The sequence below is a fragment of the Canis lupus genome, chromosome 17, assembly GCF_003254725.2.
Source record: "Canis lupus dingo isolate Sandy chromosome 17, ASM325472v2, whole genome shotgun sequence".
Classification (NCBI taxonomy): Eukaryota; Metazoa; Chordata; class Mammalia; order Carnivora; family Canidae; genus Canis; species Canis lupus.
The window spans coordinates 40,006,953-40,108,589 of NC_064259.1; the positions used below are offsets into that span (position 1 = coordinate 40,006,953).

At 41.1% G+C, this 101,637-nt stretch overlaps 1 protein-coding gene and 1 long non-coding RNA gene across 2 annotated transcripts; one reads left to right on the forward strand and one right to left on the reverse strand.

Moving 5' to 3' along the window:
* Positions 1 to 7,249: 7,249 nt before the first annotated feature.
* On the reverse strand, positions 7,250 to 88,667 carry KCMF1 (potassium channel modulatory factor 1). The gene is made up of 7 exons (XM_049095351.1): positions 87,866 to 88,667; positions 39,857 to 40,024; positions 34,672 to 34,811; positions 19,013 to 19,114; positions 16,127 to 16,301; positions 13,198 to 13,480; positions 7,250 to 9,448 (listed from the first exon to the last, which is right to left on the reverse strand). Exons 1-7 carry the CDS (start codon positions 88,665 to 88,667, stop codon positions 9,187 to 9,189), a joined length of 1,932 nt encoding a protein of 643 aa, XP_048951308.1. The 3' UTR covers positions 7,250 to 9,186.
* A 601-nt stretch (positions 88,668 to 89,268) lies between these two features.
* Positions 89,269 to 99,682, forward strand: LOC125752817 (uncharacterized). Its single transcript, XR_007403207.1, has 2 exons — positions 89,269 to 90,378; positions 91,266 to 99,682. It is a non-coding gene; the product is annotated as an uncharacterized LOC125752817 (long non-coding RNA).
* Positions 99,683 to 101,637: the final 1,955 nt, after the last annotated feature.

The following is a 101,637-nucleotide window of genomic DNA, read 5'->3' on the forward strand; positions in this document are numbered from 1 at the left end:
AAAAAAATAAATAAAACTATTTTATTTTTAAGGAATCTCTACACCCAATGTGGGGATCGAACTCACAACCTCAAGATCAAGAGCCACACTCTACCAACCAGGCACTCCCCATTCTCCAGGTTTTCCCCAAACTTCACCTTTAACTAAGCTTGATTTCAAGTGTCATCCATTATCCTTTTTGACACAAAATTGTGTATCTCTTGGTCCTCACCATGAATTTCAAATTTTTAACCTTTGATCAAGGGATGCCATCTTTTTACCTCTTCCTCCTCTGGGGGAGCAACATCAATAATCCAAAGAATTCTACAAATTTCAGACTGCTGCCCAGAATGAACTGACCAATTATTGCCCAGGACTTGCCTCCTAGTTCAAGCATGATTGGGGTACTTTTGAGGTGGGACAGAGAACCTTAAGATAATGAGCTAAACCCTAATTTTTTTAAGATTTATTATTTTATTTTTAAAATATTTTATTTCTTCATGAGAGACACACACAGAGAGAGACACAGGCAGAGGGAGAAGCAGGCTCCATGCAGGGAGCCTGGATGTGGGACTCCATGGGGGACTTGATCCCTGGACCCAGGATCACGCCCTGAGCTGAAGGCAGACGCTCAACTGCTGAGCTACCCAGGTGTCCCTAAAGATTTTTTTTTTTTTAAGTAATCTCTTAACTCAATGTGAGTCATGAACTTCAAGATCAAGAGTCGCATGCTCTACCAACTAAACCAGACGTCCCTAAACCTTAATTTCTTTTTTTTAAACCCTAATATCTAATACTGAAAATTCATATCAATTTTCATCATTCATTATAATCTTTGCAACCACTTCTACTTTCCACCAATATTATTCCATTCTTTCTCCTGATTGCCATCTTTTATGGTTGGTTACAGAATTTAAAACAAGCTGAGCGTTTCCAATACTTTGTCAAACACTGCCCTAAATTCTACCTGAAATACCTCATAACAATGTAAACAACGTCTACCTGATAGCAGAAAAATAAGATGTGAAAATCAGGATTTGTTGCATCCTTTAAGAAATCTTAGGGTCTCCTGGCTGGCTGAGTTGGTAGAGTATCTGATTCCTGATCTTGATTTTAGGAGTTCGAGCCCTGCATTGGGTGGAGATCACTTAAAAAAAAAATATATATATATATATATAAAGATTCACTGAAATATGCTAAAAGTGTTATTAAAACATACACTCCACCTCCCTTCCCAGACACCCTACTTCATAGCCTCAACCACTGCAGCCCCAGGTTAAAGTGAAAGCCCTTGTTTAGGCTAGATTCTGTAATTGTGTAATTTCCAATGCTTTTTAAAAAAAGATATTGGAAAAAAAAAAAGATATTGGGATGCCTGGGTGTCTCAGCGGTTGAGCATCTGCCTTTAGTTCAGGGGGTGATCCCCGAGTCTAGGGATCAAGTCCCACATGGGGCTCCCTACATGGAGCCTGCTTCTCCCTCTGCCTGTGTTTCTGCCTCTCTCTGTGTGTCTCTCATGAATAAATGAATAAAATCTTAAAACATAAATAAGTAAAAAAGATTTTATTTCTTAATGATTTTATTTATTTATGAGAGAGAGAGCAGGGGGAGGAGCTGGGGGAGGGAGAAGGGGAAAGAATACTGAGCAGACTCCCAGCTAAGCCTGGAGCCTGACTCAGGACTATCTCACAATCCTGAGATCATGACCTGAGCCGAAACCAAGAGTTGGACGCTTGACTGGCTGAGCCACCCAGGTGCCCCTAAAAATTTTATTTTTAAGTAATCTCTACATCCAACGTGAGGCTCAAACTCACAACCATGAGATCAAGAGTCGTAAGTCCTACAAACTGAGCCAGCCATGTGCCCCTCCACCATCACTTTTTTTTCTTAAGACTTACTTATCTGAGAGAGAGAGACCACTAGTTGGGGGAGGAGCAGAGGAGGAGAGAGAAGCAGATTTCCTCTGAGTGGGGAGCTTAGTGTGGGCCTGGATCCCAGCAACCTGAGATCAAGATCTGAGCTGAGATCAAGAGTCAAGGGCAGCCCCGGTGGTGTAGCGGTTTAGCGCTGCCTGCAGCCCAGAGCGTGATTCTGGAGACCCTGGATCAAGTTCCACGTTGGGCTCTCTGCATGGAGCCTGCTTTTCCCTCTGCCTGTGTCTCTGCCTCTCTCTCTCTCTGCATCTCTATAAATAAATAAATAAATAAATAAATAAATAAATAAATAAATAAATAAATAATCTTTATAAAAAAATAGTCAAGAGTCGGAGGCTCAACTGACTGAACCACTCAGACACCCTTCCATCATCACTTTTAATCCTCTTATTACCTGGAAGCAGTTAGGTGTCCAAAAAGGGAAAACCAACAACAACCAAGAAGCCAAGAGGGACCCTGAGAAGGAAAAACATTAATAAGGAGCAAAGCCTTTTCCACTCTCTGGTCCTAGGTGGGACTCATATCCATGCAGATGAAGAAATTCTGCAGGCTCTTCCCAATTCCCTCTTTCTAGTCTCACTTGTCCTATGAAGTTGTAAGTAAGTGTAAGTCAGAGTAGTAAGTATTCCAAAGTCCTTTTCTGGACTGAGGACCGAGGCCACACCTCCACCTGTCAGGCTCAGCACCATCTTCTTGGTCATCCCAAATGACATCGGCAATGGGTCTTAGGGTAACTGGGGTGGGTCCTGAAAATTCTGTAGGCAAACATGACTAAAATTCAGGTGTCACTGGAAGCATTCATGAAACACACACACAGAAGACAGAAGGAAACAAGAGAGGAAGCAGAGAGGGACAGAAGTAAGATATTCATGGGGTGCTTAAAACTACAGTAATTCCCTATGGGACAGCTCAGACCCTGGTACCACAGATGTCTGAGTCTGTTGTTGGGCACTACTTACCTGTTAAGATGATACAATATAGCCATTGAAGTCAAGCTCTGTTCACATGAATGAAATGGAAAATGATGTGTATAGCACAAAGTTTATTTATACATGTACCCATGAATATATTCAAATCAGAAAACACAGAAAAGCTGGGTGGCCAAGTGATGATGTTATAAAAGATAATCCATATAAGGGTTCAGTGTAGTCTGGGAGCCTGTTCTAATGTCTTTAATTTATTCTAAAATACTACTGTATACTCAAGTGTGATATTTTCCAAGGTAGCTTTAATTCTAAGAGAAGTCAGCTAACAAGGTGGCTGCCATCCAACTGGGCCACAATCCAGTGGCAGCTCCAACATGCTCTTTTGCAATTCAACAGACTTTAATTAGCATACTGCATAGCCAGAATTTTTTTTCTAAGATTTTTATTTTTTATTATTTTTTATTTTTTAAAGATTTTTTAAAAATTTTAAAAATATTTTATTTATTTATTTATTCATGAGAGACACAGAAAGAGGCAGAGACACAGGCAGAGGGAGAAGCAGGCTCCATGCAGGGAGCCCAACATGGAACTCGATCCTGGGTCTCCAGGATCACACCCTGGGCTGCAGGTGGCACTAAACCGCTGCACCACCGGGGCTGCCCCAAGATTTTATTTTTAAGTAATCTCTATACCCAACATGGGGCTCGACCTCACAACCTCAGGATCAGGAGTCACATGCTCTACTGACTGAGCCAGTCAAGTGTGCCCCCCACTCATGGCAAAATGGGTTTTTATTGGTGAAACTAGAGTCTTGTTAATTGTCATGACAGGCGGTCATAGGCAAAATTAAAGGCATTCAGGACTGGTCAGAATACTTTACATGACTAGGGTAAGAATCCATAAAGTCTTCAGGGCCTGGAGATAGTGGCTGAGGCCTGCTTCCCAGTGACCTGGTCCACTTGCTGATTTAGGAGGATTACAAAATCTTACCCTAGGAATGTGGTTGCTTCTACCTCAAGTAAACCTTTTATGTAGGGTGTGGTCAGAACATCTGAAAGAAAGGTTGGGAGCTCATCTAACTTACAGAAGAGGATGTCCCGACTGTTTTTGTGCCAGCTTTGCTATTAAATGCAGACTGATGTTTTATGTATACAGAATTCTAAATGTGCTCAAATTTAGCAGCAAGATTTAAAGAAGTAGCTCATACACCAGATCAGATCAGACCCATGATCTACCCAATACAACAGGCTTGGTGACCCTGAAACACACCTGGTTGGGACATGGAGAAGGGCTTTTAGGAAATGGTTTCTGAAAAATTCTCTTACAGGGAAATGTCTATAAAAATTGCAAGTTGTAAATGATGCTTAGACTTAGATCAAAGCTCTGTACCTACGGAGAGCTCAGAAAGTATGAATGATGAGAGAGGGCAGTGGTAATAGCAGTTTATGTAGACAAGAGGAGTCAACAAACCACAGGCCACATCCAACTGTCTACAAAGGAAACAAAATGAAGACCAGGTCCCTGGTGCTTTGTAAAGGATTAGTAAAGACCTTAGACTAGAAGACAAAAATTGTCAGTCTTGGTCTGAGGAAAGCAGCCCTTAGAGGGGTTTGTGCACACGGCTCACTGAGGTTTTCAAATGTATGCACACTCATCAGTGTCCGTGCACAATCTGTATGCCAAGAAACAGTCCCAGGGACACAAAATCATACTTAAGGGTTGGTGGTTGTTGTTTTTTAACTGAATGACCTTTTACAAATTGCTGTAAAGTACAATTGACTTTGTAAAAATTGAGGACTTGCAGGGAGCATCCTACTTTGTAATTTGAGGAACCTAAGTAGGGCACAACCCACCTGGTAACAAGGGACTAAAATGCTAATGTGGATTTTAGCGTCTGGGCCAGCGTTACTGAGAGATGAATCAGCTTTCAATTTTGACTTTGTTAACTGAATTGAGGAAGTGGCAACAAACGTCTGTATACAAGATGTGCTGTGGGGTTCCTTAAATAAGAAACTTCTCTAAAAAAAATGGAAAAAAAAAAAAAAAAAAAGGACGCCTGGGTGGCTCAGTGGTTGAGCATCTGCCTTCGGCCCAAGGAATGATCTCGAGTCCCGGGATCGAGTCCCACATCAAGTTCCCTGCAAGAAACCTGCTTCTCTCTCTGCCTGTGTCTCTGCCTCTCTCTTTCATGAAAAAAAAAATTAACTAAAAAAAATATTTAAGGAATTCAAGCTCATAGATTTATTTATAGAACAATTATTTAAACAGAGACAGGCCGATAAACAGAAGAACCAAGAGTTACTGAGTACTACTCAAAACAAAGCATCGCTTAAATGCTGAGGCATGGTTGAAGGTGATGGATATAAAAAATTAGGTTTTTATCCTACTCTGAAAAACCAGTCACTCAACAGGACTTCGGGATATTGGGATGAAATTATTCAGATAAAGCCATGTTTAAAGCCACAGAATTTCATACTATGGCCACAAAGAGCAGAAAGCCTGCAAATTGCTGCTCGTCCTGCATTCCAACCCTAATGTCTTCCCACTCCAAGCTGGAGACAGGGCTTCAGTTCCCACGCCCCAGGGAGAGCTCTGTGGTGGTTTTAGCATGTCTAGTGGAGCTTTACAAAGAGCAAAGAAAAGCAGGACCTTAGTGCCAGCATTAACACCACTGTTAGCATACAATTCTGGGAAACTTTCGGAGCTAGTGTTTACTTATTACTGCACATGAAATAAATTTTGCATGTGCCTCCAAAACTGTGTTAGCATAGTATTTAAAAATACGGTATGTATATACAGTAAACACTGCTGTAAGCTTTCCTCTACCAAACAGATACATTTGTTGAAGAGCTTTTAGTGCCTACTCCTCTGTTTCTTGGGTTTTCTACAGTCCAGTTTCAGAGGGCTGTACTAACATTAGCCTCCAGTCCAGTTACATTAGACTTCTTACTGAACATTTTTCATTGGCAGGGATCCTACCCTTAAGACCTTTTTTCTCCAACCGCCTCCTTCGACTACCCTTCCTCTTGATCACCTACCTCCCTTTTATTTGCCTTTAAACAGATAATGGGATGAAAATAATGTGTTACTTCTGTTATTGTAATAATGTATCTGCTATCCTCAGCTACATTTCTTTGTGGCCATAGGGAGAAGGGCTTTCTTTTATATTGCCTGGGTCTAATAAATGGAGTAAGAATGGACTACTCTGTTACTAACAAACCTGGGTTCCAATTCTGTTTTTTTTTTTCTTTTAAAAAATAACAATACAATCTAAATACAAATCCATCTATTTCACTGTAGTCAACCAGAGAAATCGAATCTTAGGACTACAGTTATAAAAGCACAGGTATTTCTACTTGTTCAAAATAGCTGAAACATTTTAGGAAACTTCATGAATGAAAAACCTGAGGAAGTAATGAGGTAGATAGATTCTACATTTCAGTCAAATTCCAAATTCCATTGTTGTCCATGATGAAATATCCAGGAGTGTGAGGTCTATTGCTAATCTACACACAATTATGGCTTAACATGAACTACTCTGGGCTTCTTAAACACACTGTGTGTTCTATTCCATGATTCACACAGAAATAGAAACAAGTATAGTTTCCAATATTCTCTGTAGGTCTCCTTCTTCCCTTTAATTTTTTTTGGGTTCTCTATGAGTCATGACATTAAACCCCTAGAACACTGAGCAGAAAGACTTAAATTATTTCCAAGCAGGAAGTAAAGACAAGCACTAGAGAAAGAATGCTTCAAACTTATACCCTAGACACTCAAAACTTAACAAAAACCCTGCAAAAATCAGGATCTGATCCTTAGAAATCTGAAGGTGTAGTAATGACAATGATATATCAGTCTTGTCTCCTCTACATCAAAATCTTCGTATTGACTTATATTCAATAAATCCAATAGTATGTTAATTCAGAAACTAAAGAAAAAGGACACAAGAATTTGAAGGGCTTAAATATATTTTTTATATTGATAGTCTGTGTCTTTCTACCCTAAAATACATTATTATTGATTACATACAGGATGAGGTGAGGTATTTGTAAAATATCTGGTAAAAAATAATTAATATACAGTATTCTACATGAGATGGAATCTTACGAACCTTTAGGTCTGAAGTGTTCAACTGATCATCTAAATCGAACTGCCCTGAATGGACTTACAGTTGTTCCTTCAAACCATGTTAAAAAAAGGAAGGATCTTACATATTCCCAGAATTTGTGCAGAAAAGGAAAGCACATTATTGGCAATTTCTGTTTCTCACATCCAAAGTAATGCATTCACACAAAATCAGGACCTCCACGTTTAGCATAAAAAGGAAAAAAAATCCTGGGTTGGAGATATAATAATATCCCTGAATAAGAGTTAGGCTAATTCATCAACAGCAAAGAAATTCAAGTGATCAACAGTCTTGAAAATGCTTTATTGAAATGTGTGACTTATGTGCAGAAGATGTGTTTGAAAAGACCACAGCTTGAAAACTGGTTTTTGAAACGTCTCAACGATAAAAAAAAAAAAAGAAAGAAAGAAAGAAAGAAAGAAAGAAAGAAAGAAAGAAAGAAAGAAAGAAAGAAAGAAAAAAAAGAAAAGAAAAAAAGAAAAGAAAAAGAAAATCCCTACTGGATTTGACTTCTAGTATAACCAGAAGCCTGGTGTAAAATTTTCCTTTAAAACATTTTCCATCACAGAAACTAAATAAAACAAAGCTGTTATATTTGGAAATTGTTCGAGTCTGAAGTTTCAGAGGAGGAGAAGCAACAGTTTTTAGACATGTGGGGTGACTTCTTTTTTGGTTACATTTGGACGAACATGGACTTCACAGTTCTCAGAAGAACACCGCAGGGCATTCAAGTCTGTATGCTTGTCATGGTGGAGGAACGGAGAGAAACACAGATGGGAAAGGAAAAAGGATGACAGGAGAAAGAGAGGAGACTTGAGAAAGGAGAACTGGAACACGACATGATTCGGTTAAGTCTAGTTATAAATTTATCAGAAGCTGTGCGCACCTTTTTTAAAAGTCCTAAATTTACATTCCAAAAACTGCCCCCCGACCCCCAAACCCGCTGTCCCTGCCTTGGAGCTATTGTGAAAGTCTATGCACAAAAACTGAAACAGAAAATAAAAAATATCCCAGCCCCTCCAAATCCCCAAAAACAAACCCAAAAAAGCTGTACATTTTTTTTTTACAGATAGGATTAATAATATAGGCATATAGGTGGCATGATTCAACTAAAAGGCTTTACTTTTTATGCCAGAAAAAACCCAATAAATAAAAAGGTGCTAGAGTTAGCATTAAGAATTTGGTTGTGATATACTGACAAAACCTGGGAAGGCAAATCCTCAAAGCTCCCCTGATCTGATCTGTCTCAGCAAACTATGAAGCAAGTACATAAATAACGCAAAATATGATTGAGAATGTGAGATTTTTCAAAAACAAAGACAACATAATTCAGGTTAACTTTGTTGAACAGTGAATAAATGAAATTCATCTACACCTGAATAAAACATATTTAACAATTGAAAAAAATTTTAAACAACCACAACAAGTAAAAACTTTCAACACATATGAACAGGATTTGTTTCTAGGGCACACAAACGCCCTGCAGCAGATTCCGACAGTCGCTTTACTGGTGTGTCTTCTACAGATGAGTTAAAGAGACAGGCTGAGCTCCACACAGGTAGGATGACTAACAGGGCGACAGGACAGCCACACAGGGCAGAGTGCGACCCCTGGCTACGACCCCCAGACTCCGCTGCAGAGCTGGCTTTGTGCGTAGGAGGCACACAAAGAAAGGTGACTCGGGCAGACATTATTCAAAAGCTACTTTGCCATGTAACTCTTCTGCCGTGTAACCATTGAATAATGCTCAGGAAAGCTTTGGGCTTTTATGTTTGTTTAAGTTTTACTCCTTGTATTTAATTTTTTAAATAACAAGGTCACTAAAACTCATGCACGCTGCAAAAAACCTCATGCAGTAGTTAAGGTAAACCATCCAAGCAGTTTTTATTCATTAATATTCATAAATACACACAGCAGCTTCATTAGAGATTTCAATTTTCCTCTTCAGTTTGAATGTGGAGTATTAGGAGAGCCTTTTGCATGTCAAGGTACAGGAAGCAGAGATCACCCCTGCACTGCTACCTACATTTACCTGCTAGAAGTAAAAATTAGTTAAGTGGAAATGATTATCATATATATTTTCTCTCTTCCTTTGAATGTACACAATGTAACAAGAGTGACAGACCTGAAATTACAATCACCAAACAAACCCAAGATAGTTGTTGTCCACTTTCATTGGCAAATACAGCACAGAGGACATTGTCTGCGAATTGGGATGTCATCAAAGAGGAGGTGGTGGAGGCTCATTTCCTTTATTACTCTCTTTTAAATTTAGGTTTTCTAAAGCAACATCTAAAGGCATAATATCTACACAGCCCATAGCACCAAAATCGGCCATCTCCCCCCGTTCATCCTCGTCGGAGGACGAGCTCTCTTCACGCACTAAAGTAGACAGAAGGAGCTCTTGGACAAACAGGCTGCGGTCTGCGCGCTCACTTTCCATGGACTGGCGCTCCGTTTCAGACATTTTAGGATCATTCAACCTGCGTAAGTTAAAAAGAAGAGATCTCGTGGGTAAAATGCAACGAACAACAGCAGGGCTGATTTCAACAATGTCTCGTCCTGTGCCAGCTTTACAGGTGGCAAAACTCAGACCCTGAGACAGTGTTGGAACACTTGGCTCTCATCTGTCAGCTTCATTGTGTTGAGATGAATTCCCCACACCTGCAGCAACACTGTTACCCGCAGGTGCAAATCTATGCTTCTTTAACCAGGTTCAGTGAGAAAAAACACACCGAGACTTCTCACACCCCCTCCAGAAAAAAACAGTGGCAAACATTTTTCTGAGGAGAACAAAATTTCTAATAGGTAATATGCTTGGGGATGCAGTGATTTCCTAATCAGAATGTCACCTGTGGGCAGTAAAGAGAAGGAAAGGAGTAACCCTGGTCACAAAAACTAGTGACTAGAACACTGAGCTGAAAAAATCCTCAAAGTTCCTTTGAGTTTTCTATTGTTTGCATCTAATCCCTCCCAAAATGAAGAGTTGTCCCGAAGCCTGAGAGGGCAAGAAAACACACATGGGCACACCGCGCACCCCCTCCACTTCTCCTACAGGGGAGTGAGGATCCGGCTGGATTAGCGGCCCAGGGGGCTCATCTGCTCCACACACTCAGGAGACCTGCATGATGCTGGGAGACTTGGCTCATCCGCATGAATACTGAACAGATGTGAAGAGCTGAGTTCTTGTTAGTAACATGATAAATGACATAAGCAGAATTCTGCTTAGTTTCGGTTGTGATTTTATTTCTCTACATTTTTAGTGTCAAGGAAAGAAAAGACAACTAGCTGGAGCCCTGGGGGCAGGAAAAGTAACCAAACGCAGAGAAGATGGTGACAGTGCAAAGACACCCAGAGCAGGCATGTGCTTACAGGTCCCGGTCCCAGAGAAGGTACACTTCAAGCCCACGCTCTCCCATGGACAGGCCCCGGCTATCTGCTGTCCTACCTAAGCTGAAAGGCGCAGGGGCATCCCAAAATAACACTATACACTGGGCCCTTACTAAGGGTCAGGCTCTGCTGTAAGTGCTATTTGTATATATTATGTCTTAACTCTATGAATTAGGCACTATTCTTAACATTTTACAGGAAGAAGAAACTGAAGCAGAGGTTAACAGACACACTCAAAATCTCCCAGTCATTAAGCTCAAAGCCACTGAATGATTGGATCTATGGCTCAGAAACAAACAAAAAGATCTAAATTTCAGAACTTAAAGAAAGCAAAAGAATCTGGAAGGTAATTATAGAAAGCCATTAAATCCACACTGAAAGGAAATGACTGATGATATACAGAAGGCTGCCTACACAGTGAACAAACCAGACATATACGGGCTGAGGTACCCAACCCTTTGCAAGTCATTGCAACAGTACTAATTGTCTGTTTGGTTTTTTAAGATATTATTTTTAAGTTATCTCTACATGCAATGTGGGGCTCCAATTCACAACCTCGAGATTAAGAATCTCATGCTCCATCAAATGAGCCAGCCAGGAGTTCCCCTCCCTTTTTAATGTATGCTCTACAACCAATGTGGGTCTTGAACTCATGACCCCAAGATCAAGAGTCACATGCTCTACAACTGAGCCAGCCAGGCGCCCCATGTGAATTGGGATGCCCCATGACATTACTGTTTTTACTTTAAGGAAATAACAGAGAAAATATTTCACTTCCGAAAAGCAATAAAATCTGGTACTAGGGCTATATCTCCGAATGGGCCAAACTTTGTTTGGGATCTAGAAATAACTGCAAAGCTTATGAAGATTTTCAAACTGAGTTAGCAAAACTAGTTGACTCCATCACCAAAAGACTGAAATCTGACATAAGCACTGAAACAAACACTTTTTCAAAGGTCAACAATTTTGGATCCCAAAGAAATTGTTTCTCCTCATGAATTCCAGGGCAATGTGAACAGGAACTGTCCCTGGTCAAAGAAGCCAAAGATAAGACTTAGGTCCTACATATATCATGCAATGGCTTTGTGACCAAAATCCAGGCTTTTTCTATGGAAACACTGCAGCCTTGAAGCTCTCCTGCCTTGAAGATTCATAATGCATGCTGATCTATTTACAGTTCTGAGATGCCCAACAGTAAATAAACTGCTTTTGCTAATCTTCCCCAAAATTATTCATCAGGAAAAAAAACTGAACATAAGTAACTATACATGTTCCTTAGAATATATAAAGTTCCAGGGAATATTTTTTGGAAATATTGCCTAAGGTAAATCATATGAGCCAGCATCAGATGATACAATGAGAGATGGGAAAAGTGGTCTTGCAAATTGCAAGGTACTGTGTTATGTGCTGTATCAGATGACCGAAAGGGCTCTTCAAAAAGCTATAACCAAAATCCAAGGAAGGCAGCTCAACGAATGGCTACCCATACCATGCCCTGGGAGCTGGGTGTCTGATAGAATAATGACACAGAGAAAAACCCCAAATCAAGCCCACTGAGTTTGGAGCTAAAAAATAGAATGGGTCAAGGGTGGGAAGATGTCTTTTCCAAAGACATTCATTCCATCCACAGGTGAGTGGACTCTTTGTGGATATATACACTGTTAGTTCTATTTGTGGTAGATTCCTCCACTTCAAACTTCCTCCTTAGATCCATAACAAATGATAATCATGGGAATCATTAATTGGGCCTATATTATATGCCAGATACTGAGCCAGACCATACACATACCAAAATTCCATTTCATCCTTAAAACAATTCTCTTTTCCATGCGGCAAAGCTAAGGGGCCAGCAATGACAGAACTGAGGTTAAGAGAAGTGAAGTGACTTGCCAAAAGTCCAAACTAGTAAGTGGCAAACCCGAGGCTCTAGACAGACGTCTACAAACATTTTTTATTCTGCATTCACATGTTATTTACAACTATGCATATGTACTACTGTACTAATATTTTTAAAAGTATGATATAAAAGAAATACACAGAGAAACAACATTGTCTTCAAATATCAGTTTGAAGATAACCAATACATTACACTCATCTTCTTCACTTCACAGTTTTTTACTTAAGCCCAGATCAGTCCAGGTTAAGCCTAAGTCTACTCATTACTGCTTTTTCGAAAATCCTTTATATTCTTAAAAGTCACATAAGACTCTGATAGGCTTGGGAGAGGAATATATTTAGTGGCTAATGGTAGTTTTCAGAAGCTGGTAACTCTATTCCACCCAGTTGTGTATACTGTTTTTTACACCATGGTGAACTCTTTAAAAACTGTTACTTTTGTTTGTGGCAAATGTAAGGCTTTAAAACCTTTGGAAATTCTCAGGAGAAAACCACTGTGTTATGAAATCCTCTCTTGTATCTTTTAGTATTTCATAGCTAACTGCAATTGGCAAAAAAAAAAAAAAAAAAAAAGGGCAATGTTAATTATGACAGTAAATGTACTTCATGTGTCCCCGAAATGTAATGATATGGTGTCCCAGTTTTCAATCCTTTAAGGTTTTGGTTTTATGGGCAATATAAGGGAAAAAATTCACATTAGATAATAATTTACTGTTGAACAAGACCACCAGCACTCCTACTTTCTCTAAAATAATCATTACTTTTCATATTCTTGGGGAAATACTGAATATGTAATTTTGATTAGATTTAGGAGTTTTAATGGTTTGATCAAACCTCGAATCTTCAAGAACAAATACAAGGCACAACAAAAGAGAAAAGATCATTGCAGACTGCATAGTGCTAATAAAACACTCCTCAAACAAAGTTGTACTGATAAATAAACTACCTTGTTAAAAGAAATTGGGAATTCTGGATAGTTTGCTGACTGCTTTCTGTGTTAGCTGTGTTGGTTGTTGCTGTGGATTGTGTGATTGTAGTGGTGACACTGCTTGTGTTAGTACGCCGGGTTGCGTTGCGTGCGGTCTCCAGTTGTTGTCGTGCTGCCTGGGCATGCTGCCGTTCCAGCTGCAGTTGCATCTGCAGTTGTTGTAACTGAGAAGCGGAAGGGCCAGAAGAATTAAGCTGTCCTCCTGCAGAACGTCTCACTCCTGATAACTGAGATAAAAGCTCTGCCAATGGAAACGAAGGTAATTAACATCTCCTTAAATACTGTGGAAAACAAAATGCTGAAGATCACTCTTTTAGAGGAATATTAGAAATGATTGTCAACAGACAGGTATCCATGGCAACATAAAGTTTCAGCTTGGAGCATAATACCTTTTATTTTTATTTGTCCATTTTTAAGGTAATCTCTCTGCTCAACATTGGGCTTGGACTCACAACCTTTATTTTTTTTATTTTTTGGACTCAACCTTGAGATCAAGAGTTGTATGCCCTATTAAATGAGTCAGCCAGGTGCCCCAAGAAGCTCAATACCTTTTGTTTTATTTTATTTTTTAAAGATTCTATTTTTAAGTAATCTATACTCAACATGGGGCTTGAACTAGTTGCATGCTCTACTGACTGAGCCAGCCAAGCAGCCCTCAGAATCTTTTAGAATGCCTCCTGGAGGCAGAAGCTATTGTGTATGGGGAATGCAAATACATGACTCCACATACAATTATTTTTGAAGTAAAATATAACAGACTGTTGCTTAATGGACTAATTTAGCCATACTTTCTCTTAGTATTTAAAAAAATTTAAGTGGATTATCTGATGGTCTGATCCTAACATAAATTCTCTCAATACAAACTCTGTGAAAGCGGGGATCATGTCTACTGTTTATGATATTCCCAGCTCTTAGAATGGTGCCCAACACACAGTAGGCCTTTAGTATTACTTAACAATTGAATGATGATCAAAATTATATTTAAGAGGCCTGAGTCATTTCTTTCCTTTTCTTTTTTTTTTTTTAAGAATTTATTTTTTTTTTAAATTTATTTATTTATTCATTCAGAGAGAGCGAGAGAGAGGCAAAGACACAGGCAGAGGGAGAAGCAGGCTCCATGCAGGAAGCCCGATGTGGGACTCGATCCCGGGTCTCCAAGATCACACCCTGGGCTGCAGGCGGCGCCAAACCGCTGCGCCACTGGGGCTGCCCGCCTGGGTCATTTCTCTCTGTGACTCTTTGTACCATTCACCTTTGCCTTCTCTCTCTGGTACTTTCTGGTATTGCCATTTGACAGTACCAGAGTACCACTGGCGATACTCAGTAAGGCTGAATGGCTCCTGACTGGACAGCTTAGTTAGTGGCCTGTTACAATCCAGACGCTCTTATTTCAGTGAGGTTGTACTCATCAAGAGCAATATCCTATGTCCCCAAGTTCCCATCCAGGTAAATTGCAGGAATTGCTTTCTCCCGTCTGTGTGTGTGTGTGGGGGAGTCCCTCCCTACCTCACTTCCATGGAATTGATGATGGCTACCTCATAGACATTTCCTGGCTGGCAAATGCTCTTCATCATTAAAACTCATTAACAGGGTACATTTATGTTTTCTTGCTCACTATTGCTTTATACCAGGGGTTCTTTTTTTTCTTTCTTTTTTAAAGATTTTATTTATTTATTCATGAGAGACAGAGAGAAGCAGAGACAGAGGCACAGGGAGGAGGCTCCCTGCGGGGACCCCGGAATCATGATCTGAGTCAAAGGCAGACGCTCAACCACTGAGCCACCCAGGTACCCCTATCCCAGGGGTTCTTATACCATTCTTTCATATAGTCCATCACTAAAATAAACAAATTTTCACTGACAGAAAAAAACTGCATGGAGAGAATCTCTCACTTTTGAATTCTGCTTCTGGAAATTAACTTTTAGAGCTTGCTACCAAAGACAGCATGTAAATATTCCCTTTGGATGAAGAAATATTTTTTTAAATATCCAAAATTCAGTTTATAGGGCTTACTGCACATTCAAATGCCCAAAGCACATTTAGAATTAAGATTTTATATCTGTATGTCTGTACATTTCTAAGAACATTTTATGAGTAAAACTGTTCCTAGTTGGTATCGCAGATGTACACTTACCAGGGTTTCAGCATGTTCTGCAAGATGCATCACAACTTGCAGATGCATATTGTACCACGTGCACACATTTCAGAACTTATGCAGGCTTTCCAGGGTCTCACCACCTGGCTGTGCTTGGTGTGTCTTATAGCCTCAGGCTCTTGTGATCTCTGACCTTATATTTTGACTCTACTACTGGCTTCCTCAGTTGGCCATGTATTAGACTCATGGACTTGGCTATGAACTACATGTTCAAATGTTTTCTTCTTTTTTTTTTTAATGTTGTTGCTTTTTAAAATAAGATTTTCCTAAGCTATTAAAATATTTACTTTTCAGTATGTTCCCTAAGCATACAGTTCTCAAATCAAGGCAAGAACAGAGAAATTCCTACTCTACTTCCTTCCATGAGAAAAACATAATTCTTTAGCTTGTCCATTAGTCTTAGCATCCATGTGCTTGTGGAGGTTGAACCATGGAATTCTGGAGGTCTTTCAACTCTGAAGTCTTTTATCATTTTCTGGAGTTTCAATGGAGGCCACGAATAGAGAACCCAGAGCCACTTCTTATTATCTTCTGCTCTAAGCACTTAAAGAAATGCTAGAATGAACTACTATATATTATCTACCTTTACCAGATTTTAGACTTATAAAATGTGGGGAAATTCTATGAATACAGAAGCATGATGAGAGACTAAAAACACAAAATCCACCAAAAACTTTTAAAGGGAGGCCCCCCTCCCTGGCCATTTCCTTTACGAACATGAAACTAACTTACCAGCTATAGGGTCCATGGCTTCCCTATTGCTTGGAGAATATGAACTCTGAGAAGAAGAAAGTCCACCAGTAGAACTGCTAGTAAAGTGCATGTTTGATCTACGAGCACGAGGACCTCCTAATCCCCGGCCAGGGTGAAACATTCTACGTACATGTCGAACACCACTCGATTCATCATAACTCCAAAGTTAAGAAAAGAACCCAAGTATTTCACAGAAAGAAAAAAAAATCACTTGAGCCCTTGCTAGATAGACATGCAGATTTCCTAAACCATAAACATTTAAAAACAGCACATTCATTTAGAATGCAAATGTTACAACCATATCTATGAGGGCTATTAACTCTAAAAAAAGACACTCAAATATAAAGCAATGTGTGTGTGTGTGTGTGTGTGTGTGTGTGCGCGCGCGCGCGCGTGCGTGTTTTTAAAGGGGAAAAAGGTTTTCCAGGGAGGAAGAAATTTCTTCTTAGGCTCCAGCTACAATAACCAGATGCGGTGAAAGGTGCTGTCAGGTCAGATACCCACGTGAGGCATCTCCTTACTCTGACCTCGGTAAAGAATATCATATATGTTCATATTGAAGTAACCAGAATTAATAAGCATCATTTTTAATATCTGAGGAAAGCTGTACTAATCAAATCTCAATTATCATCTGTAAAGAGAAAGGAACAGTACAAATAATTTAAATTCAGGAGTAAAAGATTCCTTTTGGTTATTAATCTATCAAGTTCTTCTTCAATGCTGCTAGAAGACAGCAGACTGGAGTTGAATTTCTTGTATAGGTGGACACACAGAGAGTAATGCCACATTTCTCAACAAGTCACATATGCAGCAGCCTCCCCCATCTCCTACAGCTAACTCAAACTAAAGAACATCCCGAATAGCAGACAGCTACCCAAACTCATGAAGACAATCTTGCATTTCCACGATGGCCAGCATGTGGGAAACGCCAGCTATCATTGTAAAAGAGACTTCTCTTTCAAAGCAGCACACAGAACATCTATAAAGTACACAATAACTTTTTGCTGGCTTCCCAGTTCATAGCTGATGAGTTTGGAGTCATTCAGGGACAGGCTGAGTAGCTCCATGAAGCCCTCAGGTGCCACCAGAATGTGCACATCTCATCACGGTACTCAGGATCATGGTTTGGGTTCTACAGAAAGTGATGTTATGATCATTGTACTTTGTTTTCAAAAAGCATCTGGGTATCAAAAGTGCACTTTAGGAAGAGTTCCATCAAAACAGTTTAAAAGAAAAAAGTTCTGATGCTTATGAGGCTTCGAGAGAAACCACTCCCTCATGACAAAGTCACCATACAGTAGCACCTGAAGCACCTGAAAAATCAGTATATTTCCAGTGTTGAGTGCAGTGTAAACATTTTGTTTTCTAGAACCTCATGGTAATACTTGTTAGGAATCTAAAATGTAACATATGCCTTCTCTTATTCTTAATTTTGCATAATTTCATTTTCTCTTGATAACCAGAGATTCTTATAATTTCACAAAAATGGATATAGATGACATGGAATATGGATAACAATTTCACTAGAATTCCTTGAATTTGCTGAAAAAGTTCAGGATAACAGTTTGGCTTTAAGTTATTTGCCTAGCTTCTCCATGAAGATCAAGGGAAACAGGGATCAAGCATAACCCTCTGGATATTGTTGTAAGATTCTTTTATATAAAGTATGAAGCAACTCAAAGACTTAAGTATTTGTTTGACCATCTGGGTTTTCTTATTCTCCTAAAACACACACACACACACACACACACACACACTCTCTTCATTATGCTTTCAGTGTCCTCAGCACTTAGGAGAGAGGAAAAGTGGTTTCCTCTGTTCAGTGAATACTAGCCCTTTGACTGGCTCTTGGCTCAGGTCTGACTGACATTCTAATTTCTTAGGTTAGTTCTATGTCTTTATCTTTCCATTAGTTTTCTCATTTTCCCCTAACTCCGAGGGACCATATTTCCAGTTAGAAAATGAGGAACCATATAAGCAAGGGAGAGGAGCTGTGGGTCAAGAAAATCATCGAACCAGTTTCTTCCTCAGTAGGACTAAGGTTGAATTATGATTGCCAGGAGGCAATCAAAGGAATCAGAATGAAATCTGGCAAAGAGAAAAGTTGTGAATAGCTCCTGAATTGCTTTGAACTATAATGAACACTGACATCTTTACATGAAAACAGACCCCTGTTGATTGGGGATAGTCTTAGAAAAATAATTCGTAACTTGAAACAAGAAGCACAGGGTGTATAAAATTAATTACTCTGGTGGGCCGCTAACCTCTTGAAGATTATATGGAACGTCACCAGCAACTGCTGAGAGATAGACTTGCAAAGGGGAAGCAGAAAGGAAAGTAGGGAAGGACTTTGGAGCTGGATCTGACCTTATGCTGTCCGACTCAGACTGGGCGGGGAATGACTCTCCGGAGAAGAGGACTCCAAAAGGGAAAGCAGCCCCAACATGCATCCCCACTCATAACCCACCTGTAACAGGGCAAGGCAAGAGGGCACAGGGAGAGAATGCAAATAAATTCTCTTTATATTTACTTAGATTTTAATTTATATTAGCATCTTCCTCTTTTGTAATGAAAACACCCGGCTGAAAACTTTTAACCTAGTCAGTCTTTTAAAAAAAAAATGACTGTAATGGAGTGAAGATGATGAGCAAGGCAACTTTCACTTAATGAGCGTTGTTCATGTGACAGTCATAGCATATAAAAAGAGAAATAAATTGTATCTCAACACTGAATCATTTTTAGGAAAGGTCTAATAAACTAAAATAATTTGGAGGTTAGTTTTCTTTGAGTATGTTGTCCTTAAAAATAATCAAAGTAACAAACATTACAAACAACTCTATCCCTTCTTGCCTCTTAAAAGGATATTAAATCTCTAGGGGCTCTGTGTTCAAGTGTAAGATGAGCTGCAAAGTCATCCGTGACATGATTAGGATCGCCTCCAGGTAATGCTGCACATATTGGACAAATCTGAAATGAAAGTAAAGAAAGCAGATTTAACAGATGAATATTGATCAGACATCTTTCTGGATGAATATTTTATAACTGAGTTTCAACCAGGCAAAAACACAGTAGAGATCCTGAACTCGTAAAAAGTAATGGAGGCCTGAATATGAACTACAGCACATCCACACCGATACTTACACCTAAAACAGACAACCTCTCAGGGTCAGACACAACAGTTCTAAACAAACAGCTCAAACTCGAACTCTGGCAAAGCCTTCCAACAGCCTGGCCAATGCATTTGCACGGTCTAGCAAAAGACCAAAAAAAAAATTATTATAATATATATATATATGTGTGTGCGTGTGTGTGTGTATATATATAAATAAAATTTAAGATGTACTATTTAGTGCACATTTCCATCTAAGTTCAGTCTTGAATGGCAAAGGTGGAGACATGAGCTTCCCCAAGTAAGCTAGATTTGAGGGCCAATCTTCAAATATGACAGCAAAGCTTTATTAAAACACAACTATACAGAACCAAATATTAAGACAATGATTACTGATAATATGCAAATGTGCTCTATAAATTCACAAATAGGGTTTCCAAGGGAAAATGGTGGATGGGAGACTATTTTTAGAACTTTATTTTCCAGAGGAATGGGAGGTGGAACAAAAAGCCAAGGAGTAGAAGACCAACTTCCCGTAAGCCTTTAGGGCAAGAGATAGGACAAAGCAGGAATAAAATGGTATGTACACAGGCAGAGCTCAGGGAAGGCTTCCTAGGTTGGGAATACTGTTTTTGAAACAGCAGTTTCTTGAGAAGTGGTGAAATAGGACAAGAAGGGAAGAAATGAAGAATGAAGAACTTTCAGAGGAAAGGCTATTTTTTTTCTAGAAATCCAAATCTAAGAGTGGTAGTCAAGCCTTGAAGTATGAAGAACTTTAAAGAACAGAGCCCAGAAGAAAGGTCTGATGCAAAGGAGTACAACCAAGGGGAGCCCCTGGAAATGTAGAGTTTTAAGCTTATGTCTGCCCAGGGATGAAAGAGCTGAGGATAGGTATGTGATTCATCTTGCCAATACATGTGTTGTGTGCCTCAATTCTTTCACTTGCAATAAAAGTTCAGGTACTCTGTTGACCTTGCTGCTTGGTCATGGCAGAGGAGAATGGCACTGGAGATGGGGAGGCAGGGGCAAGAGGAGACTTGGAAGGCCCATACTGGGATACAGAGGAAAACAAATGGATTCTCAGAGCCTAAGCCAACACAAATCCCCATCCTCTCGTGACTAGAAAGTAGGAGTCCCCTGAGAGTTTGACTCTGATTTGATCCCAGTTCCTCTGATGCTTAGTCACCTGTCCTGATTATATCTGCCTCAGGAGTCTGAGAGAGAGCCTCAAGAAAACTTCAAGATGCTTATAAGAAATAACATATAAGCATGACAGTGTGCAAAAGAAGTAGGGGGGGGGGTCACATAGGAATGTGCCTGCGAGGGAAATGAAGAAAGAAGCAGATAGTTATGTGTGTGCCTTTCTTATATGATGCCAGAAAGTTTGTCACATTCTTGCCTTTGTCAGAGAGAAAAACAATTGTATTTTGTTCATAAGTGTACTGATTTTTTTTTTTTTTTAAGTTTACTGATTATACACTCTCTTTACTGGGAATTTAGGTTTTACTGTATCACTCCCATGCTGTAACACTGCAAGGCGGTGTCTGGTACACTTATTTTATTTTCTGTGTGTTTCTGTCTTGCCTAGTTAGATTGTCAACAGTTTTTGAGAAATGCAGGACAGTGTGATTTGTTTCTTATTTGGGAACTGTGACCAGACTTGCTTACAACAAAAAGACCAATAGGTTTGGAGAAGTAGAAACAACCACCAGTTATTAAAAAAATCAAACAAATAAGCCAGCTTAGATATTTTTGAGAATCTCCATTTGGCAACACTTAACAGGTACTGGACTATTTTATTACAATACCACAGATTGCAAGTACAAGATTTTTATCCAAAGAAAAAATAACCATTAAGAGGAAAAGGTGCCTTTCTTCTAAGACATTTCCTTTAGGCTGACCTTCAGATAAAATGTATGTACACTTGAACTGCAAAAAGATAGCTGTAGAAGTTTCAGTACTTTGAGGACACATGTGAATGTTCTTAGATGAGCAAAGTCTCCTTGAGAATTTGCATTCCTGGAAGGAAGACAGGACCTTTGAGGTGGGGATGTGGAATTCTATTTTTCACTGGGTCTTTACTTCCACATGATGACACCTAATACCTGTTACAGAACAGGAAAATTTAACACAGAGGATAAGCTATTAACCCTAAAATTATGAGTTTGTCAACATTAATATTTATCATAATTCTATTGCCACATGATATTGTAACATCTATCACTTGAAGAAAATTCTATGTAACACATTAGCTTAACATTATGACAACTTGCCAACATTCAGGCACATTGAATTGGCATAAGTCAGTGCTTCCTGAAATTGGCTGAGTATATAATTCATCTGGACCATTTGTCAAAAATACAGTACCCTAGGCCCATGCCTGGAAACTGATTCTAGGAGATATGAAAATTTTTGTTTTTGACAAGGGTCCCAATTATCTTATAATTAGATAAATTTGGCAAATACAGCTTGAATATACAATGGTATTGAAAAATAGTATTTATTTACCCTGTGGAATGAAACATGAAATGTTCTTATACTTACTATCCCCTTGCTCAAATTTTAAATCACAGATGTCCTTGCTATTTATTTGTAGTCTTGTCTTTGCTGTTGTTCGAGTCTTCCTCTTCTGCTTCATATCACTACTGAAGCTCATCATCAGTCCCACTTTTTATCTGAACTCCTTTGGAAGCCTTTATCAATGTACTGAGATTAAATCCCATGCCAAAAACATAACAGAGTTTCTAATTTTCCATGTGGTCCCAGTGCCTGACTGCCAGAAAGCAACCAGTCAGCGTGGATTCTTTCTTTCTTTTTTTTTTTTTTAATTTTTTTTTTTAATTTTTATTTATTTATGATAGTCACACAGAGAGAAAGAGAGAGAGGCAGAGACACAGGCAGAGGGAGAAGCAGGCTCCATGCACCGGGAGCCCGATGTGGGATTCGATCCCAGGTCTCCAGGATCGCGCCCTGGGCCAAAGGCAGGCGCCAAACCGCTGCGCCACCCAGGGATCCCGGATTCTTTCTTTCTTTCTTTCTTTTTTTAAAAGATTTATTTATTTATTTATTTGAAAAAGAGAGAGTGTATGAGTGAGTGTGTGCGAGCATGGGGAGGGGCAGGGGGAGAGAGAAACTTAAGCAGATTCCACGAAGAGAGTAGAGTAGAGCCTGATGTCGGGCTTGATCTCACAACCCTGAGATCAGGACCTGAGCTGAAACCAAGAGTTGGATGCTTAACTGACTGACCCACCCAGGGACCCCAGTCAGTGTGGATTTTAACACAGGTGGTTACCAATATCTAGACCACACCTTCTGAAATCATTATTTCACATTAGCCAGGTCAGTACTACATTTATACATTTTTCCCCCCTGTGACAGGTTATATCCATAAAAAAAAAATCTAAAATCAGCACGCTTGATTTTTGTTCATTAATTCATTTAGATTTTATTTATTTATTCATGACACACACACACACACACACACACACACACACACACAGGCAGAGACTTAGAGGAGAAGCAGGCTCCATCCAGGAAGCCTGATGTGGGACTCGATCCCAGGACTCTAGGATCACGCTCTGGGCCGAAGGCAGGTGCCAAACCGCTGAGCCATCCAGGATCCCCTTGATTTTTGTTTTTAAACAAGAACTCTATACTAGTCTAAGGCAAGTCCACATTCCTGCAGCCTCTTTTTTGAATTCATACAATCAGGCTGAGGGCATGCTCTGGCTACTGTGTAGCACTTCAAAAACAACAACTGAAGACTTAGGTTCTCATAATGTGATGAGTTTTTTTATATATATATAAGTTTCACAACCTATCCAAGTTTCTCTCTCTCTCTCTCTCTCTCTCTTTAAAGATTTTATTATTCATTCATGAGAGACATAAAGGCAGAGACATAGGCATTAGGAGAAGTAGGCTCCCTCCAAGGAGCCCAATGTGGGACTCAATCCAAGGATTCAGAGATCACACTCTGAGCTGAAGGCAGACACTCAACCACTGTGCACCTAGGTGCCCCCCTATTCAAGTTTCTTGCCCATTCTGTTCACTGCTACAGAAAAATGCATTTTTAAAAATTGCCTATCTGACCCACATATAAAGTGGTTTTACCTGAAGCTAGACTGCAGTACTACAGAGATGGGTCTTGCACCAGCATCATTCAGCACCGAGGAGCTACGCTGGTTTTTTACCGTGAGGCTGACCCACTTTGAAGCATCATTCTCCCAGACCACTTGAAACTGCCCTTGAACTCTAATTCTGGGACACTATGCTTCTTGTTACCTGCAATCACTTTAAGATAAATAACTGCCTTGGCAATTAGTATTTCTTGACTAGGTTTCTGGATCACAAACTTGATAAACTCATTTATTTCTTTTATCTGACAAATTTTAGATCTATGAGAAACATTTTCTTTTGAGTATTTGTTCAAAAGCTGTGATTTCCCTATAGCATCTTCTATTGTTCCTTTCTGATTAACACCAAATGTTTGATGCATTATTTCTCTGGCAAATGTGATCTTATTATGGCAGCACAGCTTCTTTGTAATTTCTTTTTTGGGCCCTTTTTTATTTTTTTTTATTTTTATTTTTTTAAATTTTTTAACTTATTTATGATAGTCAAACAGAGAGAGAGAGAGAGAGAGGCAGAGACACAGGCAGAGGGAGAAGCAGGCTCCATGCACCGGGAGCCCGACGTGGGATTCGATCCCGGGTCTCCAGGATCGCGCCCTGGGCCAAAGGCAGGCGCCAAACCGCTGCGCCACCCAGGGATCCCTGGGCCCTTTTTTAGATTCATTTTCATCCACACAATCATTCTGAATAGGTTCATCCTGTCTCAAAAGAACTACAGAATCGCTCATATCCTCTATCCTTCCATTCCCAAATAATAGCCTATATGGCATGATGATGGAGAAAGTAATACTATTCCGCTGTACAAATGCCAAACCTTCTCTTTACTGTCCACCAAACCAAGTGAACAAATGTCTGACTTTAACAGTTCTCTAGTATCTGGCCTTACTCAGCTGATTCCATTTTATTTCCCACTATTTCCCATAACCTTCAATGTCTTACCATACTTTCTACCTCTACATTTCTTAACACATCTTAGTTCATGTTGTCTCTTCCCTCTGAATAATGCCATTCTTTCCAATTCTATCCACTTTTTGAAATCATGCCCATTTTTCAAGGCCTATGTAAAGTCATAAAACCCTCTGACTCTTTCCTGCGTTATTCTCCAGCTGTGTGAGATAAGTTAGTTTGGTCTTTAGAAGGCCATAAAGTCTTGTGTGGGTTGAGGCCGTGTTCTAAAGTTACGGTGACAGCTGTTGTGCCCTACTCCAAGAATTTAGGGACTTTAGAAAGCAACACTTCACACTTTACATATTAAATGTAATGTTCTTGGTTAATACTTGGAGACATATTCAGAAGTCATGAACGTTTATCTTGAGAAATGCCAGTAAATATCTCCCTTGTCATGCCATCCTTCATAACTGACCCAGGAATGATCTAGAACACTTTCTTCTCACATTATCTTTCTGAGGGCGAAGTGGGGTAAAGTACATGTTGTGTTCCCTTCACCCTTTTCCTGTTTTACAACTAACAAGTCAATTTCTCTCATGCACCCACATTTCTTCTCACATAAAGTTCTGCGGCCCTAACTTTCCTCTTTTTTTTTTTTTTTTAAGATGTTATTTATTTATTCATTCATTAGAGACAGAGAGAGGCAGAGACAGAAGCAGGCTCCATGCAGGGAGCCTGACGTGGGACTCGATCCCAGGTCTCCAGGATCTCACGCCATGGGCTGAAGGCTGCCCTAAACCGCTGAGCCACCCAGGCTGTCCCGACTTTCCTGTTTCTTTACATTTTTTCAGTCCTCACCTGAACATTCCCTTCTCCTTTTTCTCATTCCTTGTTCCTTTTCTCTAAACAGCTGTGGATCAAATTATGAACTTAATCATGGTTGAAAAGATTAAAGGTATTGCTCTCATATCTGAGGAGTTACAAGTTCTAGAGCAAAATTCCAAGATATGGTGAAGTCTGGGTGCTGAGTCAGTTAAGCGTCTGACTCTTGATTAGGGCTCAAGTCATGATCTCAGGTCATGAGATCGAACCCTGAGTTGGGCTCCATGCTCAGCAGGGAGTCTGCTTGAGATTCTTTCCCTACTCATACTAATTAACTAACTAACTAAATTCTTAAAAGAAAAAAAAAAAGATGTAGTGAAGAATCACTGGCATAGCTCTGCTGCCTTCAGAAAAGCTGTTTATAGGGGGTATAGCTCAGGGGTAGAGCATTTGACTGCAGAAAAGCTGTTTATTTATTCATCCTTATGCAAGTTTGCCCCACCTGCCAAACACACACACACACACACACACACACCCCATAAGCACAAGAAAAATAAAAACACAATACAATCTCAAGTCAAATTTCCTCTGTTGTTTAATACCAAACAAACTTTCTAATACGAGGTTACACAGGCTTTCCCTATGCTAGTTTGAAATCAAAGTTCACCATATGATGTGCTCTGCCAACCTATATGCTTACTGTGCTTGGAGTTTCAGGCTAGGTGTTCAAAGGACATTTACAAAAATAGCTTCTTTTTTTTAAGATTTTATTTATTTATTCATAGAGATGCAGAGAGAGAGAGAGAGAGAGAGGCAGAGAGAGAAGCAGGCTCCATGCAGAGAGCCTGACGTGGGACTCGATCCAGGGTCTCCAGGATCACGCCCTGGGCTTCAGCAGTGCTAAACCTCTGCGCCACTGGGGCTGCCCCAAAAGTAGCTTCTTTTTAAGTTGGGGTCGTCTTTTTTTTTATGCTACATATGTAGGCTATATAGATTTAAATGAAAACATGTAAACAAAGCCTAGTGAATACTGTTTAAGATGCAGGCACCTTCCGGAACTGCAATAAGCACAATTTCTCTTGTACTACTCTTTACAACTGCATCCTGATTTCCAGTTAAAGGATCTATGTCATGAAGTTAATTAAAGTCCTCACTGGTTAAATCTGTTATATTAACCAGTGAGGACTTTAAATAACTTCATGACATAATCTGTTATACTGTATGATTTTGTTACTATGGATTCACTAATAATTCATTAAGTATTTACTGAGCATCAATTCAGTGTTCACTTAATATTTTGGGTTATAAAATCACCAAGAAATGAAGATAGTGAATTAGCCAAGAAGTGAGCAATGGTGAACCTGCCACCATTCAAGTTCAAGTGAATTTCATCTCCTCTTAAAAATCGTGATGTATTTCTCATTATGTATTCAAACTGGTTTATACTTCATGTCTCATCTTTTGAAGGGCTCTTAAACTCACCCCAGGCTTGTTCTGTTAGGCAGATTTTTCTGATCACTTGCAATATAATGGGGTGTTTTTATTTTTATTTTTTTAAAAAGATTTTATTTATTCATGAGAGACACAGAGAGAGGCAGAGACATAGGCAGAGGGAGAAGCAGGCTCCCCTTGGGGAGCCTGATGTGGGACTCGATCCCAGGATCCCGGGATCATGATCTGAGCCAAAGGCAGATGCTCAACTACTGAGCCACCCAGGTGTCCCATAGTGGCATGTTTTTAACAAGAGTTTCTTTTACTGAAAAAGTGATGATCCAAAAATAACTATTAGAATTTAAAGCCAAGACACATAAAAAACCTTCACATGCAGAGTAGATTAGAGTTAATGCTGGAGCTTTGCCTTGATGATATATACAAAGCACTACTGGAAAATCTATGCTACATGGTCAGTAAAGTCCTTTTGGGCCTTCTAGAACTACCTAAGGCCATCCAGTTTGCCAATACAGATATATGACTTTCAAGATTTGATTGAACACACTGTTCAAACTGTATTATAATCTAATATTTTTTATTGTAGTGGAACACTGAAATTAACTTAAAAAACGAGCAGTATTTAGAATTTAGAGTTTTTGCTATATACGAAAGTTTTAAGTTCCTTACATTTTTACACATGACTTAAAAGTCCTAAATAGAAAAAAAAAAAAAGTCCTAAATAGGGGATCCCTGGATGGCTCAACGGTTTAGCACCTGCCTTTGCCCCAGGGCATGATCCTGGAGTCCCGGGATCGAATCCTGCGTTGGGCTCCCGGCATGGAGCCTGCTTCTCCTTCTGCCTGTGTCTCTGCCTCTCTCTCTCTCTTTCTTTCTATGTCTATCATGAATAAATAAAAAAAATCTTTAAAAAAAAAAGCCCTAAATAACCAAGTTTGGGTTTTTAAAATGTTATTTATTTACATTTTAAATTCTAAGTCATCTCTACACCCAACATAGGGCTCAAACCCACAACTTTGAGATCAAGAGCTCCATGCTCTATCAACTGCGCCAGCTAGGTGCTTCCTTAATTTTTTTTTTTTAAGGCAGAAATTTAAATTATATGTGTATGCTGATGTTCTGGGAATTCACAAAACCATAATTCACTCTAGATAGGGCCAGGGAGACAGTGCCTTAAAGCAAGCAACAATGTTTGTGAAGAATCAGAAATAAACCCTACTTTAGTGGGCTTATTTTGTTTACAGTGAGTTGAAGTTAGAGTCTGACAAGGACAGAAGCTTTGTCTGTTTCTCTTCTCAAGGGCATAACCCTTTGTCAAGTGATGCCAAGTCTGCTAGAGCTTCCTAGAAAAAAATGACCTCAGCTATGAATACCAGGACTGGAGTTTTCAAGTAATTTTCTTAACCAGTTTTTTTGTTTGTTTGTTTTGTTTTTTATCTAAGAGACAGGTTAGGAAAAGAAGGGATGGTGGAAGAAGAGACAAGGCTGAAACCTGCTTAAAGAACTTCTGAGCTACCTTGTAATTTGCCAACAGTTGCCAGAGAGCTCCATCTTTATGCCATTTTCTTTACAAGTCTTCCTACAAACCCTGCAAAACATTTCTTTGAATTGAAATTAGCTGTCTGGAAAATGAACTAGACAAACCAGTATTTCATAGGACAAAGAAGAAACCAGATCAGTGGCTAAAGAAAAGAAATTCAAAATCAATGTATCTAACAACTGCTTTCTTAGCCACTGCTCTCCTTCACATTAAGCATTGTTTCCATTCAGAAAACTTCCTGTCTCCCTTCCCCTACAGGATTTTTTTTAAATTTTATTTACTTATTCATGAGAGACACACAGAGAGAGAAGCAAACATAAGCAGAGGGAGAATCAGGCTCCCTGCGGGGAGACTGATGCAGGACTTGATCCAGAGACCCCGGGATAAAGCCCTGAGCAGACGCTCAACCACTGAGCCACCCAGGTGCTCCCCAGTACAGGATTTTCATTCAACTTCAACATAGAAGAAGAAGGTAGAAAGTAATGAAAAGTCTACCAGAGATAACAACATATTCTCAAATACCAGGCACACCTTTCTAGAAAAGCTATTATCTCATTTTCTCAGTAATTTCAGTAATTTCCTTCTTGGTTTTCATATTATCTTATGAAACTTATTTCTCATAGAAACATCTTTTTAAAAATACCATAATTCATGCATATAGGATCATCCCAAAACAAATCTGGAACCCCTAAAGAATCTCCTATCACTTCCTTCCCTGTTCACAAGCTGAGATACTAATGGCTATATCACCCTTAAAATTGAAAGTACTGGGGCAACCTGGGTGGCTCAGTATTTGAGCACCTGCCTTCGGCTCAGGGCATGATCCCAGGGTCCTGGGATCAAGTCCCACATCAGGCTTCCTGAGGGAAGCCTGCTTCTCCCTCTCCCTATGTCTCCGCCTCTCTCTGTGTGTCTCTCATAAATAAATAAAAAAATCTTAAAATTGAAAGCACTATGATCTGATTTTAAACAAGTGTTTAAAGTAACTATTATTTTAAAAACATGCAAAGACAGCCAACTGCTAAAGATAGGAAAAAGCGATTTATAAAATAGAAAGTGTTTTGAGTCAAAAGTAATGAAAAGCACAAATGACAGAAGTACCAAATCCTAATGTTCCACAAATCTCTTTAGCTGAATGCAGCTGAGTAGTGGCAATATGGTGGCCTATAGCAACTGTACTTTTCAAATCCTATGTTTCTCCCCTATTATTAAATAAAACACCCTTCTTAGTTCACAGAAAAGCAGAGAAAATCCAACTGCATTCTTTGATAAAGAAGAATGCAAGCAGTAAAAGTCAAAGCCTTTTTTTTTTTTCTTTTAATGTGTATTTGGCTTTTAAATGCTTACCTTTCCTGATTACCTGGTTAAAAGGGTAAACAAGGGAATTATGATATTTAAGAAAGTGTATAAAATTAGGTTAGAAGATTTGTAAAAATTGTAATTCACTCCACCATTATTGTTCCTAATAAGGAAATAAACGTGTTGGGAAGTTAGTTCTGTAGAACTACGTATTAAAATGGTCTCTCAAAGAAATACAGATATAGATGATCTAGTCTTAAAAGTCTTACAATTTAAATATGTCACTTCTCATAGTCTTCATGCATAAGTCATATCCATCAATGTTAATATGGTTTGCAGATTTGATCTAATATTTTCCTGCTTATTTAATTTAGAGATCAAGGGCAGCCCAGGTGGCTCAGCGGTTTAGTGCCGCCTTCAGCCCAGGACCTGATCCTGGAGACCTGGGATTGAGTCCCATGTTGGGCTCCCTGCATGGAGCCTGCTTTTCCCTCTGCCTGTGTCTCTGCCTCTCGCTCTCTCCTCTCTGTGTTTCTCATGAATAAATAAATAAATCTTTTTTTTTTTAAAGATTTAATTTAGAGATCAAATGTATCTAATTGTTGGTACACAAATTGCCACAACAATGATAATTTCTATTCTGTGCTCTATGGCATTCAAAAAACTTTTTAAATAGATTATCAGCTAAACCTGATATATTAATGATCTGAATCATTTAAAAAAATTTAAAGGTTCTTTTATGATATCATTTTTCTCCATAAGAATTCTTGTTTTTAAAGTTTATGTATGAGGACGCCTGGGTGGCTCAGTGGTTGAGCGCCTACCTTGGGCCCAGGGTGTGATCCTGGTGTCCTAGGATCGAGTCCCACATCAGGCTCCCTGCATGGAGCCTGCTACTCCTCTCTGCCTATGTCTCTGCCTCTCTCTGTGTGTCTTTCATGAATAAATAAAATCTTTAAAAAGTAAAGGTTAATAAAAAAAAGTTTATGTATGTATGTATGTAATCTCTATAACCCAACATAGGGCTCATACTCACAACCCTGAGATCCAGAGTCACATGCTCTTCTGATTGAGCCAGCCAGGCACTCCAAGAGTTATTGTTCAAAATAATAATATTCCCAGATTATGGAAAATTTTGAAAATAATTCTTCTTGATTTTTATTTTTTTTTTAAGATTTTATTTATTTATTCATAGAGATGCAGAGAGAGAGAGAGGCAGAGGGAGAAGCAGGCTCCATGCAGAGAGCCTGACGTGGGACTCGATCCAGGGTCTCCAGGATCATGCCCTGGGCTGCAGGCGGCGCCAAACCCCTGTGCCACCGGGGCTGCCCTTGATTTTTATTTCTTATAAATGCAACACAGTACAACCACGCTATTTCAAATATAATTCATTCTGTTATAAACACATCTGGGTCTTCATTAAAAAGGGAGGGAAATGTATCATTAACATAACTGAAGAGCACTTAAACACTGGACACTACCCTAACCCCCTTTCTGGAGAATAACAAAAATGAGTAAATACATCAAATGAAAAACAGCAAAAATTTTCCAGCAATGACCTATTAGAGCACTGCCATTAATTATGAACAGAGTAGTTCTGTTCATAATTTCTGGAAGTGAGAAGAAAATGTTGGTAAACCAAAAAAGTGCTTTTATCTTTTAAGCATAATATTCTATAGATTAATTACAAGAGATTTACTAAGTAAAAAGTGAAAGATTAACTACATATCATTAATGAAACCTAGCAGAATGTTTCATCTAAAAACAACAACAAAATCCCTGAAGGCTTTCTAATTAGCTGGAGTGCAAGCTCAAATGTAAGATTTAAGAAAAATTTCAGGAATCATTTCTCAATGCCCTTTTATGTTCGAAGAAGTTTCTCTATCTACTATGTTTTTTTTTTTTAAAGATTTATTTATTTATTTATGATAGACAGAGAGAGAGAGAGAGAGAAGCAGAGACACAGGCAGAGGGAGAAGCAGGCTCCATCCCGAGAGCCTGACGTGGGATTCGATCCCGGGTCTCCAGGATCGCACCCTGGGCCAAAGGCAGGCGCTAAACCACTGTGCCACCCAGGGATCCCTATCTACTATGTTCTTCCACCAACCTAACACTTCCCGATAATCCTTTGTATTTATAATCCCATTTGACCACGATTGCTCACTTCTACTACCAGGTTGATGGATTTGTAAATTACATACTGTGCTACTTCCCCTTGTAATTCTTCCCATAACCAAAATCTTGTTAGTTGTCTCAATCTAGCAAATCTCATTATAACTTTGAAGGGTTTTAAGAACTTGTGCTTAATGTAAAAATCACAGTGCTTATTATATTTGGTATTTACATCAAGACTCCTGAGATTTGGGCAGCCCCGGTGGCGCAGCAGTTTAGCACCGCCTGCAGCCGACAGCATGATCCTGGAGACCCCGGATCGAGTCCCATGTCAGGCTCCCTGCATGGAGCCTGCTTCTCCCTCTGCCTGTGTGTCTGCCTCTCTCTCTCTCGCTCTGTATCTCGTGAGTAAATAAAATAAAATCTTAAAAAAAAAAAAAGACTCCTGAGATTATACCCAATCCACTTTTTACATTTTTAGCTAGTAATCACCTTCACTATACATTCAATGTCAGATGTTTTTCACAGTATCTGGTTTTGAATGGTCCCCTCCATACCCTCAAAATCAAGTTTTTTGAGTAATTGGAAATTAATCTTAAGAAGGGAGGGATATCATAGTTTGAGGTCTTAGAGTCCCTAGTCGAAAAAGGAAACAGAAAAATACAGACAAGGTTACAAAGTTGCCTACAAAGTTGTTTTGAAAATTCATCTTAAGTAGACTTTCTTGCTGGCTGTGTCAGGTATCAGTAAATGCTTAATAGTGATGACAATGATATCTCAATGACATAGCCTCTTGCCCCTAAATGTTCCAAATGGATGCTGGTTAGAGGAGTGAAATCCTTAAGTCCTCTACAAAGATACAAAGTGGTGGCCTAGAGGACACACGCAGGAAACAGGGGCAAAAGCAAGATAGCACACTGAGCACTCAGAAAATGTAAACAGGAATAGAAAAAGAGGTACGGTTAGTTGTTATGGAATACAGTCTCCCCCCGCCCCCCAAATGACATGAGTTACTCTTGAACTTCAGATTTTTTTCCATGTTTGACTAACCAAGACTTTGGCAAAACGCTGGGGGTGAGGGATAGGGTGAGAGGGGACACCTAGTAATAGCCCCTGGATATTTATATATAACTGGAACATTATTAGAGATGATAACATGCTCCACATGTATTCAGAGAGCTGCTTAAAATATTTAATAATTGGGGTGTCATACACTTTCAGAACGGACACTAGTCAGTAAGCCACATGTACTGCCAGCCCTGGATGGAGGAGATGACTCACATGATTTGAAGAAGATAAAAAAACTCTGTACCTTCCTATCAAAGATTCTTGTTTGCTTGCCATTTTTCACTTGAAATGCCTGGGTGGAAATAAGGGGCAGAAGCAGTGTTCATGCAGACTAAGGCCCCATGAGGAGGGAGCAAACCTTAAAATGCTCCACCAGTATCAATCTAAACACAGTAAGGCCATTGTCCTGAGCTATACACCAAAAGCCTGGAAACTCAATAAAGGCACATACTGAACATAACTTCTGAGAGAGAGACCACGAAACCATTTGTGGGTGGCAAGTATTTAACTTTCAAACTGTGTATCAGGTATAGAGAAGTATAAACAAATTTTGAGTATTTACTCTCAGGAAAAAGATAAAGGCAAAGCTGCTGAGGCAGAGCTACTGATTCTTATTTTAAAAAAGTAGTTTTTTATTCATTGAAAGGACTTAACTTTCTGCTAGATTCTCCAATTTGGGATTTGGAAAACACTAGCTGTCCTGTCTGGGTGGGGTCTACTGCCTAGTAATGATTTTAAGAATGCCTGGTTCAGTAAGAAAAACCCTTCCCTATTGTATCTAGGCAAATAAAGTTCCCAAACCTAACAGAAATTAAGTCAAGAAGAAATTATTCCAAATTTCCCACAACAACCAGGACAGAGATGCAATCAAGTCTAGATTCCTCATGCTGGTATCTGGCACTGTACCAAAAGGAAGCAAAGTCACCTTTACAAAATAAGAACAAATTAAGAACAGTAGTAAAATGTGACAACGGTATTCTGAGGCTGCAAGATGGTGCAAGATGAAAGCAGTTCTGAGCTGTTAGACAGTAAAATTTGGCTTGAGGACAACATAATGTAAATTTACCAAATGTCTGAACTATATATCTTCTAAGCAAATTTAAGCACCAAACTAAGGAGTGTAAATGGGAATAGAAGTGAACCTGTATTCTCACAGCTGTTAATTGTAGAGCTGTAGCAGAGATAAAATAGGGCAGTCAGTAAGTAGGGACTCTATAACCCAGAGGGACTCTTGCTGAGTTCAAACACCTGGCCTTGCTCTTTAGTAGCTATATGTCCGTGGACACACTATTTCTCTTGAGTTTCAGCTGATTTGCTTTGAGTACATTTAGGCGCTGATTAGTTGATGCAATATGCAATTGCCTGTGCCAAAATTGTCCAAATTCTAGACCTACAGTTCCATCTCTCATATCTCACTTTATCTATTGCCAATAGTAAAGGGAGGAAATGGGACTCTTTTGGGTACCCTTTATCATTTCTTAAAAGTTGAATATATGCTGACTCAAATGTCAAGTAAAATATCCAAAAAGCTTTCAAGGCAAAATTTTCTTTGCACATTATTTTGGGTCCTTGGTTTTTAGCCATTAGGAAAGATTAGAGTAGGAGGAACTTCTAGGGACCTTAGAGCTTTGACATACGAAGCAAGAGCTTTGACCTGATAAAAACCAAGTGATATGTTATGATGAGATGTGACAACAGATTACACTTAATGACTTAAGATTTAAAAATCTCCTTATGAAGGTTTCCTTGTAGAAGAGAAATTAAGCAGGTAGCAAGAATACTCTAAAAAGACCTGTGCTGCAGATTGGGGTGCTTTTCACCTGTTCACAGTGCATTTGCTAAGGGTTCCTGAATTTGGTCAAGATTCTACATTGTGCTTCTAGCAATAGGGTAAGAATGGCTAGTGTGAACAAATGAAGCATGTTTTCTTGCATTCACGCAGCCTCCTAGGATGTTTAAAACTTGCTGTTAAAAGATAATTTTAATAATTATTATGCCAACAGTATTGGTACACTTAGGAGGAGACAGATGACAGTGACCTAGCTTTATTTTTATAGAAATAATGTACTTTAGCATATCCTTTTCAATACAAGGCTGCTTCACTTACCACTTCTGTTGATGTTTCTGCATGTTCAGAAGTAACATGTTCTTGAAGAGATGTCTCCGTATAGCCCATTTTTCCACAATAGGGACAAGTAAAAGACTGTGGCTGCTCTACAGAGAAAGCTTCTCCACCATAGTACAAATCTGAAAAAAAAATAATTTTTTAAAATATATAAAAATGTAAAGATGGTACAATAATGTAAAATAAAAGTGTGCCTGAAATCTCCAACAACCTCACTCTGTCAAGGAGTGCTTAGGTACCTCTGTTTTCATGTGCAACATCCTTATTCTCCTTTGGACTCTGTGACACCCCTCCAAAATGTCTTTTTCACCCATATAGCTATTATTGCCTTAAGAGAAAAACAAAGCAAATAACTTTTTCTCTCTCCATTTAATTTTGAATGTTTTTTTGGGAGGTAAGATTTTTAAGTAATCTCTATACCCAATGTGGGGCTCAAACTCACAACCCCAAGATCAAGAGCTGCATGCTCTTCTGACTGAGCTAGCCAGGCATCCCCCTTCATTTAATTTTGAAACATCTCTCATTTCACATCGAGTTCTAATTTTACTGTAATTTACTTTTTCTGTATCTCTGTATGTGTAGGAATGCCAATGTCAACACAAAGAATTAACAGGGTAAGGGGTGCCTCAAAGCTCAGTTGGTGGAATGTGTGACTCTTGATCTCAGAATGTTGAATTCAAGCCCTACATTGGGTGTATAGATTACTTTAAAAGAAAATTAACAAAAAAATAAAGAATCAGTATGGTATATGATAATACAAAAAAGACAAGTGCTCAGAGTAGGCAACTATGTTCAATATGCTAAATCCCCAGATACATTTATTTGTCAAAAGCACACACCAGGGGATCCCTGGGTGGCTCAGCAGTTTGGCGCTTGCCTTTGGCTCAGGGTGTGATCCTGGAAACCCGGGATGGAGTCCCATATTGGGCTCCCTGCATGGAGCCTACTTTTCCCTGTGCCTGTGTCTTTGCCTCTCTCTCTGTCTCTCATGAATAAATAAATAAATAAAATATTTAAAACACACACACACACACACACACACACACACACACACACACACCATTCTTAGGGCAGGAAAGATCCTAAGCATTCAGTTCTTATAAAATACTAACCTGAATGGAGTACTACAATATATTCTTTTCAAATTGGTTACTGAAGAACTGACCAATTAGTGATACTCTGTGCATAATTTGTTTGCATCATTAGTACATCTCAAGTTCTCTTTTTCTCCATTAGTAGCACAAAAGGAAATGCAATTGAAAATATATTTAGTATGTCATCTCATTATAAAGAATTAAATATTTAACATGAAACGTTTATTTTTTTAAAAAATTTTATTTATTTATTCATGAGAGACACCGAGAGAGAGAGAGGCAGAGACACAGGCAGAGAAAGAAGCAGGTTCCATGCACGGAGCGCGATGTGGGACTCGATCCCGGGACTCCAGGATCACGACCTGGGCCAAAGGCAGGGGCTAAACCACTGAGCCACCCAGGGATCCCTGAAACAAATGTTTAATAGGAATATGATCATTTTTGTGAGGAGAGAAAATGAAAGAGTATTCACTACGCGAGAGATTTGTTCACAGTCATTTTTAGGAAGAGTTACACTATCTTAAAAAATATTTACCCACTTATATGCATAAGACTCCCCAGGTAGATCTGGGGTAGGTGGCGATAAATATATATAAAAATGAACAGAACTTGTTCACCTAATGAAGTACATGTACAAAAAACCCATAGCTAACATCATACTTATTGGTGAAAGACTGGATGCTTTCCCCTCAAGGGGCACCTGGGTGGGTCAGTGGTTGAGTGTCTGCTTTCAGCTCAGGTTGTGATCCCAGGATCCTGGGATTGAGTCCCACACCAGGCTCTCTGCAGGGAGCCTGATTCTCCCTCTGTCTATGTCTCTGCGTCTCTGTGGCTCTCATGAACAAATAAATAAAATCTTAAAAAAAAAAGTCCACTCTAGCTATTTCTGTTTTTAAAAATTATTTGAGAGAGAGAAAGAGTGCACGGGAAGAGGGGCAGAGGAAAAGGGAGAGAGAATCTCAAGTAGACTCCCTGTGAGCCTGATGTGAGGTGGGATTCCAGCACCCTGAGACCATGACCTGAGCCAAAACCAAGAGTCAGGCAACCCAACTCTCTCCATTTCTATTCATTATTTTCCTGGAGGATCTAGTAATCAGGCAAGAAAATGAATGAAAAGCACTAGATGGAAAGGAAGAAGTAAAACTACCTTTATTAGTAGATGACATGATCTTACATGTAGAAAATCCTAGGGATGCCAAAGTGGCACAGCCAGTGCAGCATCTGACTCTTGGTTTTGGCTCAGGTCATGCATGATCTCATGGGTCATGGGACTGAGCCCCACAGTGGAGTCTGCACTCAGCAGGGAGTCTGCTTAAAGGCTCTCTCCCTCTGCCCCTCCTGTTCTCTCTCTCTCTTAAAATAAATCTTAAAAAAAAAAAAAATCCGGGATCCCTGGGTGGTGCAGCGGTTTGGCGCCTGCCTTTGGCCCAGGGCGCGATCCTGGAGACCCGGGATCGAATCCCACGTCGGGCTCCCGGTTCGTGGAGCCTGCTTCTCCCTCTGCCTGTGTCTCTGCCTCTCTCTCTCTCTCTGTGTGACTATCATAAATGAATAAAAATTAAAAAAAAAAAAAATCCTTAAAAAACTATCAGAATAAACAACAAAAACATTATAAGATCTATATATAAAAATCCATTGTTCTTCCAAATATTTGCAATGAGCAATCCAAAAGTAAAATTTAAAAAATCCATTTACAATTGTAAAAAGAATAAAATACAAAGGAACATATTTAATGAATAAAGTGTAAAACTTATCCTCTGATAACTACAAAACTTTGTTGAAAATATCAAAGATGACCTAAATAAACAGAAGAAAATCTCATGTTTATGGATTGGCATAATCAATACCATTGTTCTCCAAGGTATTCTACAGATTCAAAACAATCCCCATCCCCATCAAAGTTCCAGTTGGCTTCTCTGCAGAAATTTGACGAGTTGATCCTAAAATTCTTCCACAGAAACTAAAGGGATCTAAAATACCCAAAATAATCTTGAAAAAAACAAAACAAAGCCAAAGCTGGAAGACTTATGCTTGTCAATTTCTAAGCTTACTATAAGCTTATAGTAATTAAGATAGTGTGGTACTGGCATAAAGATAGATAATATAAATTTTTATTTATTTATTTTTTTATTTATTTATGATAGTCACAGAGAGAGAGAGAGAGAGAGAGGCAGAGACACAGGCAGAGGGAGAAGCAGGCTCCATGCACTGGGAGCCCGACGTGGGACTCGATCCCGGGTCTCCAGGATCGCGCCCTAGGCCGAAGGCAGGCGCCAAACCGCTGCGCCACCTAGGGATCCCAAGATAGATAATATAGATCAATGAAAGAGACTGAGAGTCTAGGAAAAGACATTTATGGTCAACCAACTTTTCCTTTTTAATAGCTTTATTGAGATATCTTAGGCATATAAAAATACAAATTGATGTTTTGATACATGTATACACTGTGAAAAGATTACCACAATCAAACTAATATATCTATCACCTCTACATAGTTACTCTGTGTGTGTGTTGAAAAGATTTAAGATCTATCCTCTCCAAAAATTTCAAATATGCAGTACAATATTGTTAGCTATGGTCAACATACTGTACATCAGCTCTACAGAGCTTATTCATCTTGCATAATGAAACTTTGTACCCTTTGACCAACATTGCTCCATCTCCCTACCCCTCTCACCTCACAGCCAACTAATTCTCAACAAGAATGACAAAGCAATTAACTGGGTAAAGAATAGTCTTTTTCAACAAATGATGCTGTGATGGCTGGATATCCATATGCAAAAGAATGGTCTACCTCATCATTCCATATACAAAAATTAAAGCAACATGGATCAAAGATCTAAAGGTAACAATAAAATTCTTAGAAGAAAATATAGTTTTAAATTCTCACGATCAGCCAATGGTTTCTTAGATATGACACTGAAAGCATAACAAAAGAAAAAACAAACTGGACATCATCAAAATTAAAACTTCTGTATTTCAAAACATATGAAAAAAGTGAAAAGACACGGGGTGCCTGGGTGGCTCAGTCAGTTAAGCGTCCGACTCTTGATTTCAAGACCCTGAGTTCAAGCCTTGCATTGAACTAGTTTTTTTTTTTAAGTGAAAAAACAATACATGGAATGGGAGAAAGTTCCTGCAAATCATCCACCTGATAAGGAAGTTGTACAGAGTATGCAAGTAACTATTAAAACTCAGTAACAGGGGATCCCTGGGTGGCTCAGCGGTTTAGTGCCGCCCTCAGCCCAGGCCGTGATCCTGGAGACCTGAGATCGAGTCCCACATCAGGCTCCCTGCATGGAGCCTGCTTCTCCCTCTACCTGTGTCTCTGCCTCTCTCTCTCTCTCCCTTACGAATAAATAAATAAAATCTTTAAAAAAATAAAATAAAGTAAAATAAAACTCAGTAACAAAAAGACATATTACCTAATTTTAAAAAATGAGCAAAGGGGATGTCTGGGTGGCTCAGTGGTTGAGCGTCTGCCTTGGGCTCAGGGCATGATCCTGGAGTTCCAGGATGAAGTTCTGGGATTAGTCCCCCATCAGGCTCCCTGCAGGGAGCCTGCTTCACCCTCTGACCATGTCTCTGGCTCTCATGAATAAATAAATAAAATCTTAAAAAAACAAAAACAAAACCAAAAAACCATGAGATACTACTTCACAGCAAGTATGATGGCTGTAAACAGAAAGATAATAGATTCTGACTAGGTAAGAAATTACAAGGTGAAACATTTATAGCTTTTTTTATGGATTAAGAACAATCTATAGTAACAATCTGCTTTCTGATAACCAGAGCAAGAATACTTGTATGCTGTTGGCAAGAACAGTCCATTGACTCTAGACTTTATTGAGGCACTCTTCCATCTTATACCTTGTCAGTTTTACAGATCTCTGAATGGCTTTCATGAACAATTAAGCTATGATTAAGAGAATTATTTAGAACATAAAAATTCATGTTATTTTTAATGTATCCCATTGGCAAGAGTCATAGAACATCATTTGCCTTTACTTCTTCATGCACATATACACAAACTTCTAAATGAAAACCCATTAAAATGTGAATTAAATACATACCAAAATCTACTCTTGTTAATATGCACTGCATTGGGTGGTCAGTTGTATGCCTTGTTGTTGTTGCACCACTTTCATAACAAGATGCACAAAGATCGTAATCGTAGCAAATTAAACACTTATATCTGCGACCTCGAAAATTTCCTTTTAAACATGCATCACAGCTGACACCTATTAAAAAAAAGAAATATCATTAATAAGCAGCTGTAATAGGCCACATTCCATTTTATTTTTATAAATATTTAAGGTATATATTTAACCCCACATTTCCTTTCCAAAATGACTAGAAACAACATAGTAAAATGATATAGGAATTTCCAAAAATATAGTGTATTTGTTACTCTGATTTACATTTCTAATGAAAGTAACTTAAAATATTTGATGAGGGGGATCCCTGAGTGGCTCAGCGATTGGGCGCCTGCCTTTGGCCCAGAGCGCGATCCTGGAGTCCCGGGATCGAGTCCCGCATCGGGCTCCCGGCATGAAGCCTGCTTCTCCCTCTGCCTGTGTCTCTGCCTCTCTCTCTGTGTGTGTGCCTATCATAAATAAATAAATAAATAAATAAATAAATAAATAAATAAATAAATAAATAAATCTTTAAGATTCAAATGGATTTAAAAATAAATAAATAAAAAATAAAATATTTGATGAAATGTAAAAATAACTTTTAAAATGCCTTGATGACCTAATAAGAGTAAAAACCAAATGAAAGAGGAACTGGTAACCAGAATCACTAAAGGGGGCAGGGATTTATTCGCCAAAGCATGTAAAAATTTGAGCTTAGAGTTTCACAGTGTTACAGGACAAAGCCCCAAAAGCAAAGATCAAGGTCTGCCAAAGGTAGAATGTCTAAAAGCAATCTCTCACAAAGCTGAGACCCTAATATACTCTCAATGTATGCGTGAGCTAGAAATCCCCTCTGAGGGGTTACAAAAGTTGCTCTAGTGAGCTTCCCTCTCCCCCATGGCACAAAACAACAAAACCTGTAAAATCATAACCAAAACCCATCACAGCCCTGTAATCAGTAGAGAGTTGAAACTCAGACTACCAAACAGTTCCAAATGGTTCTCAGGTCAAGAATTTAGTTTAAAGTAGTCCAGAGGCGCCTGGCTGGCTCTGTCAGTGGAGCATGCAACTCTTGATCTTGGGGTTGTAAGTAAAAACACCGCATTGGGTGTAGAGATTACATAAAAATAAAATCTTAAAATAAAATAAAATAAAATAAAATAGGTCCTAAATTAGTACAACCCCCAAGCCTATGGCAGAAACAAACTTCCATAGAATGAATCCATACACAAAACATATACAAAGCACACACAAACACACACACCCCAAAAACAAAGCACCACAAGAAAGAAGTAGCATAAACAGCAGAATCGGACTGGCAAATAATTAAAAATTTTTATTTATTTATTTATTTATTTATTTATTTATTTATTCATTCATTCATTCATTCATTCATTCATTCATTCATGAGAGACACAGAGAGAGAGAGAGGCACATTCATTCATTCATGAGAGACACAGAGAGGGATCCCTGGGTGGCGCAGCGGTTTGGCGCCTGCCTTTGGCCCAGGGCGCGATTCTGGAGACCTGGGATCAAATCCCACGTCGGGCTCCCGGTGCATGGAGCCTGCTTCTCCCTCTGCCTGTGTCTCTGCCTCTCTCTCTCTCTCTCTGTGTGACTATCATAAATAAATTTTAAAAAAATTAAAGAAAAAAAAATGAGAGACACAGAGAGAGAGGCAGAGACACAGGCAGAGGGAGAAACAGGCTCCATGCAGGGAGCCGGGCGTGGGACTCGATCCCAGGTCTCCAGGATCAGGCCCTGGGCTGAAGGCGGTGCTAAACCGCTGAGCCACCTGGGCTGCCCTGACAAACAGTTTATATCAGAACTGAATATCAGATAATACTTCATAGGTTAAAATAAATAAAAGAGAAGCTTGAAAAGAAGAGGTAACCAACAAATTTGGAAATGAACCAAACAACATCTAGATATTTTAAAAATTAATTTACAGGATGCCTGGGTGACTCAGCGGTTGAGCAAATGCCTTCAGCCCAGGGCATAATCCCGGAGTCCTGGGATCCCTGCATGGAGCCTGCTTCTCCCTCTGCCTATGTCTCTCATGAATAAATAAATAAAATCTTTTTAAAAATTAATTAAAATTTAAAACTCGATGGACATGCTTAATAGTAGGAAAAGCCTTTTATTGACAAGTAATGTTTGTTATGTAGAAAACCCAAATACAACTAAAGTATTAGAATTCAGTATTTTAAGCAAAGTTGCTAAAAACCAATTTAATAAAGTATCCACTGTATTTCATAACTCCAAAAAAGATAGAAAAATTTATTATTAAAAAACATGCCAGTTAAGATTCTATTCTACTTACATGAGGTATTTAGATTAGTCAAATTCATAGAAAAAGTAGAAGAGTGGTTACCAGGGACGGGGTAGGAGGGAGAATGGAGAGCATTGCTTAGTGGGTACAGAGCCAGTTTGGGATGATGGAAAAACTATGGAGACGGTTGTGCATGCAATGTGAATGTACTTAAAGCCACTGAACTGTATGTGCAAAAATGGTAAAAATGATAGATTTTATGTATATTTTACCACGATGAAAAACTGCTAAATGCAAAAGCTTTTTTTTTTTTTTTTTTTTTGCAAAAGCATTTTTAAAATGACTATGAATAGGAACACCTGGGTGGCTCCAGTGGTTGAGTGCCTGCCTTCGGCCCAGGGCGTGATCCTGGGGAACCTGGGATCGAGTCCCACATCGGGCTCCCTGCATGGAGCCTGCTTCTCTCTCTGCCTATGTCTATGCCTCTCTCTCTGTGTGTCTCTCATGAATAAATAAATAAAATCTTAAAAAAAAATGCCTACGAATAAATCTAACCAAAAATAGGCAACCCTTTATGAAGCAAATTAGTAAACATCTATTTAGCGGTACCTGGCTGGCTTAGTTGGTAGAGCATGTGACTCTTAGTCTCAGTTTGTGGGCTCAAGTCCCACGATGGACATGATTACTTTAAAAAAAAACTTTAAAAATATATAAATATATATTCAAAGACATTTAAAGGACTTTAAAAACTAAAAATACCAGGATGAGAAGCTTCAATGAAATGAAATGTCAATTCTCTCCAAATCAATTGATAGAATCAATGCAATTCTAATCAAAATCACAAAAAAATTTTTGTGGAACATGACAAGCTGACTCAAATTTTTATGCAAGTTGCAAAGGGCCAAGAATAACCAAGATATTCCAAGAAAAAGAAGATGGGAGGATTGGCTTAACATATCAAGAGTTATTATAAAAATACATTTAGGGGTGCCTGGGCAGCTCAGTTGGTTAAGTGTCAGACTCTTGGTTTCGGCTCAGGTCATGATCTCGGGGTCATGGGATCAAGCCACTGCTCAACAGCCCACTAAGTGGAGAGTCTGCTGGTCCCTCCCCCTCTTTCATGCATGCTTGCTCACCCGCTCTCTCACAAATAAAATCTTTTTAAAAAATTTGTTTTAAAAACCAAAGCTACAGTAATTAAGACAGGATACTATTGGCATAGAGCCAGACCAACTGACCAATGAAATAGAATAGAAAGCCTAAAACAGGTACATATATGTTGAAATCTGTTTTATGACAACAAAGTCCCTAGAGCTCAGTGGGGAGAGAAGGGAGGAGGGAATGAATGATGCTAGGACAGGTGATTATCCATATGTGGGGAAAATAAAAACAGAGCTCTTCCACAGATCCCACACATAAAAATCAATTCCAGATGGTTTAAAGACAAATACTGAAGGAAAATGAAAAAAAAAAAAAAAAACAAAAATCCCTGGAAGCCAATATAAGGGAATATTTTTATGAGCTCAGAGTAGGAAACAATTTCTTAAAACACACACATGGTCCAAACCATGTATTCAACCACAATAAAATTAGGACTTTTTCTTTACCTTTTAATGCCCTCCAGTGATGGAAAGACAAGAAGGTCCTGAAACTGTGATATGTGCAACATACCTGGCAGACAACAGTCTGGTGTTCAGAGTATGTTAAACACTGACACATAGTAAGAAAATGACAGACCTCTAACAGAAAAAATGGGGAAAGACTTCCGAGGGCATTACAAAGAACAATAAAGACGAATGACTAGTAAATATATGAAAATGTGCTCAATCTCCTCAGTCATCAAAGAGGTAAAAATCCAACTCTCACGAGCTATCATCTTACATCTAGCAATCTGGCAAAGACCTAGAAATATGATGACTCCAAGTGCTAGTGAAGCTACGCTAGTGAAGACACAACAGAAACAGTTCTACTCTGCCAGCATACATCAGTCCGACAACTTGGAAAAACTCCAGTTCATATTCTAGTCAAGTTCAAGCTAAGCCATTCCCAGGACTTGGCGGTTTCACTCTCAAGTAGATTCCCTGGGGAATCTTCTCTCTATGTGTATCAGAAGAATGGAGCAGAATGTTCACAGTGGATTTTGCACTGGGGGGTTGGGGAGGTGGGCATTAACAACTCAAAGGTCCAATAACAGTCTATTATAGAGTGAATTAGAAAATGCATCACAGCCACAGGTGAGGACTTCAGGAATCTCACAACACTGAAAGGAAGTCCTAAAGGATATATATGGTTGAAAATTCAAAAATGCTATCTAGTTTAGGAAATCAAACATGCAATGAAACTATAAAATAAAAACAGGGAAAAAAAAAAACAGGGAATGCTAAAATTTTAGTCAGTGGTTCCCTCTGGGGGGTGTGGAGCCCTCGCTGATCTTGAAAGGTAATACTCTTTCGGATCTGGCAGAGGGGGTCTGCAGTACCATTCTTCTTTTCCTTTAAATAATCTCTACACTCAATGTGGGGCTCGAACTCACAACCCTGAGATTAAGAGTCCTACATTCTAAAAAAAAAAGGGGGGGGGGGGGTCATACATTCTGGGACGCCTGGGTGACTCAGCGGTTGGGTGCCTGCCTTTTGGCCCAGGGCGTGATCCCAGAGTCCCAGGATGGAGTCCTGCATCGGGCTCCCTGCATGGAGCCTACTTCTCCCTCTGCCTATGTCTCTGCCTCTCTCTCTCTCTCTGTATCTCTCGTGAATAAATAAAATTTTTAAAAAATTCTAAAATAAAAAAAAGATTTTATTTATTTATTCATGAGAGACACAGAGAGAGGCAGAGGCACAGGCAGAGGGAGCAGGCCCCATACAAGGAGCCTGATGTGGGACTCGATCCCAGGACTCCAGGACCATGCCCTGAGCCAAAGGCAGGTGCTTATTAACCACTGAGCCACCCAGGAGTCCCAATAAATAAAATCTTTTAAAAAAAGAGAGAGAGTCATACATTCCTCTGACAGAGCCAGTCAGGTGCCCCAGAAGGTCTTACATTGTTTCATTCAGGTGGAGTAAGATTCTGTTATTACATTTTCTGGTATTCAATTCATTATCAGTACCAGTATACACAACCTTTTAAATCAGTCCTCGGGATCCCTGGGTGGCGCAGCGGTGGGATCCCTGGGTGGCACAGTGGTGGGATCCCTGGGTGGCGCAGCGGTTTGGCGCCTGCCTTTGGCCCAGGGCGCGATCCTGGAGACCCGGGATCGAATCCCACATCAGGGTCCCAGTGCATGGAGCCTGCTTCTCCCTCTGCCTATGTCTCTGCCTCTCTCTCTCTCTCTCTCTCTCTGTGACTATCATAAATAAAAAAATTTTTAAATAAATAAATAAGTCCTCAAAATACCCTTCCCATATTGTTAAAATCTCCAAGGTTGTACCGAGATCTCACCAAGTTACAATGAAAGCCAAACGATGGCATTAAGCCAAAGATTTTTTAACAAATTCAATAAATATTGATTGAGTGCCTACTATGTTCTAGGTGGTGGGGAAATAGCAATAAACAACACAGACAAAGCTCTGCCCCTGTGAAGCTAACATTTTAATGGGTGAAGATAGGTATAAAAACAAATGAAGTTGTAAAGCAAGTTAGGAGAAAGTACTATGGAGAAGAACAAAGCAGAAAAGGAAAAATTGTGTGGGCAAGAATGCTTCACAGAAAAAGATGGTATTTGGGCAAAAAAGATGGAATACTTCAAAATCTGCTTATTCAGAACAGCTGCCAGGCAGGACAATACTTAAAATACTGAAAAGGGGTAAATAACTATTCACATTCACAAATGGAAGTTTAACCTAACTGGATACAATAACTTTGCCAAACAAATGTAGTAGGAATGGTGCTAAAAAGGTGCCAGAAAGGTAAACCCTGGGCAGCCCGGGTGGCTCAGCAGTTTAGCGCTGCCTTCAGCCCAGGACATGATCCTGGAGACCTGGGATTGAGTCCCACATCAGGCTCCCTGCATGGAGCCTGTTTTTCCCTCTGTCTGTGTCTCTGCCCCCCGCCCCCTCTGTATCTCTCATGAATAAATAATAAAGTTCTTAAAAAGAAAGAGAGAGAGAGAGAGAGAGAGAGAGAGAGAGAGAGGGAGGGAGGGAGGGAGGGAGGGAGGGAGGGAGGAAGGAAGGAAGGAAGGAAGGAAGGAAGGAAGGAAGGAAGGAAGGAAGGAAGGAAGGAAAGAAAGAAAACCCTGCTCTGAACACTCACTTTTTGGTGTGTCCCATTTGAGGTTACTCTGTAGGCCTGACTTTTTTTTTTTTTGTTTTTTGACTTTTCTTTCCATAGTAGGGACACCTGCTGACCAGTATAATAAACAAAACTTATGGCAACTATGGATGGGGACACTGCCAAACTCTGCAATCAGGGATCCCTGGATGGCGCAGCGGTTTAGCGCCTGCCTTTGGCCCAGGGCTCGATCCTGGAGACCTGGGATCGAATCCCACATCGGGCTTCCGGTGCATGGAGCCTGCTTCTCCCTCTGCCTATGTCTCTGCCTCTCTCTCTCTCTCTCTCTCTCTGGGTGTGACTATCATAAATAAATTAAAAAATTAAAAAAAAAAACTCTGCAATCATCACTTTGAGGAGGAAGATCTGATGATGCTTATCTCTTGCCTGTTTTACTCTTCTGATATAATTCTAAGTTATTTAAATCTAAATGCCCATAGTTCTCCTAAAGGGTGAGGGTGTGGGGTGGTGGGAGGCTTCACCTACAACCCAGCAGGAGTTCAGTAACTGTCAGATCTTTAAGAAAGAGTTGTCAGGGTGCCTGGCTGCTCAGTCAGTAGAGCATGTGACCCTTGATCTCAGGGTTGTGAGTTTGAGCCCCATGTTGGGTATAGAGTTAAAAAATAAAATAAAATCTTAAATAGAGTGGCTGTTGTTTTTTTAAAAATATTAAGTATTTTTTGATGGAGTCATTTCTAAAATGTATGTTTTCTAACATCTTGTTTTAAAAGATTTTATTTATTTGAGAGAAAGCAGGAACAAGCAGGGGGAGGGGTAGAGGAGAAGCCCTAGTGAGGCTCAATCCCAGGACCCCGGGTTCATGACCTGAGGCAAAGGCAGATGCTTAACTGACTGAGCCACCCAGGAGCCCCTGTTTTCTAACTTCTCGAAACACTGAAGACTTTTAACTTTTATAATTTGAGGTTATTATTTCAAACACAAATACGTATTTCAGCCATACCATCAAACATTATGTTAGGTAAATTTTTAGCAGACTCCTAAAACAAGAGTCATTTTATAATAATCTGTGGTGTCAAATATGCTATGGAAGGTTTTTTGTGTGTGATTAGTGGACTATGAATAAAAAGCTGAGGTGGCGAAAATGTTTTATACTGCACAATTCTCCACATAACCTGCCCTCTCATTGTAATAGCTCTGCCATTTAACACTTCTAACTCAATACTTCTAATCTGTCAACATAAGCTTAAATCAATACGTAATTAAGTCAATATCTAATTTTATAGAAGATTCCATACCACCTCCTGACTTGAAAGTAAAGCACAGAAGCACCCATAGGCTTTGGAGCAGTTTCTCAATAGCAACCACGTCTTCCCCCAACTCCCACTTAGAATTACCAACCCTCATTTAGCTTTGAAAAGGAGCCCAGATTTCCCACTTACAACAGAGTCTCTTCTAAGTATATCTGTCTGAATTCATTGTATAACACACACCAACAAAATGTGCTCCCTTAATGTCAACTGCAGGCAATCTACAGTTCCTAATAGAAAAGATAAGTTAGCTCTTTGCTGCACGGTCCCTTGGTTTAACAGCCATGGTCCTATCTGGTACCAGCAGGCTCAGGAAAATCTGAAACAGAACGTATATGTGGCAAATGTAAAACTATCAATTCCTTGATAGGAAAGAACGGAGCTGCTTCTGATTAGATGTTAAGAATTAAAGTTCCTATAGAAAGGTATGATGTCACAACAGAAACAAGAATATTGCCAAACAAAATAAAGCCTTGCAAGGCAAGGTTGGAGGACTACCGAGTGTTAGCACTTAGATCTACTGGATTAAAAACAATGTTTAGGTTCATTTACCCTATACAAAATACATCCTGCAAAAACTGAGTTAACCAAATAATAAAATAAGCAATTCATCTTTGAATAATCTAGCTTTAGCCATAATGTATCATAAATTTGGATAAGCACTGGTTTATAAAATGGTAATTGCACAAACTACATCCTAAAGTTATGGTGGGATATTTTTTATCCCCATCTGACGAAGCTTATAAGATAAAAATGCTAGGAGATATTGTTTAACCTCAATTTTTATATTGGCACTGGTGAAACTTAAAGAGAATGTGTACGTCTGACAACTCCTATCTATTAGAGGTATGTATATCTGAGCACATTCATACCCTCAACATTTACTTTTTTATTTAACAGTTCTGTAAAATAAATACACAAAGGAAAGAATGCCCTCTAGTGGGAACAGAAAATAAGTTGAAAAAGCCACTGAAATAATATGTAAAAAGTCCTTTTCCCCCTTAATTTTCTAAAATGAAATGAAGGCATTTTGACATTTATTTACAGCCATTTATTTATTCTTAAAGATTATTTTTTTTAATTTTTTTTATTTATTTATGATAGTCACCAAGAGAGAGGGAGAGAGGCAGAGACACAGGCAGAGGGAGAAGCAGGCTCCATGCACCGGGAGCCCGACGTGGGATTCGATCCCGGGTCTCCAGTATCGCGCCCTGGGCCAAAGGCAGGCGCCAAACCGCTGTGCCACCCAGGGATCCCTCTTAAAGATTATTTTTAAGTAATCTCTAACACCCAACGTAGGGCTCGAACTTACAACTCCAAGGATCAATAATTAGATGTTCTACCAAGTGAGTCAGCCAGGCACCCCTATTTATAGTTTTAAAAAGGAAAACCCCAAAGGGTGATACAGCCTTTCCATTTGAATAAATTGTTAGGTAGAATAGAGCTGATGGGAAGGCAAGGCCAATAAAAGGCAGCAATCTGTCAAGGAACACAGTAACAAAGAGCACAAAAGGAAACTGACCCCACCTGGAATTTGAAGGCCTGGGATTATATAGTATTTGTCAGTGACAACTTATTTTGACGTCTAGTGCCATGTAATTTGGGGAGTAGACCCTCTTTTTTACTTTAGCAAGAAATCTAAGTACTATCTCTTTATGGCCCATGCATTTCTAATAACTGTGACTTTAAAAAAAGGAGCATATTATATCACATACGCTATACAATAATTTTAATATTGAGAACAGTACAGAGATCTATGCCATTAAAACAATTTTACAATGATAACAATTCTGAAGGAGAAGCTTTTTGTATTTAGGTGGTTGAAAAATCATGCAACCCTTTGAAGAGGATCTCAGATGAACATGGAAGCAATTAGAAAATGAAGTATTGTAAAAAAAAAAAAAAAAAAAGCAGAAGTAGCCAGCATTAAAGAAGATGGTTAAAGGATATTTTGAAATATCTGGAGACATACCTCAAGCAAAATTGCTGGAGGAAGGAATTTAAGACAAATTTTAAAATGCCTCCCAAGCTGGTAGTGAGAAGCTTTACCCCTTTCTATTAAAGAATCACAGAGGAATCATGCCTTGCAAAGGTAAGGCATGATTCTTTTCTTTAACTCTAGGAATTACAAAAAAAAAAAAAAAAAGCCTTACTTATTTTTAGAATTAGGGAATTTTTAAAAATAAAATATATATGTAACTATACATGTTTATTTTTTAAAATCTCTGCCATATGGTTAAGGGAGAAAGTCAAGAGGAGAGAAAACTGGGTAAAGAGAGCCATATAAACATACCATTCAAGAAAAGACTTCTAGTTAGAGAGAGTCCAGGGGCAGAGAAAGAAAAATGAGAAAGAAGTATACAGTTGGGAGAGGGCAAGATTCAGAAGGAATAGAACTGGGCGACAAAGAGGAACACAGGAGTAAGGAAAGCACAGAGAAGTTTGGTAAGTAGGTTTGTAGTACTTGTGCTCTTTACACTTAATATACCTGTGTGAAATGGATACATTTACTTGGCAATTTACAACAGCCCTTTCTGTATGGTGACTCAGCTTTTTTACATTTCTTTTAGTGTTTTAGGTAGAATTCTACAAGTTGTCATATGTAACAATAAGGAACATCCCTCTATCCTTTCATTGAGTATCTACTATGTGCCAGATACAGACGTGAACACAAATCTTTGCTACATAGAGCTAACACTCTAGTGATATGAGTAGCAACTTCTATCCTTATTTACCGTGTGCCAGAAAGTTTACATATATTGTTTTTTTAATCTTCACAACAATGTTATGTAGTTGCGAAGTGTGATAAAACTTCTTTTGTGGCTAAGGATGATTCAAAGCCAGTTCATTTTTTTTTTTTTCATTTTTTTTTTAATTTTATTTATTTATGATAGTCACATAGAGAGAGAGAGAGGCAGAGACACAGGCAGAGGGAGAAGCAGGCTCCATGCACCGGGAGCCCGACGTGGGATTCGATCCGGGGTCTCCAGGATCGCGCCCTGGGCCAAAGGCAGGCGCCAAACCGCTGCGCCACCCAGGGATCCCTCAAAGCCAGTTCAAATCTGCCTCAAAAAGTGAACAGAGAGGCAGGGGTTGGACGTTATATTGAGTTCCTTATGCATTTTATCAAGGAGGGAAGTTAAATTCACCGCTGAAAGTTTCCTACATAGAGGAAGAAGTTGGTTCATTCTGGAACAAATGATTGGTCTGCTTGGTTTTAAAGAACTGGACTACCCTCTTATTTCACAGAAATACATCCCTGAGCAAACAGAAACTCATCTTAGTAACAATGACCTGCTCACTCATGAACTTACGAGCAGCCTTTCAGTAACTTATCTGGAAATACAGAGGCTTCTACGTTACTCTATTATTATTAAATTCAGCCATGATTAGAGCTGTGTTCTGGCTCACATAAAATGAAAGAAGAGGAGGTATGTAAGGATTTTGATGAATTACCTGTTGAACGAATGAAAAGAGGATGTTTTCCTAGAGTCATAAGGTAAGAGCTCAGAAAGAGAGAAGGGAAAAGGGATTAATGTGTGTAACAGACTTCTTGATGTAAGAATGACTGAATGATGAAAATTGAGGGGGAAGAGAAAGGAACTGAACAACAGGTTCTTGTTTCCTATAGGAGAAAAGTAAATGAGTCAGGTAAAAACTCTGTGCCAAAGACTCCTAGACACCAGCCAGCAGTCAGCAAGCAACATCTGCCCAGCAGAGCTTGGCTGCCAGCTGTAACAGATGATGGGGCTGGCAGTGGGAAACAGGTTACTTATCGTCAGTTACAGTTTTATGTGTAAATAAAAAAAATAAAGGGGCAGCCCGGGTGGCTCAGCGGTTTAGCGCCGCCTTCCGTCCAGCGCCTTGATCCTGGAGACCCGGGATCAAGTCCCACGTCGGGCTCCCTGCATGGAGCCTGTTTCTCCCTCTACCTGTGTTTCTGCCTCTCTCTCTCTCTCTCTCTGTCTCTGTCTCTCATTAATAAATAAAATCTTTAAAAAAAATAAAAAATAAAAAAAATAAAAACCCAGAATTTGCATATATATGTGCAATTTGGTGTAGTTGCTTTAAACAATGCTCAGTGCACAGGAACTCCTGCTCTGTTTGAAGACCCTCCCTAGGCGGGTCTATGGGCAAGGCAGAGTGCTCCAGCCCTCTCAAATAGGTATCCTGATCATTTTACAGAAAATATCTAGGGCTCACATTTTGCAGAGATTTGGAAAAGAAAATACTAGTAAAAAAAACACTACATTCAAACCTCTAGGGCTAAAGAAATTAAAACATGTAAATAGGCATAACACGACACAGGAGAATGTCCCTCAGCTCATCTCTACCCGGCAATGTTCCTTCAATAATCAATCAGTGTTTGACCCTGATGCCCCAGGCTCCTCCAGAAAGGGTCTGGTTACTGAACTCTTCTTTTACAGATAAATAAATTGAAGAGACAACCACTTTCCTCCAAAAGCACACAGCCAGTAAGTGGCAAACCAACGATTACTATGCAGGATAATCTACTGAGGCAAGCCTTTTGACAACAATAAATCTGTTTGTTTCAGAAGTGTTGATGTCTTTGGCACTTTTTACTTGCTATAATGTAGAGACAAAATTTCAGTAAGCTGGAAACATGTCTGTCTAGCTTCACTCCTTCAAATCACAGCAGATCAATATAACTCTCAGATATATAGTTTATTTTTCATTTTTGGTCTTTTCAAACATTTCAGGAAATCTGATATACATGTACTTTAAGACATGGGAATCAACAACCTATGACATATGACACAATCACACACTGAAATACTACAACACTGTGCTCTGACGAACTACCAGACTCCCACATATCAACATTGTTGGTCCCCACAAAAAAACAAGTTGCAAAAAAGGATACGTACCATAGGGAACCACTTCTGTAAATTTAAAAATACACAATATGTGTATGTGTTCTATGGACACATACATATGTGGAAAGCATACTGAAAAATGGACAGAAAGGATACATATCGATTGCAAGAAGTGATATCTCTGTGGGGTAGAGAGAGGGGGAAGTAAATAGAACCAAACCAAGGAAGGATATAAAGTGGAATTCACCAGTATCTGCAAAGTCTTAATCCTGTGTTGAAAATGTTTTCTTAAAAAAGAAAAAAAAAAATCAACGAACATGGACAAATTCCCCATCTCATCTTAATCTGTAAAGCAACATGGGAGAGGACTTTTAGACACAGGATGGCTTGTTTTTTTTTTTTGTTTTTTTTTTTTAATAAATTTTTATTTATTTATGATAGTCACAGAGAGAGAGAGAGGCAGAGACACAGGCAGAGGGAGAAGCAGGCTCCATGCACCAGGAGCCCGACGTGGGACTCGATCCTGGGTCTTCAGGATCGTGCCCTGGGCCAAAGGCAGGCGCCAAACCGCTGCGCCACCCAGGGATCCCAGGATGGCTTGTTTTATGCAGAGATAGAAATGGGTAAAAATAGCTGACATATGAAATTATGAAATAAAACTTTTTTTTTGCCCCAAAGATGGGTTCTATATCCCATACTGGTTAATTATTCTTGCTGAAGTATAAATTAGTCACTGAGTTTCAAGCTAAGCATTCAAGAATGACTTCTCTTAAGCACCATATATGATCTTGGCATGCTAAACAACTCAAAGATACAGTGATTATCATACTACTGGACACTGACAACAGGGTGGAGGAATGGTTTAGAATGCTTTCCCATCGTATACTTGGCCAATAAGTACAAATAGGAATAGGGGACTTACTGTTTGGAAAAGAATCTCATTTAAAACAACTAAAAGGTAAAATATATTTAATGGTATTCCCCCCCACCCCCCACCAAATTCCCCCTTGAATCCCTGGTCTATGGGTTAAACATTTTTAAATGGATTTTCTGCAACTGTTTGAGGGAAAAGGGAAGAAAACTGGATATCCTTAATATACCACAAGATGAACGAAAAGGGAGCAGAAAACATATTGTTTAATGGTATCTATTTAATGATATTTGAGCTAGAAATTTGTGCAGCTGCGCTTGTGATAAATTCCCAGTCAAGCAAGGCACATGACAGCTCTTTCTATTGTAGTGGAAAAGATTTGTCCTGGATCAATACTAGGAGCTCATTTTGCACTGACTTACCTCAACACATTATTTTAATCAACAAAAAATTTTGACCACCAACAATACCCATTCAGTGCTTAAACTTTAATGGGAAATAAAGATATGTAAATAAGCAAACTACAGTATGAAGCGTGACTCAGGGACAGAGAACTATGGAAATGCATCCAACATACCAAACAACAACAACAACAATAAAAGATGACCTGTTCTGGGGTGCCTGGGTGGCTCAGTTGGTTGAGCATCTGATTCTTTTTTTTTTTTTTTTTTTTTTAAATTTTTATTTATTTATGATAGTCACAGAGAGAGAAAGAGAGAGAGGCAGAGACATAGGCAGAGGGAGAAGCAGGCTCCATGCACCGGGAGCCCGATGTGGGATTCGATCCCGGGTCTCCAGGATCGCGCCCTGGGCCAAAGGCAGGCGCCAAACCGCTGCGCCACCCAGGGATCCCAAGCATCTGATTCTTGATTTCGGCTCAGTTCATGATCTTGGCTCAGGTCATGATCTCGGAATCGTGGTATCGAGCCCTGCACCAGGCTCCGCACTCAGCACAGTCTGTCACTCTCCTTCTGCTCCTCCCCCCACTTGTGCAGGCTCTCTCTCAAATAAATAGATAAATGAATAAAAATAATTCTTTTTTAAAGATGACCTATTCTGGTTGGAAGTGTACAAGAAAACCCACAGTTAGTCACCCTCTGACACAACTCTTTGTATGATGCAGTTCCTGAGGTACTTTCTCTTCAAAACATTGAAAAACCACTTCAGGTCCCTTTCTTCCATCTTACCTACACAGAACAGTTACTCCAAACTCATTCTCAGAAACCCACCACATAGCTTTAAGACAAGAATTCAGTCACTACTTCCTCTTGTCTAGGCTAACCAATTTAAAATCTAACAGGTCCTCAAATATGTTACCTTCAATTGTTACATTATTTTTCTTTAGTCTGTTCTAGTTCCTTCACTGATTTTAAACTAAAGGGACCTAGAGCAGACATTAAACTTTGGAGAGGACTAAGAATAATTAACACAAAGTACAGAGAATGCTCTAGCACCAGGAGAAAAGAGGCAGCTTACATCTGGTTGAAGAAGCATACTAGTCTAATTTTAGATGTTACGTTTGAGGTGATAATGAAACTGGTAAGCAGGAAGATACTGTAAACAGGCTGATCTTTGGGAGATTCCCTTAAAGAGAGGACATATCTCTATCAGGGAGAGTGATACACAATATGAGGAAAGGACAAATGAGGAAAATGAACAGTGCTTACAGAGTTTGAAATAAGTCTCTAGGAAATCAATGGGTATTCAAATATAAATACCCAAAGCTAAAAATAAAATAAAAACATTGGTCTTAATATAAATATTACTCATGTTTCTTCTGCCCTCCACTTATGAGCATTTCTAGCCATGATTCTGAACAGTCTGACCCAGAATAGGGCACTATAGAGAATATGCATTCAGGCTGACAATATTATCAACAATGACTTTGAAATGCAACACTCAAAAGAGCAGTTTACTCACTTAAAAAAAAGTATGGCAGTAACTCCAAGGTACAAAATTCAAGAGCAAACACTGGGAGCAGGTAAACAAATAACTTTATTGGCAAAGATCTGAATTCTGCTGGACTGCAAAGATTACTTTCTTCATCAGTTAAAGAGAAACAAAAGCATACAATAATCTTTCTATATTGCAGCGCTGTCACAGATATATAAACATTAATTTTTCTTCCCTACCTTCACATTTCAAGGACATCTGAAGGAAAGTAGGGTGCTGGTTTTACTACTATTTCTCACCTTCTAGCCTACCCTTCTGTACCCAGCTTTGCAATGCTGGGTCTAGGAGGTGGTTCTTAATCAGGGGCCATTTTTCCCCCAGGGGATATCTGGCAATGCATGGAAACATTTGGGTCGGAGGGAGGGAGATACTGGTATCAAGCAGATAGAGGCTAAATATGTTACTTAACATCCTACAAAGCACAGGACAGCCACCTGGCCCAGGGTCTGCAAACTTGATTATTCAAACTCCTTTGGCAGCTGGCTTCTGGTTTACATTCTGCCAATGAGAGGCCCTAGGAGAGAAAGCATCCTTCCAGCAGAAGATGGCCTCCGGCTCCAGCATTCTCATCACCAGCCAGTTGCATCACACTCATAAAACTCCAGTAAACCCATCTTTTCCTTTTTTGTAAAGATGGAAATGTCTACATCTGTACTGCCCAAAGCAACAGCTACTACCCATTAAAATACCCCACCAGCTGAGAAGATCTAGAAGCAGTGATGCTCCAGCAGCAATGAGCACATAGACCATCCCTGGAAAAGGATGATTTCAAGGGTTGGGGCAAGGCAAATACATGAGCTTGTAATATCTAGTTCTACAATGAATGATACAGAGGGATGGATGGATACATGTCAAAAGGATACAGAAGAAACCTTGGTGGGGTTTCCATTGGCCAAATCTGGGATAATCTGAGTACCAAGATAAATAATAAAAGTTCTAGATTATAACCCATTGAATATAGGAATCCACATGTCCATACTGATACACATAAGTAAGAAAGTCAAAGAGAAGGAAATAGGGGGACATTTTCTTATGGTGAAGGAAACAGGAAAGAAAAAATATTTTCCTTATGGCTGATATCTAGATTAAATATGCAGATTAGTTACTCCTAATTCCTACTTCACCAGCACTGGACCTGTGCTGTCCAGTCTGGTAGCCACTAGCCCCTATGATTTTTTAAATGTGACTATAGATTGAATATAATTTAAACTTCAGTTCCACACTAGCCACATTTCAAGTGCTCATGTGGCTAGTGGCTACTGCACTATACAGCAAGGCATCAGACAAATGGCATTTGAGGCTGAGCCATAATTTTGTGAAGATAGAGTCTAGAACAGATAACAAGGTAAGATCTAAATCTGTTCTTTTCTGAAACTCTTAAAATTTAGTACTGGAATTAAAAAAATGACAATTTCATAATGATATGAGTAAATAATAGCAATAAAATTTGGAAGCTGGAAGATGGATGAGTGGTAATGGAGTTAGGAAATTGAAGATAGCTCAATCCTGGGATGCCTGGACAGCTCAGCGGTTGAGCGTCTGCCTTCGGCTCAGGTCCTGATCCCAGGATCCAGGATGGAGTCCTACATTGGGCTTCTTGAGAGGAGTCTGCTTCTCCCTCTGCCTATGTCTCTGCTTCTCTCTCTCTCTGTGTCTCTTATGAATAAGTAAATAAAATCTAAAGAGAAGAAGAAGAAGAAGAGGAGGAGGAGAAGGAGGAGGAGGGAGAGGAGGAGGAGGAGGAGGAGGAGGAAGAGGAGGAGGAGGAGGAGGGAGCTGAATCCTAATATGGGTAAAGGAGAAAGCTAAGAAACAATCCAATTTACAGTGCAGATGTAACAATATGTCCAGGACTGGCAGTATCAGGTACCACCAGAACGAAAGGGAAGAGAACTGTACAAAGATGGAAGATGTAAAAGCTGAGAAGCAGTTAAATTTCTTTTTAAAAAAGTTTTATTTAAATTCCAGTTAGCATACAGTGTAATATTAATTTCCGGTGTACAATATACTGATTCAACACTGCCTTCCTTAATCCCCATCACCTATTTCACCCATCTCCTCACCCATCTCCAATCTGGTAACCATCAGTTCTCTATAGTTAAGAGTTGAGAAGCTGTTAGATATTTTTTTTTTTTTTTAGTTTTTATTTATTTATTTGAGGGAGAGCAGGAGAGCACAAGCAGAGGGAGCAGCAGAGGGAAGGGAGAAGACTCCCCACTGAGCAGAGAGCCTCATGTGGGGCTCGATCCTAGGACCCCAGGATCATGACCTGAGCAGAAGGCAGACACTTAATCGACTGAGCCACCCAGGCATCCCTAAATTTCTTTAAAAGAAAAAAAAAAAAAAAAAAAAAGAAAAAGGTTTTATTTATTATTTATTTGAGAGAGAGAGCACGAGCTGGGGTTGGGGCAGAGGGAGAGAATCCCAAGCTGACTCCCCCAACTGAGCAAAGAGCCTGACATGCAGCTCGATCCCACAACCCTGAGGATCATGACCTGGGCTGAAATCAAGAGTCAGATGCCTAACTGAGCCACCTAGGTGCCCAAGAGGCAGTTAAATTTCTAAGTTGCCTTTCCTCAAGAAAGTGGCAACAAAAACCACCAGGAAGGGAAAAAACAAAACACCAGGAAGCTAGATGGTGAAGGGGGAACCCCCAGAATCACTACTCCTCATCAGAGCAGCGACACTTAGAGCCATACATACCAAGTGGTCACCATCCAGATCCTGAGGCTACAGAATGTTTTACACTGTTTACTGAAGTTGAATACCATTTAGACAAGTACACAAATCATAAACACACAGTTTGATTTTCACAAAATGAACACTTCCTGTGTAACATCTAGATCAAGAATCCCAAAAGTCTCCCTCACATCCCTTCAAGTAACCACCCGAGTTACTATCTTGAGTTCTAACATTCTAGGGTAATTTTCCATTTTGTTGACATATATGTATAAATATACGTACATACATATTAATACCTGCAGTGCTTTCAGTCATTCATGCACATTACCAGCTGAGGTTTAAAAAACTCAACACTCTACTTTCTTGTTTCTGTCTTTATACTGCAAAGAAGGGTCTTTTTCACAGTCCACTTAATGCCATGCTTTTCACCTTTTTGTACTGTTTATAGGTGGTTTTAGTGTTTCAAATGGGGGTTAGGGGCAGAAGGAGAGAATCCCAAGCTGTTTCAAATGGCCCCTAATGGTACTGCTGCAGCACTGTCTGGTGTTCCTATGCACCATAAGGCTGTGACATGTGTTACAGAGAAAATATGTATTAGATAAGCTTAGTTCAGGCATGAGTTATATTGCTATTGACTGTGAGTTCTATGATCATAAATCAACAATATATATTAAATAAGTTGTCTTTCAATAAAATCACTTATGAAAAACAAGACTGATCTATTGATGAAAATGTGACCAGAAGCTTACAGGAACCTAACCCTGAATTTACTGTAGGAGCAACTGTTCAGTATTTGCTAATTCAGTGTTCATGGAAACTTCAGAACCGAACTACCACAAGTAACAGGAATCAACTATATACACACACAATCATATTGTATTGTACATTTTTTTTTTTTTTTTGTTAATCTGATGACAGAATGGCACCCAGGGAGTCTGTCTAGCCCAGACTCAGCTGCTTGTCTGGATTTGGTTGGTCACAACTGTGTGCTGAGTAAGTTCCTGTTCTCCCCTCCAGGACAGAGGTTCAGCTGAGGACCCTCATTTCACCAAAGTGTTCTGCTCTGGCGCTCATGAGAGCAGGAGGTGAGGGGATCCCTGGGTGGCTCAGTGGTTTAGCGCCTGCCTTTGGCCCAGGGCGTGGTCTTGGAGTCCCGGGATGGAGTCCCACATCGGGCTCCTGGCATGGAGCCTGCTTCTCTCTCTGCCTCTCTCTCTCTCTCTCTACGTCTATCATGAATAAATAAATAAAATCTTTAAAAAGAGAGAGAGAGAGAGAGAGAGAGAGCAGGAGGTGAGCCATAGTGAGCAGCCATCCTCATACCACATCTCTGCTATAAATCTACCCTGGTCCACACAATGGCCCAGCCAAATCCCCCCATCTGGTGGCCCTGAGTTTCCTTCTGGGGTTCAATCATGACCTCACTGAATGACTTCTCCAAAGAGTCTCTCAGAAACTCTCAGTGAGGCTGAAGGCAGACTGTTCAGCTTCTCCTGTCCTCAGAGATTTCACCCAATAGTGCAAACTGCCCTTTCCTCACACAGCGAGGTTGGAGTTTGCTATTCCATGTTTCATAACTAAACAATATCTTGCTTATAGGAATAGATATATTGAGAGTTAAAATATAGAGAAAGGCAAGACATGATCAAGACAAAGTTCCAGATAGTGAGCATGGACATGTTTGTTATATGATCTACTTTTTTATATGGGTGATGGAAACAAAGATCTTTGTTTTATCTTTTTACTGAATACACCTATTTTGTACACTCTTCTGAACATATGACACATTTCTCACACATATGTAAAAACTCCATTTTTAAAGAAAAGGACTGACTTACTGGCCATATATCTTAAAAATGGTAAATCCTATTTAGATTATTTTTTTTGAAGAGCTAGAAACTTTTTTATTTTTTTTTTAATTTATTTATTTATTCATGAGAGACACAGAGAGAGAGAGAGAGAGAGAGAGAGAGTCAGAGGCATAGGCAGAGGGAGAAGCAGGCTCCTCGCAGGGAGCCCAATGTGGGACTCAATCCCAGGACTCCGGGATTATGCCCTGAGCCGAAGGCAGACAGACACTCAACCACTGAGCCACCCAGGCGTCCCTAGAAATTTCTTTTAAAAACTGTAAGAGGAGGGATCCCTGGGTGGCGCAGCAGTTTGGCGCCTGCCTTTGGCCCAGGGTGCGATCCTGGAGACCCGGGATCGAATCCCACATCGGGCTCCCATTGCATGGAGCCTGCTTCTCCCTCTGCCTATGTCTCTGCCTCTCTCTCTCTTTCTCTGTGACTATCATAAATAAATAAAAATTAAAAAAAAAAACTGTAAGAGGATCGGATGCCTGGATCTCTCATGAATAAATAAATAAAATCTTAAAAAAAAACTGTAAAAGGATACTTTTATTACCTCTTAGTGGGTGAGTGAGGAGGTAAGTGAGGACTGTCTAAGCAATACAGAGAACCTGAAACCATAAAAGGGGGGAGCACAGTAAATTCGACGAGAGGTATACAACTTTAATATTGGCAAAAGATCGCATAAACAAAGTCAAATGACAACAGATGAGGAGAAATACAACAAATATAACAAACAATGGGCTCTTAAAAATTAAGAAAAAGACCAACAGGAAAAAAAAAAAAAGAAAAATGGGAAATAAGATATGACCAGGCATTACAGAACAGGAAGTATGTGATTCAAGTACATCCTTGGTAATAGAAGTATCTAAAGTCCTCCAAAATTTCCAATGCCATTCATAAAAAGGTCTAATTTCAGTAAGGCTCATGAAAATCTTAAAGTAGAAGATTCAGGCATGACCAGAAAAATGAAAGTAAGCTATCAAGCCTGTGAATCAAAAACTGGCTTCATTCTTAGGTAAAACTGACCTTCCTCCTACCAGACCTTCCTCCAAAAAATTCAATTGTTCTCATTTTGCAAGAGTTCTAGCTTTAGGCACCACCCACAGTCAACACAGAAGTAAGACTGAATCAGGCCTTCACTCTTTGCTAACAACATTTTAGCTTCCTCACATAGTTAAATACTTGCTACATCTTTTCTTTTGCCCACTTATTTTGCACCATTATAAGGTCCTGTACTTGACCCTATCCTAGCTAATGTTTTTAAAAGTGACTTAGGCAATGACAAAAAATGTAACGCTTGTACATGAAACAGCTAAAACAGAGTGACAAGAGACATTCAAAGAAAGGTGAATGGGTGTGCCAAATTGAATTTTTAAAAGTCTCGTAAAGTCTTGTTTTTAGAATAAACAGCCATCCATGGGCTAAAAAATTCTAAAAGAATTAACTAAGCAGAACTTTGTCTTCAGTATTAGCTTAAGATGGGATGAAAAGGCTAACAAAAAGCCAGCAAATAAACAAGCTCAGGTTGTATTAACAAACATAAGATACATTACTGTAATATTTCCAAAATGTTTTACTCTTGTTGGACTATATGTGAAGAACTGCATTCAGTTCTGGATGACTTGTTTTAAAATGAGAAACAAATACACCATAATGACAAAATGGCAAAGGTTCTAAAAACCAAGTCAAGAGAAATTACTAAAAGACAAAAGGAGCTATCTACCAGAAGAGCTGAGAGTGGGTAATGCATAGGGGATGTGACAGCTTTAGACAGAGCTAGCGTAAGAAAGTAGTGCACTGGTCTCTGCAGCTACTGAAGTCAAAACCAGAAGGCACTAAATGGAACGTGCTTCCCTGTACTGGATCCTATGACAGAAAAAGGTTATCAGTGGAAAAACTAATAAAATCCAAGTCTACAGTTTAGTCAAAATGTACCAATGTCAGTGTAGTAGTTTTGACAAATATGTCAGGGTAACATGTTAACATTAGGAGAAACTGGTTGAGGGGTATATGGGAAGTCTTTACTACCTTTGCAACTCCCCTGTATACCTGAAATTATGACAAAATTAAAAAGTTATAAAAAGAAAGAAATAAAAAGGGAAACCGTTCAACAAATGACTTTCAAATAGTGTAGTGAATGCTCTTATCAACACATGGGTTGTGTTTAGAGATTAGACAAACTGAAATGTGCCTTTGAAAAGATATCCGCATATTTCAGGGGATACTTGGTACCATTTAAATTGGAGGTCAAATGAATTTAGTAGGGCTACCAATATTTAACTTGGAGTCCAAAAGCCAGAGTGTAAAGAAAAAAGCTAACTGAAGTGGATCCATCAATGCTAGGGAAATAATCTTACCTTTCCAATAATGTTGCAATTGATTCTTCTGCTAGGTTTTTGTTTTTGTTTTAAGATTTATTTTAGAGACAAAGAGAAAAAGACAGAGCATGAGTGGGGGGAGGGGCAGAGAGAAAGAGAAAAACCTCAAGCAGACTCCAGGCTGAGTGAGTAGAGCCTGAGGTGTGGCTCAAACTCATGAGCTGAGCCAAAATTAAGAGTTGGACGCTCAACAGATTGAGCCACTCAGATACCCTTCTACTAGTTTTAAAGAGGATCCCCAACACCTTCTGTAAGTGTTTTTCAAACTATAGGTCATGACCACATGAAATCAGTTTAGTCACAGTAGCTCTCCCTGGAGGTACCATTCCCAGGTGGCATGCTGGAACTCTGTGAGGGGTATTTTTTGGTCATCACAATGATTGTGGGGTACTACTAGAGTCTACTGGAGAAAGGTTCAAAAGATACGTGTCTGGAAATGCAGTAAAGAATTGTCCAGCAACCCAATAAGATATGCCAAATCTTCCACCAGACATTCAGTTGGGAAATATAATAGCCTTTAAAATTATTTAATCATACTACTAGACTCCATTTCTCCCATAAACACAAAATATCTTTTTTTAAAAAAGATTTTATTTATTCATGAGAGACACAGAGGCAGAGACATAGGCAGAGGGAGAAGCAGGCACTATGCAGGAAGCCCAATGCAGGACTCGATCCTGGCACTCTGGATCACGCCCTGGGCCAAAGGCAGACAAAAAATGCTCAAAACCCAGGCGTCCCAAAACAAAATATCTTTTGCAGCCTTAGTAAACACTTATTCTCCAGGTATGCTACTATCTCATAAGAAAGACCATTTTGCATTTTTAGAACTCTACAAAAGACTGGTATTTCAGAAAATCTTGATGAAGTTGTTTGTAGTAGGTGACTTTCTAGTATAGCATACCTATACCAGATGGCTTTTATAGCTGTGATTTTCAAATAGGTAAAAAAAGACTCCTCTGAATAGATTTATTTTCAAACATTTAGTAGGGAATTATGCAGCAGAGGATTCTTTCTGAATATTAAAAAAAGTATTTCACATTGGGGTGCCTGAGTGGCTCAGTCAGTTAGGCATCTGACTCTTGGCTTTGGCTCAGGTCATAATCTTGGGGTTGTGGGAATGGGGGCCCATGTAAGGCTCTGCGTTCAGCATGGAGTTTGCTTGAGATCCTCTCCCTATCCCCCTGTTCGCAGGGTTGCTCCCTAAAATGAATAAATCATTTTTTAAAAAAGTATTTCACATCAAGGTTGTTCTATATATATATTTTTTGTGGCAGAATGATTAGAAATCTATGTTGCAAAAATTAAATGTTAAACTTTATTTGGAATTGGGGATCCCTGGGTGGCGCAGCGGTTTGGCGCCTGCCTTTGGCCCAGGGCGCGATCCTGGAGACCCGGGATCGAGTCCCGCATCGGGCTCCCGGTGCATGGAGCCTGCTTCTCCCTCTGCCTGTGTCTCTGCCTCTCTCTCTCTCTCTGTGACTATCATAAATAAATAAAATAAAAATAAATAAAAATAAAAAAATAAACTTTATTTGGAATTGTTATTCTTTTCTTTTTTATTCTAACAATGTCTCCCAAAGTCTACCACATAACCATTTTTCTTTTCCCAGTCTAGCCTCTACTCCCTACTATTTGTCAAAGGATATGCTTTCCACCAGGGTTAAAGACTAGACTAAGGTAATATAGGTTGCTAATGGTAGACTCCACCAGGTTTTCTGTTGGACTTCACTTTCTTGTCCCATGCCAAGTCATTTCACAGGGAATTATTATTTTTTAAAATTGTATTTAAATTCAATTTGCCAACATATAACACCCAGTGCTCATCTCATCATGTGCCCTCCTTAGTGCCCGTCACCCAGTTACCCCATCCCCCTACCGACTTCCCCTTCTGCAACCCTTTGTTTCCCAGAGTTAGAGTCTCAAATGATTTGTCTTCCTAATTTTCTCCCCCTCAGTGTCTGCCCCTTCTCTAATGGTCCCTTTCACTATTTCTTATATTCATAGGGAATTATTTTGACCCTACACTTAAAAATTTTTTTTACAGGGCAGTCCCCGTGGTGGAGTGGTTTAGTGCTGCCTGCAGCCCAGGGCGTGATCCTGGAGACCCGGGATCAAGTCCCACATCGGGCTCCCTGCATGGAGCCTGCTTCTCCCTCTGCCTGTGTCTCTGCCTCTCTCTGTGTGTGTCTCTATGAATAAATAAATAAAATCTTTAAAAAAAAAATTTTTTTTTTACATATTTATTCATGAGGACACAGAGAGAGGCAGAGACATAGGCAGAGGGAGACACAGGGTTCCTGCAGGGAGCCTGATGTGAGACTCGATCCCAGGACCCCAGGATCACGACCTGAGCCAAAGGCAGATGCTCAATTGCTAAGCCACCTAGGTGCCCTGGGACACTACAGTTATAAACAAGGTCAAACTCACTGATGAGTATATGTGCTACTTTTATTTATCCATGTTGACAATCTAATTTGTCTTATGTTATCCCTACATTTTTTTTAAAATTTTTTTTTCTTTATTTATTTATGATAGTCACACACACAGAGAGAGAGAGAGGCAGAGACACAGGCAGAGGGAGAAGCAGGCTCCATCCACCGGGAGCCCGACGTGGGACTGGATCCAAGGTCTCCAGGATCGCGCCCTGGGCCAAAGGCAGGCGCCAAACCGCTGCGCCACCCAGGGATCCCTGTTATCCCTACATTAAATAAGATCATTTCTCTCTTTATATTTTCCCTCTTTTTAAAGCTTCTCTTTTTCTTATTTCATTTTTATTATTCTAACAGTTTTTATTGTACTATCTATATCTAGTTCTTTCATTTTCCCACATTTTATATAGGGTATGTTTTCTGATCTTATTTAAGTCCATATATATTTATTGCAAGTAGATCCAGGCACTCAATGATGTATTTCATTGTAACATCTAAGGTAGCTGGTGACTTATCAATGAACTTTATTTCAGAATAACCAACAGAGTGTTAAAATATTTGTTACACAAATAATTAAGGCACTGGGTCTGAAAGGGTTGACAATCACTAATCTAGTGGATCTTAGGCAGAATTTCTTGAAAATGGAACAAAATAGAAAATTATCAGAGTACAACACAAATAGGGTAGTTTCAGGAAACTTTTGTTTCCATTATATGTGTGTTTTCTGAGTGTTGTAAAAAATGTATTTCTTGCTAAAATTTAGGGTCAAGTAAGTTTACAAGCCACCCTAAAAATACCCCCCCAGACCCCCCAAAACTGAATGGACAAGTGGTCCACAATTCTCCTACAAGGTCCTTCCCCTCTTAGGCTCTCTGCAATCAATTTCCCACTTCCATGTCCTCTTTCTCTCTCTAAAGCACATACAGGGATCCCTGGGTGGCGCAGCGGTTTGGCGCCTGCCTTTGGCCCAGGGCGTGATCCCGGAGACCCGGGATCGAATCCCACATCGGGCTCCCGGTGCATGGAGCCTGCTTCTCCCTCTGCCTGTGTCTCTGCCTCCCTCTCTCTCTCTCTCTCTGTAACTATCATAAATAAATAAAAAAATTAAAAAAAAAAAATAAAGCACATACATTCTCACCTCCCTCACTTCCCACATAATGGTTCAAGTCATCCCCTCAATTTATTTTTTACCTTTTCTGTCTTGAACGCAAGTAAGCAGATAAACAGAGAAAAAATTATGGGCATGGCAAAAAGCCAATAATGTGACCATTTTAAGAATCACATTTTAGCATGTGATTCTTGATCTTGAGGTTATGAGTTACAGCCCCAGTAGAGATTGCTTAAAAATAAAATCTTAGGGCCCCTGGGTGGCACAGCTGGTTAAGTGTCTGACTCTCGGTTTAGGCTCAGGTCCTGATCTCAGTGTCAGATTGAGTGCTGAGCCAGGTTCTGCTGCACTCAGTGAGGAGTCTGCTTGAGATTCTCTCTTCCTCTCCCTTTGCCCCTCCTATTCACACGCTCTCTCTCAATTAAACAAATCTTCAAAAAATTTCATTAAATAAATAAATAGATAAATAGATAGATAGATAGATAAGATAAAGTCTTGAAAAAAAAAAAGTAATCTTTCTAGGCATGATGGAATCCAGAAAGCATAAAGAAAAAGCAGAGATGTATCTACAATAAAATTGACAATCTTTTGGAGGAGTCAAAACACCATATACACACACACACACACACACACCACACACACACGGCAAATGCAACTGGGAAAAAAGTCCTATAATATTAAAAAGGTTTAATATCTCTAAGACTGACAACATTCAGGAAGAAAGCAGCAATTCTAATTAGGGAGAAAAATGAGTGCAACAAAAATTTTTTAATGAAAATTAGTCATACCCTATCATCTAATAGTTCTTACTTCTAGGTATATACCCAGACACTTAAAAATTATTAGAATTAATGAGATAATTTAGTAAGAGTCTCTTTTTCTAGGTATAAAATAATATTAGCAAAAAGAAATTAATTTTGAGATGCCTAGGTGGCTCAGCAGTTGAGCGTCTGCTTTCAGCTCAGTGCATGATCCTGGGATCCGGGATCGAGTCCACATCAGGCTCCCTGTGAGGAGCCCGCTTCTCCCTCTGCCTATGTCTCTGCCCCCCTCTCTCTCTGTGTGTCTCTCATGAATAAATAAAATCTTTAAAAAAAAATAAAAGAGATGAATTTTATCTATTTTCAAATGTTTATTTGTAGCGGTTATTTGATTTCCTGTCTTAATATGTTCGTTTAACTGGACGAAAAGAGGGAATATTATTATATTATATTATATATAATATATATAATATAATATAATATTAAAAGAGGGAATATTATTTCTGAGAGGACATTTTGAAAATTTGGTTGTAACAATGACTGCATGTCACTGTGGCATTTGGGAGGTTAATGCCAGGGACTCTAGAAACTTGTATTGTGATGGACAATAAATATCACACAGTGAAGAACTGTCCCGCCTTTCCCATGGCTTTCCCATGGCCTTTCCCAACAGAAAAAAAAAAAATGTCCCAAAGGAGACTGGGACTCAATCGCAGAGTCATAAGTTTGGGCCCCAGATTAGGTGTAAAGTTTACTTTAAAAAATAAAAATAAAAAATAAAAATAAAAAAAATAAATAAATAAATAAAAAGAAGGGACACCTGGGTGGCTCAGCGGTTGAGCATCTGCTTTCGGCTCAGGGTGTGATCCCGGTTCCAGGGATCGAGTCCCACATTGAGTCCCACTTTGGGCTCCCTGCGAGAAGCCTGCTTCTCCCTCTGTCTATGTCTCTGCCTCTCTCTCTCATGTCTCTCATGAATAAATAAATACAATCTTAAAAAAAAAAAAAGGTTAGGGATGCCTGGGTGGCTCAGGGGTTGAATGTCTGCCTTTGGCCCAGGGCATGATTCCAAAGTCTCAGGATTGAGTCCCACATCAGGCTCCCTGCATGGAGCCTGCTTCTCCCTCTGCCTGTGTCTCTGCCTCTCTCTGTGTGTGTCTCTCATGAATAAATAAATTTAAAAATCTTTAAAAAAAGTCTAAAAAATAAAAATAAATAAAGTATTCCAAAGGAAAAACCTGTTTATAACAGCTTGAACTTAGGGATCCCTGGGTGGCGCAGCGGTTTGGCGCCTGCCTTTGGCCCAGGGCGCGATCCTGGAGACCTTGGATCGAGTCCCACGTTGGGCTCCCGGTGCATGGAGCCTGCTTCTCCCTCTGCCTGTGTCTCTGCCTCTCTCTCTCTTTGTGACTATCATAAATAAATTAAAATTAAAAAAATAAAATCTTAAAAAAAATAAATAACAGCTTGAACTTAGAAGTAAAGTCAGTGTTATATATAGATACTAAGTACTTTTTGCATGGTTTTAACACACACTGAAATCACCAGTAATACAATTGTTTGGGTAAATTGTTTAGAACTTGACACCATGAGTTGTTCAAAAAGAAACAGCATCGATGGCAACTTTGTTTAAAGTATCTGAACTGGCAACATGTCTGTTATGGACTTGCATTTGAGGTTGTCACATTCACAGTGATTCTGTATATAGGTACAACAATCTCATTATTTCCCCTAATTTAATCATGCCTGAGCATTTACATCTTGAAAGATACATTATTTTATTACACATTATTTTGTTATTTTTCCTTTATATTACAGAATTACAATGATTTCTTTAAAGTATGTAAATAAGAGTTTTTTTTTTTTTTTTAAGATTTTGAGAGAGAGAGCACAAGAGGAGGGAGGGTCAGAGTGAGAAACAGACTCCCCACTGAGCAAAGAGCCTGATGTGGGGCTGGATCCAGGGACTCCAGGATCATGACCTGAGCAGAAGGCAGACGCTTAACCGACTGAGCCACCCAAGTGCCCCAATAAGAGTTCTTTATAGAAAAATCCCAATGAATAAACACAGGAAAATGATAAGAGCTGGAAATTAAACATCTTGCAACCACTATGAAATAACAGATCCAGGCAACTTACAGCAGTGACAGCCAGTGGAGAGACATGCTGACATTTGAACCCATTGAGACAACCAGACATTACAGCCTCTCAACAAGATATAAGACTTATTATGAAATATTTAGCACCTATGAAACATTCTTACCAAAACAAACATCTGAATCAAGCATCTAGAACAGAGTACCACTTAAAAGAAATATAGGGAATGAAAGGAAACATTAAAATGACATTACAAAACTGTAAGCCAGAATGTGGGAAACACTATCAAAGAAACAGTTGTTTCAACAAATAAATAGCATTTTTAAAAACGATTTTATTTACTTATTTGAGAGAGAGAGAGAGAGAGCAGAGGGAGGGGCAGAAACAGAAGAAGAAGCAGACTCCCCACCGAGTAGGGAGCCCAATGTGGGGCTCAATCCCAGGTCCCTGGGATCATGACCTGACCCAAAGGCAAATGTTTTAACTGACTGAGCCACGCAGGCACCCCAATGAATAGTGTTTTTAAAAGAGGACGGGGGCGGGGGGGGGGGGGGGGTCCCTGGGTGGCTCAGCGGTTTAGCGCCTGCCTTTGGCCCAGGGCGTGATCCTGGAGTCCCGGGATCAAGTCCCACATCGGGCTCCTGGCATGGAGCCTGCTTCTCCCTCTGCCTGTGTTTGTGTGTCTCTCTCTCTATGTCTATCATGAATAAATAAATAAAATCTTTAAAAAAATAAAAAAAAATAAAAGAGGAGAGGGCTATTATAAATATTTTTATTTTTAAAAGATATTCATTCATTCATTCATTCATTCATTCATTCCACAGAGAAGCGGGCTCCCTGGGGTGCTGGGATCAAATCCCACATTGGGCTCCTTGCAGGGAGCCTGCTTCTCTCTCTGCCTGTGTCTCTCCCTCTCTCTGTCTCTTATGAATAAATAATAAAATCTTTAAAAAAAAGTTCAAACTCTAAAAAAGGGAGGGGGTTGGAAATGAGGAAAACCTCCTTTTTGATATAAAACTGACAAAATGTTGGGACGCTTGGGTGGCTCAGTAGTTGAGTGTCTGCCTCCGGCTCAGGGTGTGATCCCGGAGTTCTGGGATCAAGTCCCACATCAGACTCCCTGCAGCAAGCCAGTTTCTCCCTCTGCTTATGTCTCTGCCTCTCTATCTGTGCCTCATGAATAAATAAATAAATAAAATCTTAAAAAAAAAATGGATGTGTTGAAACTCACTAATAGAACAGGGGAATATATTAATTATGTATTAATCTTAGTCGATTTCTTTAAAAAAGTCCAAGAACAGAAAAAAGAGATACAGGATCTCTCCTTAGTTCTGTCTTCAGGTTGCCATAAACCTATGGATCAACACTCTGTGAGCTACTCAACCAGTGAGCAACGCTTACACCATTATCCATCCTGTCATTTAGTAATCTATCCTGTCCTTGAGAACAAGGACAGTCTTAGTCTGATATGCCCTAATGAAGGAAAGACAGTGTCTATGGTGATACCTTGATATATCTATTATAAGTAAACTCTATGCCCAATGTAGGACTTGAACTGATGAGATCAAGACTGATGGGATCAAGAGTCCCATGTTCTACCAACTCTGCCAGGCACCCCTTGATACACCAATTTTTAAAAAGATTTTATTTATTTATTCATGAGAGACACACAGAGAGAGAGGCAGAGACACAGGCAGAGGGAGAAGCAGGCTCCATGCTCCCTGCATGGGACTCGATCCTGGGTCTCCAGGATACCACCCTGCGCTGAAGGCGGTGCTAAACCACTGAGCCACTGGGGCTGCCCCCTTGATACACCAATTAAGCCTAATCAAAAAAAGAGCTAAGTTTGGTACGCTCAGTCTTCGTATATTCCCCACAGATCCTTTTCACAACTATCTATCATGAGCCTTTTCCTTAGCAAATTTCTTCTACTGTTCAAAAAATCTCGAGTGTTTTCATGCCTTGGCCTTCTTATTACATACTCATTTCTGCCTACCACATTGGTCTGGAATGTCTATCTGCTTCTCCCCTATCCAGGCAAGTCCCTTCTCCACAAAGCTGGCTCAAATCCCTTCTCCTCAGTCTCTATGACTTCATCTGAACACTTAGATTTAGAGAATGACAGGAAAGGAAGAGACTATTCATAGCCCTCATTGGCCTATTAATTTTAAGTAGGTAAGCCTTTTGGTATCTCCTGTATTTTTGTCCTTCCTGCTCATTTAGAATACAAATTCTTTGAGGGCAGGGACTATATCTTATATATATGGAAATATATACCTTGCATGTTGTTAGCACTCAAATTATATGCAAACTATTTAGAAGTATGATAAACAGCTGTTTTCTATATCCAAGATGCAAATGATGAAGATAGCTCAAATAATGAGTGCTTTATATGCCAGGTACTAGCCTATTTCATATATAATAACCACTGACCAACCACTGTGAGGTTAGTAAGCATTATGCTTATTTCATGAAATGATGCATAGAAAGATAAACAACCTACTGACTTCATAGTAAGTGACCAAGGAGGGTTTGAATTCAGGCAGTCTGGTTCCAAAAACCCTCTTCAATTTACTATTCAGCATCTCAAAAAACACTTGAGTAAACAGGAAAATTGTACCCACTGCATTAGTCTAGCCTCTAGTATTAGTCTATAAACTAATAAACTCTGAGCCTGCATTTTGGGTCTCTTCATCTCAAAAGCATATACAGTAAAAAATGGGCTGGAATAAGAGTCATGGGATCTGAATTCTAGTCTTCACTATGATCTCAAGTAGTATGACTCAGCCTTTCTACACAATTTTATTTGGAAAAAGAAAAAAGGAAGGTTGATTTCCTTCTGGACCAGACGGTCTGTTATTCTATCTACTTCTTTATTTTATTGATGAGAAAAAAGAATGAAAATAAGCTAATTCATTATCCAGCTACCAAATTGGCCTAGTTCCCACAGTGAGCTCTCCTGGTCTGGATCTTTATCACTCTAGCACAGCCACAAGAGATACACCGGGCTGTCTACCTATATGCTGCCTCTTTTCTGCTACTTTAAGAAAAAAGACAAGGCCCATAGGCCTGGAAACAGACATTACCTAATAAAAGGTTTGGGGAATTCGAGCCACAGTGAACTGAGAAGAGGAACAGAACAACACAGTCACATCAGGTCTTGACTTTAAGATCTCTAACAACACTGCTGAGCATGTGTTTGTTCATTCATTCAGCCCATGTGACTCTAGGTCACTCATCCAAATGGCCTACACACCTCTACTTGAACATCTAACAGACATCTCCAACCTAGTACGTCTGAAAGAGAACTCTTGACCTCTACCTCCAAAAATGTTCCTTCTGTCCTCCTGCCTTTCCTGTTTCAGTAAATGGCCCTCTTCCTACCCTCATGCTTTTGCCTACACTACACCAGCAAGTGCTGGTAAACTCTACATTCAAAGAATTAAGTTCAAACGTCTCACTAGGCCTATAAATGCCCCATAGAATACGGGCTCAGTTTATCCCTACCTCATCTTCTCTCCTCTTCCTCCCTGCCTAGTCAGCTCCAGCTACTCTGTTCCTCAAGCAACCTACTTTATTCTAACCCCAGGACTTTATATGTGAAATCTCTGCCTAAAAGAAACATATCTTGGGTGCCTGGGTGGCTCAGTTGGTTAAGCCTCTGACTCTTGATTTTGACTTAGATCATGATCTCAGGATTGTGAGATCGACGCCCCCCCCCCCCCCATTGGGCTCTATGCTGGGTGTGGACCCTGCTTGGGATTCTCTCTTTCTCTCTGTTTTCCTCCCAATCACCCCTACCTCTTGTGCTCTAGCTGTCTCTTAAATGGGCAGAGAAAGAGTGGAAGGATCAAACACATCCTCTGAAAGGCCTTCCAGACCACTCTTTTAAACAGAGAGCCAGAGGCTACTCATTCGGCTTCCATCATATTCATTCAATCCTTATTCCCTCACCCTGTTTTACTTTCTTCAGAATATTTATAATGAATCAAAATTATATTACAGGTTTCTTTTTTACCCTCTTCCTCCAATTAAAATTGTAAGCCCTACAATGAGAACTTCTTATTTTTATTACTCTATCCTCAGTTTCAAATACTGTGTACCTACTGGCACAGTATTTAGACTGAATGAATTTTCCCAGTCTCTAATACCTGCCAAAACCTGGTCTAGGTGCTAGAGATACCCTTAGCTGTTGATGTCTCTCCGTCCCTTCACAGCTAAATCTTTAGGTAGTGTTCCTAACTTCTCATGTTCATTGAGAATTTAATACCCTGCAGCCTGGGCTCTCTAGTCCACTCCTTTGAAAGTGCTCACTGAGTTCCACAAGTTCTTCATTCCAGGAGCTCCAGCCAATGAACACTTCATTTCTTGTCTTCTTGAACTATTTGCAGCAACACTAACTGAATCCTCCTTCCAAGAAAATTGCCTTCCTAAATTTCAATGCCCGCATTCTTTCCTGATTCTCTTCCTACTCTCCAGGCGAGTCCCATTCACAGTCTCATGCTCCTTAAATGTTAAGTGTTTCCAACGGCTTACTGCTCAGTCTCCCTCATCTTCTCAATCCATATGTTCTCACCATCACTGAGCAACCAACTCTACTACTATGGATTAAGTCCAACCTCTTCTGAATTCCAGATCCACGTGTTCAACGGCCCTGAACATCTCTACCTGGATTTCCCATATGTACCTCAAACCCAACGTGCTAAAAATGGAAATCACTTGTCTTTCCCCTCCTTCCTACCTTCTTCCTCAAAGCATGTTTCTCTTAGATATGCATCACAGTGAATGTCACTGCCCAACTAATCAAGCCCAAACCCTAAGTTTTCCTAGACCTCTCATTCTTCCACAACCCCTCTAGTTAATCACCAAGTATGTCTCCTATTTGCACATACTACAGCACTTTCTTATCTTATGGTAATTTAACTGTCCCCTCCTCCCTGCAAATCCATCCTTCAGAACTTTTCCTTTCAGAACACAAAATCAAATTCCTGGCTTAAAATTTCCTAAAAATTCACTCCCTATTACCCTTCTATCTCAACAAACTTCATCTCCTGGTATTAACCAACCCCCTCCCCCTTCTGCTTCAGTAATGCTAAATTTCTTATGGTCTCTCCTCAAAGGAAAACCCTTTCTGTTCAAGTCTCCCTCCATGGAATACTCTCCCCAACACCCCAATACCTCACGGATTCATCAACAACCAGTTCAAATGAATAACTTCTCTTGGGATGCCTTCATGAATTCATCCAAGAAATGGAGAAGCCTCCATTATCCACTGACCATATGCTATAAGTTTATCATACTTCTTACTGTACTGTATTATACTCACCTTTCTCATCTTAAGAGGGTCTTTTTTTGTGGTCCCAAGTGCCCAACATAACATCTCCACTTAGTGATGGTATTCTAGGGACACCTGAGTGGCTCAGTGGTTGAGCATCTGCCTTTGGCTCAGGCATGATCCCGTCCCGGGATTGAGTCCCACATGTGGCTCCTTGCGAGGAGCCTGATTCTCCCTCTATGTGTCTGCCCTTCTCTCTCTGTGTCTTTCGTGAATTAATGAAATCTTTAAAAAATAATAAAATATTTTTTTTTAAAAAAAGAAGATTTTATTTGAAAGAGTGACAGGCATGGCAGCATGAGCTGGGCAGAGGGAGGGCAGAGGGAGAGGGGGAAGTAAACTCCCCACTGAGCAGGGAGCCCCACTCTGAGCTCAATCCTAGGACCCCGGGATCATGACCTGAGCCCAAGGCAGAGGCTTAACCAATTGAGCCACTCAGGCACTCCTTAAAAATAAGATCTTTAGGGCAGCCTGGGTGGCTCAGTGGTTTAGCGCCGCCTTCAGCCCAGGGCCTGATCCTGGAGACCTGGGATCGAGTCCCACATCAGGCTCCCAGAATGGAGCCTGCTTCTCCCTCTGCCTGTGTCTCTGCATCTCTCTCTCTCTCTGTGTGTCTGTCTCTCATGAATAAATAAATAAAATCTTAAAAAAAAAAAAAGGGAATCTCAGCTCTATCACAGACTGTACGACTTTTGGCAAGATGCCTAACTTCTCAGTGCATCAATCTCCTCATCTGTAAGATGTGGATAATATATATTTCACAGGACTGGTGTGAGAATTAAATGGTTTAGTACATGTGAATGCTGAACACAGTGCCTGGCAAATAGTAAGCACTCAATAAATACTACTATTAGTATAGCAGATGCTTGGTTAATATTAGTTTCTCCCTTCCTACATCTACCCTCTCACTCCTATTTAAAGAAGGCTGCATCTATAGAAGTTAACACTTGCATGACAAGTGGTATTACAGAAAAATGGGTGGTCAGGAAAGGGTCTCTGTGACTTGCAAATCACATCACAGTCATGGTTCTCTTATGTCTCTGATCCTCTCTTTTCTAAATGTTTTCTTCCTGAGAAATCTAGCAAATCTTCAGGCTTCAAAGTAGGGAGTCATAAAATTCTTATCTCCAGCCAAGATTTCTCTCTCTTGAGCCCCAGGTAGTATTTCTCAACTCCTGATTTCTACCTAATGGCCCAGCATCAGCTTAAACTAAAAATGCCAAAAGCTGAAAATTATTCCTTTCCTCAACAGTTCCCCATTTCTCCCCTCCTATCTTCCTTATTTAGTAAAAGAACCTGCTATTCTTCTGGTGCACTGGCTAGTTGTCCTGAAATTATACTTTAGTCCTTGTTCTCCTGCAATAAGACTATCTCAAGTCATCTTTTTTCCTTTTGTTCCTACTGCAACTAATTCAGGCCCCTTTAACTTCAAGCTTATTCCACTAAAAAAGCTCTGATGGTGTCCCTGCCACAGATGCCACCCTATACTGCATGCACTACCACACTGATCCTCCTAAACATACCACTTTTCACCATGGCCTTTCTCGGCTTAAAACTTTTGGTGTACTACTCCCTCTTCCATTTCATAATCTACATGGAAAAAGGCAAAGGTTGACTTCAATGTGGCAATCTACATCCTTCCCTATCTACCTTGCTCCAGTCTTCCTTTTCAATCTTATTTCCATGATAAAAATACCATCACCTTACATTTATGCAGTGCTTCATTTAACTCAGAAAACATTCTTACCTGGCTGGCATTTCATCTTAATGACCCTTAGAGAGAAGCCAAACAGGGACGCCTGAGTGGCTCAGCGTCTGCCTTCGGCTCAGGACATGATCCCAGGGTCCAGGATCGAGTCCCCCATCAGGCTCCCTGAGGGGAGGCTGCTTCTCCCTCTGCCTGTATCTCTCTCTGCATCTCTCATGAATAAATACATAAAATCTTTAAAAAGAAGGGGGGGGGGCTAAACTGTTATCAGTATCTTTCTTTTACAGAAAACAGACTTCTAGCACTGATGTCTAAGAACAAATGGGTCCCTGTCCCACTCCCTCCTTGGACTCCTAGGTAAATCTATCTATCTAATACCTCACTCCCACCACTTACATACAGGAGTCTTCTGTTCCAGAAGCTCTGGTCTCAGTGTTGTCTCATCCACATCTCTCCAACATACTTCATGTTTCCTTAGTCTGTAGTTTACCCTCTACCATTCTCTCACTTGGTAGAAAGCCCTAATCCCCAACTCTTGTTATAAAAATACAGGAATACAGCATAAGGAATACAGTCATTAATACTGTGAAAACTTGGGGGATCCCTGGGTGGCTCAGCGGTTTGGCGTCTGCCTTTGGCCCAGGACGTAATCCTGGAGTCCTGGGATCGAGTCCCGCATCTGGCCCCCTGCATGGCGCCTGCTTCTCCCTCTGCCTGTGTCTCTGCCTCTCTGTGTGTGTGTGTGTGTCTCTCTCATGAATAAATAAATTTTAAAAATCATTAAAAAAAAATATCTTTCACTTAATTGAATTTTTTTTTTTTATGTGCTATCTTCAAAAAGGCCCTCCATAATCACAGTTTCCCAAAGTAGGCCCCTACTCTCTATTTCCTTATCCCACTGTATGGTTTTTCAAAAACTCTTGTCACCTCCTAACACTCTATTACACATTTATTCTTTTATGGTCTACCTCAGAGATCCACAAGCTTTTTCTATAAAAAGCCAAACAGTATCTATTTCCAGCTTTTTCTGTCACAACTCAACTCATTATAATATAAAAGCAGTTTAGACAATATGTAATGAGCAGATGTGGCTGTGTTCCAATAAAATGTTATTTACAAAAACCAGCAGCTGGCCAGGTTTGGCTCAGAGGCCATGTACCCCTGATATAGTCCTTCTAATAGAATGTGTCATTAAAAAAAAAAAAAAAAAAAAGAATATGAATGTCATAGGGACAGGAATCTTCTGTTTTGTTCATTATGGTATCCTTGAGGCCAAAATAGTGCCTAGTCCCAACTACATATTCAATAAATTCAATAAACATGTGTTGATTAAATTAATAGTGCTGGTCTGGAGTGGGGAGTCACCTCTCTTCTACTTCCTTGAGTGACAGTAACATGGTGTTCAAGAACGAGGACAAGGTCAGCAGCTGTATTTCCAGCTGGTTAGTACCATACCATGAAATATGGTACCACAACCATTGTGTGCTCCTGTCACCAGCAATAACCATGTCACACACAAATGCCTTTGGTTATAACTGGGTCCAGGCAGAAGCCTGAATTCCTTGGCTCTGCCCCCAGAAGCTCTGATTCAGTAGATCCAGGGTAGGGTCCAAGAATCTGCATTTCTAGCCAAGTTCCTAGGTGATGCTAATAGTGCTGATCCTAAACTACACTTTGAGAACCAGTAGGTGAGAGCACCTAAAAACTTTATTAGTATTTTTATACTCTTCAAGAAAAGAAAAAAAAAAAAAGCCAAAAATCCTGACGTTCCAGTGACCTGGCTTCAGGGGGTTTGAAAAAGAATGGAACTATAAAACTGTTCCATGGAACTGCTGTTTCAGTGAAATGAAAGCAAAAACCACTAGGTCTTTATTTTTTTAACAGACTATCTCCCAAACATTCTATTTTTACTTGCAAATATAGTTCTAACTGGCTAAAACAATACACCAAACAGGTAAAAAAGAGAAATCACCATGGCTGGCTAACCTTGATAGTGTGGGCTATTAACTCCATCATTGGTTTTCTTAAAATTACTTTTTTTTTTTAAAGATGTTATTCATTTATTCATCAGAGAGAGAGAGAGAGAGAGAGAGACACACACAGACAGAGACACAGGCAGAGGGAGAAGCAGGCTCCATGCTGGGAGCCCGATGTGGGACTTGATCCCAGGTCTCCAGGATCACACCCTGGGCTGAAGGCGGCGCTAAACCGCTGAGCCAAAATTACTGCCCAAAATTACTTTTTTAAAAATTTTATTTTAAGTAGGCTCCACTCCCAATGTGGGGCTTGAACTCATGATCGTGAGATTCAGAGTCTCATGCTCTATGGACTGAGCCAGCCAGACACCTCAATTTTTTTAAATTACTTTGAGGAAGAATCATAACCACGTGCTTTTCTATTGTTAGATGCCAAAGGCCTTTTCCAGATGGATACTAGAGATTGAAGCTTACTACAATGAAATACACCTACAATAAATTACAAGCCTGTAGATCACTTTCTTCAAATGATAAAAAGCCTATCATCACCAGATAGAATCCACAACATCTTCTGAATCCACCATAATAGAACCTACAATGGATTAGTAACAATTTTTACAAGTTCTACATTCGTCATCACAGAGGACTTAAAATGATCCCCCAAATTCACATTAAAATCACCCTGAGGCCATTATTTACTCTTCAAATCTGAATAGCCCACAGAGGGATTATAATTTATATACATTTGTAGCTGTTTATAAAGTCGTTTTCTACTGTAATGGTTATACGTTGCTAACATAGATTAAAAAATAATTTTATTTATTTCTTAAAAAAGATTTATTTATTTATTCATGATAGACAGAGAGAGAGACAGAGGCAAAGACACAGGAGGAGGGAGAAGCAGGCTCCATGCCGGGGACTCCAGGATCGCGCCCTGGGCCAAAGGCAGAGGCTAAACCGCTGAGTCACCCAGGGATCCCCAAAAAATAATTTTAAAATGAAAAAGTAAGGTGAAGTCTAGGTTCTTAGCAAAGAAATTCAAGAAGCAAAAATCTAGAACGTTAATGAATGGACTGTTAAGAAGATGGCAATACTACATCAAAATGTACCTCCAGGGCAGCCCAGGTGGCTCAGCAGTTTAGCACCGCCTTCGGCCCAGGGTGTGATCCTGGAGACCAGGTATGGAGTCACGCATCGGGCTCCCTCCAGGGAGCCTGCCTCTCCCTCTGCCTGTCCCTCTGCCTGTCTCTGTTTCTCTCATCAATCAATAAATAAAATCTTAAAAAAAAAAAAAACAAAACAAAATGTACCTCCAAAAAGAGACTGCATATGATCAAAAAATGTCTTAGCAGACCCCCAATGCACAAATCTAAAGATGATTCTCAGTAAAGATCAAGTATTTTCAAAAAAAAAAAAATCAAATATTTTCAATCCAAATTTACCATCTGAAGTATGCAAAGTGTAAAATATACACTAGATTTTTACAACTTTGTGAGAAAAAAACATAATTTTTATGTTGATTACAGGCTTAAATGTTAATTTGGATACATTAGGTTAAAGTATTAAACTATTTAAATTAATTTCACCTCTTTGGCTGTGTTACTGTGGCTGCCAGAGAATTTAAAGATTCATTTACTTATTTGAGAGAAAGTGTGCGTGCACATGTGAGCGCACAAATGGTAGAGGCAGAGGGAGGAGAGAGAATCTCAAGCAGACTCCACGCTGAGTGCAGAGCCTGTCGCAGAGCCTGACACAGGGGTTGATCTCATGCAGATTCACAGCCTGATCTGAAACCAAGAGTGGGTTGCTTAACCGAATGTGTCACCCTGGACACCCACTACCAGAGAATTTAAATTACATGTGGCTTGCATTAGATTTCCGTTGCATAGTGATGGTCTAACCCAATTCTGCAAGTAGATTTACTATCTCCTCTTCCTTTAGGTGATTTCTAAAAAGCTTGTAGAAGGTGATAATGGAGCAATGAAAAAACATGAAACTATGTGGTACGTCTGACATAGACTGTCAGGAAAACCATGGGTCAGGTGCTCATCCACCCCGTCACTTCAGGTGCTAATGACCTCACCTTCCGAGGGAGGGAAGATATGGATATGCACAATGATCACAGAGGGTCACATCTATAGCCCCACACACACAAATTATACACTTTAATTTCAAATTGCAATTAACTGTATCAGAATCCTGAGCAGTGTTAGGCTGAATATAAGGTCTCTGTTTATGAAAACTACCTGGTTCCTAATACCCAAATACCTCCAGCTCCCAGTATGTATTTCATTCTTACAGAAGAGACACATCTGTAACAACTTTATTTTTATTTTCTTAAAGATTTTATTTATTTGAGAGAGAGAGGGAGAATGCACATGAGCACCAGTGGGGGGAGGGGCAGACAGAGAGGGAGAAGCAGACGCCCTGCTGAGTGCGGAGCCCAAGGAGGGCCAGATCCCGGGACCCTGACTGAGATCACGACCTGAGCTGAAGTCAGACACAAGCAACCGAGCCACCCAGGTGTCCCTGTAGTAATTCCTTTAAATAATCCCTGTCTGTTTTACTGCAATGTCCTTAACTCCTAATTTAGAAAGTTTCTCTTTTCCTTGCGTTGCCAAACCTCTATAATCATAGAGGACACCAAAGGAGAATACTGGTTGAGGAAGAATACCAAAAAAAGTACCATCTAGTTACTCACCCAACACTTGCTATATAACCATTAGGCCTATGCACCAAAAAACGTATACTGAATACAAAAATTAAACATTTTATCCCTTGAGCTCTTTTCTAACCTTCAAAAAGATACTTATAAACCTATAAGGAATAACCTACTTGAACATACTTTAACATACGTAGGTATGTGTTGAGACTTCCATAGCCTAAGGACAATATTGTTAAGGAAAGTAATGTACTGCTGGGCAGAATTAGAAGTAATTGAGAAACTTAAAATGAGTTAAAAGAAAAAAAAAAAAAAAGGAGGGGGAGATGAATACTGCCAAAACATTAAAATATGTACATGATTTAATTACCCTGTCATAAAATATAAACTTCAAGGACTAATTCCAGCACATTGGAAAAGAACCACAGCCCGTGCAACAGGAAAGCATTTAATTCCCAAAGGTGTTTCAAACCCACTGAATATTATCATCCTGCAGCAGGGCTTCACAACTTGTGGCAAGCTCTGGAGATGACTTTGAGTGGTACTCGAGTGGGAAGTCCATAAATATTCACTGAATGAATCAGAAAACTCACGCATGGTGCGATTAATATTCAGAACCCACAGCCAGTTAATCCGAAACTAGAGCTAGAAGCAGAACAAAAAGCAATACCTGAGTTTAATCCTAAACCATTCCCCCAGCAGTCAGCTCCCCTTAAGTTTTTTCATTCTATGTAGTTTATTCACGCCTTCTTTTAGGAAAGTTCCAAATCCTCTTTCCCACAATCTCCCTCCTTCTTAACCAGTTTCCCAGATAAAAACAGAAGACAGCAGTTTCTAGTCTCACCATTTTTTAGACAAATAATAACATCTCTTAACAATCACCCACAAATGTTCAAATGTCTGGCCTCCCAAAGGCCAGTCATTGTGCTCGGTGGTAGGGCACAAAGGTAAGTGTAACACTAAACCTACCTTTCAGGTAGTTTATTGGGGAGGCAGACAAGCAAACAATTACAGAATAAAAAAAATGCTTGGAGAATAGGGCAGGAGTGCCACTAGAGGGACTCTTTACTGGTTGGGAGGGGAGGGTGACAGTCTTCAGCGAACAATAAAAGAAACAAAAGTCAAAACCAAAAATAAATTATAATTGAATATGCCTGCGACTATTGTACTAGCCCCTCAAGTTAGCACGCCGAAGTGACTCTCCTAATGAAAATCCTCTTAAAAAAAGAAAAAAAGCTAGAGTTCATGACACTGGCACTGAGTACTAGCAAGAGAAGGAAAAAACCCCTCACAATTCAGCAGGACATAATGCTAAACTTAATTAGTCATGATGTCAAGAGGCTTCACCCATTTATCGTCTGTCCCTCCTAGCTGAAGGTGACTTGACTGACCCACTCTTGTGATTTCAGTTGTTTTTTTTCTAGCAGTAGTGATGGTCTTGTAGGGATCCATCCATACTTCCTCCTTGATACTCCTTGCGACCACCAGCAAAATCTGCTGGACTGCTGGTTGGCACTGCAGCCATAGAAGAAATAAACTGGGGATCCCTGGGTGGCGCAGCGGTTTGGCGCCTGCCTTTGGCCCGGGGCGTGATCCTGGAGACCCGGGATCGAATCCCACGTCGGGCTCCCGGTGCATGGAGCCTGCTTCTCTCTCTGCCTGTGTCTCTGCCTCTCTGTCTCTCTCTGTGTGACTATCATGAATAAATAAATAAAATCTTTAAAAAAAAAAAAAAGAAGAAGAAATAAACTGACCATGTACATGAACTGGATGAACCCACACTGCTTTGTTACTATTCAGAAAGGCAACAACTAAAAACATCATTAGCAAACACTGTGGGAGGGTGGTGAGAAAGGTAGTAGGGATGGCACCCTGGAAGGTACCTAACAAGGAAATTCATCTCTTGCTAGTTTCACAGGACACTGAGTTTTCATTTCCAGGTACTCAATTCTTAGGACATATCATCAGGCATGAAAGTTGGTTTTCTGTTTCTAATTCCCTGTGGCTACAAATCATTTCCAAGCTTCAGGCCCACCTTGTCTAACATTCCTCTGCCAACAATGTCCTGTCCTCTTGTCCTTACCATCCCAATAACAACCTCTCTTTTCTGGATCACTCACTTCCTTCCCATGAAATCTAGGTAGTATGTTCTCGTAGCAAACTGCTTTAACGTGTATTTCCAACATGAATCAGGACACGGCTAATATATAAAAAATTACCACATTTTTTAAAAAGTCTGATTTGCACACCTCTTAAGGGCTCTTTCTTCAATTTTATTTTATTTTATGTTTAAGATTTGAGAGAGAGAGAGTGCACAAGAGAGAACATATGCATGCAAGTGGGGACAAGCTGACTCCGCGTTGAGCAACCGAGCCCTACGACCCTGAGATCATCACCTGAGCCAAAATCCAGTTGGATGCTTAACCAACCGGACCATTCAAGCGCCCCTTGTTCCTCAATTTTAATAAATAATTTCAATTGAAAAATCTATACCTTATCATTTTAAAAAACTGAAAAATATCATAGCTCCTAGCACAGCTCTAAAATTAATATGGAATTAATCTTTTACAAAGGAAGATTTTAATTATGAACAGCATTTAATTTTTAACTCTTGGGAGAGGAGAGGGGAGAAAGAGAGAGAGAGAGAGAGAGAGAGAGAGAGGGAGGGAGACCCGTGGGTGTGTGCAGGAGAGGGAGAAAGAGAATCTTAAGCAGTCTTCACACCCGGTGCAGAGCCTATAGGAGGGCTAGATCTTACAACCCTGAGATCATAAGGTGAGCTGATATCAAGAGTCTGACACTTAACCAGGCACCCCTTAATTTTTATGAATATAAAATATAGGAAATATCTCCTTTTGAGTTCATGCTTGTGAGAACACCCCCCCCCAGAAATATTTATAATGTAATTAAAAAACACTATTTCTAAGATAATCCAGTGATACCTTAACTTTCACTAAAAACAGCTTTTGGAACTTCCAGTTTAAAACAAAAACAAAAAACCCCCACAAACCTCAGCAAATATATATGGTAAATGTTATAAAGCTGATGTTTTGAAAATGACTCATAAGTACACGGATTTCTTCATTTGTAAGATATTGCAAGCCTAATCTAGGGATTTGTTTCACATTAGAATTTTATGAAGTTTCTATTATAAAAAAAAGTTTTCAATCTTTAAATAAGATCGCTGCTAATACATCTTAAAATTCTAAGTCTGGGGATCCCTGGGTGGCTCAGCAGTTTAGCGCCTGCCTTCGGCCCAGGGTGTGATCCTGGAGTCCTGGGATCAAGTCCCACGTCGGGCTCCCGGCATGGAGCCTGCTTCTCCCTCTGCCTGTGTCTCTGCCTCTCTCTCTCTCTCTCCCTCCCTCTGTGTCTCTCATGAATAAATAAATAAAATCTTAAAAAAAGAATTCTAAGTCTGAAAGTAATTTCTTCCAAATTAAATTTCCAAGTTAAGACAAAATTTTACGACGACTTAACTTAAACATGAATGTCAAAATATAGGGAAAATGAACTTCAAAACCACCTTTTTATGAAATCGAAGACCCCAGAAATTAAAATATTTACATTCTTATCTATCCTTTATTGAAAAATCAAGGTAAATGTAATTCACAATTTACTGAATTGAAAAAGTCTTACGTAAAAATGTCATAGTCTTTTAAGAGATCATAGTTAAAATAAATGGTCTGACATGTTGGTAAAAATCTTTTCAGTGGGAGTCAATTTACTTCACTTACAGGAAGGCAAAAGTCACCACATTAAAATCACAAGCCAATTACCAATCCTGGCTTTGCAATTCCCAAATCCTGAAAACAAAATTATTGCACTTCACTCTGGGATCATTTGCATGTATGCTTTTAGTGTCAGATAACATTTTTAGAGAAGAGAAAATTTAAATCTACCAACAAGAGTGGCACAATTTCAAAATATGGTACAACTTTCAAAAGCTAGATTAATGGCCTACCTACTTTTGTACTTTACATTTTGAAAATAAACAGCATCAGATGCTTCTGAAAACAATATCTACCTACCTGTTCACTTACTTGCTATCACTTTTATATATGAAAAGTCTTCTAAAAGCTAGGGGAAACATAAATCCAGTAAAGATAAGGACTCTATTTGAAATCTCGATGGTTTCCAAAATCAAGAGTAGCCACCAAAAAGTTAAGAAGGCACTTAAGAAAAAGATTCCCTCTCCGAAGTGGGGCAAAATTAGTTAAGAAAAAAGTTGGGGGCAGCCCGGGTGGCTCAGCGGTTTAGCGCCTGCCTTTGGCCCAGGGCGTGATCCTGGAGACCGGGAATCAAGTCCCATGTCGGGCTCCCTGCATGGAGCCTGCTTCTCCCTCTGCCTGTGTCTCTGCCTCTTTCTCTCTCTCTCTATGCGTGTCTCTCATGAATAAATAAAATCTTGTGTTAAAAAAAAAAGTTGATAGTTATTTTGTTATCAGTTCATTTATCCATTCCTTACAGCATATCTCACATGTGCTGCAGAATTGTGCCACCAAACTTCCGGAGTTGTGCCTCATTCACCCCAAATTCCTTGGTTCCTAGCAAACTGTCTTATACATAGTAGCAACTGAAAATAGGTTGACCGATTTAAAGCAATAAATATGTTCCTAATTCCAGGTAATCAATTAGGCTCGAACTCATGCAAGAACATTCATAATTTCATTTTAGCTAACAAGCACTGAGTAATTTGACATGTTTTTAATTTGCCAAGCTATTAAATGGATTTTAAGCTCTGAATTACATTCTTATATTTTAAACATAGTCAAAAGAAAGTGTGTTGTGAAACATTAAAAAAATACTCTTACGAATAAAAAAGATGATGGCTGGTACTATTGTGTGTAACATGGAGCTAGATGGTGTTGGTATGGTGAACATAATGTGACCAGGCACTGATGTAAAAGGTCTGTTAACACGACAAGAACATTACAAAGAGACTTAGAGGATGGAAAAACGGAATTCTGGCTAGAAAAGTCATAATGGGCAAGCAGGAGACTTAATTAATGTAGAGTACTGCCGGCTCCACTCAGACAGGGTCCTGGGAAGGTGGGGAGCCTGTTTCCCACCAGGAAGAACAATTACTTCTCTACCAATCTACGCGGTGCTGCTGGAAACGGAGGTACAGACGATGGATCGAACCAGTTACTCCCCATTACAATTGCCCATAGGAAACGAGGGAATGAATACCAAGCAGAGTGGGCCCTTTATGGGCTCCCAACAATTCCAGTTCCGTCAACTCTCTAAAGCTCTAGTTGAGCAAAGTAGGCAAATTATAGCCCACAGGCCAAACTGGGCCAAATTCAGCCACCTCCTGTGTTTGTATGGCCTGCAAGCTAAGAATGGTTTCTACATTTTTAAATGGTAAAACAAAGAGTCACATTTTATGACCCATGAAAATTATATGAAATTTAAATGTCAGCATCCAAAAATAAAGTTTTCATTGGAACATCACTATGCTTATTTATTTACGTGTTGTCCATAGCCGCTTCTGCACTACCATGGCAGAGATGACGGAGACCCTATAGCACACCAACCCTACAATATTTACTACCTGGCCTTTTACAGAAGTATGCTGAACCCGGGCTAGAAGCTTTTCTTTATGCTCGCCGGGTTGCATCTCCTTTCTCTGAGGTGGTCCACTGCTTCACAAGGTAGAGACTCTAAGCTTGACAGATGTCCATCTTGGGGCTGTGTTGTCGGAAGTTACGTCATTACATAAAAAATATCGTGCAACTCATTAGGGTGGGCACAAAGACAAAGTAACAAATCACACATTTGGAAGGCCCAGAAGAAGTAGCAGGATCCAAATACAACATTACAGGCAGTACATCTCAGATCTTTTAGCAGACTACTACATCGAGTTCTGGGTCACACGGTGAAAGGAAACAAGAACCCACAGAGAATTTGGAGGTTGAAGAGATGATGGAAAGAGCTAAAAAATCACACCACTAAAGAAATGCTCAAAGAAATGGGACTCGTTTGCCCAAAAAAGAGAAAGGTAAGACAGGAACTACAATAGTGAGGGTGTCAAATTCTACATTTGTTGATAGATTAAATTTTTACTGATGAAAATAATGGCAGCCTGAACTAATACTCCACAAAACACATATCTAGTGAATTAAATGTGATTCTTAATGAGACTGCCACTCCTGCGATAGGCCATAAACTAGCCCCTTAAAAGATAATCACTTGTCAAATACTGTACTGTAAGTCTTCAACTGACAGATTATAGGAATGTTCCTTTTTCAGAAACATCTGGCATTATGTAAGTTACCGGAAAAAGTGTGCTATTAATGTGCTGAGGTTCAGTAATATTCAAGTAACTAAAAGGTAATGTAAGTTTCATAACCATATGCCTTTCCACAGGACCAAATAGGGGGAAATGGGCTTAAATTACAGAATTTGTGTTACATTCAAGAATGTTCACGCAGTGGGATTTTACTTACTCTAAAAGATTACGGAGGGTAAAGAAAACTTCCCAGGACACCTCTGAATTAGAATGGAACTACCTGGATGTTTTTCTGAAGCAGGAGAACGGTTCTCAAATCCAATCGTCCAGTGCTAATTCTGTAGTTTTAACTCTCCCAGTTCTTATGAGAGCCTGCATCCATGCTGTTTCACTTTGTCTTAAAGGTGGTCAATGAACGTACAACTACATCTAACATAAATTCTAGTATCTCAAATCAAAATGTGGTGGTAGCTTCAATAACTTCTTTTAAATTACAGAGATAGAGAATACATTCCCATTTAAACCGGAAAAAAAAAAAAAATGGGAAAATGGGCCTAGTTGCCAAACACTTCTATGAGCCTAAGTACCTTATCTCAAAATGTCCAACACTTGCACACAGCAAGTGAAGACGGCGGTTTTGAGCCTTTTAAAATACAGAATCCTTGGACACAAACTGTTCTTTGAGTCAATCTCAACACTGCAATTAGTAATACAAATTCTGAAACTTGCTCTCAATATAATTCTAATCAACCTCCGTTTTTCAACCTCGTAATTCTAAGGCCTGCATTTCCCTTAAGAAAACCCTTCCAAATGGGGTGAAGCACACACTAATCTGACTCAGTAAACTTTCTCCACTCCTACATCACCTTTACAGGATTTTAAAACCAAGAGTACACAATACTTGCGAGCCACTTCTACAATCTTGCATTAACCTTACCAGGATAAACTTTTCCCCAAGTCACTTAGCACTTTTTTAAAATTTATTTAAAGACCTGCGGTAGTGAAACAAAGAAAACACAACCCCCCTCCCCCTTTTCCAAACCATATGGCAGTAAATTGAAGTTAACTTCTTTTTTTTTTTTTTCTTTTTTTTTTTTTTACCGGCTCAACGCCTGTACACTGGTCCCAGACAGGTTTCTCTTTGTGCCCTGGGACTGGGCTAGCGCTGTCTGCTCATTTGCAACTGTCCCCGACCACGCTGTTAGCCCGAAAAACCAGTCCCAGCCGCCCCCCTGGCCATTAGCAGACCTCCCCACGGTCCTTTACCGAGACCCGGCCAGGGAGACGGGGCACGCCGCGCGAGGGAGTCCCGCTCCGGCCGGGGATCGCGCAGGGAGTTTCCTCGCCCCGTCCGGGCCGGATCCGCCCCGGGAACTCGGTTACCCGAGCCCAGGGACGCGCCGAGGCCTAGCCGCGAGGCCGGGGCGGGCTCCGGGTGGCGGGGGCTCCCCGTTCCCCGGCCGCCCCGCCGTGGCCCGCGGGCACAGGCGCTCGCCGGCGTCTCCCGGAGACCGGACGCGCCCGGCGGGCCCACGGACGGCTCCTCGGGGTCCCGCCGCCGCCCGCGGCCCCGTTCGGCGGCCGCCCCGAGCCCTTCCGGGACGGCGAGAGCGCTAGGCCGCGCCGGAGCCCGCGGCTTCGGGGCCGGCCAGGCGGGCCGCGGCGTCCGGTAGGAGTCCCGAGGGCCGGGCTCCCGCCGGTAACGGGCCCCGCCGCTCCCCTCCCCCTCCCCCGCCCCATGACAGTGCAAACCCTCCGGCCGGCCCGGCCGCCCCGCCTCCGGCACCAGGCCCAGCGCAGGGCCGCGGCGGCCGTGGCGGCGGCGGCGGGGAGGCGGCGGGGAGGCGGCGGGGAGGCGGCGCGGTCCTCCGCCCTCGCTCGCTCGCTCGCTCGCTCGCTCCCAGGCCAGGCGCCTCGGGCCCGGCCCGGGCTCGCCGCAAGTCTCCGCCGCTGCCCCGCCGCCCTCTGCGGCGCCCGGCCCGGGCGGGGTAGGCCGAGGCCCGGCGGTGGGGTGGGGGCGGGGGCTCCTCTCACCTTCATGTCGGGACATCCTAGTTGAGACGGTGGCGGCGCGGCCCCTCCCGAGCTCCGGCTGCAGTGTCCCCGGCGGGGTCCCGGCGCTACCCGCGCCGGCCGGCCGACTCCCACTCGACTCCCGGGCTCGGCCGCGGGGGCGGGGTGGGCAGGGGAGCGCTCCCGCGGCGGCGGCGGCGGCGGCGGCGGCGGCGGCGGCGGCGGCGGCGGCGGCGGGGAGGCGGCGCGGGGCGGGAATGGGGCCGGGCCTGGCCGGGGCTGAGCTCCTCCAGGAGGCGGGTCCGACGCCGCGGCTCCGCCGGCGCCCGCCGTGACTCGGTCACTCTCGGGCCCGCCGGCTCCCGGCTGCGGCGCCGCGCTCCGCAAATCCCGCTCCTCCCCTCCCCCGGCCCACCCCCCGCCCTCTCCCCCGGCTCCCGGCCGCCGCCTCCGCCTCCGCCTCCGCCTCCGCCCCCGCCTCCGCCTCTTCCTCCTCCTCCGCCTCCTTCCGCCGCCCGCACGTCGGCCCCGCCTCTCGCTGCCCGCGCCGGGCCCAGCCGCCCCGAGGGCCCGCGGCAGGCGGTCGCGGCGGGGGAGGCGCGGCGCCCGCCCGCGCTCGCCAGCAGGCCGCGGTCGGCGCCGGAGCTGGGCCTGGGCCTGGGCTGGGCCTCGGCCGGGCCTGGGCCGGGCCTGGCCGCCGCCGCGCAGCGCGTAGGGAGGAAGAGGAAATGCCCGGCCGCTGCCGCTGCCGCCTGCCGCCCGCCCCCCGCCGGCCCGGCCAGGCCACCGCTGCTCCGTCTGGGCCCTACCCGGGTCCCGGCCGGGGGCGCCCCCCGCCGCCGCACCGCGCCGCGCCACGCCGGGCCGGGCTGAGCGCGGGAGGCGGGCGCTGCCCCCCGGAGCCGCGGCGCTCTTGGGCCCTCGGGCGCATGGGCGGCGGCACCGGGCTGCGGGCCTGCGGACAGGCTGCGCACTGCCTGGGCACTCGTGTTTGTGACTGTCTCTCAGCCGGCTGCTCGAAGGGAGAGCGGCTGGCCTCGGTCGTCGCCGGCTGCCCCCCGGCCGGGTGACTGGCGGTCGGGAGGGGGCGGGGGGCGCTCCGGGGCTCCGGGGCAGGCCCCTCGGGGAGATCCCGCAGCCTCGGCCCCGCCAGCCCGGGTGTCCCACGGGACCCGCGCACCCGCACCGCGGCTGCCCCGGAATGCGCTGCTTGCACAACTGTTGCGCTGCGGGGGGGTGTATTTTCCGCTTTTGTCCCCCTGCCCGGGGACCCCTTTCCCGTCTTCGTTTCCCTTTTACATTTTCACCCTCTCCCTTGTCGACTTTGTTTTCAGGCTTATTGATTCAACAGATAGGTGTCCTGCCCCTGCCCACGTGTTGGTGGGAGCGTGGTTGGTGGAAACGGACCATGCTTCGGAGGCAAGATCCATCAGCCATCGCACTCTGGTTCTGATAGCCTCTGTGTAACCTTGGACAAGTTCTTTAACCTTGCTGAACCTCCGGTTCTTTGCCCTATGTTTGGTTTTGGTTATTTTGACTTATGCTTTTATATCTGAAATTGTTCTGGATGTTTTGGTGTGTGTGTGTGTGTGTGTGTAAAATTCTGTCCCTAGGCTAAGGTCACTCTTGATCCTGTACACCATTACCAGCTGTGTGACCTGCAGCAAATCACCGCCTTCCTATGCCTTGATTTCCCCGTCTTTAAAATGAGCATGATTACAGATGATAACTAATAGTGATAATAACAGGTAGGTATTTGGAGGATTAAGTGCTAAAACGTATGTAATATATTTAGCATAAGACATGGTAAAAGTAGTGTTTGTTACCATATATAATTAAATCTGTTTTTAAAGCGTTTCCTGATGTCAAACGTGTTACAAAGCTCATCTTAAAGGGATAGGTATTAGATCACTCAGATCTACCCAACGACTGTATTTGGTAATAACTCCTGATAAACTAGACACCCGCCAAATAAGGTTTTAAACAAATGGGGATCTAAACCAGGACTTTGTCACCAGAAATATTTCCATTGCACTTCAGGAGCTTTTGCCTAAATTAAATCCAGCACAGCTGTTGAAGAAAGAGGACTAGGACAGGGCTTCCAGAAACAAGGCTAGCTAACGCTGACGCTGACTGAATGCTTAGCTGCATCTTTCTAAGCACTTTACAGTATTGGGGTGTGTGATCCTGGGCACCAAACGCTCAGGAGTTCTGTTACTTGTGCTATAAATGTGAGGACAGTACCACCCTACAGTTTCGTGATGAGTAAATTATGTCTGTAAATAGATTCAACACAGAGATTAAGGCATTAATAATAATAGTCAAAACATGGAAAGGAAAAAAAAAAACATGCTAGAGCAGGTAGGAGAACTGACAATACTGTACTCCAGGAAGGAATAAGAGTAAGTACAGACGTTTAGTTTGTTTTGGTTTCGGGGGCGTCGTTAGCCAATTCTGTTAAGGAGGACAAACAGGTAAGTGTCTAAACGTCAAGGGAATATCAGATCTTGACAGTTATCCCATAGTTTTCAGTTGGTCAAAAGTAAGAAAACAAGGGAGTGACTACACGTTGTTCTTTGCATAAGAGTAAGCAAGAATATTATAATTATTTGGGATTTTCTTTTTTTTTTTTAAGATTTTACTTATTTTTTCATGGGAGAGGCAGAGGGAGAAGCAGGCTCCCTGCAGGGAGCCCGACATGGCACTCCATCCCGGGTCTCCAGGATCCCGCCCTGGGCTGAAGGCTGCGCCAAACTGCTGAGCCGTCCGGGCTGCCCTCAACAGTTTCAAGAAAACATTTTCTCAGTCCAGTTGACCAGTTGACGGTCAGGCCCTTTAATTTAAAACAACCTGCTTGCTATCCTGCCATGTGGGAGATTTCATTTCCAAAAAGATTAATTTAAGTGCTTATACCCAAATGTCCATCAAATGATTTCTTTTCTCCAGAAATGGTTCCTCCAGGCCCTTCCTCCTACCTCCTTGAGTTCTTCCCGTGTACTTAACCTCGCCAACCCATCTTCCATACTATGGCCTGGTTATGTTGTGTAAAACAAGTTAATGCATAGAAAGCCTGGTGAAATCTGAATAAGCTTTTTTTTTTTTTTTTTAAGATTTTATTTATTTATTCATGAGAGACACACAGAGAGAGAGGCAGAGATACAGGCAGAGGGAGAAGCAGGCTTCATGCAGGGAGCCGGATGTGGGACTCGATCCTGGGGCCTCAGGATCACGCCCTGGGCCAAAGGCAGGCACCAAACCGCTGGGCCACCTGGGCGGCCCTGAATAAGCTTTATAGGTTGGTTAATTGTGCTAACTGTCCACTTCCTGGCTATGATAGTTTCCTATAGTTTTGTAAGTTGTTGCTACCATTGGAAGGAGCCAGGGGACTATACATGGGCCCTCCCTGCAACTTCCTGTGTGTATTATTATTTCAGAGTAAAAAATTAATAGATCAATATACTTCAAACAGCACATCTCAATTGATTGGATGTAGAGGCAAGTAAGGTAATCCAGCTGTCTTCAGCTAAGCCAAAAGTTAAAGGTATTTGCAAAACTAGAAAATGTTGTCATACCTACAAATGTTTTTGTTTTGAAAAAACTCTTGTCTTAAAAATATTTTAAAATGTTTAAAAAAAAAATATTTTGTATACCCGTTAGGAAATGGGTTTATTTCAAGTGTGTAAAGGGATTCTGAGACTAGAACCTTTAAGAATCTGCCTTTAGAGATTCTCACAACCCCCTCATTGTACGAGTGAGAAACGATAACGATGCAGATGCTTGAGTCGTGCTCTGGTACGTGTAGCAGGCATAGTTATAGGCCCTTTACTCGTGGGTGCTGTTTGATCTTTATTTTACTCATAAGCCAAGTGAGGCACAGAGAACTTAATTGACTTGGCCACACAAACAGTCACTGGTAGAGCTAGGATTGAGCCCCTGTGGTTCCAGGGGCTCTGCTGCTGCCTGGTTTCCTGCCACCTCCCTGGAGGCCTGGAAAGGGTCCGAAAGGCTCACGCCATCTAGTTACCTCACACCTGTATGCTCTCCTGCTAACCTCACAGTCCCTGCAAGTCACTGAGGCCTTGAACACACTTTCCGGTTTTCATTTCCAGTTCTGCCACCCTGAGTATTTTCAAGCATGGCCTTGCAGTGCCTTTATTTCAAGTCTAAATGTGCATCTACACTTCTACCACCTGCTCCCCTCATGACCATACCCAGAACTGGGATATACAACTTCCTGTTTTATTATAACTTCCTGTTCCAGTTTTCTTAATCTACAACTAAATATATCCTTTTACTTGAGAACTCCAATCCCTCGGACTTCCCATTTGGCCCTTATTTTTTCTTTCAACTCCATTATCTTCCTGACCCAGTGGGTTCCGATCGTCCACTCAAGCTATTCTCAATCATAACCTTTGACTCCTGAGACTCCTCATTTTCAAGCTGCACTGGCTCTGCAAATTCCCAGTCCTGAATCAGTTTCATGACTCCATTTCTCCCCACCTATACCTAACTTGGGGTGCAGAATATTAAAAATAAAGGATGTGGAGAGCTGTTACGAAATCTAGTGCATCCTACTGCAGTTGGACCTCCGTGTTCCATGGTAGGTGTCTTTGATCAGCACTCTCTACCATTCTCAGATCATTATAAACCTTCACTTGGTTTCACCACCTGCTTATGCATCCACCTCCCCAATAGATAACCTTGCCTTCTAATCACAGAGAAAATAAAGTTTAAGAAGCAAGAACTTGGGACAGCCCGGGTGGCTCAGTGGTTTAGCGCCACCTTCAGCCCAGGGCCTGATCCTGGAGACCCCGGGATCCAGTCCCGCGTCATGCTCCCTGCATGGAGCCTGCTTCTCCCTCTGCCTATGTCTCTCATGAATAAATAAATAAAAAATAAAATCTTAAAAAAAAAAAAAAAAAGGAAGCAAGAACTTCTTCACACAGTGAGCCTCCAAGGAAATTTGTATATGTGTATCCTGCTGCTTCACACCCTTGCTCCCATCCCAGAACTGAGGTGTCCCTCTTTTGGTTCAATCCACCTGTGCTGAGGATCCCACTTCATCCCATCTTAGATCATGCTCCTTAAACCACCCCCTGAACATCTGTACTGCCAACTGCTCAGCCTTACTGGTTCATTTCCCTTGTCCAAAAACATTCCAACCCTATACTCCCCCTGGTTATTGTCCTGTTTCTTTCTCTTCATAGTCAAGTTCCTTGGAAGAACTATCACTTCTCTTCCTCAGCTTTGTAACCTGAGGAATTTGGTTGCTTGCTTTCTAATGCTGTGAGCCACTCTTGTCTTCTGTGATACCACTCTTGTATTCCCTACCATGTCTGTACTTTTACTGTATCCTCTATTGAGTTGAGCAACGTCACTGTCAACCTAGTCAGTGACCGAAGATGAAACCAACCGTCCTCCTAGACTTCCTTCCCATTACCTCTCCTGGCCAATCAGTCACATTGGGTTTTACTCAGGAAACATTGGTCAGGTTCATCTCTTTCTCCATGCCCATGCCAGCCAAACCATTGTAGACCACTACCAACCCTCCTCAAGACTCAGAGTGATCTCAACTCCTTACCATTAATCATATTTCTGTCTACTGTCCTTTGTACCATTTCCAGTTAGCTTTTTTTATTTTTTGACTAAATTTTTAAAACTAGGGGCATCTGGCTGGCCCAGTCAATAGAGCATAAAACTCGATCTCAGGGCCATGAGTTTAAGCCCCATGTTGGGAGCAGAGCCTACTCAAAAAGCAGACAAAAAACTAAGTAATAAAAATGTTCATTGAAGAAATTTTGGAAAATCTAGAAAAGCATTTTAAAAATTTGCTTATAATCTTAGCACCCAGAAACAAACATTGTTATATTCTGATGTTTCCTTCCTAGAGCTATTATTCAGAATCACAGACTGGATCATATTCCTCTGCTTAAAGCCCTTCAGTGGCTCACCTTCAATATTCCCTGTCCCTTACGGATGATAACTCAAATGACTACCAAGGTCTAAAGTATATATAGGACCTGCTGTAGCTCGTCTATTGCTACTCTCCATGGGGTCAGTGTTAACGTGGGTTGCCCTGGCTTCAGCGTGGTCTCCTTTTCTGCTTTTGGGGCCTTTTCATTTGCTTCTCTGGCATGTCTACCAGATTCTTCATATGACAGGCTTCACTTTAGGTCATCTTGGAAAAGCCTTTCCTGACCATTCTATTTAATATAAGACCCTCTCACACACACTGATTTTTTTTTTTAAGTCCTGTTTCTTAATGTTTATTCACATGAATTGTTACAATCATCGCACAACAGGATTTTAAGAGCCATGGGCTTTTTCTCATTCTTGGACACCACAGTCCCACTTCAAGTCATTGAGCCTATTTGAATGTTGAACGATACATGCAAAGATTTCAGATACAAGGATGTTTATCACCATGTTCTTTTTAATATTTAAAACTAGAGACAAGGGACTCCTGGGTGGCTCAGCGGTTGAGCATCTGCCTTCAGCTCAGGGCATGATCCTTGGGTCTGGGATCAATTCCCATATTGGGTTCCCTGTGAGGAGTCTGCTTCTTCCTCTGCCTATGTCTCTGCCTGTCTCTGTGTCTCTCATGAATAAATAATTAAAATCTTTAAAAATAAAACTGAAGACAATCTAAGTGGATTACGCTTTATACACACCCAAAGGAATGAGAAATATATTTGTGGTGTTTTCAGTGAAAAAAGCAAGTTTCAAAATATATTCTGTTCTTTTTCTAAATGATGGCTTTTCTAAATGGCATCATGTCATTTTTTTTGTTTTTTAAGATTTTATTTATTGGGCAGCCCAGGTGGCTCAGCACTGCCTTCGCCCGGGTGCGAAATCCTGGAGTCCTGCATCGGACTCCCTGCATGGAGCCTGCTTCTCCCTCTGTCTGTCTCTACCGCCCCCCGCCGTCCACCCCCCCCCCCCCCGTGTCTCTCATGAATAAAATCTCTTTTTTTTAATAAAGATTTTATTTATTTTTTTCATGAGAGACACAGAGAGGCAGAGACACAGGCAGAGGGAGAAGCAGGCTCCATGCAGGGAGCCCCGAGTGGGACTCGATCCCCGGGACTGCAGGATTACGCCCTGAGCCAAAGGCAGATGCTCAACCAATGAGCCACCCAGGCATCCCCCGTTGTTGTTTTCTAAATAAAGACTGGATAGATACCAGATTCTTAATACAGTTGGGGAGGGGGGCACAATATGAATGAGGTATGTTATTCAATACATAACTTGTAGAGAGTGTTTTATGTTCACCAAGGACACAGGATGAGAAAGAAAAAACCATGTCCCCATCCTCGAGGTGTTTGCATTCTGGTGATAAAATGAATTGAATTGCAGTTCTGATAAGTATTTTGAGAGCTTCTGATGCAGATTGAAAGGACCTTTTCCCCCTTAGTTTTGAAACTTTCTATAATGAACATGTACTAGGTTCATACCCCTTTTGTTTCTTTTTTTGTGTCTTATGTTATAAAAGATTGGCACTGAGGGGCACCTGGGTGGCTCAGTCAATTAAGCATCTGACTTTGGCTCAGGTAGTGATCTCAGGGCCCTGGGATTGTTCAGTGTGGAATCTGCTTCTCCTCTCTCTGCCCCTCCTCCTCCTTCTCTACCTGCTCACGCACGCTCTCTTAAATAAATCTTTAAAAAAAAAAAAAAAAAGTAAAGAAGATGGCTTTGAAAAAAATGGGAACTGGAAGGTGGTATGTGGAGCGCAGCCTAGAGTGAAGGGAACAGCTCTAATTCCGATTATTTTTGAGATCACAGACACCAACCAGCATGTTTAGAGGCTGAGGGGGAGATGAGTGTGCTGTGTGTGTCCACGTCGGTGTTCAAGTGGGGCAAGGGGAGGATGGAGTGAGGAAGAGCCCAGAGATGAGGTCTGCTTTCACCACAAGGCAGGACACTTCATCCTCTGCTGACAGTTGTCAACGGAGATCAAGTCCGTTTGGGTAGAGCAGGAAACTGTGGCAGTCAGGCCTCGTGGCCTTCATTTTCCCAAAGTGGAAGGTAAGATCCTACCATTTTGTGTCTCTCTGCCTGGTGAGTTTCTACTCAGCTGTAGCTGTAGATCTCTGCCCTTGTGACTGACTTCCTGACCTCTTCAAGCTGCTGGGGCCACAGCCAGTAGAATCACCTTGGGATGGGGCGGGGGGCTTTTTAAGCTTTCCGAGTCCCAGAACACTTTCAGACTTACTGAGTCAGAATTTCTAAGGGGAAGGGCCCAGGATCTACATTTGAAAGAACACCCATAGGGAATCCCAGTGGTGCAGTACAGTTGGAGAATCACCCCACTAAGTGCTCCCAATTCATTTTACAACTGTCCATCATTGAAATTAAACTATTCCCTTCCCCCCCACAGTGCTACTCTTGGGACAGTATCTCTTCATTTCCACACTTCTAGTGTAGCCCTGCACTAAGAGGGGCTTGGGTTTTGTGACCTGAATATGGTCCAGATCTGGAGCCCAGGTGTCCTGACCCCCAGACCCACAACGTCCTTACTCTGTCTTGCTTTATCTTCATAAGTCACTGAATTCTTCGTGAAAGTATTTCCTGATTTGACTATGTTTAAAAATCATAGGTAAACTTAACTTCACACACCTACATAAGAGAGATCCTGGGAAGAATGGGGCTTATGGAGGATTGGTTGCTCTAAGGAAAGTCAAAAGGGTAGCTGGGAGGCAGGGGTACAAGGGCACCTGGCTCCAGGGATTCCAAAACAGGTTGGCCACTCACTGCTGACAAAATCCAAAGGAAGAGAAACAGAGGACTCGTGAAACAAGAAAGGGATTTATTTTAGTGAGGCCAACACCAGGAAGACAGCAGACTAGCATCTCAAAGACTGTCTCCAAAGGGCTGAAAATAGTCCCAGGTCTATATAAGGAAAGGTTAGTGAGTGAAGGTCAAGTCATTGTCTTGGGGTCAATCGCAGGTGGGGTCTTGTGGTTCAGGACAGTCTATATTGCTTGAGGGGGTAGTTTTGGTTCCCAGCAGGGGATGCTTTGCCCTGAGGGTCTTTTGCCTGAGTTAAGAAACAAGCTGGAAAGAAGAACTTAATTAGAAAGTTTGAGGTCAAATTGGAGGTGATTGCAGTCCTCTTTCAAATGTGAGGCCCTCTGAAGTGAAATGAGTAGAATCTACACCAATTTATATGAACAAGCGTCTATTCTGAGTGTATCACCCAAGTCTCCTGCAAACCCAACAAGAAGTTAAAACGTACTCTGGAAAAGAGCCCTGGAATGTTACAGTTAAGGTGGGTGCTTGGGAGGTAACAGAGCCCTAACAGAAGGCTTGCGTGTGACTTGCTTGGAGAAATTATAGGCTATCTCCCACAGGACCCAAGGATAAAGATGCTTTGATACTATTGGCTAGTGCTGTTCATTTAGAGACAACTAGTCCAAAAGAACAGCAATTCATCTTAGGAGAAATTGTTTTATCTCCTAAGAACAGTGGCTCCCATTTCTTTAATCAGAGACTTTACTGAGCACCTCCCATCACAGGTCAGGGGCTGTACTGGCTGCTGGAGATGTGACAGTGGGCAAATAGGTACAGTACCTGCCCTTAAGGAGTCACAGTATTGTTTTCGCTCACTCACCCAATTCCCAGTCTATAATTTGGTATGCTTTGTGGATTTGCCTAGCAGGGCACAGGACTCTGAGCAAGTGACCAGAGCCAATTATTTTGCCAACTATGCCTCCTGTGCTCACACTAATAGCATTCTGGTTTTGAATCACCTATGACTTGGGTGAATGTGAAATAGTCAAAATTTCCCGGCAGTGATTGGTCTCCTTTGGATGGATGGATGGAAGCTTGATATAACAGCCCTGTCCTGGGAAGTCCAGCAGCAGGGAGTGACCAGCCTCCAGCACTGCCTTGGCTCCCCCCACCCCCACCCCATCAGGACCACAGGTGTCCTTTCCTGCCCTGATGGCCCACTGAGAGGTTGCTGAGGGGAATTCCAAAGAGCTTGAGTCAGAGAAACCTTAGGGCCCCGGGCTGACTTGGAAGGAAGGCGGAGGGGAGCAGCTGGTGGTAGCGGAGGAGAGTGGACATAATGAAGACCGACTTTGGATTGGCACACTCGTGACTTTGAGCACTGCCCCAAGGTTCTCAGTTCCCCTGAGAGAAACCCTGCGCGCCCAGACCAGGATCCTTAGCCCCTAGTAATTCTTGCAGAGGCCATTTAACAGACCAGGCTCTGGAAAACATTCGCTCAAGGGCGGATCCACGTTTGGGTGCCTGAAGCTTACGTATTTCTGAAGGGCGACTCTGAAGAAAGAAATACAAAATTAGACTCAGGGCATTAGAAGGTCCTGTTTCAGGAAGCAGGGGACCCAGATGCTTCAGCTTCAAAACTTCCACAGTAAATCCGCCTTTGCGTTGATGCTAGAGGGTAAAAGGATGGGGTGTCTGTGATCACAGAGGATCAGAGGGCTCTCTGGATGCATAAAGGCAAGAAGGAGGCAGGGATGAGAGCAACTTTAATGTTTTACTTCCTTATTCTTATTAATCGTATTTTTTCCTTCATCCCCACACCCAGTTATAGGTCTAAATGCTAGACCCAGCTATCCAGGGGAATCATTTGTCATTCGTCTTCGAATCCCCAGAACTTCACACACGGCAGAAGCAAAGTATTTGTTGAAGGAATGAATTGATGAATGAATGAGTAAACTCTCCTGGGCCCTGAGAATTGACAGTCCTGTATATCTCCCTCTTTCTTCCTTCTTGACTACCTGCAGGAGGTGGCACTGAACTCACAAAAGAGCACAAGCTCGAGAGTCAGACCTGAGTTTGAATCCCAGCTTTGCCACACTCCATCACAAGACGTTGGGCAAGTTACCCAACATTGCTCAGCCTCAGTTTCCTTGTCTGCAAAACGGAGCCAGTAGTAACCTCCCTGCAATGTCTGTAGAGCGCCTGGTACCTGGGGGGTCCTCAAGAAATGATAGCTGTTGTGTTATTCCTTTAAGTCAAGGGTAGGCAAACTGCAACCCATGGGCCCCATCATCTTTGTAAATAAAATTTTATTGGAACAGACTTTTTTTTACATGTTGTCTACAGCTGCTTTTGTGCTACAAGGACAGAATGAGGGGCTGTGACAGAGACGATATGGCAACCAAAGGCTGATATTCACCATCTGGCCCTATACTTCAACCTTTGGTTTAGGGCTTCATGACCCCCAACTTGTAGTAATTGCCTCCTAACCGGTCTCTGGAAAAAGCTCTAGGAAGCTCTACAGAGGCTCTAGAAAGTCTCTGGTCTTTCTCCCACATGGGTCTCTTTATTCTGCCGCTAGAGGTTTTTCTAAAATATAAATCTCATTAGGGTTACACTCCCCCAAACCCCTTTGTTGGCTCCTTATTTCCTGCCACTCCCTAGTTGACTTTTCAAGACTCACGACCTGGCCCCATTCTCCTTCTGCAGCCTTGTCTCTTCCTTCTCTCTCTCCTTCATGTCCTGCACACCAGCCACACCAGACCAGAGATCAGGCCAGTGGCTTGTGCAGCTCTGGGACTGAGCCCCCATTCCCTCTCTCCAGTGTCCTTTGTCCTTTCCTCTGTTCTCTCCTGGCTTCTCTGTGAAGCCTGTCATGGTCTCCTTCCCCTATCCTCTCATAGAAATCAGGATCAGTAGGGGTGCCGAGTGGCTCAGTGTTTGAGCATCTGCCTTTGGCTCAGGTCCTGGTCCCAGGGTCCTGGGATCCAGTCCTTCATTGGGCTCCCCGCAGGAAACCTGCTTCTCCCTCTGCCTATGTCTCTGCCTCTCTCTGTGCCTCTCATGAATAAATACATGAAAATCTTTAAAAACAATGAGAACTCAGGGTAAGTAAACTATGCTGCAGGAACAAATAACCCCAAATTTAGGTGACTTAGTACTATAAATCAACTGAACAAAGAATAACATATACACAAGTGCCCTACTCCCATAGTACTCAACAAGCATGGATGATGAGGTTTTTTTTCCTCCAATGAATGGAAAAAAAAAAAAAAACCCAGCCTAGTTTTTTTGTTTTTTTGTTGTTGTTGTTGTTGGTGGTGGTGGTGGTGGTGGTTTTTTTTTTTGGTGATAGGCATGCAGTGACCACCTCATTAACAGACACTTGTCATTTGGGCGCCTGTAGAGGTTGTGGTTGATAAACAATTATAAAAGGAGAACTTCATTTAAGGAAGAAAGAATGGAAAGTCTGGAAAGATGAACTGTAACTACAGGGTAACACTTAGAACTGCTTTTGGCCACAGGGCGAGCCCCTTAAACGGTGGCTCACAGCTGGCCCATTGTTACTTCCTGAAACCCACTTCTTGAGCCCAGTCCCCAAGCTGAGGAGTATGGGAGCAGCCTCAGCCCAGATTGTGGGGTTGAGTGAGGAGGGAAAAGAGGGCCCAGGCTCTGTCCAAACTGGAATGATGCCTTTGTTAGTACCTTCTCCAGGACTGTCTCCTCTCTCCATTCCAAATGCACTCACTCTATCCTGACATCATCAGTTCTTGTCCTGCCTCCTGATATGTGGCTTCCGCCCAGCCCCTTCAGACTGGTACTTTGGAGAGTCTCCCTCAGTACCTGTTTATGCAGCCCATCTGCCCACCTTTATTCCAGGGAGTGAGTTGGGCACAGACTCAGATCTGCTAGCCCTGGGCTGATTCCTGAGCTCCCATGTTGCCATTTCGGTGTCTTAGCTTTATACTCTGGCCCCAGGAATCCATACCTTGCGGATACCCACTGAGCCTACATGTTGTTTCTGAAATCATTGCTTGCCCTGCCTATGATCTCCATCCCTGGGTTGGCTTTTTGTTTGGGGTCCTACTGTTGTGTCTTGGTCTCTTCCTTGCCCTCCCTGTGGACTGGATCTTTGACTCTGAGCACCACCCGGAACACTGAATCCTGCCCTGTTCTCCCAGGCCCTGCCCTATCAGAACCCATTAGAAAACCAGGCTTAGGGCAGCCCAGGTGGCTCAGCAGTTAGCGCTGCCTTCAGCTCAGGGCGTGATCCTGGA

Excerpts from the sequence above, each read along its gene's own strand:
- KCMF1 (XM_049095351.1), bottom strand. The coding sequence starts at position 88,667 with ATGTCCCGACATGAAGGTGAGAGGAGCCCCCGCCCCCACCCCACCGCC. Across the intron at positions 19,115-34,671 it reads CAGAAACATCAACAGAAGTG|ATTTGTCCAATATGTGCAGC; the intron begins GTAAGTGAAGCA and ends CTTTCATTTCAG. Across the intron at positions 9,449-13,197 it reads TCCCAATTTCTTTTAACAAG|GTTGAATGATCCTAAAATGT; the intron begins GTAGTTTATTTA and ends TAACTTACGCAG.